The 144,179-nt window shown below is 31.5% G+C and overlaps 1 protein-coding gene across 7 annotated transcripts; it reads right to left on the bottom strand.

The window, feature by feature from the left end:
• Window positions 1–57,730: 57,730 nt before the first annotated feature.
• On the bottom strand, window positions 57,731–110,117 carry LOC127729944 (neuroendocrine convertase 2-like). 7 transcript variants are annotated; one of them, XM_052237921.1, is made up of 27 exons: window positions 110,048–110,117; window positions 108,585–108,603; window positions 107,687–107,752; window positions 105,887–106,012; window positions 105,025–105,080; window positions 104,716–104,734; window positions 103,438–103,490; window positions 101,592–101,677; window positions 98,759–98,931; window positions 96,726–96,855; window positions 95,996–96,105; window positions 92,286–92,386; window positions 90,534–90,640; window positions 88,536–88,653; window positions 84,750–85,030; window positions 79,744–79,827; window positions 76,436–76,612; window positions 74,570–74,710; window positions 70,713–70,853; window positions 67,840–67,878; window positions 67,087–67,125; window positions 66,065–66,103; window positions 62,841–62,879; window positions 61,235–61,273; window positions 60,796–60,834; window positions 58,664–58,691; window positions 57,731–57,854 (listed from the first exon to the last, which is right to left on the bottom strand). In XM_052237921.1, the coding sequence occupies exons 1-27, from the start codon at window positions 110,083–110,085 to the stop codon at window positions 57,749–57,751; spliced, it is 2,394 nt and encodes a 797-aa protein (XP_052093881.1). In that variant the 5' UTR covers window positions 110,086–110,117; the 3' UTR covers window positions 57,731–57,748. The 7 variants fall into 7 exon arrangements, with proteins under 7 accessions (XP_052093881.1, XP_052093882.1, XP_052093884.1 ...); XM_052237922.1 differs by lacking the exon at window positions 61,235–61,273; XM_052237924.1 differs by lacking the exon at window positions 62,841–62,879.
• Between the last annotated feature and the right edge of the window lie 34,062 nt (window positions 110,118–144,179).

Below are 144,179 nucleotides of genomic sequence, written 5' to 3'. Positions count from 1 at the left end.
GTTAGATTCCCATAACTCCCGTAAATATGCTCAATTAAAACGTACAGTATAGGATAGTCTAGACAATATAACGTCACATAACATTAATAATCCTAATAGTTTTGCAAACTTCTGTCAGACTGTCAAACGGTCTCCTAGTACTGATGTGTTGCCAACGCAAGAATGGACGGAAGGAGATCTTTACCATGTTCCTCGCGGCGGGAGACAGAAGTTGAAATTTGAGACCTTGTTCTTCTATCAGGTTTTTTTTAAAAAGAAAAATCCTTAAAGTATAAAGTCCAAATTGAAGAGCCTTGTTAATTATTTCTTAATTACTGCGCATTCTGGTCTCAATCTTTTGTCTTCTTTTCCTTCATTGAACGAACATTTGACAGCTTGAAAATTTGGTATTAAACGAGCAAAATAGCGCAATATAGCGCAAACAACGTCCATTTTCCCTGAACTAGTACACATTTTTGTTAAGGGGCAAGCTGAAGCCCGCCTTCTGGGCGCGGGATTTTCTCGCTGTGTTGAAGACCTATTGGTGGCCTTGGACTGTTTTCTGCTCTTTGGTCGGTTTGTTGTCTCTTTGACACATTCCCTTTTTCCGTTCTCAATCTTAAATGTCTTTTCAGCGTTATAATCATCAGCTTTAAACGACAAATCAAATATTCAACCTTTAATTCATTGTTTGCAACATTTTACCTTGTTTATATTTAGTAAGATGAAATATAAACCCGACCATTATTTTTCGATAGAATATTGCTTGCATCAATGACGCTTCGTTGCTAACCTGATAAGTTTTTCAATGAATATTTAATAAACAAAACATCATATAATCACAAAATTGAATCATATGTACTGTATCATTTTGCAACCAAATATTTCTGATAAGAACATGCTGATATGTAGAGTATTATATATTTTTCTAAATTCTTAAGACGGTCTCTCTGCAAATTTCAGTAATGCGTGTGTGTTCACTATTATATTGGCGGTAAATATTCAAACAGAAAGATTCCGTCCAGACATTACTGTTATGACCTAACGAGCTAAACACATCATCAATTCCAAAAACAATTGTACGGTGACCTATAGCTGCTTAAATCCGCTTTATTTAGACTTGTTGGGTAGTTGTCTCATTGGCAGTCATACAATATTTCCTAACAAGATTTTTATAACAAAAATATTTATGTTGAATTGATAAATGGCAGAGATGAACAAAGGATTACAAATGTGATTTAGGGACAAAAAATCCAGCAAGGAGTCGATTGCCGATTTTTTTATATGCACTAGCTGGTAGATCTTATGTTGCCAATCATTTTTGCTGTTCAAAGTTTCTTTCTGTCTATTATACTTTTCATGACATTAGGTAAAAACAATAAAATTGGTCAAAATCATCCCTTGCGGCAAATATTTTGATAAGAAGTGGACTGACAACTTGGGTATTTTGACTTATTTTAGATCTTATCTTTCTAATAATTGTTTGTTGTTTAATGTTTCAAATAAATATATTCTTCGCCTATAAAATGAAATGAAAATAATGTAAGAAACTCATTATTGAAGGGCAATATTTCTTATAAGGAGCTATAAGGAGTTCACTGACAATTTTGAATTTAGTCTCTTTCTACTATGGTTGTCATCAAACGCTAGAAAATCGTACAAATCGTTGTTAAAGGGAAATAACTTCTATAAATTGTTGACAGAAGATTTAGCCATGTTGACTAGTTTAAAGACCTTGTCTTACGTGTAATTATTTCTGTTTACAGCTTCTCTCTACCAATTTTATTATCCTTCAGCTAACTTATAATTTGTAGATTTAAATTTGCTATTCATAGTGTTTTTGTATATATTATAGTTTTCAAGATAACGATTATAATTCATACAAGGAGTCAGCTGGATGTTGTGGCCATATCGTTCATTCGTAGAACTTGACTTTGTGATTGTCATATTCATGCAAAGTTTCTCTCTATCCTTAAAGTTTCAAGAAAATAGCAAACATCGCAAACGTTGGTAATACTCGTCATTTAAGGGCAATAACTCCATTAAGGAGTAGTCTGCTAATTTAAGTCAAAATATCATCGTTTCGTGCTAGGATTTCAAACAGAATTGATATATAGGTATAAAATGTATGCTATTAATAAAAATCCCGAGCGGAAAACGATTTGTTTGGTTTGTGGGTGGTCGTATTTTTTTCAATATTTATTTTGTCCGTGGCTGCGCCGTGAAAAAAACGTTTTTCATGGATCATTGGTCATTTCTGATTTTTTTTCATTTTGTGCAGTGTGAGTTTATTTTCAGATTATTTTTGCTGGTGTTGCCGTTTTAGTTTTAAAAACGTCGGTCGATTTTTCTCCGAGATTTGAAATCGAAAGTAAAAGAACTTTTATAGTTATTGCCCTTTGTAGTGGCGAGTATTTCCGGCAAAGAAAACAAACGGCATGGTTGACAAGTGGCTACCTGTTGATGTAGCGTCGTGGGCATCAGACTCCGGCCTGGAGTGCCACAGAGATCTATATATTGATGAGTTGTCACTGTAAACTGTGTGTTATGATGTAAACTTAAAGATGAAAGCAAATTTATGTTCTAGATTCAATAAGGCAGATGATATAAAGCAATGGCTTTCGGTGATTTCAAAACGAAAATAATCGTTCTAAAATATTGAATACTACATTCTGCCGACTAATTTAGATTCTACAACATGAAGAAAAACAATTATCAATATTCATCATGATCAACCTAAACGGGAAACACTAAAAATAGACAAAATTTATAGACTCTTGACAATTCCACCTTGTGCATACACAATACCCTGGCCTGGCTGGTCCACCCTTCCCTTAGTTTTATTTTCTATGTCACATATACATATCTGTCTCTTAAAAGCACACAGTTTTATTTTATGTTGACAATTTTTAGATCCCATGGGCACAGTTTAAGTATTGTAAAAGCATACTTAATTGTTGACCATATCTGCAGAATATTTAGGGTCAAAAGGGGATTAAACTCGAGGTCACGTCTGGGTGTTCTGACTGTAGCATATGACATTTTTAAAATCTCAGATTCCCTAATCAAAAGACTATCATGAACTTCAAAATAAATGACTCTCCATATGGTTTGCATGGTTTACTCATTTTACAGGCCGTTATTAGCATATTATTGTTTGGCAATGTCCGTAGTCTTTGTGACGTCACTCATCATGTCTGTGATCAATGATCAGAAGTTCTATAATGTAATAATATGACATAGCGTAGAGGATCAAAGCAAAACAACAATTACAAAATCACCGTGGAAAAAAGTCTATCACTTCTATTCAAAGCATCATATTCCAACATATTGGGGATAATAAATTTATTAGAAAGGTACTTTTGTCCATCTTAGACGACCATTTGCGACTTGATTTTCTCATTAGTTTATACGCAGATTCTATATTAACGATGGAATCGTAAAAAAAGTTGTGTTCACAAAAGGGTGACCTCAAGTATAGTATAAGAATATCATGCTGAAAAATCCCGGAGTTAAATGATCGAAACTCATAAAAAATAAAAATCGTGAAATGTTGTAAAAGGAATATTCGACAACAGAAGCGTTAGCCAAATAGAAGGGAAATCAATGAACAAAAGACAAACCCGGGAACAGATATTTGACACACAAGGACAAACAATAACGACCAACATTGACAACTAAAAACAAATGAGAAACACGGACCCTGAAAATATTAATTTTTTTATGTATTTGTATTTGTTATTATTTTTTTGCTGGGGGTGGAGGTTGGCGATTTGTTTTTATTATTATTTGATGGATCATTGGAAATTGAGTGTTATTGATGGGTCATGGGGTTATATATTTTCTATGGGTGGTTGGTAAATTTTAAAGGTGCCTTCCTACCCACCCCCTCCCCAATTATTTCTGGAACAGCCGTTAGCGTATGGACCTATTTATTTTTTTTTTTCTTTTTGTGTTTTAGATTTTCTTTAATATTTCGAATTATTTTTCTTTTTTTCGAACAAGTTTTTTGGTTGTTTTTTTAGGTTTGCTTGCTACATGTATGTCATTAACGTAAATCGACAACTCCTTTTACTCATAAATATAGTTTGACTTCTGTAAAAACCTAGACGTACTTAAGAATTAAGGATAAGAATGCAGGTTTCATAAATTGTTATTAAAAAGCCACACAATTAAAAACAAATAAATACAGTCATGTATATTTTTTTTTATTATTGAAACATCCCTGTTTTAATGTTTTTTATTTGAGCGTGACCGATGCAACATGACACCGCCTCTGTAGTCTCTTGGTAACGTTCTCGCCAAGAATGCGAGAAGTCTTGTATTTGATTTCCTGTCGTGACAAACAAAAAACTTTACAATTGGTATTTGCTGCTTCTCCGCTAAACTCGCTGCATTTAGGAACAAGAACAATGGACGGAAAGTTGTCTCATTGGCACTCATACCAAATCTTCTCATTTATAATGACTGTTCGGTCCGGAGTCAAAATAATGTGCCTGGGTAGTGTCACATGTCTTTCTGCAGACAATTACAAAAAAAAAAGTAGCACGTTGAAAATCCGGCTCATCGTGTCGGTATAGTACTAGTCACGCTTCATACTCATATCACAATGCCAATCAGGCATGGGGTAATGCAAATTTGTAATTGTAATGCATGGTAATGCATTACAATTTTCCAAGTAATTGCATGTAATGTGTAATGCAGCAATTTGTGCATTACATGTAATTGTAATATAATGCATTACTTTAGCAAAAAGTTGTGTAATTTCATGCATTACATGGCATTACATGTCATTACTTTTTTCACATACTACATCTTTAACATATTGTTGGAGTTTTAGATAAACCAATTTTAAGATTTCTTGATTAACTAAGAATATGTTAATCATTAGAATATATTCTTTATTTCATCTTATTTCATACATTTTCCCTCATAAAAAGATTGATATTTGAAAAGCATAGCTGTATTGTTGTCATAAGATCAAAGAATATCTTTGTTTTGCTTAAATAAAAGATAATTAAACTTTGTTATAAAACACTAATTAGTTTGTTTAACAATCAATATTTTCACCATTTAGACAATTGTTCGTTAATTAAGGTCTATGTTTATATTATAATTAGGGAAGTAATTCACAGTAATTAAATATTTCGTTTAAAATTTAAGAAAAAACAACAAAAAATATATTTATAAAAGTAAAGTCAACATTAAGTTAAAATAATAAAAAATTGTAAAAGTCAAATTAAATAGACTTTTTACATGTATACTTGTATTCAATTCATGGAACAGTTACTGCATATGCTAGAATCTTTTGTGACTTCTAGTTGTTTTTTTAAATGTTTAATTTTTCTATTCACTAATAAAATTTTCAAATGTAATGTGTAATTCAAGGCATTACTTTGCAAAAGTAATTGTAATATAATGCATTACTTTGATAAATGCATGTAATTGTAATTGTAATATAATGCATGGTTTGGTCAAAGTTATTGTAATATAATGCATTACATTGCAATGTAATTCGCCCCATGCCTGATGCCAATACCTGCATTAAAACATTTTTTGGAAAAAGAACAACATATTTTTTATAACGTTTATCTATGCTTTCATGTACCAGAGATATAATGCAGTTTTACCATGTGTCTGTCTGAACTTTCGAAAAATAAAAAAATGGAAAATATTGAAAATGTCAAAACACGTATTTCAATTTTCCAAAAATTTCTAATCAGTGCCAAAATTGCCTTTTGAAATAATAATGATTGATTGATTGTTAATGTATTTTTTTCAATTTTTATTTTATTTATTGATTTATTTATATTTATTTATTTATTTATTTATTTATTTATTTTTTCATTTACTTTTTTTTATTTACTTACTTACTTACTTACTTACTTAAGCTTACACCTTACCGCATAGCACAAACGGACGACCTACGGATGAAAAATAAAGTTTTCCGTTGACAAAGATGTTATCCGTTGGTAGTCCGTTGATGTACTGACCAAATAAAACGGACGCGTAACGAATAAATAACGGACACACACCGGATATGCAACGTACGAGAAACGAAAACGAACCGGACAGAACGAATGTCTAACGTACATCCAATGGACGAGTACCGCATAAAACGGACATCTAACGAAAGCGTACCAGATAAAACGGATGAACAAGAAAAAATTAAAGGCGACAATAATAATACATGTAAATCGCATAAATATACAAAAAGTATCCGTGTAAATGGTTTTGGTTTGTTCTTTAAAATGCCGCCAAAGGGTAGTGTCTGGCCTAAATAAGAGCTGCTTGATAGTGAAGACGTGCCCTTACTCTAAGATCAATTATGAATAATAAGAATTCATGACACTCAAAAAATCTGACATACCAATAAATGGCATTTCTGACGCGAAATTTTCAATTGGTATTTATCCGTTTCAGATGCGTTCATCATAAAAAAAGTTTTGAACATGCTAAAAAGAACGGACATGAAACGGAAATGAACGGACGTCTAACGGATAAGAACGGACGTCTAATGGATATGAACGGATTGGAAAAAAAATTATCCGTTAGGCGTCCGTTCGCAATATCCGATAAGGTGTGACCGGGGCTTAACTTACTCATTCATTCATTCATTCATTCATCTATTCATTCATTCATTCATTCATTCATTTGTTCATTCATTTTTCTATTTATTTATTTATTTATTTATTTAATTAATTAATTAATTAACTATTTTTTTTATATATACATTGTTCATTTCCATTGTTTAATGCAATGTAGGTGTACAATAATAATAATTTTGCAGCTGTTTAATAGTTTTAGGTAAATAAATTGAGAACTACCGTTTCTTATTGGTGCATTCTGAATAAAATTCGGATATATCATAACTTTCATGCGTATACACCTCTATGTCTTGCATTGTTTTGGACATAATTTTCAATTTCATGTATGATAATGTATGTACATTCTATTAAGCAATTGTTATGTTGCTCTTTTATATGTGTTTTAACACTCTGTTTTGTACGGAAGCCTTTTAGGGCCATGCTAATTTACTTTTTCCAATTTGATATAACAAATTAATAATTTGATATAACAGATTAATAATTTCATATAACAGGTTATCAATTTGATTTAATAGATTATAAATTTGATATAACAAATTATGACAACTTAATATAACAATTTATAAATTTGATTTGACAAATTATTAATTTGATATAACAAATTATTAATTTGATATAACAAATTATTAATTTTATATAACAAATTATAAATTTTATATAACAAATTGTAAATTTTTCTAACAATAGTCTTCTCGAGTGCATTTTAGCGATAGACTTGAAGAAAACTAGTTGATTAGTTATTGTGTTGGAAGAAATGGAACGCAGGAATAATTTAGTTGAAATGTATTATACTCTACGCCTTACTTTCGACGAAATCAAGTTTATTTTGGCAAACAAAAAACATACGGTAATTATTTCCAAAAGACATTTGAAATAAATTGATGCATCACTAGGATTATACAGACGAAAATCTCCAAGTAACTTGTTTGATGTTGCTTTATTTATATCTAAAGAGTTAAAGGAATCTGGACAATTGTATGAGTACCGATTGATACACACTAAATGTTTAGAGAGAGGCCTTGATATAGGCAAAGAATCTGTCTGACTCATAATTTCTTGACCCACATCGTGTGAAACGTTGAAATGCACGAACATTGACTAAACAGATAAATGTGAATAACGGTCCTAATTACATATGGCACATGGACGGGTATGACAAGCTTAAAAACTATAGAATATGCATTGATGGATGCATTGATGGATTTTCATGTAAGATCATGTGGTTAGAACTTTACACAACGAACAAAGACCCTCGTGTAGTTGCAGGGTATCATATTGATACCATACGAAAGCAGGTGGTTGTCCTCGATGTATCAGGGCAGACCTTGGAACCGAAAATAAAATCGTTCGGGAACTGCAGGTTGCATCATGAGACTGTGATTCCCATGAAACTAACGAACTAACGCATTTCTTTATGGTACAAGTAAATGTAATCAACGGATTGAAAGTTAGTGGAATATTTCACAAAAATAAAGTGCTCAGTTTTGGATGAATATGTTTAAAACTATTAAAGATGATGGCCATTTCAGTGGGGACTTTCTTGATGTGAATCTAATTGGATTCTGTTTCATGAACTTAATTTAGGTATGTTTCGAAAACATTTACTTTTGCATAAGTGATTTGTAGAGTTCTAAAAATGCATAAATTTTCAAGTTCGTACAAATAAACGAAAACTGGTCATATCATATAAAGCTTTCAACAAAAATATTCTGCGTTTAGCGCTATTCAAATAGGAAGCTAAGAGTTTCAGGCCTTGATATTAAGTCTAATCTAGTAGATGAACATGTGAAATTTGGTCCAAACCAAAATCCAATTTACTTCTCAAAAACTATTCGTGGCGTTTGAAATTATCCTATCTTTTTTTCTTCAAAAGAAAAGGCGCACTCCAATAGTTTTCCGCTGAAGCATATTCTTTGTCACCTTTATTGTCATATATATTTCCACCATAGGATGTAAAGTTCAGTAAACAAAAAAAGTCGTAAATCGTTTTTTGGTATTGATACGTGTTCGTTTGAATCTTTTTTTTTAAAGATTATTAAACTAGAAAAGTGCTATTAAGAAAGATGGAAAAGACAAACATTAATTTTGTTTTTCTCGGAAAAGTCAATCACTGTTTTCGGAAATGGTCATCGCTGGTATTATTCAACTGAATAAAAATAACACTTTACAGGATATCATGTTTAAGGCGGCGGTATAGCCCGTCCGTTCGTTCGTCCGTTCATAACATTGCGCCAAAAACTCTTAACCACTGTGTGTAATTCAATGAATCTTTCACAGAATCTTTATTACACGATTTCATTGTGCATAATCCTTTTTATAATTTTTATCTGAAAGTCTTTTGGGATTACCCATAGCAAAACGTGGACATCCAAGTTATTAAATGGGGGAGTAAATTTTACTCAGTTTTTCTAGTTTTGTTATCAATCTCTATATCTTCGCTCGATTCAGGTGAAAATCATGTGAAATGAACCTGTATTTCACATGTTTAACATGAAGTATTTTTCGCTAACGAAGCAAATTCAAAAAAGCAAATTTATTTGTCTTACTGTTTTAACTTTTCACCTAATTACAGGTAATTAAAACAGAAACACATGTTGCCCCCTCTCCCCACACTCTCACTTCTCAGTACAAGCTCTGAACTCAATATTTACGCCTGTAATGTAACTTTCGGGATCATATGAAGCTTCATACTCATGCAAAACCTTTGAGAACAAGATCATGTTCCATGTCTACGGTTGTTTGATACCAGGGATGAACGCCTAATTCTAGTCGAAGATGACAAAGTGCATATATACTTCACTAAATGTCTGTAGGATATGTTAAATGCTTTTTTTTCAGGATGAACTGAAAATAGTTGTTAGAACCTGGAATAGTCAAGGTCCATGCAAAATGTAATGAAAGCCTGTTTACAATTAGAACTATATTGTATAATCTTCCTGATCTATGTGGCGCAGATAATTATCTATGTGATGTTGAGGAAGTTGAGATAGATGTTTGTGAACTAAGACATCCATAATCTGTGACAATAATGTGTTTGATTTATACATATTATATATGATGTATGAAATGGAGAAAAATAATTGGACTGAGGCTGCATGTGCCATGGTCGGGGGTAATAACTCTAACTTTAGTATTCCAAATGAGGAAAATTTGCAGGCAGGTGGAACTTGTCATGTTGATTTTTTCAATCTACATTTTAATCTAACTCTTACAGTTTGGAGATAATAGCCGCAAAATGCAAAATTCTGGGAAAATAGACATTTCGGGGCACATAGCTTTAACATTGGCGGTCTGATTTGAGGAAAACTTACATGAAGATAGAACTTGTGATGTTAATCAATTTTGCGATGTACATTGATCATTTATCTCTTATAGTTTTAAAGATGCAAAAAGTTATAGAAATGGCCATTTCAGGGCATAACTCCAACATAGGTAGTCTGATGTTTTGCAGACAGGTAGACATTGTTATGATGATTAATTTTACACTTTACATTTGTCTCCTATACTTCCCAAGATAATGGTACACATTGAAAAACTCATACAATAATATTAGGATTTTCCTGACATTTTTCAGTATTGATATACCTTGACATCTTAGGTAACGTTGTTTTCTTTCGTTCGGTTATAACCGGTTCAGTAATTTTCAAGAAGATTTTTTAAAATATTAACGGACAAAGGACGCAATATAATGACAAAGGTTCACCCTGACTTTTTGTCAGGTGAGCTAAAACAAAATGGATTCTCCTTCAGTCACTAGTGAGTTATAGAATTTTTCCACTTTAGATTTTACATGAGAAACGTCAAAATATAGTTTTCAGAAAAAAAGATGTGCAATTTGCCAGTATGAAAGGGGAAATCAATCACAAGGAGCTTCAGGGACCCTGAATTACCAACTCAAAAAATAAAGTATTATTTCAAAAGTAAAACTGTCCTGTTACGGGTTTCACTACATGAGGAACAGCCAATTTAACCTTCAAACACAATAACTCTTATAGGAGGTCCTCAAATCACTCTAGCCCAAATAAATTATTGGTAGTCCTTGTGATAAGTATAATTTTGTTTACAGAAACTCTGTTCATATCTCTTACGCTTTACGAAAAAACAAACAAAACACATTGAAATTAGCCTTTCAAGGAGTCTTAAAAATATTTCAACTCCATTAAATGATTGGTAACTATAGCCTGTGTCATAAGGATCACTTCATTCACTGAAATAGTCTTTCTATCTGTACATGTTGTAATGGTTTTCATGCTATGAGTAAAATAATGCAAAAATTTAACCTTTCAAGGGCAATTACTTCTATGAGGGTTGTTGCTTCACTTTGACCAAATGGAATGATTATCATAAGAATTATTTCATCTTTGGAAAGTTTTTTCCTATCTGTTACGGTTCTCAATCTTTGAGGCCAAAATAGTGAAAATCGTCAACTTTGACCTTTCATGGGCAATTAATCTTACTAGGATTCGTCAATTTCTTCGACTTAATGGAGACTTCTGCAGAACTCTTTGAAGCGAAGAAGGAAGGCGACATTCATTTTCCTGTATCTCTTTTAAATTTTGAGATATTGGACAAAATTAGATGATTCACCCTTTGGTATGACAATAAAATACAGTAATCTCTTTGTTTTTGCTCATTTTCCCTCATCTGCCACCACATTACGTCCGTCGTCTGTTAACTTTTAAAAAAAACTTCTTCTCTGAAACCTCTGACCATTGAACAGAATCTTTTAAAACATTGCAGTTATGAGCCCTTGCATATCCTTTACAAACCATCCTCATTTTGTTTCGTTCAGATAAACAAAATGGCCACCAGCGCTAAACATATATCATTAAGTAAAATTTTAGGTTTTGGTTTAGAGATAAAAAAAAATGTAGCAGATAGACAAAATATGACAGAGAAAAAAATTATCAGAAAGACAAGATCAATTTACCCTGCAAACTAAATATAGCTGAGATTTTATAAAATATCTCCAAAACTTTGAGAGGTAGGCCAATACTTTCAATCGTAAAAAATGTTCCGCTCATCAAAATATACAAATCAAAGAGCTCTGAGGTGGATAAAAATACATAAAAGGATAACTTGAATAACAATGAAAGCAGACCGCTCCAACCTAGCCTGCACTGTCCCATTATTGCTTTCGACGTATTTTTTTCTTCCAAAAATAATATACTTTAAAATACTCATGACTCCACCAAAACAGACTATACTAAACTTAAAAATCTACTTATATTGTTAATTGAAATTAAATTTTCCATAATTCCAATCATTCGTCACAGCATGGTCAACTTGATGGAAGCAATTATACCAGGAATTGATTATGATGATTCTCTTGAAAGTTTTTCTGTCAAAGGTAGATCGTTCACTTTGGGTATTCCAACTTCGTTCGTACAAAAACACTGGTAATCATTATTCTAGTCAAGTGTGCTGAAAGTGGGGCTTAACACCAACATCAATCAATTATGAATTGTTTCACAGTTACTTGGTTTTTTTCTCTTCATTATAAACATATTTTGAAAAGTGCTAAATATATCCTATGTAGATTATGAAAGTTGGCACGTATTCAAACTTGAGTCTACTCCAAAAACTAAAATTTGAGCAACACTAACCCAACAATCAATTTTTAACTGTTATAGTTGTTATCAGTTGAGTACATTGACATATTTGAAAAAGGTTCAAAATCCCTCACTACCTGATTTTTTTTTCTGATTGTTCTTACGCTGTGTTGTGACACAATTGACCCTGAAATGGAGTAAATCAATGTCGTAGGAGCAGGATCTTGGTACCTAACCTTTAGCCACCACATTTGTGACTTGGTCAATGTTTCCTATTTTCAAAATAAATAAAAAAAAAAACACTGAAAAATAAGGATTTCTGTCTTCCATGTCTGCTGCTAGTTCCTCTCATTATTCTCACCTTTTTATCTATATACTAACGTTGTACATGTATCGATAATCTCTAGACTTCACTCCTGTCCTCTCGGACATAAGACCAGTCATAAACGATTGTTATTGTTAATAATTTGTTAAATCAAATTATTAATTTGTTATATTAAATTACTATTTCGATATATCAAATTAAAATTTTGTTCATTTCATTCAAATTTTTATAATTTGTTAAATCAAATTTATAATTTGTTATATCAAATTAATAATTTGTTATATCAAATTGATAATCTGTCATATCAAATTATTAATCTGTTATATCAGATTGGAAAATGTAAATTAGCATGACCCTGAAAGGCTTCCGTAGGTTTGCATAGATTTCCAGAAATTGTACAAATAAAATTATGTAAATGTATCTAAAATAAAATCTGTACTGCCCTAGCATTTTTTAGATTATGTTTCCGGTTCTTGGATTCATAAATGCAAAGTACGTTTTTTTAAATTCCTTGAAACGTTAGGCCCTTTTCGACCTAAAGGAACATAAAAAGATTAGTCGAATTCTTTAGTTCAACTAAGGGAGTTAGAACCTTAGTTTCTTGATTTAGAAGCGGGGAATTCTAGAAAAATATGTTTTAAATTATGTTAGTATCGACGCACTGACTACTGCTATAATGAAATCATCCGAGAAGAACAGCTCACCGGCAGTCGTATCGACCAAGAACTAGTACACGGAAAAAAAAAATTTATAAATTTCGTGTGACCGATTCGTTTTTTTTTTTCTGATTTGTTTTCATCAGGAACGTTGTTTAAGAGATGTTCCTCCACTTGCCGATGAATTATTAATTCAATTCTTCCAATCAGAAACCTGCTTTCATTAGTAAAAAGAGTAGTTGCAGTGACTGCCTCGTTTGATTCCCAATATAAGGTCCGTTATTACAAGATTTTCAAGTGTTTCAAGTTGATAATTTTGTAAACGTGTCAGAAAGCTTAGTATAAGTATTTTTGTCAAATTTCTTCTAAACTAGGCCTTTTCATTATTCATCCCATGTAGGAAACAAAATTGAAATTTTGGTTATTGTAGAAAATCTTTTAGGACTTGATTTTAACAGCTTTAATCATAAAAAAACTCAGAGAAAACAAAACGTGCCGGATCCTGTAATCCAGTAGTTGTTGGTGATAATTGGTTTTTGTTTAATGTTGTAGTACAAATCAGGTCATTTGTTCTCTCAATCGAAGGCGGAAAGATGATTGATTATGTTTTTATTTTTGTCCTTTGGTATCTAATGGCAAGCATATAACATTTCCTTTCTTGGATTTTTGTCGAGAACGGTGCTATATGTTTTCGGTCCCTAAAACAAACGGAAACAACACTATTTTCATCTAAATGGGTAGATAATCAAATTCATGTTAAAAAATAACGCTTATACGAAAATGTAATGAAAGAAGACATATTTGTTATCTTGTCATTGCTTTAACAATGAAACATAGTGATAATGGTCATTCAATTCTACTTTGAAAACGTAGCCCGAATTAAGGGCCATATCGAACTAAGTCAATATAGCGCGTACACAATGATAAAATTGAGAATGGAAATGGCGAATGTGCCAAAGAGACAACAACCCGACCAAAGAGCAGAAACCAGCCCAAGGCCACCAATGGGTATTCAACACAGCGAGAACATCCCGCATCCGGAGGCGGGCTTCAGCTGGCCTCTAACCAAAAATTTGTACTAGTTCAGCGTATAATAAAACTAAAATTAAAAAAAAAAAATACAAGACTAACAAAGGCCAGAGGCTCCTGATTTGGCACAGGCGCAAAAAATGCGGTGGGGTTAAACATGTTTTGCGAGATCTCAACCCTCCTCCTATACCTCTAGCTAATGTAGAATAAGCATACTCACAGCAATACGCACAGTAAAACTCAGTTTAAAAGAAGTCCGAGTCCGATGTCAGAATAAGTAACAGAAGAAACTAAGCAAAATGACAATGATACATAAATTTAAAAAGGACTACTAACAGTTACTGACATGCCAGCTCCAGACCACAATTAGACTGTTTGAAAGATTATGTCTTCATATATGAAAATCATGCACAATCCCGTATCATGCCAACAACTGGTTTAAGAATAAATGTGTTTAGCTCCGATGCAAAGTGAATTAATATTAATTCCAAAATATGCCATCTGTAATGACCTGACAACAGTATCGTAATTGTATCCCTTCTGAATAGGTCTGGTTAAAGGTTTAGTTAGCTTTTGAGGTGAATAGCGACATGTTTGTTCTATGTATAGAATATTACCATAAAAGATTGGATGTGAAATACCCGAACGTATAAGATGTCTGCATGTTGATTTGTATTTACGAATGATGTCCTTGTACCGATGATAAAATTTAGTAAATGTTTTGACTAGTTTGTGATATCGAAAAACCTGTTGTAATATTTTTTCAGTAATACAGAGATTTCTTTTGTTAAAATCAAATACATTGTTACATACACGAGCGAATGAGATATATAAACACCATAAGATGGTGACAAGGGAACGTCACCATCTAAAAATGGATAATTAACAATAGGAAATGAAAAATCATCTCTTTTATCGTAAATTTTGGTATAAAGATTCCCGTTAAAGATATAGATATTAAGATCCACTAAAGGGCAGTGCTCATTGTTAGTATTAGCTTTATTTAAAGTAAGTTACATTTATAAGTTTATGCAGTTGCAAATTGTTCGATACATTTATAAGTTTATGCAAATTGTCAGATGCATTTATAAGTTGATGCAGGTGCAAATTGTTATGTTTGTGCATATCGTCTTTACAAAATGCTGGCATATGAAAAAACAATTTTAAATGCGTTGCATCCTGGCTATCATTTGAAAATTAAATAAACATTATTTATTTCTCACAAACAAATGTCCCAGAATAATGAAATGAACATGGACAGTCATATAGTTTATTTCCCGTGAGTAGTTCCAAGCATAAGTGATTCCCATACTGAGGTTGATTGTCGCCCCAGTTGAAATATGTCAGGTTGCTTCCATCTTCTAGCGTCCAGGTATTGCCTTCAGTTAAGGAACCATCAATTGGTATCCTGGAATGCGGTCGATCAGCTAAAACAGAAGTTTGATATTTACAATAGATTTAAATTATCCCAAGAAAATTTGAACACTAGAAAGCAAAATAGAAATGAAAAATATAGTCTAAGAAGTCAAACATATTTAAAAACAGCAATTCATCTATATTTTTTTTTACGCCTTACAAAAATGTAATAAACATTTTTTTTTCCCAGTTGATATTTAGTTCTGTTGAACATGTTGCACCCAGTAATCAGCGCTACTGGCAATGAATTTTGCAACTGATATAACTAAAACTGACAAAGGAATTAGATGGTTTAAAAGACAAATGGCCATTTCCTAGATTATTAATTACAAAGAAAAGAAAAATAACAAGAATTAATGGATAATAATTGATCATATTTAAAAAGGATGCAAGCAAGTAAAAAGTAGAAAGTACGATCTAGGACCAGGTTGGAATAAAAAGTATTTGTATTGATATCATTGTTTTCATACATATACAGAAGTAAATGTGGAATCCATCTTCTTATAAAACATTGGTTTATTGATTCGAAATAGTTGCTCTCCATTGGTATTAAAATTTCAATAAAAAGGTATATGAGGCGCAAACTGTGGTTAACTTATGAATAAAGATCATAAATGAAGAGATTAATGATATGCATGAAATAAAATCAATTTGCATTTATCTGTTTTGTTTACAAAAAAAAAAACATTTTTTAGCATGCTTGTGGTCAATGACTATAAAATAGTATTTTTTGATGCAATTGTGTAAATCGCCATTATTATGGCAATACAATCAAGAATACCTTATACAATGTATAAATATTCCAGTAAATGTCTGTTTACAACTTGTTCATATGTTAATAATAACAGTATAATTCAAGTTATAAATGATTGGTCGAGTGACATGGCCAAAAAGCCAAAACGGAATTATTTTTTACCAGTGCACGAGCTCGAGACAGGCTTACCTAGAATGTACAGTAAATATTGTTCCTTCACATATGACTCTACAGCTGCAAGTCGTCCACCTGTTTCACCACATATGGTCCTTATGGCATTGAAATTTATTTTTCCTATTGTTTTTATACTGTAACAGAAATCCAGACGTTTGTAATACATGTACGGGTAAGGACATCTACCAGTAACTGCAAAAATAAAAAAACAAAAAGCAAAAATAAAAACAACGAAACAAACATAATTTTGATTTAAAAAAAAAATGAATGAAAATAGACCTTAACATATGCACCACTTAGTTTATAGAAAAGTTGTAGAGAATGGCTGTGTAATTAAATGGGAACGGGGGCATTAAATCGACTTTTAAATTGTTTTGTCTGTTTAACATTGAAGAATAATACCGGTAGAATACCAAACTTTAAATCCGCATCATTGAATCTCTAGTTCAAACACTCGTACATATGTCTCTCAAGGCGATGACATAACAATATTATGGTAAACATAGGTTAACAGAAAAACAAAGGATATGGAGTATCCATCCATGACACAAAATCAGTATGTTACATGTACCTACATTATTTAGATGGCTAATACGTACATCATATAACACAAATCAATTACTCACCATCTCGGGTGACATAAAACTTCCACCCTTCTTCTGCAGTGTTAGGTTGAGTATATATAAAATCTTTTGAATGCAAAACACATTCTTTAGTTTTCGTATTATGGAAAAATGTAACACATTTATCAAAATCAAGACATGCATTTGAGCAATGAATCAATGTGTCTGAAGTAAATCTTTTCACTGAATCCGTCATGTGTACCATGTTTAGGTATTGTTGTTTTGATGTTGCAACCTGTGAACGTATATCCAAGAAAAGAAGCGAAGATTGTCTACTAAAAATTATCACCAAAATGTACAGAAAAATTATATAGAATGTCATCATGTTGGTTAATTTTTCAGATATCTTTTAGAATGAGTGAATTTAGATTGCCTTCTTACGAATTTACTTCTACGTTTTTCCATAGCTTTATCATAGAGTTATGAATATTCATAATACTGCTGTATGCTATTTTTTTAATTTTGCATTAGGAAAAAGAGACCAATCAGCGAACTGTGCAGAAAGGACGACTTTTTGTGTGTTTTCCTCTTATTTTAAGAGATTACTAAGTTCTTTCAAGTTGCAGTTCTTTATTCAGAAGGATTACTTTTCTGCTATATCTTCCATCCGGGCAATCTAAATTTAATACTATGCTTACCTCTTTCTTCCTGGTGAATCTATGGTTTCCTGCTAGAAAATAATCTTTGTTAAGAATTCTTTTATTGTTCCAGACGTGTACATGTAAGTATGCGTATGTAACATAGAACTATATTTGTTGTTTTGTTTTGTTATGATACATTGGATTACTGTGTCTGATGTAAATCCGATTTTAACAATATTATAAGTAAGGCAGTTCCTTTATGGCTTATTTATTCCTGACGTAATTTCTTTTATGTGTAATATACTTCACTCTCTGTAGCATGCTTTGATTAATTATTCTTTTATTAATTGTCTGTTATGTTTTTTACGTAATCCCAGGTTTCAACTGAAATAAGCTTATTATTTACGACGTGACAAAGCCATACTGTCATGACGCGGCACTAAACCAACATCAATCGTTCAATCAATTAAAAATAGGAAATGTTGACTTAAGTCGATTTGTACTGTTCTTTTTATGTACTGTTTTTTATGGTTATACTGCTCTTAAATGTGTACGTATATGGTTTTTCAATTTTTGATTTCTGATACGTGTATTGGCTATCGGGAGTGAAAGCCGCTAGATATAATGTCTTGACAAACCACCATCTAGTGGGATAGACCGCATAATTTGAGGACACAAAAGGCATAGAAAAAGTACGGTGGTCAGAAAATTAGATATAGCTTAATTATGAGCGGCAAACTTAGCGGCAAACTTTGCACCCTAAAGTGACATGTTACATCTGTTGTTTACATTCTTTTCTTTAGTCTGTGGTGCAGTTTTCTCATTCCATTTGCAATCAAAATATGTCTCCTTATTCTAAATAAAGTGAGGTAATAGTAACCTTTTGGTAGTTAAATTTTTATTTTTGTATTAGCACTACATGCCAGAAATAAATTTTCAAAACATTTATATATATATATAATTTATATAGTCAGAATGCTATTAATTCGCGCATAGAAAAAAATGTTATTCGAGGAATGCATCTTGCGTGAAAACTGTTCTAGTTATGCTGCTATTAAATGAAGTGTATATCCTGACAATGTGGCAGTTTTATAGAAATTAGTTATAGAGGGTGAATAATATTTACTTAATTATACGAATAAATATAAACTGAACATAACTTAACCAAGCACAACAAAATGTCTGAAAACTACTGTTTGTAAATATATCCAAATATTTCCCAATTCGTTGGTTATGTCGTTGTCTATATAAACGTTTTAAATTTCAATGAACGTAATTCATGTACAACTGTTTAATCATTAACACATGGATTGTGTTGCCAAATACCTTAAATCAAGGCTAAAGTAGTTTACCGATGTTAAAATTCCAATCTTTACTAAATTCTTTCATGGATACAACGATTTGATTAGGAAGTTTGACTGTACCTCTCGAAACCTTAAAACAAACGCGATACTTAATAATGAGAATAATCCTTTTTGGTTTGGTCGACCGAGGCGTTTTTCAGGATTTAACTTCGTTAAGAATGCTAAATCCAAATACATGTAAGCCAATAATGTGTTACTACTTAATTGAATATGTGAGGAGATTATGACCAAAATATAATAAATTTACATCATTTTATTGATTTGGATCACAAGATGTATTTACTAGTTGAAATTGGTTTTGAACTAGCTTTCAGTAACTGCAGGTATTGTTACACCGATACCTCGTGTTTATTGTCTTTTTGTTAGTTTCTTTTGTTTGCTACGTAGTGATTCAAGCCTTTTCCGACGAATTTTTATTGTTTTTTCTTATGTTGTGCTGCTACACTACTGACCAAGGTTCAAGGAGGGTTGATCTCCCACAAATATGGTTAACCCCGTAACATGTTTTATGTGCCTGTCCCATGTCAACATCCTCTTATTCAGTGGTTGTCGTTGGTTACTTTCTACCATATTTGTTTTCCATCAATTATTGTGTATGCCAAAAAGAACTCATTAGATATGACTAAATAGATATAAGAAGATGTGGTATGAGTGCCAATTAGACAACTCTCCATCCAAGTCAAAATTTATAAAAGTAAACCATTATAGGTCACAGTACGGTCTTCAACACGGAGCCTTGGCTCACACCGAACAGTAAGCTATAAAGGGCCCCAAAAATTACTAGTGTAAAACCATTCAAACGGGAAAACCAACGGTCTAATCTATATAAAAAACGAGAAACAAGAAACACTTATGAACCACATCAACAAAAGACAACTACTGAACATCAGATTCCTGACTTATGACAGGTGCAAACAAATGCAGCGGGTTTAAACGTTTTAATGGTACCAAACCTTCACCCTTTTTCTGAAACAATAGTGTAACATCACAACATAGAAAGACACACTATAAAATATCAACTGAAATAGCTTAACTCAATCAAAGGACATATTAATACCATTGAACATACACTGAACAAATAAATTTGACCTATGACACAATGTAAATACAAAATAAATAAACTAAGGGAAGAATAATAAAAGTAACATGTTATATCGGTAAGAAATGTTAAACAATTAAAGAAAAACAATATGCTCGAACAAAAATATCAGCCATTTGCAATAACTTTAAACACAGGTAAATGAAAATAATTTTGTTGTTAGGTATACGTGTACAGTACCAATAGAGAAAGGAAATATTTTTACAAAATAAATAAAGCCTACCATTAACAAGATTTCTGACTCAGGCAAGCTAAATGAGCATGAGGCAAGGTCAAACTAGTTTAGTGAGATATCACCTCCCCCTTTTTATAATATCGACCAGTCTATTTTCAAAAGCTGCCTAATAGAACATACAATAAAACATAGTACAGGAAAGGAACTTAACTTTAAATATTAGTAAAACAAATGGTAAATTTACAATTACAAATAAAAAAATAATAAACACTACTGTATCAAATAATACTCACCGTTACTGAAAGCAGCCTCGAAGCTCAATGATCTAACCTACTCAAATTAAATCATCACGTCCTACAATATAATATCATCAAGAATGCAATTAAGTGTAATTTTACTTCAAAATCTGTAAAACATCTGTGGATCTTTAAAAGGTGGAACAAATCAGAAAAAAAATATGTCTGTCAAAATGATTCAAGTTCGTTAACAATACTGTGCACTAAGTTAAAAGAAAAAAAATGCAGTACTTTTTAAGAAAACACAAAATGCGACACACAATCCTATGAGAATCATTAAGAAAAAAATCGAGATTTGTTTCTGTAATGGTCACATTCCAATATACCATGATGTATTTAAACCTTAATCTTTAGTGTGTCCGATAGTCCAGTAATATAAAAGTATATGATATTACTTGAAAAAAGTTCATTTCATTTTTGAAAAATTATAATTTTGTTGATTTTTAATTAAAATTGATCGTTAAAGACAAAGAGTGACAATACTTAATGATCAGTAAACAACATTTCTTTTACCAATTGATATACTTGTAATTACTAAAGACTAACCAACACGAACCCCACATAAAACGGTAATGATCTCAAATTAGAACGGTAATCTTATCCTCTTCCATGTGTGGCACCTTTCGAGTTGCAATAAAAAAAAAATCGGTAATAATTTTCATTCGGTAATGTCACAATCTGAAAAAAGAGTATGGGACTGTTGTTACGATAGATGGAATAAAAATCTACATTTCTTTATTTTCTTATGTTTTCCTAAATGTAAAATATACCTCAACCACATTGTTACGACCCCCTTTATTTTGATATATTTAGACGTAACACACGGTATTCGGTCTATTTTTCATTTGACAACTTGAGGCAACTTGAAAGTCTACTTGTTAGTAATTTTATGCCTGTGAAATTATCATTTCATGATACATTTCTATAGTTACAATAACATTGAATAACTATTACAGATTTAAAGTAGTGAGTTTTTACGTTCATCAAATCCAGACGCATATTGAACCAAACAAGAAATACAAGAAATCTACACTCCATTACAAGTACTAAACGGAACAGTGCCAAGTTAAACATCATCGTAGATTACCTTGAGAAGTATCAAGTCCAATGCTAAAAAGGGCACTGTTCATTGTTTTTATATTGAACCAATTTGACCAATATTAATTTTTAATGTATCAATCCTAGCTAAGAAATGATTAATGTCAAGCTTCTTTTGATGATTTTAATTTCCTCGCCGAGTGTCGCAGGGAATAATGTTCACCCTGGTCATGGATGATGTCAGTGCCAATTTCTGGACGTACATGAATGTCTGTCCTTACGTACCGAAATTAGTTTCTGCAGTGGGTTGTACGAACGTGGCATTAGCCTAATGAGTCATTAAGTCTTCATTAAGCCTTTATGATGCATTAGGCTAATGAAGACTTAATGGCTCATTAGACTAATGACACGTTCGTACAACCGGCTGCTGTTCTCTAACTTTAGTTTGCCTTAACCAAATGTTTTTGAAAATTATATACAATGCTTATTACTACCAAACACAGATCACGTTCGAATTCGGGTGGCGTCACTTTCCTCATTCTTGAGTTATGTCCCTTTATGAATGAAAAAAATGGTGAATTTGTCGTTTCCGCACTCTAACCTTACTTTGCCTCATCCAAATATTATGAAACTAAAACACTATTACCACCAATCTAATATCAAGTTCAAATTTGGGTAGCGTAATTTGTACTGTTGTCGATTTACAAATGTTATTAATTTTCATAGAAAAAAAAATAGGGAAAAATTAGTACATTGACATATATTAACATTTCAATATCAAGCTCTTATTAGATATTTGTATAGTCATGGAAGCTCATCGGGCACAGTAGTTTTCCCCAGAGATATTGGTGAATCTTGGAACCGTTAAATTTTGTCAAAAGTTAACGATGACAGACGATAGTAGGGATTCAATGTAGGCAATTACTCACACCGGATATCCGAGCTAAGTTAAGAGCATATAATGCCAGGAATTTATGTTGTTCAAGTAAATGTTTCCCCGTAAGTAGAAATATGATTTAATTGTCCTTTCATAATGAGAGGCTTTATGATTTTCTTTATCTTGAAGATAAGCTTCAAAACATATTGTGTGGAAATGTTAACTACACATATCTTAAGTCAATCTATCATTTAAATACTGAAAAATGAGAAAAAATGTACATTTGAAAAAGGTTGCCTCAGGATGTACCTATATGCATGCTATCTGCAAAAAAAGTAAGTACATTTATCAGTAAAACAAACTAAATATGCTAAATACTCTTACTGAAAGTGTGATGAGATGACGAAAGCTGTAAATGTTCTCCCTGACAGCATCTATGTATGTTTCGGCAATACAGTTTGTCCATAGGTGGTAGGTATTGTTATGGGAACCAATTGCCCCATTTCAATAGCTGAGTTGTTCCTGTATTATTATGAATCACAGTTTATGGTCAAACTCGGTAAATATCTGTCTATATATCATTTGATTTGGCAAATTCAATAACAGCTACTGTTACTAGGATGATATTTTTTTTAAACAATCAAACATTCTCTAAATATACTGACGAAGTATACCCAAGGAAACTTACTTTTAAAAAGTCCAATATAAACAGCAAACACTGCCCATTTAAATTCTAGAAGGAATTATTTCAGTTTCACACTGGACATTTTAAACTTATATTTACGACAAAAAGGATCATTTTAGTTTTATGGAAGGTGATGCTACGTTGGCACCATCTTATGGTGTTTATTTATCTCAACTATCGTTCGCTATGCCTGTGTCTGTAATGACGTTATAGATTTCAATGAACGTAATCGATGTATTACTGGTAAGTTAATAATTTAGAAATTTCGTTACCACAAATTACTTGAAACCTTCACCTTTTAAAGTACACCCTCGCCTGGTTCTCTCAGATGAAAAGACAACTATTTTTTTCGATTAATGAGAATGTTTGATCATTTTCAATTACCTTTGTGTCCCTTGAAATGAAAAACTAATCTGGGTGTTTTTGTTTGCTCATTTTCTTCTTTTATCTTCTTCCTCTTTATTCTCCAATCCTTTTTCTCCTTTATCCTACCCTTTTTCTCCTTTCTTCCATCCTCTCTCTTTCCTCCCAAACATTTTCCTCTTTCTCTCACCCTTTTTGTCCCGTCTCCCTTCACCCTATCCTCCTCCTAATTCGTAATGAAACGAGAAATCCCTTGACCGAGTTGCAATTGTTAAAATTTAAGACCTATAACATATATAAAAATTCGGATGTTTTTCATCTTGTTACACTTTATGTATGTATAATGGATTTTGTGTCGTTGATAGTCAGTATTTTGTTAATATTCTTTATTTTATCGAATGAATATCTTTAATATTTCAACACCGCCGGGTATATTCATAAGGGTATGCTTTTTACCCTCACTGTCACTGTCGTGGTATATGTCAAAACGTTTATGCCTTTTACCATATAGCTGGTTATTTTTGCGGGGTGTTTGTTTTCACGTATATTGTCAGGATAAATGAAAATCGCAAAAAATTGTGCATACGTTCGGTACTTTCTAATAGCTCAAGCGTTTTGTGGAAGATCTATTTTTTTTCTGGTCGGCTGGTCAATAACGGTATATGTTAGTTTTAACAACATAAATGTCAAAGGGCATTGTACATACATTTGTTTTGTTAAATGACGTAGTTACTTCTAATCAAACTTAGTTTCCTTTTTACACATGTAAAAGTATTAGATGTTCAAATAAAATGCTTTTTAGATATATACAAACGTTAAACTGAATTCCTGCTATTTCTCAATTTTATCGGAATATTGTAAATTACGGTTCTTACCAATAGCAGATTCAGTAATATGAGTGTTGGTAAGAGTATTATCTAAAGATCTAGGTTATATGTAATTTTTAAACTTTTTTTCTTTTTTGCGTCGTTTTGATATTTTTTTTTTAATAGTAAGTTTGAAGTTTTTAATATTCTCATAATATTTTAATACTAATAGTACCAGTTTAACTGCACCAGTAAACTTCAACTTATTTTGATTTTGTTGTTTGTTTTCAAATTAAACTTTAAGTCATATCAGTTTCAATCCCAAATCCTTTCTGCTGATAAATGTGCATCGGGGCATTTGTAATTCATGTCTAGAAACTCTTTGTTTTAAACTGTAAATCGGTATTCTATTGATTAACTGTATCAGAATTTACAACTTTTAAACTGAAACCATTTCAGTATCCGCCAAAATATTTAATTGGGAATTAAGAATCCGAAAACATTTTTCTTATACTTTGTTGCCCCTAAATCGCGAAATTTCACTCCCGCGATTTAACCGCTATTCAGTATATCATTCAGGGAGATACATGCTCATATGTTCCTTTTTTTTAGTTTAATCTTATTTTGCTATCATCTTGATACCGAAAATATAGAAAAAAATACAGTAAATTGAATACATTACCTAACCATTACTATTGTTTTTCGGTATAATTAAACAGATATACCATGCTGAGCATTGGTATTTTAAAAACAAAGTATGAGAAATAATTTCCTTCATCTAGCGGCTCAGAAAATTTTATCTTTTTTTCGACTGGTACTTTTCGCAAATACCCTTCCTAGACATGATGAATTTGTTAAAAATTTCTTTTATATAGTCTTGTTTACTTAGGGCTTCTTAGAACTTCCCGTTTTTTTTTTTGTATTTTTTTTGTATTTTTTTTTTGTGTTTTTTTTTTTTTGTCATATCGTAAAATCATATTTATCTATTTTTTTGTAACTTTAAGAAGCCTAAAAATCCTCATTTATACATATTGACAGAGCTTTGATCTGTTCTGTTTAATCTATTACGCATTTCTGAAAACTAGAAACAACTGAAATTTAGAAATGCACCATAAACGGAGCTGACACCGGAAACAAAATCAAAATATTAAATCAGTGGTTGCAAATGGTGAAAATAATGTTCTAAATTTTAACGAAGTGATGTCAGTTTTGGCTTTCAAATTCAACAAAAAAAAAACTTTAAAAAAACACAACAATGTACGAGTTTCAGCCATATATTTTATATTTTGCAGAACGATTTTTCGTTTTCTTTCCAGTTTTTACTTTCATGTATTTTCAAAATTGAATTGCGATTGAATTTTTCAATAGTTTTGTTAATTGAGATATGCTGATGTGAAATATTGCGCTTTCAGTATTCTACAAAATATTTTAAATGCTTTCTAGAGTAGAATTATAATAATTCTTAATCTAAATATCAACGTCTCTGTATACCTTTTAATTGTTTGTGTCGTCGGACTGCTGTTTCATTTACACAAACCCCGATGTCCCATTTATTCATACCATTATATTGCGTAGGTTAATTTCTATCTGAGAGTATTGATTTAACATATCCCTTTGACTACTATATATACCTTTGCATGCTTAAGGATCGTTAAGGAGATGAGGTATGATTGCCAATGAGACAACTATCCACCAACGTTCAAATGAAGTGGATGTACATTGTAAGCAATTATAGGCAACCGTACGGCCTTCAACAATGAGAAAACCTATACCGTATAGTCGGCTATAAAAGGCTATGTGGGAAAATTTATCCAACTCGGTTTTTATTAACAGATAACTACTAACGATCAGATGCATGAGGAAACACAATCTCTTCTAAGAGGTACTATCACCTTTGAAAGCACTAGTATGTACATGTATAATATATTCCCCTTTTTTTACACTAGTATGGATTTATTGATATGTTGTTTAGTGTCTTTGGATTTGTATCCTCGTTTATGTTCCCTCTTATAATACTTTCACAAATTATTTTTCTCATTTCTTTAAATTAAATACCCCCTCCCCCCTCGAACTTTGAAAACTCCCGACAGTCTAAGTTTCTATTTGTTTTCACTGTTTATTAGTAGTTTTTCGTATATTCCACAATTGTTGTTACATGTATCCAATGTTTTTGTTTAGTATTGTCATTGTATTGAACTATATCATGTGTAAATTGATTGTATAGCATCAATATAACAAGAGTTCATTGCAAAAGCATGTTTTATATATTTGTTTTTTTTTACAAAAAATCATTTATTAACACAATCCGCATGATCTTCGACAATGATTGGATATTATATGGTCCGTTGCACGGCATCCTCTTCTTCTAACGTAATAACTGCAACCACCATAAGTATCAGAACAATCTGAAAGAGAAATATATATAATAATTTCATCTCAAAATACTTTGTACGAATCATTATTTTTTTCATCTTACAGTGGTCCGACACTGTTAAAACTGTTTTGGCGCATAAGAGTGACACTCTAGATAATTTGATATATATCATTTTATTCCCGCTACAAATAACTTTATGTATAAATCTTATCACTTCATATACAATTGCCTCATCTTATACCTGCTAATTGTTTATGTTACGGACTCACTTTATGTCTTCTTGGTATACGGTTTTAGGCTTAGTATGTCTTAACTTAGTTATAATCATCGATTGTCATTAATCAAGTAGAATGTGTTTGTAAAGAGAACAAACAGCACATTTTTTTTTCGGATATATTTATATAAAATGACTAGTTATCAAAGTTTCGTCATGCCCTTGTTATCAATTAAATATACATATGCACTTCTTAGGTATAAAACATTTTGGTGTCAGATAAAAATAAACCTAAAAAATAAGGTCATTAAAGTCAGTTTGATTCGTTTTGTACATTTTGTTCTTTGAAATATGAATAGGAAGACGAGTATCTATAACAACGATTTATTGGTAGATACGTAAAGCAATAATTGTTTTGTGAGCGCTTACTTTGAGGAAGACATCTAGTGAAACAGTTTTTCGTTTCGAGTGTAGTACCACTACATGCACCAGGGCATGCTCTTTGACGAACTCTTTTTCCATAAACACAAGTCGAAGTACATTGTGACCATTTTGACCATTCTCTCCAGATTCCGATCTCTTTAAACTTAAATCATTTATAAATAACTGTCTTGTTTCTACTTTTCCATATGCATTGTAATATATTGTGTTTTAATGAATATATACACTCAATGTGGGTTTTAGGGCGCAATCTTTTACCATTGAACGATAAATTACTTTAAGTTCGCTTAAATTTTCTTCACCTAAATAATTAATGACATAATTATTTTTTTATTAACATGTGTAACGGTATATTATAACAATGTAACAAAAGACCACAATATATATCAAGGAGGCAAAGAAAAACAGACAAACTATTGCAAAAAAGACGTTAAAAACGACGGTCCAGCAAGTACTAGTATTACACATAAAATCGTTTTATTTCAGTTTTGTAGCAATATAAAAGAAATATGCCGAAACAAGTGTTGTGTTTTCAATGGATTAGACTTACCATAATACAATTTGTTTTAAAACTACAAAAATATTATATCAGTATTTAGTAGGGTGGCCAATGTCTAAAAAGTCCTCTAGTTAACGTCAGTTTAAGTTAACGGATAACACACGGCTGATTTTTTGCATATTATAGGAAAATCACTATATTTTTCAATCATGAATGTCGTCGTAAGTTCCCGTGGTCACGATTTTCTAAATTTCGTGTTTTTACAGGGTACCACCAGATACCGTATTGTACGGGGAATCTTGAATATGAAAAATAAAATTATTGCTTCTTTGTTGGTAGTAAAAACAATACCTATAATATAGTTTATATATAAAATATAACATATAACGAAATCAGAAAGTATTTAAGTGATTTTGATATAAGTATTTCAGCATTTTAGTAAGAGTAAAATTTTACCCGAAATTTACCCGATTTTCATCGAAAGCAAAATTATTACGTGTATCATCACAATATTTTTTACTCCGATTTAAGCAATTAGACACAGTGCATATGTGTGCCAAATTGCATGCGTGAAATAAAAATCGTTTTGAAGAAATTAGCAATTAAAAACACAAATTAAGTCAACATTTTGGTATTGATTAAACACGGATTATCTCGTGCCATTAATCATTTTGTTGCTTACACTATTATGTCATTAAAAAGGACAGAGGTCACTCAAAACATTTGTCTTTCTTGCTTGTTGTGTGGTTGATTTATTTGTTGTGAATAGCCAGCTAACTTTGTAGATTGTCACTTTGTTCGGAAAAATCTGTTTTGTGTCTGTTTTTCAAAACGTTAAACTCTTTATTGATTAAATATTTTGTTATAATTGTAGTATAAGAATCAAATCGGTCGGTTTTGTTTCACACCCGGAATATGACACATCAAAAGTCTTGTATGAAGTTTTCGACCTAAATCCCTCTCGGTGGGAACGACAACAAAAATATACCACCGTTCGTGCAACAAAATAAAAAAAAACAAGATACAACAGACAGCAACCAACGACAACCACTTAATCGCAGGCTCCTGATTTTGGACAGACATATACAGAATTTAGAGGGGTTAAACATGTTAGTGATCCTTCAACCCTCCACTGACCTGGACAATGGTATAACAACACAGCATAAGAAAAATATGCTGAAAAATCAGTTTGAAATGGCTTGACTTATCAAATCGGCATGAAGCACAAAAACAACTAACATGAAAACAAAAAACACAAAGTACCGATATAATAGTACTCGCCTTTAGGGTAGAACATTTTATATTCTGGAGAAAGGGACGGGGCTGGCGGCGCGAAAATTTATTTTCACTTTTATACACATTCATATCCTCAACTATCCTGCATTTCATGTTGAAGGGTGTTCATTGTCATCCTGTCGTGTGCAAAGTCAATTATTTCAGTTCACACCAGGCCAAGTAATTCATTTTTAAAGTCCTCATTCCCTCCCTGTTTTCGAAATCAAATGGGTGTTCCCTTACTGAAAAATAATGAAAGGACGTCATCAATAGTCTGAGAAAAGTATGATCATAAACATCATTACCGTAAAAACTAGCTCTTGTTATAAATCAGGCCGTTAGTTTTTTTTTCAAATGAATTTTTTCATTTTTTTTCCATAACTGACCTTTTTATAGCCGATCATACGGTATGAGTTTTCACATTGTCGAAGGCCGTACGGTTGCCTATAATTGCTTGCTTTCACATCTCCTGATAGTTATATTATACAACCAGTATTACATAAAATTAACACTATCAATGTTCCATGTAAATGAGGTAAGGTCAGATGAACTCTGCCACAAAAGCATGTACACCTTTTACCATTCCATACACCAAATATGTTTAACCCACTACCATCTGAGACTGTACGGACTTGTTCACTGAAACTTCACCTTATTCACTGATCCGTCAAATTAGGTCGAGGTCAGGTGAATCATGTCGGACGGTCATGTAGACCTTGCAAGGATACCATATATTAGTAACCAAAAATAGTTATCCAAGAACTCATGATAATTGAGATATTCACATGACGAAAAAAGCTATACAGTTTTTTAACAGTCACTTAACCATGAATATGAGGTCAAGGATAATGATTATATGACGGAAACTTCGTAACAAAATGGATCTATATACAAAGTATGAATCATCCAGTTCCTCTGCCCTCTGAAATATAAAGCTATACAAATAGTTTACGGTGTTGCCGCCACCACCATCATATTGTATTCTGTATGCCTCGCAATCTGTCACTTGCGTCGATGCGAATTAAAGAAGAACAACTGAAATTAGCTCTCTTACCTAAACATAGTCGGAGGGCTTTCAACTTAACAGTAGACAATGAATAGCTACTACTAGCTTCGGCAATTTTTCTATGTTGTTTTTCTCTATTAAAATTCTGATCTTTATTAACTCGCGTGCTCTTTTATTTAAGGTCAAATGAGGATAACGAAATCAGAGATCTATATTTTAATTAAATTGATGTTGTTTACAAGTGTTTGTAAAATACATCGATGCTTTACAAAACTTTTTTTTTGAGAATAATCTTTAACTTCATGTCAATTGTAGGCCAATTCATGTTCGATAAGTCATGTACATTACACTTGATATAAGCTTGTAAGATGGAGTGATTAGCCTGCTGTTTCTAATTCTCATTTTGTTTCATGACTTGTAACATAAACCCTCCCCCTTTTTCACCGTTTGCAGTTTTTTTTTTTATTTCTGTAAAGCAAATATATACTTAGACCTACTTATTCAATCAATTCTGCGTTAATATTCATCAGTTTTGGAACTAAGTACTATTTGATGTGCTTCAACGTTCACCAAAAGAAAATTGGATATTTACCCAGAAAATCATGACGAACACCTATCAAAAGACGGAAAAAATAACATTTTGGGAGGGCAATTTATCAATGTTAATATCTAAAAAAACATCTCTAAAGATCACTTGTACCGAATCTTATGTAAAAATTCCGATTTTGGAACTTTTAAAAGGTCAAGTTCACTGTTATTTAACAGCTGAATGAAAATTGTAAATGTGCACTCTATAAGTACAAATGTCAATCTCTAACCATATTTGGCAATAAAATTATCAAATTAGTCCTAAATATAAAAACTATAGTTATAATCCTTTGAATTATTTGAATTTATTTTGCTATAAACGCAAATATGTAGGGGTGGCCAGCTGTCTAAACGTGACTCTACGTTTTCCTTGGAATTTTAGATTTGACCTTTGACCCGAATTTTAGAAAGTCGTGACCACTGTAGACAACGACGACATCAATATTTCGACGAGGCTTGTTCTCCTCTTTCCAATGATATGAAATATAGCCGTGTGTTATTCCGTTAACCCAAATCGATCAAATTTGTTGACTGGGCACCCTACTAATTGCCACATCTCCATATAAGATATGAAATGAATAGTGAAATGATGAATTTGCGGGCCAAGTGAAATTGAAATATCAGATAATTTAATAATTTCATCAATTAAAATTTCCTTAATACAAAATTGTGTTATTACTATTGACAGTAGAAAAAATTATACAGTCATCATTTTCAAAAAGAAAATATAACTATAAAAAAGCATATCACCATTTAATCATTCACCGAAATAAACTTTTAACACAACGGTTAAACATTTATAAATGATATACCTTGCCCTGGCCGATATCTTCGTGTTTGTCTTGATTGATCTACAAAAATATAAATGATAAGATAATACATTATTTACTACAGAACTTAACTGGTTTTTTTCATAATTATATAATATTTTTTTCATAAAAATATAATAGAGTTCTTCTACAGCAAGATCATACTAGAGATTATTATTAAAATGCAACACTTTATTACAAACCTGAAGGAGATTAAAATTGCAAGTTTTATACCTGTTTCTGATATTTCGAATGGAGGCCAGACTGGACAGGGCATATTAGAAAGGAGTCAGCTACAGATTAGTACTGTTAAGACAAATGTTCAGACTGATTGAATTAAAGTGAGAATCTTCTATGCGGATCGACTTAAATTTCATTCAGTATAGGGAAACCAAATTCATTCGAAAACACTACTTCATTATCAAAATAGTTTGTGAATGTTTTGTTTTTTTTATTTAAGCACTTTTGCCATTATAAATATGTATATCAAATTTGATATGAGACGCGTCAGAAGTTGTTTGTGAAAACAATTTCAAATAGATAGATAATTTCATCTTAAAATCTACAAATGGAAAGCAAAATGATCCAACTCAAAACGTATTTTGATAGTGGTTTAATCGCAGGTATTCCAAAACAGAGCGAAAGAGGGTGCGTCGAAAGATCAAGATTTATCTGCTTTCTATGCAAATTAAATACATTGGTTGACATTTTAATTTTTCAATTGATTATATGAATCTTACACTGTATATCACAGTAATTGATATGAGAAAGATAATAGATAGAGAGAGTGCTGTTTCTGTAAATATTTCATGTTTCTCCCGGTACTTACACACTCTAGATATCTCACATGTATGCCCACATCCATTGTAACAACATTTTCGATGTACGGAACACTCGCTGTCATCATAACACTGTTCTACACACCTGTATGTTAAAGGAGACGGCAATGGACATTCGTCAGATCTACCTTCTGAAAAGATACAATATTAATATATAATGTAACACACGATGTCACAGACCTAAGAAATCCAAAAGTTTAACTTCCCAACATTAAGAAAAAATACACGGAATCACATTATGTCTCCTAAGTCCACGATTTTATTATTGGCCAAGTATGTCTGAAATCAGTTATAAAACCATCACTTTTATTTACCATGTACATTGTGTATTCAAAGTGAACAAACTGAACCTTTGTTTTCTAATATATATATATGTAAACTCAAGTTCTAGTGCTGCGAAAGGATCAGTAGTAACTTCACGACTAGTGTCATCGATCATTACTAAATAGATATATATGTAAACTCAAGTTCTAGTGCTGCGAAAGAGTCAGCAATACCTTCACGACTAGTGACATCGATCATTACTAAATAGACCGGTGAGTAAACTTAGTTTATTAAATACAGTGATGACAGTGTTTATTCACGTCTAACCTTCCTAGTATAAATTCGAATGATTCGAGATCCTGGGTATAGAAAGTTCACTCGTTTGTCACGAAATCGATAACACATGACGTTTATGTGCCGTATTAAGCCTATTTATTTTTACATCATACCTTATGACCTATATAAATCTTTTTTATTATCAAATATAAATATGATAAGAATATTTCAAATAAGATAGTTCTATGCATGTCGAGAGTTCGCCTATGAATGCTTTTTAAAATTTGATATTTCTGAACTGTTGTCAGCAGCTTTTAAACACGTTTCGTATTTTTTTAGACTTTAGTTAAATACTAATTACTAGAAAATACCCGCGAAATATACTTTGGTTCATAATTTGAAGATATATAGTTTTGGTGTAAGGCAATATTAATTTTATGCGTAAACATATGAATGGGCGTGGGTCACATTCCAGCCGCACTTCGGTACCCAATTTTAACCGAAAACTGAAGTAATCTCCCAACCCTTTCCATGCTGAATTGATGCGGTTCCCCGGAAGGAAAAGCTCTTCACGTGTAAAAATCAGTTGTTTAATTGCGTCAAGGGAATGTGTATCACAAAGTGTTTCAGTGTAAGGTCAAACCGCATCTGATTTCAGGTGTTTTCGTGCCCAGAACCAGCCCCATATATGAGTGGGCTGAAAATTTTATGCATTAATATATGAATGGGGGTGGGTCTCATTCCAGCCGCACTTCGGTGCCCATTTTTAACCGAAAACTGAAGTAATCCTCCCACCCTTTTGCATGTTGAATTGATGCGGTTCCCCGGAAGGAAAAGCTCTTGACGTGTAAAAATCTGTTGTTAAATTTCTGAGACCTTGAAGGGAATGTGTATCACAAAGTGTTTCAGTGTAAGGTAAATATTCACCGTATCTGCTAAGAAATAAAATTTAATTTTGCCGAGCAGACGTGCAATGACGGAAATGATGACGGCACGTAAATTTCAGAGCCGAACGTCGTAAAGGACGGTCGATCCGAACTGGTTTTTTTCCGATTTTAACCCCCAAATACCCCCCAAATGATCTTGAAATGAACACATAATAAACTACGCTGGTCATTACCCCTTTGCGGTATAAAATAATATTCGTGGATTTTATGTGAAAGAAGAAAATGCGACACCCAATTTCAACTCTATTCATTTAGTAATAAAGATTTGGTATTGCAACAAAATATTCATGATAAAAAAAAGACGTTTCAACAATGTAAAAATATTTTGAATTGGTCATAAATGTCAGCAAGTAATAAAAATAATTTATTTTTTTATTTCAGTTTTGTGACAATATAAAAAGATATACAGAAACAAGTGTTGTATTTTCGATGGATAATACTATATATCATATAATGTTTTAAAACTACAAAAATAATAAAATATCATATCTCCGTTGCCACATCTCAATATTAGATATGAAACCAATAGTGAAATAATGAATGTGTGCGCCAAGTGAAATTGAAATATCACGGATTTTTATCAATTGATCAATAGAAGTATTTTTAAAGTACAAAATTGTGTTATTACTGTTTACTGTTGAAGAAGTCAGCATTGCTAACCAAAAATGAAATATTACTATAAAAAAGCAGCAATCATTTAATTATTCACTGTTGTTCAGTGGTTGTCGTTTGTTGATGTGGTTCTTAAGTGTTTCTCGTCTCGTTTTTTATATAGATTAGACCGTTGGGTTTCCTGTTTGAATTGTTTTACACAGTCATTTTGGGGCCCTTTATAGCTTGCTGTCCGGTGTGAGCAAATGCTCCGTGTTAAAGGCCGTACTTTGACCTATAATTGTTTACTTTTTACATTGAGACTCTGATGGAAAGTTTTCTCATACCACATATTCTTATTTCTATTTTAACACAATGGTTAAACATTTATAAAATATATACCTTGCTCTGGTAAATTGTTATAGAGCAGTATAGAATAAGTCTATGGCAGATTATTCTGATAGATCAGGAGAAAGATTTGAAGTTATCCTGACTGTATTCCTTTCGGAGTTCGTGTGCACAATCTTTTGTTGTCTGTGTAATGTTTTGCCATTATCTCTCCTCGTTCGTTATTGGTCTTTGCAAGGTTTTATGTGGACAAAAGTAAAATTTAACTAATAAGATCTTACAAGTTCATTAAAATATAAATTCATTTTGAGAAAGATTGTAATCTTACCCATAGTGACTGGGATGACCTAAAAAGAGATATGCAAACAAATAATGTAATGTAAAATCGCATTCTAGCCTTCACCAATATAATATAAAATTGAGTCTTAACAATATAAAAAAATATGCTGATAAATAATCTTGGACGTAATACATATTTAAAACCGAACCACCCTAGTATAATTCTAAAGTTTCTAGGTTTAGCAAATTACAATGGAAGCTATGCATGTATGTATTCATCTAAAATCAAACTTCGTTTGTTCCCAGAACCCGACAATAGCCTGCGGACGAAGAGCCTGGTTTAGAGAATTTATCAGCCCTCAACAGCAATGTTTTCAGGATTTGCAGACTTTTGGAAAGATTTGGATAAGTTAGTGTGTTTTTCGATTTCTTTTCAATTAACGCTATTAAGTCGTGCTTATTTGTCAAATTGAGGATGGCTTATAACCAGAAACGGGACTATATAGTGTTAAGGTTAATCTCAGCTAATGTTAGTACAAATAAAAACTCTATCGTTTTTTTCTTCTGAAGCCCGATTTTTTAAATGAATGCGAAGTTCTTGTAATCGCTTTGTCACAGTATTGTTGAAGCAAACATGTTTAATCCTTGCTGTGGGGAATGCTCTTAGTGCATTGTTTTGGATGACAACTCAGAAGAGTAAGATATTACACTTAGCAATGTTTAATTTGAAAATGTTTTGTTCTTCCTAAGCGTGAAAACCCTTCTTCTGTGACATGGTGTCAACATCACATGCACAGTACCCAGCGTCCTATTGATATAGCCTTATGGCTTTCCTTGTCGGTTTATCTATGATTGTAACATAGTACAAACTGTACAGTGGTAAGTAGATGGTTAACCTTGCAGATCAACTGTTTTTGTCAATCGTAAAGGATGAAAACTTTGACAGTCAAAAACACAGCTGATCTGCAAGTAAACAATCTCATATATATTTATATTAAACTTGTATAGAATCTCTCTTTTGGGTAATGATTTAAGAAGATATACACAGACTTTTATTTTTAGTTGAATTTATATTTCTTTTCTTATATGTTAGATATTATGATTTCTTACCAGCAGAAACTTGGAGACTCTGAAAAATATTTGACAGTATATTATGATACAACCATAATGTCAGGAAGAATAGTTGTACCTAGAACTTTTATTGATTAGAGCATAAAGGTAGTAATATAGAGTAGCCTTCTTAGAACGTCTCCTTACTATTCAAATATCACTTTTTTTAATTTAAGGAGGCGACTATCTCAGTCAAAATTGTCTTTTTTATTGTTCTATGCAGGGCCATCTGGTGTTCATACCCTCAAACAAAAAATTTGTGGGTTTTCATACATGTTGAAGATCAACCCAGAAACAACCGTTTTGATTCAAATGCGCATAATGGGTCTTATATAGACTACACGTGGGTCTGACGTACTTAATTACAAGCCCGGTATATTTATTATTTATAACAACAGGGTCGATACCACTGCTGGTTGACTTTTCGTTCCCGGGGTATCACCAGCCCAGTAATCAATACTTCTTTGGTTTTTAAATGGTATTAAATTTGTTTTTGATTTGGCTTTAAATTGATATGGTTCGAGTATCCCTGGTGAGTCTTGTGTAGACGAAATACCACTCAGACGTACTAAATTGTAAGCCTTGTAGTTGTGATAATTTATTAGCGTTTTGTTTAATACGATGACCTGCTGGAATGATGATATTGCTAACTAACATTATCGTTAATTACAAAATCAAAGCAATACCAAAGAACTGCTTGTTATTCATCTTTGAAAGAAAAGACATCATCTTAAAAAAACAAGGACCTTTTATATACATCGGGGTAAACGTTTCACGATTTTTCAAACATTATTGGTTGTTAAGTCATGTTTTAGTAATACTGAGAAAGCAAGTGTTTATTATATAATGACTAAAAATGTAAAAAAAAAATAAAACATCTATAATACAGCAACCGAAATGCACACACATACTGACATACAGTTTGAGTTACATATATTGATATGTTTCATGTGAAATTCTGTTAGAAATGTTATCAATTTTGCAAAAATCTTAGTAATCGATAGTCTGTGTACATTTTATTTTCACAATATTTATTTTACTTCTACCTTATTGCAGTTAAATTTCGTAAGATGACAGACTAGCATCTAAAGAGACTGTGTCGCTCACCTTGGTCTATGTGCATATTCAACAAAGGACACTCTCCAACATTGAACACGAGAATAGAATTCTTGACAAAAATCTCTGTTTTGTTGATCTTGTATTGTTGGGCAATCACTCTTATAAAGAACCAGTCTACTTACTATATCGGTAAAATTTTACTTGTTAGTACATCTTGCCTTGCTGATAATTTTTGTGATTTAAAGTGTCTATTTATCTATTATAATTTTTAGGCAGAACAAAAAAAATTTGGTGAAATCGTCATTAAAGGGCAAAAAGTCCAATAAGGAACCGTCGGACGATTTCCTCCATATTGTCTAAATTGTAGATCATTTTTGCTTATTTAAGTTTCGATCTATTATATTTTTTTAAGGTATAAGGCAAAAACGCAAAAAATAGGTAAAAATCGTCATCAAAGGGAAATAATTCTAAAAAGGAGTCGACTGACAATTTCGACCATGCAGACTTATTTGTAGAACTTGTCTTGCTGATCATTTTTGCAGTTTACAGTATCTCTCTTTCTATGACAGTTTTCAAGTAAATAGGCAAAAAAGAAATAAAAATGGTAAAATTTATCATTTAAGGGCAATAACTCCTATAAAAAGTCGTCGGACAGTTTTGAAGTATATCAACAATTGGTAGAACATTCTAAACATTTGTCCTTCTATCAGATTGTCTCTATTTAAAACGGCTTTCAAAATAATAGACAAAACTTGCATTTTATCCCAAGGTTTTATTTTTAGCCATGTCGGCTATAGTGGTTGGCAGTCGGAGTCATCGGACACATTTTTTAAACTAGATACCCAATGATGATTGTGGCTAATTTTGGTTAAATTTGGCACAGAAGTTTCAAAGGAGAAGATTTTTGTAAAAAGTTAACGACGACGGCGGACAACAGACGTCAAGTGATGAGAAAAGCTCACATGGCCCTTCGGGCCAGGTGAGCTAAATGCCATGTTTTTAAATTTCAAAATTGTAAGTATAATTCTCGAAAAAAAAACAACCAAGCAGGAGAAAACCAAAGATCTCAATTATGTACTAGTATTTCAAAGTGGTTTATTTTTGAGGTATCTTAATTTTGCCATTTTAAAGTGCCAGACCTATTCACAATGTCCTGATCCTCCTCAGAAATAAAAAGTTTTGCGAGGGAATTTTTTTCTCGATTTTTTTGTAATCATTGATTACCAGCAATAAATCACTTGCAAAAATACTATCCTTTGCTGCAATATGCATGTATCAGTGCCATACTATCATCAAATGCTGCTCTTTTTTTTAAATTCCTGGATTGTCAGTCATAAATTGAAGAGCCCACTTGTTAGATAACGATCAAAACAATATTTGATATCAATATCTGCTAGATGCAATGCTCCTGATATATAAGATGTTTTTATTGGTTTGCAAACGAACAGATGACTGAATACAAACATCATCGTTATATAATTAAAAATATATTCAGGCTTCACATGTCGTATTTAAAACGCTTTTTGACAAATTTTAACAAAGTTAAAACATGTGAATATAACATTGTATAACGCACAAAATCATTGCTATATGTAAATAAAGTAACAATATTATAAGGTACACTTTTTAAGTAAACAAATGACAACTAATGCTGCATTATTAAAATTGGCATTCAAATTTTTATTTCGACTTTCACCGAAATAATTATAACTTTACAAATCTTGAATCTGGACATAATTCGAAATCTTGACTTTTCATTATATATGTTGAATATTTATGTATGATTCTCCTGAAAAAAACAGACATTTCAATAATCTCATTTGTGTACTAGTAATGCAAAGTAATATATTTTTTGCTGTATTTGAATTTTGTGAATTCCAGAGCCAGATCTATTCATGATGTTTTATCGTTTATCGTATCCCTGATTCTGATTCTCGCGAGATCATATTTATCCCGAGTAGATACTTCCGCAATTTGAACGTAATCGCTAAATTAGTCAAAATAAAGCCTTCTTGAAATTTTAATATTTCGCCATGGGACCATACCAAATACTTGTATTTGTTTTTTAATTCACAATGGTTGTCGGACATAATTTCAAGAGCTCACGCCTAAGATAACGATCGAAACAATATTGGATATCAACATCCTCTAGATTCAAGAAATCTAAAAAGTATTAGTTTTTAAGTGTAAACAGCTGAAGCTTTATATAAATCGTCCTCATAATATAAAAGCAATCGGGTTTCACAAGCCCATCAAATCGCATTGAAAACACTTTTTTTTGTGATATTTGACAAAGTTAAAACATTTGACATGGAAAAGGGAATATACATGTACCATTTAGTAACGAACGAAATCATTGCTAAGTAAGGCAACTTCAAGGTACAACTATCAATTAAACTAAATACCGTGTCATTAACAATTTTTAAAGGTTGACCTAACACGAAATAATAATTTTACATATCTTGAATCTTGACTTTTAAGATTAAAAAATTTTGACACTTAGCAAATCTCATATTATTGATTTTAGAATAGAATCTATTATGTACAACATTTTTGAAAATTGACGATACCAAAAAGTGGCAATCGGAATCATTAGTCGAAAGAGGAGACATACCATCATGATTAAATAAAAAATGACAAAAAAAAAACAAACAACAGTCCACAAGAAACAACTAGCTAAGGTTGATATAAAGATAGCAACAATTCAAAGAAGTCATGTTTCGTATATTTAATAACAAAATCAATCATACTACAAATATAGTTATTCCTAAAATTCAGTTCTAGGTTAAGCATAAAAGAGAGCAATGTTTATTAAAAATGTCATCTTAATAGAAGAAATAAAACCAAGGTAATAGAAAACATAAGTGTAACATGTACATCTAGTATTACGGACGGAAACGATGTATTGACATACATTTGAAGAAAAATAAACATCATGTACATTACAGCTTACAATGTGATATAATTTGGAAAAACACAATAATATGGTATTTACAAAAATCTATAACAATTGGTATTTAAAAATAAAATTTATTAGTCAATAAAAAACGTACTTACCTGTCAGCAGACACTTTGGACATTAATATTAGAGTAACTCATTTTATATCAGTCCTTAATTGTTCCGAGAATGGACCTGCATGAATCACTGGAAATTTTTCAAATTGATTAAGTTATCAAGTGTCTTTACGGGGAAAGATAGAGTTTGTATTCTCATTTATGTTATTTAAAGAAAACATGTAGGTCGAGATCAGATCTGAGAAAAATCATAAAATAATAAAATGAAACTAAGTCTTAAGCTTCAATGTGCTTGTTTTCGAGAAAAATTAGTTTCAATCTTTTTGGGATAAATTTGTCGAAATATTCCTCATCTTATAATTTTTTTTAAAGATTTTCTAAATCGTTTGTTTTTAGATAAATTATTCAAATATACCACTTTCGAGTTATGTCCATTACCGGAAAAATTCGTCAGTTATGCGCGCCTTTATGACGTCATTTAGCAGATAGAGGGGATCGCCTGTATCCCTGCACTATTAAATTTCATCAAGCGTCATCGTGATTGTCATTATGCAGGATAAACTAGAAATAATGTTTGTTCCGTACGTACTTAATCACAATTTCACTAATGACAGCAGTGCTGATAATCAATTATAAGAAGTGTCGCCTCATACTTTATGGGAAATCAATCTCCCACGTTCGAATAAATGTAATGGCATCTCCAGCCAAATACTAAATGCAGAGTAGAAATAACCAATAATCTGGCAAAAAACAAATATCGCTATGATGTTTTAAAAACGACAAAAGATCTTGTATAGCTCTTTTTTATTGGTTACTTTGACACGGTTATGTTGCGCAAATATCAATTTTTGATATTTAAAGTAATGTGAAAAGACTCCTTAAAACGACGTCACCATAAACAACTTAGTGGCAATTATATATTTGGGTTGGGTAAGCATGTATTTTATATACACTAGCGTTTATTATAAGAATCTACATTGGAGAACAAAAAGAAAAGATTTAAGAAGGCTTTTTTATATAATGGTAAGCCTAGGGGAATACTATCTTGCAATAATGTTAAAGCCTACTGGTTTTCTTAGAGACATTCATAGCGATAGGGAAAGCACTATAAAATAAACAATTAATTTCTATTAACGTTTTATGTTATTGAATATTTATTCATTCAACAAAAAAATAATTGATGAACATGTGTCAATTCGCAAACAGCAAATCAACCCTGTATTTATCTGCAATTTTTTTATGATGATCAAGTTAAGGAATATGAATTATTCGGCAAATCAAATTCTTAAAATTGATAATCAGCACTGCTGTCATTAGGGAATTGTGATTAAGTACCTACGGAACAAACATTATTTCTAGTTTATCCTGCATAATGCCAATCACGATGACGCTTGATGAAATTTAATAGTGCAGGGATACAGGCGATTCCCTCTATTTGCTAAATGACGTCATAAAGGCGCGCATAATTGACCAATAGTGACCATATTTCCATCCAATAAAAAAAATGAAGATATTGCATACATTAGTCCTAATTCAAACAATTAAGACAGATCTGCCTTCTGTAGGAAGACAAACTATTTTTATAAGAAGTTAAACTCATCCAATGAAACTATTGTGTACAAAGGGATTTCCAATAAATGGCTCAGTCATTTATTTACGGTTGTTGTCCAGCTATCCTCATACTTCACTACTGCCTTATGTAAATGATTACGATACCTATAATTCCAAATTTGTATGATAATTATATTTTCTAAATTGAAGGATTAAGATCATATACATTATATAACTCTCTAAAAATAGGGAATTTATCATATTGTTGAAGCTATTTATACTGGTTATGGCAAACACTAGACAGAAAAGGTGTAGTTTATCTAAGTAAACATATTTTAGATGGAGATACTAGTATTTAGATATGATTTAACATATTCCCAAATCTTCAAACAAAAGAAAAAAGGTAAGCATTTATTGATACCTTTCATTCGAATATCAAAATGCATTTATTCATTATTCTAAACAAAATTGTTTTGGTGTAAACTAGATGACAGTTGTATATCAATATCATGGGAAACAACTTGGAAATTTTACCAGTGTAAATACACATGGATAGCGGCTAAATCTAACTCTGAGGGAGACCCAAAGTGAATGGAGGGGTAGTTCATAATTTTATTATAAGATTAAACTCTTAGAAGTTCGAGGCATTTAAATGTTGAAAAATGCCGCACAGCCCTATGTTTTGACCTTTGCAAAAAATTGTAGTGCATATTAACTTTCCATTCTAGAATACAATTTTTTACGAGACTTCATTGTAAAAGTTTTTTCACATTTAATGTTGACAGACCTTTTTGATATTTAACACATTGTAGCATTAAGTAGTATATTAAAAGATTTTTCGTTAATATAAGCTGTAATGTCATGCTTTCTATTGTGACATTTTGATAGAGTATGGATTCGTATTTTGGGTGATGAATGATTAGCAGGAGACGCTTACCCGGTCTCACACTTTTAAGAGTTCATGCCGTTCCCTCAGTTTTGTTTGTAAACTTGATCGGTCATCTTAATTGATTTATAAATTTGAACATCAGTTAACAACTGTTGTCTTATTTTCCACTTTTCAAAAGGATAGTTTTCTTTACATTGTAACAATCTTTATGTGTTTTTTTTTTAATCCTTTTACCTGTTGATCTGAATGTTACATAGATCTTCCACTACAATATTTCATAGAACTTACCACGGAGTAGAAAGATTTACACATAATGTAATTCAATCTAGATTGAGTATGACAATGCTCTATGTTATAATTTTATAGGTTAGGTTTTGTGTTTTTGCATCTAATTGATGAAATTTGAAATTGATATTGCATCTTAAAATAAAAACAAATGGTCTCCAATCTGTGTGTTGTTCAATATGAGACAACTAGTCAATATAAAGATTGTGCTCTCTCCTACTATACTACAGCTTAATGCCAGAAGAATATGCAACATCGTTTATTGGCATTTGTTACCATAACTTAAAGAGTTTGTTTAGTTGAACATGATATACTTGAAGAATATGCCTTACGATATCGAGAACTTTCTAGTGACAATAAAATGTTTGTCAATTTAACAAAATGTAAGATCTGATCCCAAAATGTCAAAACGTGCGTCATTAAGAGTTAATAATAAACGTTGATTTAAAGACACTTGGAAGGCATGGCATGCAATTGTTTAAACAATTTCATTTAACAACTCTTGTTAAATTGCTTTTTTTATAATGTCTATCAAGTTTTTATTATAATTTCACAAATAATACAAAAAGATATTTATACATTCCATTTAAATGACGATGCTTTTTTAGATAACCTTCAAATTTCTGGTATCCATATTTGTAGGCACAAATATTTCCAATTCATCTTGTTTGAAAAAGAGAGGCGAAAGATTTCAAAGCGATATTGAAACTCATCAGTCGGTGACTAACTGACCACGCCGTGGCGAAAAACAAAACATGACCGATATACAGAAAATGAGACAATAGGCTAAGTCAACTTTTTGGTAAGGAACCCTAAATAAAGGCAACAGTAGTATACCCCTGTTCAAAAGTCATAAATCGATTAAGAGAAAAACAAGTCCGGGTTACAAACTAAAACCGAGGGCAACACATCAACTAGAAGAGGAAAACAACAGAACAACAGAAACACTGAACTGCAACAAAAACAAACGCCAACATACATAGAAACGGACTATTTGATAACAACTGCCATATCCTGACTTGGTACAGGACATTTTAAAAAAAAAATGGTGGTTTGAACCTGGTTTTATGGCAAGCCAAACATCCTGCTTATATGGCAATGTTAAAAATATCGCTAAAATGGCAACACTACGAGACAGGAATACAGTACAGACAAACGCAAGAACACTCAGCACAGAGAAATGCATAAATAAAGTGTAATGTATATTACATATAGAATTAAAATTATTATTGCTATTCTTAGGTGATCACAAACAAATAATCTTATCAATATAAAGTTACCCCTTCGAAAAGAGAGGCGAAAAATACCAAAAGGATATTCAATCTCACGAGTCGATGACAAACCGAATAAGTAAAAATTAAAATTAAAAAAACCTCAAAAGACAGACAACAGTTTGCAAAACCCAACAGAAAACTCATGAGTAACACCACCAAACATACCGGGGTTGATCCAGGATGGTACACATGTCCTACTGTACATATGTCATCAGTCTTACGATCATTGTACTTTTTTGTAATCATATGAAGCAGAGTTAATCCAAAAACTTTCAAAGACGTACAAAAAATCTTGCAACATCTGCAAAGTTCTTTATTTTCACTTTCTGATATATTGATGATGCCCTGTCGCTCAATACACAGGCAAATTTTTCACGTGGATTTCACATGAATCTCATGTAAAATTCACGTTCAAACATTTTACGTGCGATTCACCTCAAACGAGCTTATACATGAATCTCGTGTGAAAATTTTAACGTGAATTTCACGTAAACTTTAAACCAAAAAAAAATATGATATTTTTCATGATTTTAATTGAATTTGAAAATTTAGAGTTTATTTCAATAACGTGAATTTCAAGTGAAAAAATGAAATTCATGTGATTTTCACATGAAATTCACAAGAGCTTCACATGAGATTCACGTTAGGCTCACATGATCTGATTTCACGTGAGTTTTACGTATAGACTGGTTCGAGGTGAATTTCACGTGAGATTCACAGAAGTTTAAATCCTGTGAAATTTAACTGTGTAATCCTCATTTCAGTAAGTGCTTGCATCTCATATATTCCTAAGATACTACAAGCTAATTAAATATAAAACAACAAAAGTCTCACCAAAAACCGAGAGTGCTCTGAAGGTTTAAGACTTTTCTAGTCCATTATCGACACTCGTAGTGTTCCTCTTGTTTTATCGATATAAAATGAAGGAATATATCAATGTTTGTTAAATACCGTAAGCAGATAAATCAAGTTATAGTGAAACAAACATGAGAGTTAAAACAATACCGTGATTAGCAGCAGTGAGTGCCACTTGTTGTATAGGATCTGCTTACCTTTCTGTGTAGTGTTTTATAAACTGTTGAATGTCTTTTCGTAGAGTTATGTTTATGTTTCGTCTTCGACTTAAAGTATTTGGTTTTCCCCTTGGTATCTTTTGTCATTTCAACAATCGCCTGAATTTAAAATGTACTAAGACTTGGGCCATCGCCAGTGTAAGCATTTCGTACAAATCAAATCATCCACCGTATGTTTTAACTAACAAGCAAAATAAAGGATTCTTTCTTGTCATCAACAATTTTCAAAGGACTTCTTTTAAGATGTATTACGTTAAATGACGATTTGAGAAAGTGCAATAATTTTAAAAACTATAATATAGATACCAACAGTATAAGAATCTAAAATGATCAACAAAAGAAGATCTCTATAAAAAGCAAAAGCTACTATAACCATTAAGTGTTTCTTCATCATTGGTTTTCAAACTTTGTGGTTTGAGTGCTCATGATGACGATAATTCCACAAAAGTGCATTGATCGCATATAAAACAGAACTATGTTCAGTACAGTTTTTCGCCAAAATAATTAGTTTCAATGATTGATTGATTGTTTGTTGCTTAACGTCCAGTGGCAAATATTTCATGCATGTTCAGGAAGAAATTAGTTTAAACCTATATCATTGCTACCATATTCCAGCGGAGATGCAATGACATATTCATGAATAAAATATCTGATAAACTTTAAATTATTTTAGTTCAAATAATTTTAAATTAAAATTGAAATCGATATTATAAAGTGTTTAATTTTAATTTATTAATCAATGAACAATAACTTTACACGACAGCAGACACTTCGGCACTTTGTGCTTAAACATCCAAATTACTGATTTTGTTCCACTATGTAGAGATACACACAACGGCGTTATGGCTATATACTTAAAACACGTTAAACTCGACATACTACTAATAGTACATAAAATATATAAGCCGTGATTTTTAGTGGTATAAGGTATACACCAGGAATGTCAGAGTTATTTTCCTCTTTGTATAAAATCATGTAATATATTCTGTTGTTTACCTTACGTTTAAAATTACAAACGTGAGATATCAAAGATTCTTTTATAAGTGTTTTGAAGTGTTCTCAAGTGTTCTTTTAAAAGTGTTCTCAATGACAAATTAGACAGAACCAATAATACTACGAATACTTGAAACTGATTAATTTATCAAGTGTTCTAAAAATCTGTTTAAACCTAAAACTTAAAAAGAAAGTACAAATATAAGATGCTTATACTCTCATGAATTACCAGGAAGAGCCAACGAGAACAGCACTTATAGTATGAATCATTTAACCACTACAGTCTTCTTACTTAAAAATCGTTTTAGTCGGAATAAAAAAAGTAGAAAAACGACAAAACTAATATATATGTATATAGCGTGTAGAAATACATTATCTAGATAGAATTTTATTTGTTCATAGCAACATTGACAACAAAGATTGAAAGTATACCATTGAACTCTTATCCAAAACATTACAAAACAATACTTGAATGTGCATGCATAATAGATACAATAGTGTTGTTGGCTATACTTATCTATACAAGAGAACACGAACAAAGAAAGAAAAAGAGGGTAAAAGGAGCCTGTGTCGCTCAACTTGCATGTTTGTCAAATGCAAATGAATAGTTGGACTAAGTTTCTGTATATTCATTATCGTTTTAACTATTATAAGTAGAAATAAAACAAAAAATGGTCACCAAGTGATTACAAAAGCTCCAAATCGTCATTTATGGGCAATGACTCCTATAATTATTTATCTAATTGATTCTGAAATATTGGAATTTTTGTATCTCTTATATTCCTAATTTATCCAGCTGTTTACAGTTTCTACCTTTATTATAATTTTGAAGATAATGATTGTGAGAAAAAAAGTGTAATAATTGTCAATTATGGGCAATTACTCCTATTAGGAACTATGGTATCTGTCTTATTAACATTCTTGCATATTTTGTTTTGCTGATAATTTTTGCTGTATTCAGGTTATATCTATCCATATTGTCTTTTTAGATGATAGGCAAATTCTTCAAAACAAGTCAAAAATCGTCTTTTAATGGAAAAAAACCTCCAAAAACGAGTTACTTAACTAAAGGTTTATATCAGATCTCTATTTTTGCAGAGCTGGTACTGCTGATCTTTTTTGCTGTTTTAAGTGTCTTCTTACCTTTTTAAGTGTTCAATGTAATATACAAAAACTAGTTAGTTTCTATCAATTATAATTTTCAAGATAAAAGGCACACCCTAAAAGAAATAGTCAAAATCATCATTGAAAGGCAATTAGTCCTATTAGGAATTGTCCAATCTTTTGATTATTTTATCCTTTTGTGAGCTTGTATTGCTAATGTTTTTCGCTGTTGACAGTTTCTACCTATATGTTAAAATATATAGGAGATATGAGATAATGGGCAAAAACTTGAAAAATGAGCTAATATTTATCATTTACACTGCTAATCCGCAAAATCAATTGAAAGATCATCAACTGCATCGTCTCATTAAAAAGATTTTCGTTCTATGAAAATAGGAAACGTGGATACACATTCCTTGTTTTGGGTCATGAAAATTGTTTCTTTGTAAATAACTACACCAATTCCCTCAACAATACACCGAAGATATTATCATCATAATACAGGACGTTATGATCGACAACATATTTGCTGAGTTTGGTGCATTGATAGTTCAGCAGACAGTCAGTATTCCAATAGGTATACTGACGGACTTCAAAAACGCAACACACATTTTGGTGGGTATTTTTTCCAAATCATGATTGATCCTCATATAGATACTATTCATGCTTATCATACTTCTCTCTATTTAGAAAAATTCAATAGTTGACTTACCTGAGGTTATTGAACATACCGGATTATTGAAGTCGCACGAAGTTCTTAAATTGAAATCTGAAACCAATAAATGATCTATTTAAGTTTTTTTTACTTCGTGAAACAATTCTTTCAATCCATACCCACACTTGAATGTTGCATTTCAATGTTGCAGAGACTGAGCAATACAAATCTGAATCAGGCCATAAAATATTGCAGGTGGAAAAACGTGAACGTGCTATTGCTAGACAATTTCACGTCAGAAACTCCTCTTACTGTCCTTACAACAACGGTACAGGCAGACGGGATTTGTTGATGACCACCCATGGCCAGATCAATATGTAGTGATAACGCCACGTCAATAAAATTTGATAACGCAACGTAATTTGCTAGACATGTTTACGGTCGGGCCAGAGGATAAATCAGAAGTTTCAAAAGAGACCTAAAACATGCCCAACAGAACTAGTTGACCTTTCTGTAAATCATTTAGGCTTTGGTTACAGGCAGTCATTGCCTTCGACAGTGACACATTCATTGATAAGGGGAAAACCAGGGTTTTGGTGCATACCACATGATTTGAATATTAACCATCACGTAATCAATTCAATTTTCGAACTGCAAACTTTTTTTAGACAATGAAGTAATGAATGAAATTTATGTTCATACATTATTTTACAAAAATTGCATATTTAAAAATAAAAATAAAAAAGAATAATCTAGTGTTGCGTTTTTAAAGTCCGTCCGTATATTAATTGTATACCACTACTGGCCAATTTATTTTTGTGTGCACATGAAGCAAAGTTAATACAGAACCTTTTCAAAGACAAAACGAAAAAAACGTGCAAATTTCTTTAATGTCAATTGCAGATATTTTGAACATGTCCCGTCACTCAATAACCACATTTCAATGAATGCTTACATCTCATATAACTGAGTGAACTTGATATCAAGGATACTACCTAAAGTAGAAGGTCTGCTTCATATCTTGATCTTTTCCTCGAAATTGACCACAGATGAGCCACTTTGAAGTAAAATTTATAACATTATTTATTATACTGTAGCATTTTTTCAGCACAAAGGATTTAAACGATAAATGAAATCAATGTTTTGCTGTCAATATTATAATTGCCTTATTGCTATTTGGTGATGAGACTTTGAGGTCTGACGAAAATGATAGTGTTTTTCTATTTGTACCCAAGTATATAAAAAGTACCAAGCGGTTTTTGCAACGTTGACAACCTTTTTTCTGTAACAGATCTTACTTGAACATTATTTTACTGATGTTATTAGATTACGATATTCGAATGATCTTAATGATTGACTATTGTAGTCGGAAACGTATCAATGTATTTTAATTAAAAATTTCAACTTATTAAATTTGATATTAAGTCTTACAATTATGTGTAGTTTTGTTCCGTTTATCATCTTAATCCGTCAGGGACTTAATATGTATCCCATCATAAAAGTATGGGTGTGTAATATGTATCTAAAGCAATTCACACACACTCACACATTATTATTTGTATTAATTTATTCTAAAATTAGACTCACTCGATTCGTTATATTTACTGAAAAAAGTCCATTGATTCGATTCTTTAAATTTCTATGTAATTTATTTTATATCTTCATGCTAAAAATTGAATTGTTAAAGTCATATTTATGTTATGTTCATTCATTTCTATATTTATGTATTATTGGAGAAGACGTTACTAAGTTAAAAAAAAACTTGTGTCTAATCCGTTTGTCCTTTTTGAAAAATACAAAATGTTTAAATTTAAAAAATAAAAAAGTCAGGAGCCCAAGCTAATGGTGATACTTATATTTAAAGAAATACTATAATATTTATTAGAGGCCCGACACCTAGTGATCTGTTTAACCTTCTACTTTTCTAAAATACTAGTTATGCTTATTCAATTTACAAATATAATATCAATATATATGAATTCAATATATTTTCACAATTCGCAATATGCTACTCAGATTTTATAGAACGTCATCGTTGTCTGAGCAAAACATTAAAAAGCCAGGGTTTTGTCAAAGAACTTCTCATCCTTTGTCTCAAAAAGTTCAGACGGAAGAGTTTTATTTTAACAGTGTTGATTCCCTTTTGTTTACCCTTGGATTTATATTTTACTTAATTTGTGCTTTATCCAGAAAGTGTATACTATATCAGTATGTACTATCAACTACAAAAACTTTTTATCGACGTCTTTGTCAATACACTCTCAATTATAAAACTTTTTTGTTAGTGTATTGGTCAAATTTACTATCAACAACAACACTTTTTTGTTGGCGTCCGTGTTAGATTTATTTGTATGTCTGTTTTTTAGACAGTTGTGATGTATGTTTACACAATTTTGGCTGCTGGATCCAAATAATTGTCAGATTAACCTATTATGTCTGTTTGGGATGCTCACCGAATTTTGTCAATGTAACGGAACTATAAACAGCTGTCATATATGTGGGAGGGTAAGCTAGCTATAAAACCAGGTCTTCGGAAAATGCCTGTATCAAGTTAGGAATATGACAGTTGTTTTTTTTTCGCTCGTTCTGTTGATTGATAACGTTTGATTTTGACAGTTTTTATGGACTTCCCCTTTTTTGAATTTACATTGGAGTTCGCTATTTTTGTTAAGAGTTGCAGAGGTTACTCTATCTTTCAAGTTTGAATGCCTGCGGAAAGCAAACTATTAGATCGCTTGTACATATCTTAGAACAAAGCATTGCTAGTAGAGGATTGATGGCATGAGAACCTCTCTAAATACTGATAATTTTCATTTTTTTATGGAATATGATGAAGTCAAAGAAACCTGTTTCTCTTTCAATCTTGGGTCTTTGAATACCAATACAAGTATTTCTAAAAACTGCAATTTAGTTTGCAATTTCCCGTATGTAAATTTTAGTAAAGCATGATGCCTGATAGTATGCTAAAAAGTAAAATAACAAAAACGCCGAACTCTAAGAAAATTCAAAACGGAAAGTCCCTTAGCAAGTGGCAAAATCAAAAGCCCAAACAAATCAAATGAATGGAAACAACTGTCATGTTCCTGACTTTGTACACGCATTTCATTATGTAGACAATTGTGGATTAAACCTGGTTTTATAGGTAGCTAAACCTCTCACTTGTATGACAGTCGAATAAAATTCCATTAAATTGACAATATGTGTGACAGTTAAACAAATTCTGTTATTTCATCATCTGTACTTTCATTTTGAATTAAGAAAAAAAATCATCGTCCCTAAACCTATAAATGCTTTATGTTTTTGTCTGTGTGTGTGAGTCCCTAAAATGCTAATTGAGGCTTCATAAATTCTCAGATCGGTAAGATCAGGTGATAAGCTATTTCCAATTGGAACTCCAGTTGTAGTTTTGTAAAATTGATCATTAAATATGAATTCGTTTTCAATTACTGACTTTAGAAGTTCCAATATATATCTCAAGGGATGCAATATATTATTGCATGTTTACATTCAATTATCGTCGGCCAAGCATGTTTGACTGCATCAATCATTTATGCATGGGACATATTATTTTCATGAAGTGTGTAGCATAACGAAGTTGCCTCAGTCATTAATTTATCCTGTGTGTAACCGGAGCTTGATAAAAAGGGATGGCGTTTAAAAATATCGCCCTGGTCAAAATGATATTTGCATCTTAATTTTCTTGCAAATTCATTTTAAAATCTCATGCAAGACTACATTTTGCAAATTTCGTCAAGGAAGACGGTATTTGAATCTTTCGCTGAGTAACAATATCTCATTGTCTTAGTTTTTCAGTAGTGAACGTTTTCACGAGCCTTTTTAAATGATATTTTCCTTTTCATAGAGCGTGTATTACTATTTCTAATCTTCTGATAGAGGCCTTTTCATGATATCCTGTTTAGCTTCTTTTATAAATAAGAAGATGTGCTACATTGTATGAGTGCCAATGAGACAACTATCCATCCAAGTCACAATGTGTAAAAAGTAAACAATCATAGGTCAAAGTACGGCCTTCAACACAGAGCATTGGCTCACATCGAACAGCAAGCTATAAAGGGCCCCAAAATGACTAGTGTTAAACAATTCAAACAGGAAAACCAACGGTCTTATCTATATAAAAAACGAGAAACACTTATGAACCACACCAACAAACGACAACCACTGAACAACAGGCTCCTGACTTAGGACAGGTGCATAAACATGCAGCGGGTTTAAACGTTTTAACAGGGGCCAACCTTCAGCCTTACCTGAAACAGTGGTGTAACATTACAACATAAAAAGACACACAATAAAATATCAATTGAAATGGCTTAACTCGACCAAAAAGACATATTCACAAAAAGTTAATATACACTGAACAAATAAGTTTGATCTATGACACAATATAAATAAAAAAAGATGCATCAATGTCAAAAAGACAACTTTAACCTAGGACAAAATAGCGTTAAATAACGTACACAGGTAAATTTAAATAAAATAAATTTGTTGTTAGTTAGGAGTACCGAAACATTTTTTACAAAAATAAATTTGTTGTTCATAGTACGAGTACAGAAGTGAAAATTTATCGTCACACTAAATACAAAGGTGGTACATATTAAAAATAGTAAGACGAGATATAACACAAAATAAGTAAACATTGAATAACAGAAATGCATTACAAATTGTGTCAACAGGTCAAATTAACACGAAAGTACGATTTGAGAGTACTCGCAGTTACTGAAAGCTAGTTATAAGCCAAATACAATTTATAATAAAAGATCATGCGTCAGAGACTAAAATCAATTAAAACACATCCCAGGCAGGACAGGCGCTTTTAGTACAATATTACCGTAAAATTGAGGATGTGAAATACCGTTTTTAATAAGTTTTCTACAGGTACAGCCAAATTTATTAATCAAATCTTTTTGCAATCTTTTTGCTCATTTAAAGTATAAAAATCAAAGGAGATGTGGTATGATTGCCAATGAGACAACTATCCACCAAAGTTCAAATGAAGTGGATGTAAGTAATTATAGGCAACCGTACGGCCTTCAACAATGAGAAAAACCCATACCGTATAGTGGGCAATAAAATGCCCCGACATGAAAAATATGAAACAATTGAATTGAGAAAACTAACGGCCCAATTTATAACAAAACAATTTACGAATAACAAATATGACAGACATGAACCAACGACAACCACTGAACTACAGGCTCCTGACTTGAGACAGGCACATAAAGAATGTGGCGGGGTTAAACATGTTTTTGAGCGCTCAACCCTCCCCTAACCTGGGACAGTGGTGTAACAGCACAACCTAAGAACAACTATAAAAATCAGTTGAAAAGGGCTTAACTCATCAGATCGATACACAGAAAAACATCAAACAAACAGACATAAGTTTTTAACATAAGTGTTTCTCGTTTCTTATTTTTTATATAGATTAGACCGTTGGTTTTCCTATTTGAATGCTTTTACACTAGTCATTTTTGGGGCCCTTTATAGCTTGCTGTTCGGTGTGAGCCAAGGCTCTGTGTTGAAGGCCGTACTGTGACCTATAATGGTATACTTTTACAAATATGACTTGGATGGTAGTTGTCTCATTGGCACTCATACCACAACTTCTTATATCTATAGACAGACAGGACGCGGCAGGATATATATCCATCCCTCATCCCTAACAACAAAAAAGTACAGATCTGAGAATACTCGCAGTTACTGACAGCTAGTTCAAAGCCAATAACAACTAATAAGAAAAATCATGTATCTAAGACTAAAATACCAATCGGAACACATCCAACATCCAATGGATTTAGTGTAAAGACGTCATTAACAGTCAGAGAAAAACATGACCTTGTGCAATGCCAAAATATAGGTATCGACAGATTGTAGTACCTTGAAAGTAAATATGTGTAATATTTAGTATGGTTTTGATTTACTGATAATAAAATCAATATTTATACCAATAAATACAATATTCAAAGATTTAAATACAGTGTTGAATAAGTAACCTTTTAGAATAAGTTTATTTAAAAAATTGATAAGTTTACCGAGATCGTATCTTAATTTCCGGGCTCGGTTAACAATATCACCGTAAAATTTATGATGTGCTATTCCATTTGAAATAAGTTTTCTACAGGTACAACCAAACTTGCAAACCTTATCGCTGTATCTATGGAAGAATTTAGTAAAGGTTTTAAGTAATTTGTGGTAACGAAATCTCTCACTTAATTATTTACTTGTAATACATAGATTACGCTCATTGAAATCCAAAACGTCACTACAGACACGAGCATAGCAACGAGTTGGGATATATAAACACCGTAAGACGGTGGCAAAGGAAAATCATCGTCCAAAAAAGGAATATTAACAATAGAGAAAGAAAAATCATCCCTTTTGTCGTAAATTTTTGTATAGAGTTTCTGGTGTAATACTGAAATATCTAAATCTAGGAAAGGACAGTTATTGTTGTTAATATTTGATTAAATTAAGATAAGTTCCTTTGGGTAAACTTCAGCAGTATATTTACAGAATTCTTGATTATTTAACGAAAAAATATCAACAAGAAAACGGTAATTGTTGAATTTATCAATTAAATGGAATTTAGACGGTTCTCTACTGAGTTTGGCCATAAACTGTGATTCATAACAGTGTAGGAACAAGTTTGCTATTCAAGGGGGCACAATTGGTGCCCATAGGAATACTTACAACCTGCCGATAAACTTTATTGCCAAAACGTACATTAATGTTGTCAAGGAGAAAATTTAGGGCTTTAAGCATATTTACCTTTCAAAATAGAGAAAAAGGCTTTATATGAGTTGCAGCAAATAAATTTGCAATAAGATTTATCAAACGACTATTTGATAAGAGAGGAAAACTTTTGTTTGTTTAAGATTGTGTGGAAGTGTAGTATTTTAAAGTACATGTAAACAATGTTTACAGAACAGAGGAAATCGACCCCTATAAATATTACAGTATGTCTTTAAATATAAACGTCACCATTAGTTTCGGCTCTTGGCGATGGACATTGCCATGGTCAATTAGTTTCATCTAATTAGTCTAAATGGAAGTTGAAAACGCCCTGTGATCTATGGAGTTGAGGACAACGGTTTATTGAAATATTTAAACATACAAGTTAAATCGCAGCCATGCATACCATTTTTGTTTATGCAGTAATCGCGATTTTGGGTACACACCAATAAGCCTCAACCCAACGACACAATAACAATAGTATCTCGAAGTAAATTTATGATCTTTGACAATAGACTCATTTCTATACAAAATGGAAAGCTCAAATCGCTTCAACTAATGAATTAACTAAAACCAGCCATCAATACGAAATTAACTTGTTTGTTGACATAAACACCAAACAATACAAAACAAACGAAAACATGCCCTTCAAATGTGCTCACTGGATGAAAAGAAATTAACCGGAGAAAAAGAAAAATGCACACAAAAACTAAGAATAATAATATTTACAAAATCATCATCAAATATTTCAACAGACAACCCATGACTTGGGACATGCAATGTTTGTTTTCAATCTCCCTCTTTAAATTAAAATTGATGAATACTCATATAGATAGCCAAATGAACATAAGCCTTGATTTAAAACATATAGAATTACAACAGCACCATGGGAGCATCAGCCGAATCGAGAAACTTATGGATATATAGTAACAGAAACAGACTTTGGGTTGAGTAATAAATATTTTTGTTTTGTTTATGGCAACTTTGAAGTCTGCTGTCAATTTATGTCAATTGATAAAAAAAAACTTATTTTGCCAATATATGCAATTTTGATCTTCACATAGACCTATGAAATTAAGTTGGGTCTTCTTAACCATGGATGCATGAAACCAAACAGACTGCCTTATTATGGATTTTTCAAAGGCCTTCGATAAAGTAGTGAGTCACAAAAAGTAAAAAAATTCCTTTCTAACAGGAAAAAAGTGGTACGTAAACGACATGCCAAAAAGTATTCGCTCAAGGATTAGACTCTTTGCCGACGATACAATAGTATATCTTACCATAGCACCAGACACAGACAGTGAAAACTTACAAGCGGATCTCAACAAACTAGCAATCTGGGAAACAGAATGGAAAATGGCCTTTCATCCCTATAAATACAATGTACTATCAATTTCAAGAAAACGTAAACCTATTGTGAGAGAGTACACAATGCATGACAATACTCTTCAATCTGTAAAATCTGCAAAATTTCTAGGTTGTACCATTAGTCAGACATGAAATGGAACGAACACATCGAAAATATATCATTGGATTTCTGAAACAGAACCTCAATATCAACAATACCACCATAAAGGAAACTGCATACCAATCCCTAGTTAGACCAACCTTTAAGTATACTTGAACAGTCTTGGTACCTTTCTAGCAGAACAACAAACAACTGTATAAATAATGTATAGAACACATTTCTTTTTTCTATAAAATATTTATATGTGCATCCAAAAGTGGCAAAGTAATCAGTTTATCGATGGTGGCCGTGTAATGGTAGAAACACAAAACAAAAGGGACTTACCCTTAATGTGGAGAATTATCACTGAAAGTAAGTTTGGTTATAAAGATATTAATTATGACTCTAAATATTATGTCCTGATATCGAAATGTTGATGGCCTGAAACACCGGTATCCGGACGGCATTTATTATGTTATAAGCCTAGTTTGCCTTCGTCGGAGGTCGGCTTGAATATCATCCAAAACATAAATAAAAATTGCAAGGGTTTATCAGTTGCCCCTTTTTTATTGTTATGAGTGGTAAACTAATACTATATTTGAGTTTTGTATGTTAGGTATCTCTCTCGTAGTTCTTTATATCATAAAACATTTGTAGTTTCGTACCATGAACTGTTCGAAATTTGAGAAAACAATATTTACATTTTTACAATTACATTAAGGTGACGACCATTTGATATTCTAAGGTTGGGACGTACTGAAGAAGGATTAAACCGAACAAAAAATGTATTTCAACCATTGCGAGGATCGATTGTTTATTTTTGGAGACAATGCCTCATGAATACTTAATTTCATTTTTACAACTACTTTCTGACATGAATTAGATTCTTGCAAAACGATTTTCCTATTTTCTTGGTTTTATAACATGTATTTACAAAACTGAATTGCGATTTTTAATTCTGTCTTAAGTAAAAATATAAAAAAATTAAATGTTAGATTGCAAGGTCTCTATATGCCTATTTGTGTCGTCGGATTGCTGTTTCATTGACGTATACCCCTGATTCATACCATTATACTTATAATTATTGTAACTAAATTCAATCAATTCTAAGTAGTATGCAATCGAAATGTAATTCATTACTGTTGCATGTAATTGACCCCTGGTCTGTTTGTTACATGTATCTAATATTTGTGTTAAGTAATGTCATTATATAGATCTGTATAGTCTGTAAATTGATTACGTAAATTTATGTAAAGAAAACTCTTATATGCCAGAATTTCCCCGAAACAACAATTTAACGTACATTGGTCAATAGGCAAACACACGTAACGGAGGATTTAAAAGAGTTCAATTAAAAACCATGTTTGATCAAATTGGCTTTAATTGCAAAATTCAACTAATTACAAAGTCTGCATGTTTTTTGACAATAATTCTTCACATAGGGTTTGCATCCACCAGCATTTTTGACGTACCTACTGCAATCAGGAAACGTATCAGTGCAACTGAAAGATAAATATTATACAACGGAATACTGTTATTCTAATTTTGTTTTAAATTAAGAAGTTTACTGCGCATTTTTTGCAAAAAATTGCAATTACACAAATTCTTAAAAATGATAAAAAAATTTATCAAGATATTTTTCTATTTGATACAGTGGTGTCAGTGTTAGTTTACATTTAAACTTCCTGATATTTATTCGAAAGACACGAGATACCGGTAATATCAAGTTCAATCAAGACAAAACTTTGGAAATCCAAATATAAAAGCGTTGGTAAATGATTAAGTTTGTTGTTGTTGTATGGTCGCTATATCTGAAAGTCCGAAAACAATTGGAGAAAACGTCCATTCAAACTAGTCGTGTATTTATGTTATCGACCACACGTGGCCTTTCTGTGAGTTATTAACACTAGTTATTGTTGTAGCATCATACCTTCTTATTTATATGTACATGTGTCATTCAAGTGTTTTAATTTACCGGATTACACTTCCGTCATAATAAAACTATAAAACTATCCTAGAACTTGTATTTCCGCATCTAAGTAATTTTATATTCTGTTTTTACATTTTCAGTAGATAACACAGTGAAATGATGAATTTGCGCAAAAGGTGAAACAGAATTATAAGGGAGTCGAAGATCTGTTTATTTGGTATAAAATCGTGTATATTACCTATTTCTGGTAGAAAAATGATAAAGTCATCAATTTTAAAAAGAAAATATTACTATGAAAAGCATTACATCATTCAACCATATAAACAGTTTTCACCGAAACAAAGTGTTAACTCAACGGTAAAATATTTATAAAATGTATACCTTGCTCTGATTGTTTGTGTAGTTTGATCTACAAATAAAAATGATGATTAGATAAAACATGTAAGTAACAACACACCGAAATTGCAGTTTTTTATAATGTCAAGTTTTGCTGCAGTAAGATCAAACTAATTTTAATTATTATTGTTTGTTGGAATGTTACACATTATTAAAAGTCTAAATTGACCAGTTTCGTACGATAGTCAGAATTTAACTGATTAATATAAATAAGAAGATGTGGTATGACTTCCAATAAGACAACTCTCAATCCAAGTCACAATGTATCAGAAGTTAACGATTATAGGTTAAAGTACGGCCTTCAACACGGAGCATTGGCTCACACCGAACAGCAAGCTATAAAGGGCCCCAAAATGACTAGTGTAAAACAATTCAAACAGGAAAACCAACGGTCTTATCTATATAAAAAACGAGAAACACTTATGAACCACACCAACAAACGACAACCACTGAACAACTGGCTCCTGACTTAGGACAGGTGCATACAAATACAGCGTTTTAAACGTTTTAACAGGCGCCAACCTTTACCCTAACTTGAAACAGTAGTGTAACATTACAACATAAAAAGACACACTATAAAATATCAATTGAAATGGCTTAACTCGATCAAAAAGACATATAAACAAAAACAAGTAAATAAACACTGAACGAATAAGTTTGATCTATGACGCAATATAAATATAATATAAATAAAAAAGATGTTACAATGTCAAAAAGACAACTTTAACCTAGGAAAAATTTAGGTAAATTTAAATATAACAATTTTGTTGTTAGGAGTACAGAAACATTTTTTTACCAAATAAATTTCTTGTTCACAGAAAATTTATCGTAATACTAAATACTTATCAAAGGTGGTACATATTAAAAATAGTGAGACGAGATATAACACAAATTAAGTAAACATTGAATAACAGAAATGCATTACAAATTGTGTCAACAGGTCAATTTAACACGAAAGTACGATTTGAGAGTACTTGCAGTTACTGAAAGCTAGTTAAAAGCCCAAAAACAATTAATAGTACAAAACCATGCATCACAGACTAAAATCAATTACAACACATCCCAGGCAGGGATTTAGTGTGTTAACGCCATGGACAGTCAAAGAAGACATGACTTGTGCAATGCCAAAATAAAAGTAACGACAGGCAGTAGGATAGTTAGGATTTAACCTTAAAATAAATATGTATGATGCTATTTATAGATAAAACAATCTCTTAGTAGAAAATAAACGTGGATGTGTATTTATACATTCCAAAAAACCATTCGAAAAGAATACAAATTTAGTTATGTTTTAATCTGTTGATGACAAAATCGATGTTAGTGCCAATGTAAACAATATTCAAAGACCTTATTACAACATTAATAAGATAACTTTCACTTATAAGTTTGTTTAAAGGTTCGATGAGTTTACACGGATCACATAGTGATTTCCGCGCTGTTAGTACAATATTACCGTAAAATTTAGGATGTGAAATACCGTTTTTAATAAGTTTTCTACAGGTACAACCTAATTCACTAATCAAATATGTGTACCTATGAAAGAATTTAGTAAATGTTTTAAGTAATTTATGGTAACGAAATCCCTGACTTAATAATTTACCAGTGATACATTGATTACGTTCGTTAAAATCTATGACATCACTTCAAACACGGGCATAACGAACGAGTTGGGATATATAAACACCGTATAATAGTATAGTATAGTATAGTATAGTATAGTATGAATTGTATATTTTACTAATTGCTGGTAGAAATATAATAAAGTTCCTATTTTAAAACATTTCATCATTCGATCATGGTGATAATTATAAATTAACTGTTTACAAACTTTGAATTTTTTGAAATACTAAGGATTTTCTACCCCAGGAAAAGATAACCTTTGCTGTATTTGGCAAAACTTTTCGGAATTTATGGTCCTCAATGCTCTTCAATTTCGTACTTAATTTGGCCTTTTTAACTTTTTTTATTCAAGCGTCACTGATGAATCTTTTGTAAACGAAACGCGCGTTTGGCGTATAAAATATAATCCTGGTATCTAGGATGAGTTTTAATAAACAGTTTAATTTTCACCGAAACAAGTATATAACGCAACGGTACAATATTCATAAAATGTATACCTTGCTCAGGCGTAGTTCTGACTATTTGTGTTGTTTGATCTACAAATAAAAATGATGATTAGATAAAACATTTACGTAACGACAGAACTAAATTGCATTTTTCATTATTATATTATTCAAAATTTTTCTACAGCAAGATCATACATTATTCATTATTAGAATGCCAGACACTATTACAAACCCGAATGAGTTTAAATTTACCAGTTCGTACGATGATCAGAATGTAATGCGCAAAGTGAAACACGAGTATGTGGAATTTCAATAAATTGATCAGAAGATCTGTTTCTATAGTATACAATGGTGTATATTACTTATTGCTGGTAGAAAAATTATAAAGTCATCCTTTTCAGTAGGAAAATATTACTATAAAAAGAATTACTTCATTCAATCACCGAAACAAAGTGTTAACTCAACGGTACAGTATTTATAAAATGTATACCTTGCTCAGGTGAAGTTCTGACTGTCTGTGTTGTTTGATCTACAAAAAAAAATGATAATTAGATAAAACATTTGAAGATCATACAGATTATAAACTATTGAATTTTAGAATGAATGAAACAAATTATTACAAATCTGAAGGGATCTCACATTGCTAGTTTCGTATCTGTTTCTTAATGTAAGTTTCAAAGTTTTCACGAAATCGACCAGACGTGGTCTTTTTGTGACTTATTTACTCCATTGTATGTACCTGTGTCTTTCTTTTATCATCAAATACAGATGTGATAACACACATTCAAATAAGATAAAGCTACGCATGTCGACAGTTCGCCGATGCCTGTTTTTCGTATTTGCTAATTTTTTTATGGGCTTCAGTAGGTTTTTTGCAATGATTTTTTTAGCATTTATCTTAAATTTTATAATTTGGTATTGCATCAAATAATTCATGATTATAGTAAGGCCTTTCAAATTGATCATAAATGCAGCAACTTCATCGTTTAGTATCTGTTTTGTTATTTTCAAAAACTTATGCAGGAGTAGTATTGTAAACGGAATTTACTCTCATCAAAGAAAAACTATAAAACTATGCAAAAACAGCATAATTGTATTTCCGCATCTCCGGATTTTAATATTTAGTTTTCACCATTTAGGTTAATAAATAACAGTGAAACAATGAATTTGCGCGCCAAGAGAAACAAGATTATTAGGGATTTTGATAAATTGAGCAGAAGATCTGTTTTTATAGTAAGAATTGTGTATTTTACTTATTGCTGGTAGAAAAAAATATATATTCGTCATTTTCAAAAAAGAAAATATTACTTTTGAAAAACATTACATCATTTGATCATATAAACAGTTTTCACTGAAACAAAGTGTTAAAGGGGCATTAGCTGTAAAATTTATGTTCACCGATTTGACTCAAATTCTCATATTTGATTTATAACATACTAAAACGTATATCCAAGTTATAAAAAGTCTAAAATAAACAATTTACAATGCATGGGCTCGATAATATGTATCAGCGTTTCGTGTGTATTTTAGTCTAGACGCCATCTAATTAACCATCGAGGTGACCTCCGAAGACTGCCGACGGTCATATAATCCGATATAAACCAAAATGTAGATATAAAATAGATAGCGAACTCGTGCAATTGGAATTTTCTAGGTCTGTTTGATTTCATATTATAGGTTACAAATATATGTTAATCAGCCTTTTTACCTGTATAAGAACGAGTTTTTGTGGATCGAATCAGTCAATTAAATGGTTTATCCTTGTTTCACTTTCAATGTTGACATTCTTTTCCTTTTAATAACAGAACACGTCTAATTCATGCGTAACACAACTCTAGCTAAGGGGTTAAATTAAGGGTCACATGAATACGGATTCAATGAGGTCGAATTATTCACTTGCAAGTGAATAATTATTCAGCGATGTTTCTTAGCTTATTTTGACAAAATTGAACCAAAATGGCTGCTAAAAGCGAATTATTATTTCACTATTTCACTTTCATTAAAGATTGAACAAAAAAAATCATATTTTAATTTTTTTTATATCTCGTAGCTAATGTCCCTTTAACTCAACGGTTTAACATTTATAAAATGTATACCTTGCTCAGGCGTAGTTCTGACTGTTTGTGTTGTTTGATCTACAAATATAAATGATGATTAGATAAAACATTTAAATTACGACAGAACTAAACTGCATTTATCATAACCGTATAATTCAAATTTGTCTACAAAAAGACCATACTGACTTCACTACAAAAGTCAAAAAGTCTGAAAAGACCTATTTTTGTCTGAATTTGCATGAATGTTTACTCGACATTCTCTCTTTGTCTGAAAAATTAAAAAAAATTCTTGACAAAGTCTGAATTTGTCTAAAACAAGTTCTTGATTTTTCTTGACATATGTCTTGACAGTATTTACATTGTCTAAAAATTTCTCGACACTTTCTTTATCATCTGATAAGTGTCTTGATTAGTCTTGACCAATTCTCGACTGTCTTAAATTTGTCTCGATCAGTCTTGGCAAATTCTTGAATTCTTAATAATGTCTGAATATGTCTTGACACATTTTTGACAGTCTGAAAGCTGTCTGAATATATCTCGACACATTCTTAGCGGTCTTAAAGATGTCTTGACACTATCTCAACAGTATAAAGGAGTAGGTCCACTAAGACCCCTTTTTGGCCCCAAAATATAGCAGTTTTAAAAAATTGTTAAAATGTTAACTTTTAGCTATTTATTGGAAAGAAGAATACTTCTGTTACATAAATATGGGCTTTTTTGACAATACAATGCACATGTATCGGGTACTAGCATCGTTAAGTCATGCTAAATTACTGAAATCTTCACAATTTGAGCATTTGAGTGAATTTTTAGACGGTTTTCGTCTTAAATGGAAGTGGCCGCATTTGTGTTCATCCTTAATATTTAAATGTAAGTTGTATTTGATGATAATACATAACATATATAAAGATTGAGGATGAACACGGATGCGGCCACTTTCATTTTTGACAAAAACCATCTGAAAAGAGACATATTATGGCATATTTGATAGATTTTTAATATTTAAGCTTGAATTTGAGCGTCTTTAATGACTGAATCTGTCCAAAACTTTCACATAAACTAATTGAATCTAATAAAGTAGACACTTAAGTGTTTAAAAAGTGTCCAAAATCTTTCATCAGATAAACTTGAAGTTTGAGGCCAAAATCGGTCCTTACCGGACCTACTCCCGCCTGAATTGTGTATAGACACATTCCTGACAGTTTACACACTTTCTTTTGCTGTTTTATACTCATTTCTATTATCGCTAAACTAAACTTAGAAGAATTAGGATACAATAATACATTGCTAATTATGAAAAGCCACATTTTGGTACAATAATAGTTTATTTACTATATTAACATTGAATATTATGCATGAAAAATGAAATATGTCTACAGTATGATTTGTTTAAATCATTAAGCAATTATTTATAAGATTTATAAATCAACATTTGTAATTATTTACCAACCCAAATTTAAATTGGTTTATATCAACATACTCACATTTGTATTTGTTAATATTTTCATACCCATCTTTGTATTTATAAAAATATTTAGATACCCAAATTTTTAATTATTAAAATATTTACATGCCCAACTTTTGTGTTTGTTGTAATAAGTGTAACTTGAAATAACAGTATATTCTATAGAGAGAAATAAAGATAAAGATATATCATGTATATTGGTCATGATTTGTAAAGCTCAGAATTGTCAAGTATATTTAAGACACAATTCAAAATGTTCAGAATATGTCAAGCAATACTGAGAAAAAAAAGAATGTCGAGAATCTGTCGAGAAATTTTAAGATAGTATTCAAATGTCGAGAATTGTCAAGAAATTTTAAGACCATATTCAGAATGTCGAGAATTGTCAAGTAGATTTCATACAAAATTTAATATAAATCAGAAATTGTCAAGAAAAATTAAGACACAAGTCATAATTTTGGAGAATGTCGAGTAATTGTTTATGCAAATTGAGACAAACATTGGTCTTTTCAGACTTTTGGACATTTGTAGTGCTTCAAGTTATTGATTTTTTAATTGCAATACACTATTATAACCCCGAACGAATTTACATTTACCAGGTTTGTACGATGGTCAGAATTTAACGCGCCAAGTGAAACAAGATTATTAGGGATTTTAATAAATTGAGCAGAAGATCTGTTTCTATCATGTCTATAGTATGAATTGTGTATTTTACTTATTGCTGGTAGAAATATTATAAAGTCATCATTTTCAAAAAAAAATAATATTACTATAAAAATCAGTCGAATTTCTGACTGTTTGTGTCGTTTGATCTACAAATAAAAATGATGATTAGATATAACTTTTAAATCACGACAGAACTAAATTGCATTTTTTATAATTATGTTATCAAAATTTCTTATACAGCAAGTTCATACTGATTATATATTATTGATCACTAAAATGAATATAACACACTATTACAAACCTGAAAAGTCGAACGTTGCTAGTTCCGTATCTGGTTCTGAAGTTCACTTAATGTTTTCACGAAATCGACCAAACGTGGTCTCGTGTGCCTTATTAATCCTATTTATTGTGACATAATACTTTCTGATTTATATGTACCTGTGTCGTTCATTTATCATCAAATATAGATATAATAACAATTACTAAAATGAAATAAAGCTATGCACGTCGACAGATGGCCGATGGCTGTTTTTTCTTATATGCTAATATCTGAACAGGTGTCAACAGCTCTTTAGCATTTCTTATCTAAACCTTAACATAATACCAATTATTTAGTGTTGATTCAAAATCTTCACGATTTAAGGTATGTATTTCAACAAATGTGAAACTATTTTAAATTGATCATTAACGTCAGAAAGTTAAAAAAAATTTTTTTTATCGTTTTGTATCCGTTTTGTTACAGTTTTAAAGACATTTATATGAGCAAGTGTTGTATTTTCAACGGATTAGGCTTTCATGATACTAAAACTAAAAAATTATCCTAAAACATCATGTTTCTTTTGCTGCATCTCCGTATTTTTATCTTCTGTTTTCACCATTTAGGTATATAACTAACAGTGGAATTATCAATTTGAGCAACAAGCGAAACAAGATTATTAAGGATTTTCATCTATTAATCAGAATATATTTTCCATCATAAAAAGTATTGCTACTAAAGAAAATATAATTAGGTCATCTAAGTCAAAAAAAATATATTACTACAAAAAGCATGACATCATTCGTTCAAATAAACAGTTTCCATCGAAACAAATATTTAATGGTTCATTATTTATAAAATTTATAAAATGTTTACCTTGCTCAGACGTAGTTTTGACTGTTAGTGTTGTTTGATCTACAAAAAAAAAAGGATGATTAGATAAATCATGTATAGTCCGACAGAACGAAATTGTATTTTTCAAGATTATATAATTCAATGTTCTTCTACAGCAAGATCATACTGATAATATATTATTGATTATTAGAATGAATGAAACTAACTATTACAAAGCTAAAGGAGTCTAACATTGCTAGTTTCGTATCTGTTTCTCAGTTTAACTTTTAATTTTTTAACGAAATCGACTGGACTTTGCTATTCTGTGACTTATTAACCCATGTATTGTAACATCATACCTTTTGATTTATATTTACATGTATCCTTCTTTTTTCATCAAATATAGATATAATAATAATTATCAAAATAAAATAAAGCTCTGCATGTCGACAGTTCGGCGATGTATGTTGTTTTCTTATTTGCTAATTTATGAACTGGTTTCGGCAGCTTTTTAGTCCTTGTTTTTTAGACTTTATCTTAATATCAATTATTTGGTATTGTATCAAAAACTTCATGATTATATAGTTAGGTATTTCAACAAATGTAAAAATATTTCAAATTGAACATAAACGTCAGCAAGTTAAAACTATTTATCGTTTAATATCCGTTTTGTAACAGTATCAAAGACATATGCAGGAACAAGTGTTGTATTTTTAACGGATTAGACTTCAATCATACTGAAACTATAAAACTATGCTTTAAATCATAGTTGTTTTACTGCATCTCTGTATTTTTTTATTCTGTTTTCACCATTTAAGTTTATAACGAACAGAATTTGCGCGCTAAGTTGAACAAGATTATTAGGGATTATCATGTATTAATCAGAAGATATTTGTCTATAATATGAGATCGTGTATTACTTATTGGTACTAGAAAAATTATAAAGTCATAATTTTTAAAAAGAAAATATTATTTTAAAAAAGCATGACATCATTCGGTCATAAAAACAGTTTTCACGGAGACAAAGTGTTAACTCAACGGTAAAACATTTATAAACCGTATACCTTGCTCCGACGTAGATCTGAATGTTTTTGTTGTTTGATCTAGAAATAAAAATGACGATTATATATAACATTTAATGAACGACAGGACGACAATCATTAAAATAAAATTAAGCTTCACATGTCGACAGTTCGCCGATGTATGCGTTTTCGTATTTGCTAATTTCGGAACGGGGTTTAGCAGCATTTTAGCACTTGGTTTGAAGACTTTATGTTAATACTAATTATTTGGTATTGCATCAAAAACTTGATTATAGTTCGGCATTTCAACCATGTAAAATATTTCAAATTGATCATCAACATCAGCAAGTTAGAAATTAATTGATCGTTAAGTATGAGTTTTGTTACAGTATCAAAGACATGTGAAGGAACAAGTGTTGTATTTCAAACGGATTAGACTTCCAACATAATAAAACTATAAATCTATATTTAAACATCATATTTGTATTTCCGCATCTTTGTAATTTTATATTCTCTTTTCACCATTTAGGTATATAACCGTGATAACGAACAGTGGAAAGATGAATTTGTGCGAAAAGGGAAACAAGATTATTAGGGATTTTAATAAATTGAGCAGAACATCTATTCTATAGTATAACATAGTGTATATGACTTATTACTGGTAAAAATATTATGAAGTCCCCATTTTCAAAAAGAAAACATTACTATAAAAAGCATCATTCGATCATATATATAAACAGTTATAACCGACAAATAAATGTTAACTCAATGTTAAGATATTTATAAAATGTATACCTTGTTCAGGCGTAGTTATGACTGTTTGTGATGTTAGATCTACAAATAGAAATAATGGATTATAATTAAATCAATAAATTACAAAAGAAAAAGGTATACTTCATAATTTCAAAGTTCCTCTACAGCAACATCATACTAGTATAAAAATAAGGAGATGAGGTATGATTGCTAATGAGACAACTATCCACCACAGTTCAAATAAAGTGGACTAAACTTGAATTTAAAGAAATAGAAAAAATGTAATAGTATATATTATTGATTATTGGAATGCAACACACTACTAAAAAAACTTGAACATGCTGAAGGACTTCGTACGATATTTAGAATTTAACTGATTAAGTACGGATTTTTATTGTTATTATCGTTATAATACTTAGTCAATAACGTTTTATACTTTTTCTGATATTTCGATTATATTTTTACATGCCAGAAAAGAGAGGCGGAAAATAGTCAAAATGATAAGTCCAAAACCAGCTGACAATGTCATGTAAAAAACGATAAACTAACAAGAGAAAACATACAGTCTTCAAAACACAACATAGAAAACAAAACAAAAAATACGAAACCCACCAAAAACCGGGTATGATCACACGTTAATATATTAAACTTGTTTCAAATGAATTGAATCAAAATGAGATTCATATATGCAGATCAACTTTAATTCAGTACACTTTAGGACAACCTCGACATCCAGATTGATACCCAGACTACATAAGTGTCCTTACAAACAACGGTATATTGCTGGGTCTTCCAAGTGCTTCACAAAACCTCTTTGTAAATTATTAACATCAATTTTATCAGCAATCAAAGCCGGTCTTCAAAGTAAAACTTGTGAAACTACCTATTCTAGGGTTGACGTGAATCAAATGTAGATACTACAAAATCCCAAAGATCTTTTAGAGTGCATACAATCTAAGACTCTTTCATCTTGCAAAAGTATTAAAACATTTGACTTTTCTACACTTTACACAAGTATTCCCCATTCCAAACTAAAAGACAAATTGAAAGAGTTGTTCATGCTTTGTTTCATAAAAACGAATGGCCAAAGTAGATACAAGTATCTTGTCTTGGGGAGGGATACATCCTACTTTGTAAAAAATCACTCTGATTTAAACAAAAAACTCTCTGAAACTGACATTTTCAAGATGCTTGATGTCTTAATTGACAATATATTTGTTACGTTTGGAGAACGTGTTTTTCAACAAACAATCGGCATTCCCATTGGAACCAACTGTGCCCCTCTTACGATATTCCAAGGCTTGTATTTCCGATCATGATTTTCTTGATAGAGGGTTGCTGCTCACAAGGAAGCTATTGAACCAAAAGTTCCAAGTGGTGTAGTTGAAATCATCCCTTCCTAAATTTTACGGACACCATCACGAGTTGGTTGACCGTTATGGAATATGCGTTTCACATACGATAGCGGATATGTTCAAAATGTCGTAACTGCAATCCCGTCCCCTTTTCCCCGAATGTGGCCTACCGATTTAGACTTATTACCGGGTTTGTACTAACATTAGCAACACGAAGGGTGCCACATGTGGAACAGGATCTGCTTACCCTTCGGAGCACCTGAGATCACCCCCAGTTTTTGGTAGGGTTCGTGTTGCTCAGTCTTTAGTTTTCTATGTTGTGTTTTGTGTACTATTGTTTGTCTGTTGGTCTTTTTCTTTCTTAGCCAAGGGGTTGTCAGTTTGTTTTCGACTTATGAGTTTGAATGTCCCTTTGGTATCTTTCCCCTCTTTTTGAAACTAATTATAGTCGAGTGTTTTTTTTATCAAAAGTCCTTTTAGTTAACGACTTTAATGTAACCACCTGACATACGGCATTAGTATGTATCATTCAAAAGCAAATTATCTCTAATGTCTGCTTTGTCCGTTCGTCGATAGTTCGTACGGTGAAATTTACGTTAAACAAAGGTAAAAATAAAATATCGAAGCCTTGATATTGTTTGAAAAGTACAGTACTGTAGAGCAGTTTTTGAGCATGTCAAAATTATTGAATCATGCCCTTTCTAATAGATTTTGCCATTTTGTTCTAATTTTGTGTTGTTGCACCACTGTGCAAGATAAAGGAGAGGATTGAGTGCTCACTAACAAATTCTCTAATATGCTGTTTGTGCCTGACCTAAGCTAGAAACCTGTAATATAGTAGTTGTAGTTGGTTCCTGCTTGTCCTTATTCTTTTTTAATTATTTTTGTTGTATAAATGTATAGATTAGGCAAAAATAATTTACCGATGTAAGAAGACAAATCAATATAACAAACACAAAGTGATGTAATCGCATGAACTCCAAAAGGATAAGCATCTCCTGTTATTTCTGCATCACCCCAATACGAATCTTCACTCTGTCAAAAAACGTCGAAATTGGGAATAGGATATTTCTTTACAATTATAGATGAGCAGACGATTTTGGTATCTACAGGTAAAAGACTTCTACTGAGTTACGACACAAACAAATGGTATCGAACAACCAGTTCATAAAGATGACCGTAAAACGTATGCAATATGGATTTCAATCGTTTGTCCTTATCCCTGTTAAGCCCGTATAGTATAAACGAGCGTAACGCATCAATCAAGATAAGTAAACGCTATACGATTGAACAGAGAGAATATTACTGGAATTGGAAGTTAACAATTGGAATGTTGAGATCAGTTTAGTCAAAGATTATACTTTGAAGTCGTCCATCTGTGTCAATAACGAGGAAAAGATCAAGGTGTTGATCATATCTTTTAGTTTAAGTAATATCCTTAATCCCTTAATCGCAAGTTAACTAGGATGTATGAGAGAGAGAGAGAGAGAGAGAGAGAGAGAGAGAGAGAGAGAGAGAGAGCTTTTACTATGAATATTTCATGTTTCTCCTTGTACTTACATGTTGTAGACGTCTCACATGAATGCCCACATCCATTGTAACAACATTTTTGTTTTACAGAACATTCGCTGTCAAAAGAACACTGTTCCACACACTTGTTTATTAAAAAAGACGGTGATGGACATTCGTCAGATATAACTTCTGTAAATATACAACATTAATGTAACACCCGATGTCACTCAACTTTGCTTCAACAAGTTCATCGAAACTTACAATCACATATTTCAGCAAGATCAGTGTACGTAAATCTTATATGGTGTGCACTATTTAGATTTTTAAATGTCATTTAAGGGAAAGAATTTTGCCGTTACATGGAAAACACGTGACACAATCATCGATATTTAGTTTTCAAATGAAACTTAAACATTTTGAAAGATTATGGTAATCTACATGAAAATCGGATAATTAAATACAAACATCCTGTATTAATTTCATATATTTGCACATAAATAATGCATGTAATGTTGGTTTTTTTTTATTTTTGCCAAGTGCATACCTGACCCTGATGTAGAGGCGACATCTGGTGTTCCGTAAACTGGGAAAAACATGTTAAAAGTTTAAAAAGTCTTGTTGGTAACTCAATTTTGTAGTAAGATTAGTTTTTGAATACAGAGATGCGAAAAATAAAAGAATTGCGATGACAGTTCGATATAACTTCTAAACTCTCTTAAAATCTTCCAGGAGAACTGTATTAAAGCAATATGATACTTTGAGAAAAGTTTCTACGAGAAGCTGTTCTGCGCTAGAAAGGTTTGACTGCAGCAGTTTTTGAGAGATTTGACCAGTTCGGACAGTGTTACCCTGGAATAGTTTTGAAATGTTTTACCTTAGAAAAATGTTGTAGACGGTTTTACCCGAAAACACATCATAACAGTTCTATCAATAATGAGGGGAGGCAGTTTTTCTATTTATATAGTTATCTATTTATTTTATTTATTATTCTATTTGTTGATTTGATTAATTTGTTCATTAATATAAATATATGCATATATACAAGTCTAAACTGAAAACAACGTTCAAACCTATGATTGCGTTGGATAAAAACCCCAATATGTATACGTGTGCATGCAAAACAAATTTCTTGGTAGATAAACGGATCACCAGATGTAACAAAATGGATCTTAATTATTAATTTAATACCAAACAGAAAACAATAAACTTGCGGAAAAGATGGTATACCGCAAACATGAGGTGCAAACATTGGTACACCATATCCGGATTTCGACAATTAATGTCACTTCAGTGATGTTAGGAATCGAAACGGTATTTGGAAGGCCATAGAATTTACCTTAATTTTGGATTGACTCTTGAAATTTGAAGAGTCGAAATAGGATGAACGGATTATATAAACCCGAAGGCAAATATGATACAAGCCCAAACGAAAAAAAATAAACAAGTCTTAATTGAAAACAACGTTCAAACCTATGATAGCGTTGGATAAAAACCCTAATTTTTATACGTGTACATTCAAAACAAATTTCTTGGTAGAGGGGTCTAAATACAGCACAAACAACATTTTCCAAAAAAGTGAAAAAGTATATTTTAACAAAACGCATTCGACTAGCAGGTCGAACAACGGAGTTCTTAAACACTTGACCACCAGATGTAACAAAATGGATCTTAATCATTAATCTAATACCAAACAGAAAACAATAATCTTGCGGAAAAGATGGTATACCGCAAACACGAGGTGCAAACATTGGTACACCATATCCGGATTATATATATTCATTTATTTACTTTATTCATTTATAATTCATATCATTTCTTCCCTTTATTTTGATTTATCTGTATTATTTCTAACAGAATATTATTGTTAGAATTGTTCATTTTTTTCAATTGTTATTAATTTCTTTTTATTTCATTTATTAGTTCTGTGAACCGTTGTTTTAAGGGTAAACCAACATTTATATTTTAATACTAAACCGCATATGCATCATTCATTACATACGATTGTATAATGTCGTAATGTTCATTTAGATAATTTTTAGACTTATTCCTCGAATTTGACATAATAAGCGGTCATCTCAGTACCATAATTTATGACAAACGAGACTATTTTAATTTTCAAATTATCAATTTCCCTCACTTTAGTAGCAATATACTAACTTCGCCTGCATATGAGATATATATTTCCCAACTCATTCGGTATTCAAGAATATGTTGTAAGGCAGAAGGTTGACGAACCAGGGTTATGGCAAAGAACGTCTCGTCCTTTTTCTAAAAACGTTCATCGGAAGATACCAAGACCTTGTTAATAAATATTCCGTATCAACTTCACAAATAATACATGATGGTCTTGAAGTATAGATTCTAGATACTGACGTTGTTTATCATCTTAATAACATGTTATAGTGTTCTTTTATTTGTCTTTGAAAATTATTAAACTTTATTGTTTAGTTCATTTTTGGTAATATCCTTTTGGTCTGGCTCGGTACTTATACATACCGCTATTATGTTATTGTGCTATGGTCATTTTTTGTATTCCTGTCTTTCATTCTTGCTTATGTGCTTTGTCTATATGCATTTTATTTTTCTTTGTTGACATATTTGTTTGTTTTTATAGTGATAAAGATTATAACACAATGTTGACTGCTGTACCCCTATTTTTGACATTTTTACCTATTATGTCTGTTTGTTTTGTTCACACATTGTTGTCAATACAATGGAAAATTTTATGCGACTGCCATACAAGTGAGAGGTTTAGCTAGCTATAAAACCAGGTTTAATCCACCATTTTTTCTACGTAAGGAAATGCCTGTACCAAGTCATGAATATGACAATTGTTTTCCATTCCTTTGATGTGTTTGAGCTTTTGATTTTGCCATTTGATATGGGAATTTCCATTTTGAATTTTCCTTGGAGTTCGGTGTTTTTGTTATTTTACTTTTTATCCCTAGTTGTTACTTGTTGTCAACACCGTCAGTGCTCTCGGAGCTGTAAAATTGTCTTCCACAATAGACCATATTATTCCTTATAATGATTACAAACACATAAGAAGTAAATGTCTTCTGCTATCTAAGCACCATTCTATACTACTAACAATATGTTTGATAATGATAAACATGGAGAAAAAACAGAATTTAATTACATCCAAACTTAATATTGTTAACTTTTTTTACCAAAAAGACTTTTACTATTATCTAAAATATGCTTTACAAGGAAAATCCGTTTAACTGCTTTTCACTTTCTCATCATCTATATTTGTTTAAAATCACAGTTAGGGCTGCTCTGAATTACATAATTTAGAACTGTTGTACCCTAGAACATATCTTGACAGTTTTACCATCAACCAGATTTCGATAGTTATACCTTACATCAGTTTTGGAAAGTTCTTGCTTAGAGCTGAAAGCTGATTCTGGCAGATTCTAAGGCAGAACTGTTCTAGGGTAAAACTGTTCTAAAAAGTTCAAATCGGTCCATGACAGATTAATCTGGTGGTACTGAATAGAGATAAGAACTAATCACAATGGATTCATTTCGAGACAAATTGATTACCGACTGACTATCTATGTTCAGTGTAATAATTTAAAAACATATACGCTTTATTTCAGACCTGTACACGAAGGCAAATATTTTTGACAAATGATACGACCTTTCTAAATGACAATTCATATATATTATACATTATAAGCATAATATCCTTAGTAAAAAAAAATCAATGTCCATGTCCATGTCAATCACTGTATATTACAGTAATTGTGTGCTGCTTCTATGTTAATATCAAAATTAAAATAAGACAGGCACATACAGAATGTGGCGGGGTTAAACTAGGTTGAATGCGCAAAATTCCCCCTTACCTGGGATAGTAGTGTAACTGTACCACATAAGAAGTTTATTTTTCTTCTGCTACTTACTTGCTCTTGACATCTCACATGTATGCCCACATCCATTGTAACAACATTTCTCTTGTACAGAACAATCGCTGTCATTAGTACACTGTTCTACACAGCTGTCTGTTAAATGAGATGGCGATGGACATTCATCAGATCTAACTTCTGTAAAGATACAACATTAATGTAACACACGGTGTCCCTCAACTGTGCTTCAACAAGTTCATCGAAGAGTCTACGTAATTTATACGACGAATCTTATATGGTGTGCACTATTTCAAAAATATTAAAATTTCATTTAAGGCATGAATCAAGTCGTTACTTAGAAAGAACTTGAAACAAATATCGATGTTTAGTTTTTTAATTGCCCCTGTTCTAGAGCAGTTAAGAAGATCTATTGACAGAATGTTCTGATAGTTCTAAAGTGAGATTAGAACTTAACACAACTGTATTATTTTTCAAGACAAATTGATTACCGACTGACTACCTATAGTTAAGGGTTAAATAAAAAAAAAAGTAAAAGCCGTATCGAAAAGGAAAAAGAAAGGCACTTTTTTGACAAAGGGGACGATTTTCCTGAAAGACATTTACATATATAAGAAGTTTTATAAGAAGCTGGCCTGGTATGCAAACTAATGAGTTTACTATATTGTGTTGTATAGTAAGTGAATATAACGTCGTCATTTTCCGTGTTCGAGTCAATTACTGACACCTGGACACTGTTTTACACATTCGTCTTAAATTCGACGTAGCTAAAATTCACTAAATCAATTCACTGTAAATGTATGGGATTCATATAAAAAACAACTTTGTAACGGTTGAACATTTGACCTCAATTTAAGATTATAATTAATATAAGTCAATAGTCTTTTGTAAATGAAAGTGAAAAAAGTAAAAATGTTGATATCATTCTGTAGATTGTACTGTATTTGAATCACATACAGAAGCTTTAAGGGAATCACGCTATGTATAACTTAAACGAAAGGTACATTCCTATCTAGAAGCCATGTCTGTTATTGGGCGTAACAAATATGCAACTTGTCCTTCACAAGTAACTGATTTTCCAGTGTTTTTTGTGAGTGCCACTCTTCAAGCACAGAGGCCCCTCGAGCTTCAAGCTTTACGAATTAACTATTTCGGAGACGATACAATGACTGTTTTTCTACCTTAACCAACATTCGATATCCTTTTGCAATCAAAATTTGAAACCATTCTACTTTTCATTTCATATTAATTCCGTGTAATCCTATCCATGTATACCACTTCAACATAACCTTTGTATTTGCTTGTGCTTTCAACACCAAAACACAATCAGTTATATGAAGGATATATATTCATGCAATGCTTGTTTAACATTATGACTTTAATCTAATTTTAATGCAAATATACTTAAAAGTAGATGTGATTAATACATGAAGTAAGGCGCAAGACGTTTATCGATGTTCAAATCTAAATGTGAAGGAAAAAAGCAACACAAATTATCGATCGAAATCTAGATGATAATAATCAGTGGTAAAAAAAAACCACGGGTTTAGTAAAATTGCATAAACCGCCTGGAGTTTACAATTGTGAGGAATAGATAATAAAAAAGACAATATTATATATGTCAACATTAAATTCTCCAAATAACAACAAAATCTAAAATTAGTGTACTTTAAGACAATGTGCCTGATTCGGGATGGGCTTAAACAAGAAAACCTTTACTTTTTTAATTTGTTGCGTTTGTAAAATATGAAAACAACACGTTATAAATTTCATGCGTCCGAAGCGTCAGGAACGCTCAAAGCCACGAATGTATAAGAACCGACACAGTTGAAGAGCTATATGACCAAAAAGCGTCCTAAAAATAGCCAAATCAATGTTAATTATGGAGCAACATGATAATCTTACCAGATTGTCCATCAACTTGACATTCACTTTGGTCGCATTGGACTGTCTCAAAATTTTCGCCTGAGCAATATTTGAAATTATTGCGGTCGTTACATTGTCTACTTCGGGTTTGAGTTCCATTTCCACATGAAACCGTACACTCTGACCATCGGGACCATTTTTTCCAATCTCCTGGAGCTTAAAACAGAAACATCCATCTACACATTCTGGTCTTGTTATAAGAAACTGTTGTCAACACATGATAATTAAAATGTTTATTATATGACTTTATTCGTTATGCTGACAAACTGAAGTTAATCGAAGTACAAATAAGACGAAATAAAAACCTTCTTAGAGCTTAAACTTAATGATCTTTTTTCCATGTAGGTTTGATATTTGATATATTGGTGAATACTCATAAAAGTGTGTGTCGCTTGTCGTCATGACATTCATGTGAAATTAATGTTTGACCTTGAGGTAACGTTTTTGGTAGATAGGTGCACCACATCAAGACGATATATCACATATATACCATCGAAAATTACCTCAGATAAACTGTTATGGTAAGGGTCAAATAATTGCAACAATTGTCGAAATGCACATCTGACGCAGTAAAATTTGTACCGTTAATGTTGTTATGTACCTGTGATTGTAATGTCTAAAGTGAAATTAAAGCATTGAAAAGTGATATATTTAGACTCTAAAATCTTTCAACAGCATGGGATACTGGGGTGAAAGATTCACTAACTCAGAAGCCATTGTTCCTTCTTCCGATGACTTGATAATTTTGAAGACTAATTACTTCTCACAAATGATACCAATCTTAATTTAAATCAAGATGAGACTTCGTGTATTTATCCTAACGGTACCTACTTTTTAATTGAAAAGCTGTCCAGAATATGAATCCATTTTAAAAAGCAACAATGGAGATCAAATGGCCACCATATTTAATCAAATGTTTGGTTCAACTGAAATGAGTCGGTTTCCTTCGAAAACTCGTATCAACTAAAATCAATGCATGTTGTCCGTTTGTCATGACAACTGCGTACGGTCGTCACCCGTTGCGCCAATATTTTCAAGAAAGTAGCTGAATTTTCTTTTTTAACTTATTGGAAACATATGCTGATTTTAAATAACTTGATGATGCTTTTTATGAACTGATTTGTGACCAATTTTTGCCATTTTGTATGCTGTTATACGCAATGTGACATTTCGATCTGTCAAATTTTTGACGACGCGGTTCCGATCAAATTTATGGGTTATATCCCTTTGTTGACACTTCATACACTTCTTAATGGAACATTTGAAGCTTCCTCATTTTAGTACCACAGCTCTTTTTACAAGTGAAATATCTAAAATTATTAAATAGCTTTTTACTTAAAATAAATTTTGATTTTATTTTTCTTCAGATCTAAATGAAAAATATAGGCAGAGACTATATGTAAAAAAGTATTTCATAAATACCGAACTCCAAGGTAAATTGAAAAAGGGGAAGTCCATAAAAATAGACTAAAAATAAACGTTATCAACCAACGGAACGAGTCAAAAACAGAGCGTTTAACCTGGTTTTATAGCTAGCTTAACCTCCCACTTGTATTACAATTGTTTATAGTTCCGTTATATTGACAACCCAAACAGACATATTATGTTTACATAATATACTTTACGTCTCTGTTTATGTTACTTTGAATTCATTATTATTCGTTGATACCAATTTTCATGGATTTCGTTGGTACAGGGAAACCACGAATTTAAAGTTTAAAGAATTACAAATGTTTTATAGGAATATATGCTGACTTAAGCAAAACCACGAAATCACATATCCACGAATATGTAAGTTTTCCTCAATGCACGAAAATTGGTACCCACGAAAATAAATGAATCCACAATAATATATTTGATCATTTTCAAAACAGTTCCAGGAAAAGGGGATAGAAATCTATACAGTTTATTTTGATAATTTTTCTTCTATTGTACTGTATAATTATGATACAGAAATAAAATTGCAATGTATGAAGGCCATGGTTAGCTAAACTATGTATAAATACTAGAGCTAGTTTCAAAATCTTGAATCTAATTTTGAATTCCCTTGTACTATTTATCCAATAAATTAAAAAAATAATATGTAATGCTATCTCCTTGTAAATAAAAATGTAAAATACAAAAAATGATTTGCAATCTGTACTGGATGATTATCTTATCAAATTGATGAACTATAAATGTTATAACGTTTATCTCATTCTGCACAGGTTCTTACAAGTGTTAAAACAAAACCATAAACAAATGTGAACTTAAATAACTTGTGAACTTTTTCTTTTGTTTTTAAAATAATGATTAGGCCGGTTTCAATTCAGTGTTTGAGTGCTAAATCAGTAATTCTTTTTTGAACAGGATTTATCTTTAAAGTTGACATGCCTGTAACAAGAGACAATAACAAAAATTCTTGATTTTATTTCAACCACATGGTTATTTGCTCAAATATATAGCTTAAAAGTTTAAGGAAAATGTTGTGAAAACATTAGATTTTTTTTTTAGATTTTTTGTTTTGTTCGTTCCTGTTCGAGAGTTTTATTCTCTAAAACCGATGATTTTCCTATGTCTTTAATGAGATGAATACCAAGAGTTGCCCCCACCCCCCGTACATCATAGATTTGACTTCTTCTGGATTTTTGGACCAAAATAATTTGAGAGTAAATTTCAGTAGTCTACCATAAAAAAAAGTTGTGTGGGTGTCCACATTCTTTGTAAGCTAAAATTTCTCTAGATTTAGAAACAGTTAATTTCAGCCATATAACGGAATAACAAAATTGTGTATGACAAAACATTGACTGAAATAAAAACGAAATTAAAAAGAAGGTGATAAGGCAATATAGTTCCACTTGTCGTTAACACAATCCTGTCATCTCTTCCTCGATTGGGACATTTCATAAAAAAATGCGATTCTTATGCCTTGTTTTCCTCGCAGATAATAACACGACGTATACACGACGTTTGCAATTAGGAAAACTGGAACTGTGTATTCTTTCAAAACACATGAGGTCACCTCCGGTTTGAGGTTGGTTTCGTATTGCCAAATAGCCAATAATTAGTTTTATTTAGTTTTCTCTCTCTCTCTCTCTCTCTCTCTCTCTCTCTCTCTCTCTCTCTCTCTCACTTTGTATGCTGTTTCTGTCAACACATTCTTGTATGTATGCAGTTTGCAGTTATAATGCTTAGTATCGGCCTTCTTGGTTTTTACTTTACTTTTATATATCATGCATATGATAAAATACTTTTTGTATTTAAATGAATGATTGTTTTTTTTATTTTTTTAACTTTCACACATTTACCTTGTTTAGCAGGATGTACTGTACAGTTATTTCCACAACTATATCCATGAATCAAAAGTCCTACTGATTTTACAGTGCCTTTATCTAAAATGTAATAAACATAAGAAAAAATTACTACAATCTATAATTTCAAGTGAACTAGAGGAAGGTATATTTGGAAAATCCATCGCAAACTATAACAAAATAGTCGCATTCTGCAAGCCATTTATTCGATAACACATTATATTATGGTTATTGTTTATTATTTTTTTAAATCTAAAATTCACACCAAAAAGTAAACTTTGTCGCTTATTTGTTTCTGGTTTTGTGTAACTTTGATATATAAAATGGCATTCCACTTCTACTGGTTTGTATTTTTTTTATTTTTTTTTACAGTATTTTAGAGATTTATAATCAACATGTCAAAATGCTAATCTATCATTTGACAATATATTTCAAATGTGCTGAAGATAAAATGAAGTAAGTGTAAGCTCGAGAAAGACAATTATGGGAAATAAAGTTTGATATACAGTTATACTAAAACTCTCTTTTTTTTATTTTTGTAAATTTTCGCCCAATTTAAGGTAACATATAAATCAAACGCTATTGTTTTAAAAATGGCGTTTTAAAGTTTTTCAATATTTGCCGAAAGTCTTCAGTAGCGGATTCAAGGGGACCCCTTTGATTGGATAATGTATATAATATTTTTTCATAACATCGTCCAATTTGTTTTTATTTATTCAGTTTAATTCAATTACGGCCCTCCCTTTTTGAAAAAAAACCTTGATCCGCCCAATTAACCAATCAGATTGCAAGATTGACTTATGTCATACCTCCTCCTTTGATTTTTTTTTTGTTACAATTTTTTATCTGAAATATCTGATAAACAATTATGTAACGATCAAAATACTACATATGTAGTTTTGTTGCTATACATGAACCTTTGCATGTTAGCATGCAGTTTTTGTAATCTCGAACTCTTAGAAAAATCATTTATTTGAAAGTGTTCCATCCCTTACATGATTTTGTTCATTGTTTGTGGCTACTTCTGACTAACTGCAGTTTCGTTGCTATCTAGATTAACTTTTACAAAGCTAAGTAAAACAGTACATAATAAAATTGAGTAAATGAGAGGTGGAAGATACCAAAGGCATAGTCAAACTAATAAGCAGAAAACAAACTGACAAAGCCATGGCAAAAAAACGATAAACGGACGGAAGACAACTAAAGACTGAGACAAACGAACCCCATTAACACCATAACGAACCGTGGGTGATCTTAGGTGCTCAGGAAAAGAAAGCAGATCCTGCTCCACATGTGTCAGCCGTCGTGTTGCTCATATAAGTACAAATCCGGTTAGACGTCTACTTCATCAGTCGGTCAGCTTTGAGGAAAAGAGGACGGGACTGTGGTTCTAAAATTTGGAGCATATCAGTTGTCATCTTCACAGATATTCATTAACGGCAACCAACTCGTGATGGCGTCCGTACAGGTTTTGAAGGGATGACTCAAACTTCGCCACTTGGAACTCTTGGTTTAATAGTTTCCTAGTAAGCAACACAAGTTGGTTGACCGTGATGGAATATCTGTTTCACAGATGAGGACGGATAAGCTCCAATTTAAGTAAACACAATCCCGTCAATACGTGCAGGAAGATCCTGCTGTTCATCTTTGGTTGACAGAAACATATAACAGAACTATGAATAACCAGGATTCCTTTCCCTTAGTAGGTTTCGTTGTAGTATATGTTGAGTTTCCAAGTGAATAGTCAAAACCTAATTCACTATTAACCAATTTATTTAAAATGATATACACACAAACACGATGTTATTGTGGGCTTAATCGACAACAACAAATGTGTCTTGGAGGTAGGACAGGTGCCTAACAACATTTGTGTATTTAAAGATCTATGTAGCATGTGTATTCATTGACCCATTCAGTTTTTTAATCTAACTTGTATAAACAACCTCACAGCCTTAACCCACTCTGAAGGAGTACTACATCGTTTTCTACGTTTAGCTCATTGTCTGGCATAATCCTCGACTGAATCCATCAGTATTTTGAAGTAGTGTTGCCAATTGATGGATTTAGACTCACAATAGTTCGGGCCTTTGGATAAAACAATTTGCAGTGAGACGTCAATATTGAGATCCAGTATCACGTGTTTGTAAATGCAAATCTCTGTTTTTTTCTTAATTGAAAACTGTTTTATTCAAATGTCCTCATTATACCATGTCCCTAAAAATCTGTGACTGGCAATATCATAGATGATAGCTATATCAAACAATAAGAAGATCTGGTTTGATTGCCAATGAGAAAAACTCTCCACTAGAGACCAAATGGCATAGAAGTTATATGTTTTTACTGGGAATTGAATGGGATTTGTAACAGTGGTTCACAAACAAAAATTGTACAACGAATGAGTTTTTAAGAGGGGAAGTGAAGAAACCTTCGTTCGAATGGGTTTATCACAACGGCTTCTGTAGCAATAGCAGAATGGCATTTAAAGAGACATGATGGAGAGTAGGTGATTTATAATGACGATGAAGATGACTGCGTCTATATCGCGAAACACAGTTGAAAATATTCATCACATTCACCGAGCTACAAGTAGGACTAGATAGAATACCTATACCATCAATTTTGTCATTGTAACCATATCATAACGCAATTCCCATTTTTCGAAAGCAGTAATATTTATTTTGTCTACGGAGAAGTGTGACAAGAAGAGATCTGTTAGTTCCATGGTATATTTTGCCAATGATGCAAACTCGCATACAAAGAATTAAATTATCAGACTGATTAAAATGCTGGTGAACAATGTCAGTAGCAGTGTTGTTAATGTTTGATCTATGGCCGCATATACGTTTATTAGCCTTTCTTTCCGTAGACGAGATTTGTTAAGTTTCCCGCTTTGCTACGGGACGGTATCAGGTACGGTTGGTACGTAACTCAACCGTTAGTGTTGTTATTGAAGCATCATTTAATGCATTAAATTATTTTATCAAAAGTGATAAAATTAAAGAAATCGAAATGCAAATCAGCAAAAACTAGCTTAACGTTTTTATTTATAAAGATTTCACCGTTTCTAGAACACTTTGTTTACGATTCTGTATGAGATTATTTAGTTAGTGCATAAGTGCATGAATCAAGCAGACCTTACATGAACGAATTGATTGATTTTAGATACAGATTTGCGGTTCTGTTTGATTGGCATTGCTTTTGTTTTGTTTATATATAGAAAATAAAATAAAGAATATTAACGTTTATCGTGTATAATCAGAATTTCCGAATGATTAAAATACTATCTATGAACGACGTTCTTAAACACGTCGTGTTATACACGTTAACATGACAAAATTTTGTATGATTTTTAAAATTAGTTATTATTATTTAAGTAATCTATTTCGATCACTACAGCAGAATGTGTTATTGTTGAAAAGATGAGAGAGCTGGGATTTTATATTGAGTGAGAAAAGGACACCTTTCTTGAAGATCGTTTTTTTCTAGAAATGCATTCTAAAAAGTAAACTGAAATATATAGAGAAATAAATATCCACTTCTTTATTGCTAATAAAAAAAACCTACAATGTCTAGAATCATTGAATTAAAAAAACAACTACAACTAATTGTATATAAATATATTAAATTGCACTGACACTCGTGTTCTTGAAATAGTTTATAAGTAAATCTTCTAATTTAACCCTTTCTCCGTACTTTTATTATTGTTAAAATTTCTCATACATATGTGCAAGACGATTTTCGTGAACACGCAGAAAAATGTAAGAATGGATCACCTATATAGTATTATGTATATCTAGAACTGAAAATGGAAAAGGGGATTGTGTCAAAGCGACAGCATCCCGACAAAAAAGCAGAAAACAGTCCAAGACTACCACTTGGTCTTGATGTATTTCTAACAATTTTAGAGAAACTTGCAAAATCGGTATCATATTATAGGTGTTAGCACTTGGATGACTGGTTGTAGTTTTATTTTCATTTTATCATTAATACATTATTACTGAGGTTAATTGAGCATGTTAAATCGGCTCAAACTTGTTCATGTTTTCTAAAAGTTACCAAAAAAGTTCTACATTTTTTTATTTTATATTGTTATAATATAACGGATGGAAATCAGATAGATTAAACATGTTCTTTATATTTTAGCTTGGTTTTGCTGTTGCAATTTCAGGGGAAATAAATCTAATTTACAAAAATTACAAACCGTTCGTGCTACGGTTACTTACAGCGGTTGCTTGAAAGCATAATGAGTATAGACAATATTGTTTGCTATAATTACGAAAAATGTCCACGTGGAATTAAATCTAAGTTGCAGCTAAAAATCCTCCAAGTACTTTTGATTATGATTCACAAAATATACGTTGACATTAAGTAAATACATCAATTATTTTCAAAAGTATAATGACGGCTCCCAGTTCGTACTACGGTTGGTACGGTAGCAAATAGGGATACCCATTTTTAGTTCAATTGCTAGTAAATTGAGTATCTGTTATTGGAATTTTACATGTTTTGCAGTTTTTGGTTTAACACTTAGAAATAAGACAGTGTTGTTCAACGTCATTAAAGTCCAAATTTTTTTGTAGTAGAATTGTACACGTCCGATTGTGAGGATTAAAGACATTATTATTAGTATAGTGATCTATATGAGTCTTTTTTTAGGTATTTATCATATCTAATGATAAAGGGACACCTGTAGTTCAGACGACACTACGTCCATGATGAGGTCTGTCTCGGACCTTTCTATACTAGACGACGTCCGAGTAAAATTGATATAAACACGAAAGAAACCTCCAATAGATATAAATCTGCTAATCTTGGTGAATGTTGTCCTGATAACCCCAATAATTGTGGAAAATACCTTATGTTGCTGATTTATGGTTATGGGTGGATAATTTTGTTTCCCGTATTTTGCAGTATTTTAAAATTAGTTGAAGATATTAGCCTTTAAATCGAAAACATTGTTATATATTGAATTTCAATATCATAAATAATTGGTTTACACCTACCCAGAGTTTTACCAAACATAGGTTTGGGTTTTAATCTCCAGTATCCTTCAGGATTTTCTCCCCACATTTGAACGGTTAAAACAGTTAATTTCATTGTTGTCGTCTGATCGAGAACTCTACCGGGAAGGATTGTAGACTTTGTTCCATATGGAGATACCAGAATCCACTGTATCTGCCCTGCATGTTGATGGTTTACAATTAATGATACTTCAATATGTTCTACATAAGTAACATTGCATCCATTGACCTTTACCGCAAAATATTTGGAGCGGCGATTCAGTCTAAAATTAATAAAAAAAAAAACCTGACAACTATTTGCATCAAACGGAAATACATTTTCATATATATACTTTCAGTTAACATGTATCATCATACATGTATTAGGTTGTATATTGCTTTGAAAAAAACGAGCATACAATTTCAGGCAATTTAACCACACTAACATATAACATTAACTACATGTCAAAATTTTATAAACGTTATACTTCCCTTGTACACAGTTTACTTGTACTAAACCCTTTAACGTTCTCATCGGTCAATTTGACCAATAGACCCAAGTTGTTTGCAGTAAGTCTTGTATCTTTGACAAATGGTTTACATAGATTCAGTTAGGGGCACAAAAGATTACTCGGAATTCCAGCAACGTGGATCAACGTGCTTGCAACTTCTATCGTTAAATTTGAATATCAATTTGCCTCTTAGTGACAAGATTATTTTCTGTGAAATCAATCTTTTTTAAAATAAGGTATTTTCACAAAATATTGTAAAGCATAACATGGATTTTAAGAAATTTAATACTATTTTTGTTAACTCTGCCTAGTATTTTTCAAAGTATGTTATCATAACTACAATGTAAACCTCTACCTATGTAAAGTATTAGATTCGTAGAGTATCAGCGTAATGGCAAACTCAAAATTCACTCAAAATTCAAGTTCCTTTAGTCAGATATATTTTGCAATAGAGATAAAAAAAAATCAAAATGTCCTTAAAATCACTGGGGTAAAGCTGATGACTGTAAATTGATTCACGGTCAACCCAAGATGGCGGACGCAGAATTAGGTAAGAATCTGTATTGTCTGTTAAAGTGTTTCTATGATATATTCTATATAAAGCATATATTGGTATGATTTATAGAAGGTTCACACGGAAATCACAAATTACTACTGAGAAATGTATATGAAACAGGAAATTCGATTTGAAAAAACCGCTAAGATGACCGTAATTCATCATCATTATTTTTACAAGATGACCGTAACATATAACAAGGATGACCGTGATTCCATAATCCGAGCAACATATTATGTTGAGTTTGTCTCAATAAGGGCTCGTTTAGCGGATATAAATATGTTTAATCAATGTCTTTTTAACTTTTTGCCGTATTTTCAGTACAGGAAACTTACTTTTTTCTCCATAATTGTTAAGAATAAAAGCATTTGTTAAGTGCTCCTGGTGGGAAATCTAGTGACAAATTATTACCTCCCCTGTAAACACTGAAAACTGTCTTCTCAATGTTTGTCCCATTTTAGTAAGGACGCTATCAATTATGGATTCACGGGAAAACGTTCTGGTAAATAGCAAAAATAGAAATAAGTTGAAATAAAAACAAAACTTCCATTTAATGTTATCATTTCCCTCCTTAAGTAGCAAACGACGAGTATATAGAAGCTTGATGTAAAATTGGTTTTAAATGTTGCTATGCGAATGAATTCCTGGAGTACCAACTTCAATTTATTTTTCTACTAGCTGTATACCTCTCTGGAACATGCAAACTATCCGTATATATATACAGCTAGATCAGAGAAAGTCAGGGGAAAAAATCCAAAGGAATCGATTGATATGCAGCAAAGATTGGCACTTTTGAAATTAAGTTACTAAGAAAATTCAAACGGACCTTATCTTGATGTAAACATTGAATGTGAATAGATCGAGAAGACCGCAAATACTTGTACAAAAACCGAGACGACCTTTTCTTAAAATTGTAAAAAAACAGTAGAAAAATACCTACTTTATAAGAACAGTTATCTTTAATTTCTTAACCGGCACAGACAGACTTTTAAATTTTTATATTCACGAAAAGAGAATATTTCTCTATTGAATGTACATATGACAAGAGCAAACCGGTGTGCGCGATAACTTAGGTGTGAAAAAATAGGTATACTTTGGGAAATTGTAACATGCTAAGGACTTTGTGGAAAACTCCAAAAGTTGGTGACTCGAAAGATCTTTAGATTTTATTTTTTTTTTAATATGCAGCAAAGATTGGCATTTTTTTAATTTCAGTTTCACAAGCTTCTAATGCAATTATCTCGATAAATACTGAACATAAAACATCGTGTATTTGCATGTATATTTTTAATAACACAGTTCAAAAAGTAATTTCTTTAAAATGTACAATTACTATATAGAAATAACTTTTGATCACTATCGTCACCGGCATTGTGTTATTATTGACTTTCTCGACTCCATCATAAGAAGAGTGAATTTTCTTTTGTTTTCGTTCACTTGATTTCCCATTGCTCCTCTGTAAGGAGAATTATAAATACAAGAAGTAAAACAGGAAGTGGTGCAATCTTGTGTATGTTCAAAATACGAATTTCTTTAAATTTCATACTCAGGGTTATGAAACAAAACATTTTGTTACCAATTTAGTCAATACTATGTATGCCTTTGAAATTGTTTAAACATTTTATTTTTTATTTAATGCCTACTTAAATAAAGTTTTTCAGGTGTATATGCTGTACATAAACATTACAAATGGATAACATGTGGACATTTTCATTCTGTATTAAATATCCAGTATTTGTTCAATGATCTTAAATCCCCTAATTAGCAGTAAACAATCATTAACAGAGGTGATAAAACTGCAAAAGGCAAGGTATTTAACTTTATGCCATTGTCAGTTAATAAGAGTGTTACACAATCTTGTAACAGTTTTACCGGAAACGCCGATAGGCATGTAATTTGGAAAAAAATATTCTTTTAAAAAGGCAGAGGGGTGCATTTTTTTGCTTGGGGGGGGGGGGGGCAAAAGGGTGGGGGTAAGGGAACCAAGGGCGGGCCACCCTTCTATTTTGGGCAGGCAGGAACATTGTGTAATCTTGGAGAAAAGGTAATACAACATGACATCACTTCTTTTAGTACATTATTCATTATTTGCACTACTTACACAATGTTTTTGTAATAAAAATAATCTAAATTCTGTATCAAAATAACGGTACTGGGTTTTTCGACTAACAAGATTTGTCTACAAATTAAACATTTCAAAAATACACAAAACTCTCTCTCTCTCTTAAACACACACACACACACACACACATATATTTGAAATAAAAAAAAATAAAGGAGAAGAAAATGCATTGTTGTATAGTTATCGTTTACATTATTCCTACCTGTTTCAAATCATAGTAAACATCCACAGTACAATAAAACCCTATCATGTTGTCATTTATAACACCACCTTACAAACACACTACGCAACAAGGGAAGTAAGGCGAAAATAAAATGTAACACATTCCTTATGTAAACGTTAGAATATTAAAATGTAACCGTTATTTAAAAAAAACAATTACCTGTTTAAATTCGTGTTATATATGCATAAAAAATGTCTCTTTGTTATTTCTCTGATTTTCCTTCAACACTGTTATATGGAAATAGTATATTTAATGTTATTCAAGTGTTTGCTAAGTGGAATCTGTCTATAAACCGGGTGACGAATTTGTTGTCATTGACTAGTAATTCATTTTCGAAGTGATATTTATGTATATATATATGTAAACTGTTACTTACGGACTGTCAACAATTTCTGTTGAATGACAACTGTGTCTGTCAGGGACTAGTTCCCAGGTTTTACTTCTTTCGACTAGCGTACCGATATCAAGTAATCCAAATCCAAAGTATGATGATACTGAATTAGAAAATTTTCAACACCTGATTAAATGTTTAAAGCTTTCCGCTTTCTTGTGCCCGAAACACTTTAAATATTGATTTATTTATTGATAATTGTTGTTCACTAAACGGCAAGTTGCAAGCATCTAATGCAGACATTACAAAAACAAACTAACCATCTAACCAAACAAAATCCAACATATATATATATATACATATATTTAGGTTCTCTCCCTACACGATGCATTTGATTTAACGTTCCAATGGACTGGACGTAGCTGCGTATTTCTTAATCCCGCACAACTACCTATCTAATCCGGGAAATCCATGTGACGTTTCTATACCAAAGTCAACCCTTGGATTTAGGAGCATTGACAGATTTTCACACAATGCTGTTTAAAAAGTGCCTGTCATGGATTTATACTGACATCCATTTTGTCTTTTAATCTAATTAATTAATTAATTAGTATTAAGTATATTCTATTAAACACTAAAAACTGAAATAAAAGCAAGTCCTTAATTGTTATAAAAAATTAAATAAACAAACATTCGAAAAAAAAAGCAAACTAGTAAATTAAGTATAAAATAAAGGATATATGGCATGATTGTCAATTCATACATACTTCATATTTACCGTCAAATTTAGAAGCACTAGTAGAGTAAATTTGTATGCATTATTTCAAAAAATGAAAACAACACGTTATAAATTGTATGCATCCGAAGCGCTTTTCTTCATCAGGAACGCCCAAAGCCAAATATTTGAAAGCCACGGATGTATAAGAACTGAAACAGTTGAAGAGCTCTACCACGAAAAAGGGACTAAAAATAGCCTAATCCATCTAAGGTCAACTTTGCCGGTACTTACTACTTAGCTGGTGATACCCTCGGGGACTGAGAGTTATGTTCAACATATGTCATTATAGTGTTGCTTTCATTAAAAACATATTTGTAGATATTTGTTAAGAATGTTAGATTTTATTAAATCTGCTTCTTGAAATTTGATTTGTTTTTGGGTTAGAGGGGTGGGGGGGGGGGGTAATTTTTCAATGCTAGAAAGATAATTTGACCAGTTTTTCCATACATTTTTCTGACACTATAGATAGTATTAAGTTTGGAAGATGTAATATATATAGTACGATGATTTATTTTGAAGTATCAATGCAGATTGCTTTTTCTCGTGACATGCAACCGATTCTTTTTGAATAATTGGATATTCTAATAAAATAGGACATCATTAATATGCTGTTTACTGACAAAATATCATTCGAATTTTAGCTTGAACTGAAAACATGCCTACTTTACAATGTAATAGAGTTTTCCGTAATCTGACTTCCGAAATGGCAATGAATATTGTCCCAAGTCAGGAGCCTGTAGTTTAGCGGTTGTCGTTGGTTCATGTCTGTCTTATTATTTTTCGTAAATTGTTTTGTTATGAATTAGGTCGTTAGTTTTTCCAATTGAATTGGTTTATATTTTTCATGTCGGTGCTTTTTATAGCCGACTATACGGTATGAGTTTTTTGCATTGGTAAAGGCCGTATGGTTGACTATGATTGCTTGCATCAACTTCATTTGAACTTTGGGGGATAGTTGTGTCATGGGAAATCTTACCACATCTCTTTATTTTTATAATGATAATTATATTCGAAAATTAAATATGCACATATAAAAAACACCTTTACTGTGGCATTCTTTGTATTAAAAGTTCTTGGTGTATTTGCAGATACTTTGTGTTCAACACAATGTATATAGTATAGACCATATACATTGAGTGTCCGCTTAACGAGACTTGTTTCAACTGACATACATGTATTTGTTATAAAAGAAAATCTCTTATAGATTTTAAATTCAATTTCAATCCATTGCGTCAATAAACTATTTCTATTTTCTACATGCTTACCGTTAAATCCAGCAGCATTTTCAAAGAACTTTGTTTTATTTTGTAGGAGATCACTTCTTGCCGTGTTTACCAGCAGATGCATTATGTCCCGATAAGTTAAAGATGGACTGAAAAAATAAATGTATTACTATCAATCAAAAAAAATGTGATGGATCCGAATATATACAGTATATCTAACACTTGATTGATTATTTTATTCTAAATCCGTTTAGCTTTATATGTTGATTATCTAACAAAACAGTAGTATCTGTGAAGGTCTGGTTTTATTATTCATTTTATTATTGTGTGATGTTTGTTTGGTTGTTTGTTTTAGTTTAATTAATGTTGATTTGTCTAAATTTCGAACTGTTATGATACATTGTTTTTGCTTTTTTCATTTTATGGGTTCTAACACTGATGAAATATAAATAGGAGTATAACTCAATGTCGCAGCAAAGTCAACATACTGAAACCAATTATGGCTTCTGTATTGTATACATTATCATAAGGTCACTATTGTTTTTTTTTAAATGTCAATTTAATATGGCAAGCTTTTAAACAGCCATAGTAAAACAATTCTTATTGAAACTTTAAGAAACTATTCCAACAGATTTGATGAAAATACTATTATAATCAGGTCGCAGTGATATCCGTATATCACATTTCCAAAATACTTTAAAAATTGACGGAAAGTATAATAATACATCCATGTACAGATTAAAACGACCGCAGTTCATTGAAGTTCAAAGCTCCTAAATCGATACAGGAAAGGCAATTCAGAAAAACAGAAACTTAAGAACTGCATGTACGCCAGAAGGAGCGAGACGTCATGATATCATATTCGTTGTATTTTTTGTGGGAATCAGTGTGGTTCTTCACAAAAAACAATTTTCATGAACTAAAACAAGGAAATTGTATCTACGTTTTCAAATTTTTGTTGAAAGGCTCTGTTAAATGAGATGGTGTAGTCGATTTTTCAATTAATAAAAGGGCAAAACTAGTATAACAATCAGAGGGTTGGATTTTTGAATCTCTGGAAGTTTAAGCAGATCTTGTTCAACATGTGAAACCCGTGGTATAGCTCATGTAAGTAACAATTCGTTAATAAGTCTTAATAGATATAAGAAGATGTGGTATGAGTGCCAATGAGACAACTCTCCATCCAAGTCAAAAGGATTAATATTAAGTCTAATACAGCAATGTTACGTTTTAGGTAAAATGGACAAAATAGTAGTTACGACAATAAAACATATCCGTCGTCAAGTGTGCAACAGATATTTTATTACGTTTAACCAACTCGTGGTGGCGTCCGTAAAATGTGTCGAAAGAATGATTTCAACTTCATCAGTTGAAACCCTTGATTTAAAAGCTTCCATCGAGATAGTTAATGCAAGCTCTAGAATAACGTAGCAACTTGGAGATATTTACTCAGTATACATAAGATAGGGTCCATTTGTTGATTAATTTTCTTTTAAAAAAATCGTAAAAGTCATTTATGAATCTAGTACTGTAGCTATATCTATGAATATTGTCTTTCTTGCTCCTAACATAGATTTTATTTTTGACATTTTGATACAAAACTAATGTATTGGTATAAAAGTTTCAGATCAACATGGCTGTTTGGCTGTTTGGCTGTTTGTTTCAGTTCAAATTGATTTACTAGTGATTCGACTTCTTGCCCTGAAGTATTTATAAAAACTATATGAATTGACGATGATATGAATGTGATACTTATTGTACCTAGCAAAGACCCCCTCATCATTAACTACTTACTTTGCACTCAGAGCAAGAGCAACAGCACCAGATACCATAGGTGCTGCTGCTGAGTTTTGGTTAAAATTAAATGTTGTTTTATTTCCAATATCTGTTGTTATCTGAAAAATAGAATTTTGAGGATGATAAAGTTAATATATTAAACAGGCGTAATTGCTCAGGAAGACTTTAATATGTGGATATAAGTACTTGGTAAGTCAAGTTGAGTGATATTAAGATATTTACAAAATAATTGCCTTTAGAGTCGTGATATATGAATACAAATAGTTGCTTAATAAAGGCAACAGTAGTATACCGCTATTCAATAGTCATAAATCGGTTTAACTGAAACAAATCCGGGTCACAAACCAAAACCGAGGGAAACACATCAACTTTAAGTGGAAAACAACGGAACAACATAAACACTGAACTGCTACAAAAACTAACGCCAACATACATAGAAACGGACTATTTGATAACAACTGCCATATTCCTGACTTTGTACTGGACATTTTAAGAAAAAATGGTGGGTTGAATCTGGTTTTATGGCTAGTTAAACCTCCCGCTTTGCTTATATAGCAATGTTAAAATTACCCCTAAAATGACAACATTACGTGACAGGAATACATTACAACTAAACGCAAGAACACTCAGGACAGAGACATACATAAATAAATAATATAATATATAGTACATTACAACATGTTAACCACAGAATAACAACGGACACCTCCCATTTACACTACAATAGAATTATGAACTGTGCGTCACACGAAAGTATCAACGCCACAAAAAGTGACATATCAGGTAAATTTCTAAAAAATAGAAATAAAATTGGGATAAAGTTCGTAATGGTATTATTTTATGTATTTTCTAACCATTACAAGAATATCAATATAGAATTGTGTTAGTAATTGTGTAATTATTTGTATTTTCTAACCATGTCGGTTTTTCTTTTAAATCAAAACTGTAAAAACAAATAAATCCTGTGCATATAGTAGCTTTAAACTAAAAATCATATAAATGAACTAGCTGATTAATTATCTGAACATTTACATACATGTAGATAATAAAAGTACAATTCAAACCACAAACGATAAGACATAACACAATATTCAACCAGAATTACAAACGAAACATCATAACTTAATACAAGAGTATTGAATGTATAAATAACGAGACATGTCTTATATCAATGCGAATTCACTCTCGGGAAAACAGTCATATTCGGGAATAGGTCACGTTCGGTACTTAGCAGACCAGACGACGAAGATGGTAAATCACAATCTAAGATGTGGTAAAAAGGTCGTTAGTTAGTTTAGACACAGACACATCGTATAGATCAATCAATTCGTGATGGTGTCCATAAAATTTACGGAGTGTCATTTTTAATCTTTCCTCCTCATAACTGTTTCAGCAGTTTCTGATTAAGGAGCACACTCCTATATATGAAGTCCTTATAGTGTGAATATTCACTGCACGAGCAAAACGTATCAACTGAGATATGTAAACACCATACGATTCCAACAGTAGATTACTTCAAACCAAGAAAATATTTCTCTTATAATATTCAAAAGTAAAAAGGACACAGTGTTAAATTCTCAAATTGATGTTCAGCTAAAACAACAGGCTAGTCATGAAACTATCAACTTCGTTCAAATATGTTTGCTGGGATATTACTCAATGGTAATTAAAAAACATAGTTCTAGTGTCCCCCGCGTTGTACACTTTTTTTTCATACTGAAATAACAAAACAATATTTTCTCTTTTAACTTTATAATAAATATCATACAGGAAATGTAAGATCAATAACAATGTTCTTTTTCATATAATTCTATTTCAGAGGGGGAATAACTCTGTAAAATAAATGTTCTACACTCTCACAAAACTTTACTGATATAAGCTTTTGATAAAAACTCCTCGGGAAATGAAGGCGTGAGAGTGCTAACAATGCAATATTCAATAACAAATTGCATTTGAAAAAAAAGATAACCCCTGTAAAAATAAAAGACCAGCTCTAGTTTTCAAACTCACACAAGACATTCCTGATATGAATCTATCATATAAATTTCAAAACAATCCTGTAAAAATAATGTAGGTGTTTACAATACAAATTTCTATATAATCGATATTTCATAAGGGAATATCTCTTTTAAAAAAGTTGATTGGCACTAGTTTTCAAACTTGTCCGATACATTTCTGATTTAAACCTTTGAAATAAATTTGATTGTAAATGAGAAAGCTTACAATGAAATCTAAAATTAAAAAGTCCTTTTAAATATTTTGATGAACGATGATTTTCAAACTCGTACCAGACAGTGCTGATGTCATCTTTCGATATAAATTTTATAATAATCTAACAAAAAATAAAGGCTTCAGAGCGCTTACCATGCTATTTTCCATATTAATAATATCTACAAATGACATAGTTTTTGAACTTGTCCTATACATTGTTGCTGATATAAATCTTTGACATAAATTTCATAAATATTTGGTAAGAATTAAACATGTGGGAGCGCTTATAAGACCAGAGGGACGGACGCATAGATACATAGACGCAAGGAATTTTCTATGTACCCCTCAACGCGTCATAAAAAAACATTTAACAAGAGGAACGATTTTCAATGCACCGGTCTGTGCAATTCTTATATACACTATTAATGAATTTCAGCCTGAAACGTACATTTGATCTGACCAGTTCTTAGAAGACTGAACAATAAATGTGTTGCCGAAGAAGCAGGAGACACGAGATGAGGATTAATGGTGCCCCAATTGAGTGGTTTGTGGTGTTTTCTCGTGTATCTCACGGAACACTAGTTTTATTTTAATCATGTATTGACTTTGATTGCATTATCGTGTCCCAAATTTTTAAAATTTATGAAATCTAGTCATAAATTCCCGTTGAAGAAAATCATAGGAAACTCTCTCATTCAGATTGTTTAATCTGAGCGTTGCTCTGGGAAACGATTGTTTTTCGATTTTCAGGAAACACCTTCTTTTTTCGATTTTAAAATCATCAAACAACAAGCAGATTATATATTTGTTTTTCTTTTTAATGTGTTTAATTTACACCCTACGACACAGCGCATGTATCAACTCGAATTGACACATTGCTTGTTCGACAACTTGTCAAATCTAATCCCAGTGCATCTCATAAGTAAAATAATACTGATTTATTTCGACACTAAGCTGTTTGTCAAAATTCGTCTTTAATTTGTCATTAAGAAACTATTGTTCATGACATTGTTGTTTTATTTAGTTAATTTGGGAAGAGAGTTTTTGCATGCTAATTTATTTTAAGAAATACAATTCTTTACTGAGACCCAGGTCTGTGAAAATGATAAAAAAAAATAATACCTGATAACAAGTATTTCAAATTTGGTCTTAAACATCATTATAGAGAGATTAATTGGCAAAATATAAATCAGTTGCAATTAAACTGGTATCGTTAAAGTCATTACACATTTGGGAGCTTTAAATATTTTAGTGAAGGGGTCAGATAAAAAACAATTTTCATTTTGAAGTCACCATTTTATTCAAATAAATAGGACTATTTAACGTGTCATCTGTTTTATTTTGAGTAAACTTTGGTTAAAGTTTTCATCGTCAGGTAACGATCCTATTTAGAAAAGTCAAGGTAAAGCTCACGAGAGTGCATTTAAATTTATTTCTATACTGAGAGTCAATCAATACAAAATTATTAGTTCATCGACGGGTCAAAGTATACGAACCACTCTAGCTCTATGTTTCCTCTTTTCACCTGGTTTCGTAGTAAAAGCTGCAACCATCATAGCACTACAAGCTTCCCCGTTTGGGAGTTTTTTAAGATTGTGCTGAATACCTAGCAAATATGAATATCACAATATATTAGTTTTTCCTTCTAAATGACTTACCTTGCCAATTTTCTATTTGTACTTCTTTGTCTATGTTTTAAGGTTTTTCCACATTTCGTCAAAAAAACTCTTTCTCTTGTTCTGATTATTTTTGTTTCTTCGACCGAATCAGTTGATACTAGAAGGGACTTTATAAAAACCGAAAAAAATGATCATCTCCCTTTTTCACAGAGAAGAACTTCAAAACTATATATTTTTGGAATCTGTGACAGACAAGTTACCTTCTTTTTTTCAGTCTGTTTTTGACTATGTCTCAACTTACTAGAGACATAATTTCACGGATATTCGTCATGACTGTAGTGTGACTGTATGTGACTCTTAGACTGAGTGTGGATTCGCATGGTAAGTGATTCCCTTAGTGTTTGTAACCTTGGTGTGTTAATTCTTTATCAATATATGAGACTTGAACATTGGTAAACTTCTCTGTTCTTAATTTTAAAATTCACTGAAAACTTTCAAGTAAAGACAAGCCTGTGTCTCGATTCTCTTCTATGTTTTTACATTTCTTGAATATTTATAAGCTAACACATGGATAAAAAAATATATGTAGAAATCTTTAAATGAGTACCTGCCACAGAAATCACGTATCTATTGGTTACCAATCTGTCATAAGCACAGCTATCACGGAAAAGGTTCTTTTTCTTACCACCACTATTTCCGGTAGCAAAAACATACACAGAACCAAGACCTCCCCTACCCTGATCGTACAAAATAAAGTATAGCATGTATAACAATCACCAATATAGCTTGTTGTGGCAAAGACATACACAAATCTGTAATCATTAAATCCTAAACCTAGCTTATGAAATATATCTATGCAAATGACATAAATTGTCAGTAATACAAAATTCCGTGATGCCAAAGAATTTTAAAAAAATGTAAAAGATAAATGGAATATTTATTGATTACTGAGTGATTGATTGATTTTTAATTTCTAGCCATTAAATGACAATAATTTTAGTCATATTCAGATTCCACAAGGTTATGGGCTAGGAAATTAAATGACGATTATCTGTCAGAAAAACATGAATGAATTTTCAACTTATTTGACCTTTATCATTAAAGTTTCACATCTTTAATTTACGATCCCATTTTGAGAATAAGTCCAACTAGTTTTGTGTTTTAATTTCTCAAGTACTTCCTCTTCTGGTATTTTCCATTAGTTCCTCATATATCATACATAAACTATGTCACTATCAATCCAATTTTTAAGGCGTTTACCTTTATCTTTTATATATATGTATTCCCCATAAAATCTGTTGTCGAATTGATGTAAAGTTTTCAGTTTTTCCCTTATAAGTCTCGTAATTTGTACTTATTTATGTTAGGTATTGAATTCATATTTTCTATGTTCATATATTAAAAGAGAAAAATGTTATCCCAAATTTTATCTAAGTAGAACCTTGGTATAACCTTTTAGTTTTCAGATGATAAAATCATATTTTAAGTGCTTCAATTTCTTTTAGAATGTCTGTCATATTTAGACCGCTTTGTAACATCGATCGGGTACATAACACTTTTCCTTTACTTTTTCTGTTGGGTTGTTTCAAATGAAAACATATATAAAAGTGTATCAAATTGTGTTAAATGTTCTTTACCTATATTGGATACTGTTGCTAAGTATGTCATGTTTGGCATGATAAGAGTTTTAACAACAGACATTTGACTTGTCATCGTTAGATTTCTTTTCTTTCAAGTATAAAAAAAATCGGATTTCTTTAACTGTTTATTTTAAATTTAACTTTTTGCTCTCTTTTATTCAACCCAAAATATATTGATAAAGACTTAATTGGTCCATTTGTCCAGTTAATGTTTTCAAATTTGTCCTTACTTTGTTTTTGTTTACCTAACCATATTCCTTTAGTTTTGCTTTATTTAGTTTTAGTCCTGAGAATGTACCAATTTTTTCTATTACATTTAGTATTTTAGATATTTCAATTTTATTTTCGAAAAATAAAGTTGTACCATCTGCTAATTGTGTTATTTTTTTTACTATAGAATTGTCCATCAATTCTTGTTTTAAATCTTTTAATATAAGAATATTGTCTAATTTTACAAGCCAATATTTCAACAGCTATCATAAAGAATAGAGCTGTACGGAAATTCTTGTCTTATGCCTCTGAAATATAAGTAGGTTATGATTTCTAACTGTTATTTAAAACTGAGAATTTAGCATCATTGTAAATAGTTTCAATCCGTTTCAAAATTTATTTTTGAAAACCAAAGTTTTGTAAAGCTAAGTGCATAAATTCCCATTCAAGTGTTTCGAACGTTTTTGGGAAGTCTAAAATAACAGACTCCCTCTATCTTAAATGATTCAGCATTTTGATCCGCACTGCTAATTATTGGTAAAATATTTTAATTCTTTGTTAAAATAAGTTAAAAAAATTTACATATTTTTTAAGAAGGAATAAAATCTGTGATGCATGAAGAAAAATGACTGTGAAATGAATTAATGACAGCGAAACTCAATTTTCACATACATACACTGTTTTGTTTTGTCTACTACATTTAACGTTGTTTAAAACAGTTTTTTTTCAGAAAAAAGTGAAAGGTGATATAAAGCATTCATTATATAATAATAGGTTACGATATAATTACATTAGTTGTTCCTTCTCGTAAGGCATTTTCTTGATTTGGAAGCAACGCATATGTTTTCGTTCCTGTATGGAAATTGGCAAAACTACAGCTGTATACATCGATTACATCAGATTGATGTGTGAGTAAACTCGCATTGAATGTCTCAAAAACAGAAGTTGATGCTATTCTTACATCTGTCAAAAATAAAACATAAAGTATTAGTATTTTGGTTTGTTTACATAAACTGTACTTTAATTCCGCAATATTTAAATGTGCTGATCTAAAGTCGTATCTCGTCATTTGGTTTTGTTGTCTAATCCTTAACCGTAAACCGCCATCTTGGATTGTTAAAAAGCAGTACACAATCGGTCTAGTGCTTTGCTTAAACTTGCAAATTTTGAGACAGATTGGCAATTAATGAATAAGACTGTTTATTTGAATAAAGAAAAAAAAACAATGATTAATTGCAATATTTAGTCTGTGTTAACAAATACCAAATATTTGGTTTTGTTCGAATCGATTTTTTTTTAACTTAGCCATTTAAGGGGAAATAACCAAATAGAAAAAAATATATAAAGAAAGTTTTCATGTTTTACTTGTAGCAAGAAATCAAGCACGGTGACACCATTTTTTCTTTTTAATTTCTTAAAGCCTACTATAAAACATATCTTCTCAAATTTCTATCTCATAGATTTCTTTTATTCACAAAAAGTTTTGTTAATGAATAATCTGTGCAAATTTGGCAATTTTGCCAGGTTGAAGCTTGAAAAATAGCAACGTGACCCATACTTTTATTATATTTTTGAAAAAAAACATTTTAAAATCTACATTTTTGCAAAGTTAAAGAAAATTCTATATGCGGATAAGCAATGATCCCCCTTAAAATTATCCTTATAAGAGCAATAAAAAGTAAAATTACAAAGAATACCAAACTCCAAGGAAAATTCAAAACGGAAAGTCCCTTAACAAATGGCAAAATCAAAAGCTCAAACACATCAAACGAAAGGAAAACAACCTGGTTTTATAGCTAGCTAAACCTCTCACTTGTATGACAGTCGCATATAGTTCCATTATATTGAAAACAATATGTGAGCAAAACAAACAGATATATAATAGGTAAAAATGTCAAAGATTAATAGGGTATTTGAATATTTCTTATATTTATCATTAACTTGCCTTGCCGTTTTGAGATTTTAATTGTGGCATAGGATAAAGACACTTTGAATTAAAAAGATGTTGAGTACGGACAATCGTTATGTTATGTATTGTTTTACAAGTGATAAAACGGTAGAGCTTGACAACATAATCATTTTTTCAACCAGCTGCAAAAACCAAACAAAGAAAGAAAAATATGTTACTTGCAATTCAATGAAAAATGAATTTGGGAAATATGACGATATTGTCCTTCACAATTCTTCTAAGCCTGTAAATAGTTTTTTGTATTTTGATTTTCACACCGTAATTTACTTCCAAATTCTGATTTTTTTCTAAACGCTCTAAGTCCTGGCTTTGATGCCATTCTGGATCAAAATGTTCAGTATTCAAATAAGCTAACCGTTTCAATTTTTCAAATGATATAGTTGGCGAGTAAAATTAACTGGTATAAGTTAGCGCTTCGAGCGCATAACGTTTGATTTTTTTTTTTCAATTATGTCCTTTCAATTTTGCAACAATCATTGAAATTAATCTCAGCTAGTAAGAATTAGGTGACACTGTGTTTGTCTTATATTTTGATCTCGTGCATCGTCAGTTTTATCACTCCATAACAAAAACAGTACAGTAGAATGGCAAGGATATTTAGAGAGCATTAATTGAACTAGACGAATGAAAGACCAATATCAATATAATTCATTGTTTTATTGATAACATATTCGTTAATGTCATAAGGGACATTCTTAACACAGGAGCTTTTTCAGGTTGCACTTTGTAAGTACAGCTGTTTCACAAACCACACCATTTTAGGGGAGATATATAATATTCATAGATATTTGTTTTGTTTACCTACTGGTTCCCAGATATGATCTCTATGTTTCATCTTGTAGAGTCATAACTTGGAAATGTAACCAGTATAAATACACATGGAAAGCGGCGAAAATTAATTCTGAAGAAGACCCAAAGTGAAGGGAGGTGTAGTGCAGAATTTTAGTATAAGTTTAAACTCTTAGAAGTTCGGGGCAAATAAATGTTGAAAATATGCCGCACAGCCCTATACTTTGACCTTTGAACAAAATAGTAGTGCATAGGAGCTTTCCATTCTAGGATATAATTTTTTACGAAACTTCAAAGTAAAAGTGGTACAGTTTTAGCCGTAAAGGGAGTTCCTATGGGAAATTGTATTGTCTACATTTACAGTAGTGCAACCTATAGAAGAAACTACAAGAAGCTAATAATTTAAATCCTGTTATCTATGACGAGTTTATTTATTATCCTTTAACATCACGTTCCGTCTTGTTCCTAAAAAATGCAAAGTTTGGTGACTATGTTTATCGAATCTATCCCATCAAATTTGAAATAAAGGATATATAATGATTTATTAATCTTTCGAAATTATTGGACTGGATTTCAAGTACTACCAATAAGATGTGTTGCATCAGATTGAATTAGGTATATTGTTATATGTAACTTCAAATGCATACCTTTCTTAGTATGCAGTTACATGCAACTATTTTATAGAACAAAAAAGCAGTGGTTAAGGACAACATGTTGATAGGATGGTTAGGAAACGTATTATAGAAAAAATTGAATATCTTGTACGAATTTTAAAACTTTACATATGCATTTTTGATAAGCAGTCTGAAATTTAGACACTCGATGTGATACTTATGTCATAAATTAAGATAATACATCAACTCGCCAGCAAGTGTAGCTCCAAACGCTATTCCAATTATGCCCTGCTCATTCTTCTTCGCTGCCACAATACCGGCTACTCTTGTGCCATGTCTTCAAAAATAATCAGAAATAAGCGGCAATTAATTAACTTGAACTTGAAAAAACATCAGTGTCAACGCAATGGATTATTATATCTGTTTATAAAATTATTTACATATCAGTAAACTGCTTGATATCTTCAAAATAATCCATAAAAACCAAATAATAGTTTAACAATGTTCCATGAATAAAATATTGAAAAAAGATAGTAACAAGTTTATAAAACTTCCTAAAATATTTGAAATGAGTTTAATTTCCAACTCATCTGAGATGTTGATGATGTCAACCTTTAACAGAAATATCACTAAAGTGTAAGCAGAAGATATCTTCAAATGATTTTCAATACATTTCAGGCTACCCAAAGTTATTCTATGAGCATAGTTTTTACGACTTATCCAAGAAATTGGTCATGTAACTTTTGGCCTTAATTTCTTGAAATAAAATTAAAAACAAGAGCACTTACATTTTTGTTGTTTCATATTATTACTATTTGCAAAGGCTACAAATCCTTCATTTCTCAAATAACAATATACATTCGGTGCTAATTTTCAAACTTAACATATTTCTGATGTTAATTTTCGACAAAAATTAAATCGAAATATGTACAGAAGGTAACACTGTTTACCTTTTCCATATGTTTTTACATTTCAAATGAATATTATTGGGTCATCTGGAGAGGGTTTCATTGTGGAGTTTTCTGTTACAATCTGTATAAGTGGAGGAAGCATGTCAGTGGTTGTCGTTTCTCATGTCATTGGTTTTAGGGCTTTTATATTCAATTGAATATATATTTGATATGCATGCACATTTCAGGCTCTGGTCAATTTAAACACATCTGGTAGGGACGTTTGTTATCATACAGACTGAAGACTAAAAATAAGGAAATTAAATAAGTTGATGCAATGTCGAATTTTAGCAGCATAACTAGATTTGACTTTCTAAGAAAAACAATCATCTTTAATGTTTGATGTTCAATAAAGATACATGTACAAATAAAAATTTTACTGTTTTAGTCGGTTTTTTTCAATGAAATCTATTGTAATTTTATGTGATATCTGTAAGATAAGACACCAGTAGTCTACCCATGAAATCCAAAAATCGATGCAGATGTCGAATCAATGTAACAAAGTATGGGAAGTGTATGAACTCCAATAGAAGCAAGATAGTGTGCGTCGACAGGGTAAGTTAGACATCTTAATGTTATACATAAAGAATATCAAATGGCATTTTCAATATAACACCCGTATCAATCTTAGACACCAATATAATCCCAAGAGTTTTGCTCGATGGATTAAAACAACAATATTACTTGAGAGGGTTGATACGATATGTGATATTGAAAATAAAACATATCATATGCACTTTTATGTATACTTCAGTAGATGTTTTTATGTGACAGGACGTAATACAGATAGTTGGTTTGATAAAACCTGACAACCGCGGCTGATACCGATTACAAGACGTAATACATATAAAAAGTCTAATAAAGCCTTTATGACCGTGACTGATATCGATATCATCACGGATAGCTGATACAGCACGATTGTCATTGATTGTATTACGCAAAGAGTATACCTTATTAACAACGAGGTAAATAATAAATATTGATATCAAATTTGGTAACTTTGAGGCATATTATACAATGAAATATTATTCAACACTAATACATTTTTGCTGTGTTCGTTATTTGTCTTGAAAATCCGAAGTAAGCTGACAATATTTTACAAACTGAAATGTATGTTCGGAACGGTATTAACAACGTATTTACTTACTTAAGTGATTCTTGATATTGTCTTTTCCGTATAGCAGGAGATCTGAACCAATTCTTAAAGAAGAAAATTATAATGTATTGATAATGAATTTAAAAGAAATTCCTTCTCATGGAAAAAAGAGGCAAAGGATACCAAAAGGACAATCAAACTCATAAGTCGAAATTTAACTGACACCGCCATGGTTAAAAGCGAAAAAGACCAACAAACAAACAACAGAACACAAAACACAACATAGAAAACTAAAGACTGAGCAACACGAAGAGTCAGATAAACATAGAGTAAAATAAAAACATGAAAAATTAAATCAGTTCTGAAAGACAACTACTGCATCAAAATATTTTTATCTATATTAGTTTGATAAAATATTTGAGAACTCACCATAACACTATCATGACGCATAAAAAATGCAAACTATGATTAATCACAGACTTTACAGCTTGGCTTGGAAAAGTTTGGGACCAAATGAGATGAATGGAATATTGTTCTTGTTCTTTAGTATAATCTGTTATTATTTGATCGAATTTAAAAATATATATATGTTTTCTCGGTAACTTATAATACATATGATTACTATTTATTTGAAATGGCGACTGTGATGATTTGAAGATGATAACCTCAACGAAGGAGAATAAGACAATAAAAATATATTAGTTACTGTAATGACATTTTCATGTATTTTATAATAGCAAATGGTTTTGACTCTGAAGATCAAAAGTAAATGTAACGTGATTAGAAATCATTTCAGTGGAAATTATACCTTAAACGTATCAGGACTATGCAAATTGAAAGACTGAACAATCATTGTCCATATACTTTGATAGTAAAATAAAGCAGCAGTACAACTGATCACAAATAACAATTCAGACGTGTTTTAGTTGATATACGAAAGACATATATCTGAATTCTTCTCCTACTCTTGATCAGGTGTTACCAATTTTACCACATTTCAGGAAACAATTTGGTAAATTAGTCTATTTAATGTAGGTACATCAAACCTAAGAGTTTAACAGTTTAAGTGTGACGCTTGCCATTGCATCTTATTGTCCACCTTTCGTATCTTATATTAAATTTTTTGAGAATTATTTGCGAGATCTGTGACACCAACTTATTTTCTGGTGAGGTCAGCTCAATTGTTGTATTATCAAGTAGCAAAATATACTAATTAGATTATGCAAGATTTTATTCAAATTATTGGGATAAAGGTTGAATTTAACTAATAAGACCTAACCAGTTCATAAACAAATTCAATTCTTTTTTTTTTTCAGTTTGTATTCTTACCCTTGGTGACTGGCGTGACCTGAAAAAAAAATCAAACATTGAATATTATGATTCATCTTAAGTCACAAAGGTCGCATTTGATTGACCAGGTATCTACCATTCATCATAGTGAAAGACTAACACTTTTGTCACATAAGTATCATGTTTCTTAATGTTTATCATTTTACTCACACGGACAAACTTTCCCAATGTCTCGTATCTTACTATTTCTTTTTTAACGAAAGAAAGTAAGGTCACAAATTTGTTATCAACTCTTTATAGTTCTTTTTCAAGTTCAATTATTGTTTTTACGCATGAGTTTTGACTTACCGAAGTTGATACTCTAGTTCTCTAGTGTATGTATATCCAGCATTCAATGTCCTATTCTAAAATAAACAAATGAATTACCATGAATACGGAGCCAGATATACAGCTTGAAACAGTTATTTAACAAATAATTATACAAAACGTAAGCTCATTAAGACAGCATATACTTCACTAAATAAAAAAATAAAATTATTGTTTCATTATTTTTGTGACAGTTTTTCTTATAGAAGAAAATACAATGCCTTCAATAATATATGTATTTAAACATTAACAGTTGTTAAATGGAAGATTTATTCTTTAATTTGTCATAAGCTGAAAAAAACAGATACACTGCTGACATTTTAAACTAATTCTTACGATGATATAGGAGGCACATTCCTTAGAAATATCAATGGTATATAGACGAAACTATGCCCGATTAACGGAAGGGGTGCCATAAAACAGAGATGGAAAGGAAATTAGAATATAATTATTTCGGTATTCCAATTCTAGAACACATGGGCATACTTATATGGTATCTGAAAATACCATGCTACATGGTTACATCAATAAAAAAATATTTCTTGAATAGATATAAAATGTGGTATGAGTGTTTGTATTGACATTTTTTATTAGTTTTCTAACGCTGATTACAGTTCAAAAATTTGACATATGCCAAACAATCAATCTATACCTCTGGCTTTTATTCCAAATACCAATGCAATGACAGTGGTAAAAAATCACGACTTATTGCATGTCCACAAAAGAAAAGACAAAATGTCCTCTGAATGATACATGTATGAAAATGTTATGTTATATACATGATTTACAAACCCATACAAACTATAACTACTGCAGTAGACAGACTTTTAAAAATTCTACTCACAATGTTAAGGTCTATGTGGTCCTGAACGCCATTGTCAACTACACCCACAGTCACGCCAGTACCGTTTACACAACTTGTCCATGCTGGTAATACATTCATGTCATATCCATTTGTCCTGGGATTGTTCTAAAAGTTAGTGATGAAATATCAGAAATATATCTTTAAGAAATCGAGACTCTGAATTTCCTTTTATCATAAAATTAGAATATTAAAATAGAGTGAAGTATAAAATATTTACCGATAAGTTAGTTAACGTTTAAGTTTTCGTTTTATATGTACTGCATTTACATTTTAACATAGCACTATCAAGAAATTAAATATTTAGTAAAGGAAATTCTTTTAGTTTTCTTAAATATTTAATTTAATTTTGAATTGCAATGAAACCATGGTTTTGCACATAAACAAGGTCTAGTTAAATGTATGAGATTACTTTTATCGATTTAAAATTCATGTTATTACGTGCATACAGATGTATACCAATTTTATGTTCTTTGAATGCTGTTGGTAACATGTGTATGCTTTTATCATGATTTGAAAGAGTAATCGTCTTTCGAAACACAATCGTGTGTTTTGTTTTGTATACTCAACTGTTTAAAACACAACAAAACATATAACAAATCGTGCAGTAACGCACCACATATACATTAATGAGACATCCCATAGTTTTTAACTTGATTTGAGAAACATCTAAATAATTATGCGAAATACGCAGATACATGTACCAAATTGATATCAGAAATGAAAGTTAAAAAACCCTGTTTGTTTTAAATGCAAATGAAAGCAAGTGACCGTTCAAAAGTTGCTAAAAATGTGATCATAATTAATTGCTTTCATTTCGTATATATTTTCAAAAACATAGTATTAGATTCCTATATTCATAGATTATCTAAATGGGGAAAAAATATAATGTTATTCACATTTTGAATCTTAAAGGTATTTTTTAACATGTACAGGAATTATCTAGTGAGACAAATCAGTGTATTTCCACGTTAAACAAATAAGTATACATCATAATACTCAAATTGGTAAAAGAAGATAGATAGCTCGGAAAATATTTATAACATTGTGAATTTTTATCATAAAATATTGATTTACTATTATATATTTTATATATTTATAGCAATTATCCACATTTACAAAATATATCGTCTAAAACTTTTTCAATTGAATAAATTTTTTTTCAATATAATTGTTTGCACGAACGATGCGGACATAGTACTAATGAATCAGAGAGGCGGTGCTAAAATCAGATAATCTTAGGTTGCATTCATATGACGTAAATGTTGCCACGCGGAATGAAAGCATATGACAGAATCAATTTTTTTTCAATATAATTGTTTGCACAAAGTACACGAACAATGTGAACATAGTACTAATAAATTAGGGAGGCGGTGCTTATAATCATATAATCTTAGGTTGCATTCATATGACGTAAATGTTGCCATGCTGAATGAAAGCATACGACAGAATCAAATTGTGTATGTTTGGAATTAGTGAATTATATTAGGTTTTTTTTTGTCTTTTAACAATAGTGTTGTCTACCTTTCTTTTTGTGTAATTTATTGTTTTAAGTGCTCTAGTTTTTTCTTGACAATAAATTAGTTTGGGGTAATGTAATTTATTTATAGTAATGTCAAAATTTCTTATTTGAAAAACTCACTAATAATCAAATAAAAAATTTAAAACAAACAATTTCTCAAGTAATCAATGGCAGACTTTAGTTAACCCTAGCAGAGATGTGTCTTGTATTGTAAACCATATACACATATCGAATGATACTATTCTTATTAGTTAACTTACAAGATACCACATGTCATTCCATTTAGGATCTTCAATGGTTAAGTTGCATGTCTGACATTCCGTAAACTTGAAAAGAAAATATTTAATCAATAGTGCATATTTCAGACGACATTATACATTTTTTGTACGGTAAAGGAATATGATTTTAAAACGATGAGATTTATATCTGACACCTCATAATATATACAAATACACAGACATTATTGGCCAGCTTGTTGTGTTTTGTTTTGTTATTTTTTGTTTTTTATGATTTGAGTTAAATTCAAATGAAAACAGTCAATTTAATACATGTAATAAAAGCGATAAGTTTAATTTTGCATTAAGACACAACCATTTGACCGTGTGTAAACGTGCGTAAAATACAGTTTAATGCTTTCATAGAAATAATATCTTGTTTATATAAAACAAGATATTATATTTCAATGTCCCATTGGGATCTTTCGCCTCTATTTTGCTGAAAGACAAACATCACATTGGGTTTAACTTTCCTAAGTTCCCTTTGGAACGCGCAACTGTAAAGTTATTTACTAGGTCTGGTATAAAGTTTTATGCAAATCTAAAAGAAAATTGCCACAAGTACCTATCTTACACTCTATTTCATTCATAAAACAAATACGAAGTTCTCGTCTAATGTTCCATTTGGTACATAAAAAAGTGAGTGTATATGGAAACTGTGTAATACCACTTTATTATTGTGTTATTTGTACGTTTTATGTATTGTTCGAATACCATGCTCGGGTTGGGAAAGGGGGTTTTATAGACAAGGTGTCAAATAAATAATTCCTTCAAATTCTTGAAACCGATTTTGGGCAATGAGTTTAGAACATATACAAAAACCTGCATCTTAAGTTAACTTTGTACTTCTTTTTATCATGTGTCGAATGTTATAATTTCTTACCAACAGCAACTTGGAGACCCTGAAAAATATTTGACAGTATATTATAATAAAATCATATTATTAGGAAGAGTTATTGCACTTGAACTTTTGATAATTAGCAAATGTAGCATGAAGGTAGCAATGAACTCAAAAGACTTCTTAAAACGTCGAAACCCTTTCGTAAAATCATTTTAATATTGTTTCAAACGATTAATTACTTTCCACAATATTATTAAATATTAAGAAATTTGGACATTTCGATTCAACAATTAAATATTCAGAATTTTGAGAGAATAGGTGAAAAAACAAATTATAAAACTCAACACTCATGATTTTTTTTTTTGCTAAAATGTGTATTGAAAATGAGGCTGAGATAAATTGCATAGTAGAGGTATTCAAACTCACAACCTCAGTGTTTTACATTTGTCATTTCGGGGTCCTTTAAAGCTTGCTATGCGGTATGGGATTTGCTCATTGTTGAAGGCCGAACGGTGACCTATAATTATTTATGTATACGTAGATTTGACAGCTCTTTTAGAGAGTTTATTGGCAATCATACCACATCTTCTTATTTTTATGGTAAAACATGTAGATGCGCTATTTAGACCACTCGGCCACCGATGCCACGAAACAATGTTCTGAAGTGCATTTACTGAACTTTTATCAACTTAATTGCATTCACTTTTACAATTTAACCTATTTCAAAATTAACAAAAGAATATTTCAAAGATACGTAATCTTCTCTCTGCAATCATAGTTTACCTAAATTATTGGTCTTATATTATATATTTCCCTGACTCTATCTTGTCATTTCTAAAAAATGATCATAGAACAATAATTTGCCAGAAATTCTTTCAAACTTCTATGTATGTTACACCTTCTTTAATTCCATCAACAATGTTTGTGATAGCGTGACTAAGCTATCTGACCAAGAATAAAAAGTTCCTTTTTAAGTTCTCGATTCATCTCCATAGTATTTAGATATCACGAATGGTTCGATCTTTTAGTTGTAGGTCTGTCACGAATCAGCTCATTTAAATCTAATTGCTTTGCATGAAAGAAGGTAAGGCTATTTTCCCGTTTTAATTTATTTTTTTTTTTTACAATTCCAGATTTTTAATTAAATTCGTATCGAGTTCATATAAATCGGTAATCATGCTGTTGCTTTGTTTTGATTTTAGCGCCACTGCTGATTCCAATATAGACTAAATACGCCTGTCGCGTACTTTTAAAATGGTACAAGTAAGCCAGGAATAAATTGATTTAGTCAAATTAGAAACACATTTTTGAATTATTTGGTTTTCAGTGCTTTTCAACTGGTCTCTCAATTTTGATTTGAGCGCCACTGACGTGTCTTGTGTAGGCAAAACGCCCCATGGCGTTTCTATATTTAAGCCTGGTGTCTTAAATAATTTCTAGTGATTCGTTATTTACGATAATCTTCTGGAGTGATATTTATACTAACAAATATTCCCGTGACTTACCAAATCAAAGTAAATCCTAAGAACTGTTTGTAGTTCATCGTTGAAGAAAGGAAAAGCTTCTAAAAAACAAGGACCATTAATATACACAGGTTTAATGTTGAACAATGTTTCCATAAAACCTTACCATGCTTACTTGGTGTCAGGTATTCGAAAATGTATTGGACGTTAGTCGCAAGTTATTTATCGTTGCCGATCTACAACTTCTCTTAAAAAGTTTCTAGCTAAACCTATTGCTGATTAAAATTTTACGTTTTGGCAATAAATCAAAGGAATAAGAAGATTTCATATTTTGTCTTATTTATTCTTTAAAACTTGATAATGATTGCATCTAGATGGTTCGCATCTATATTGAGGTTTCCAACAAGTTAACATAAGTAAAATATAAGTTAACATTTCGTTCTTCTCGTTGTTGTATTTTTGTTGTTTTATATCTTTGAACGGTTTTTATAATTATACCGTTTAATTTATCATAATTATATTGTATTGTATTGATGTTTGATTTAGAAATATGAAATGTTAAACGATATAATCCCATGTTTAACAACCCTACCCCCGCTCCTTCCCCCCCTTTTTTCCCCTTAAAAAAAAAGATACTAAAAAAACAATAATGAAATAAAAAAAAAACGGCCATCGTGCACATTGGATATCAATGAACAAAGCTTAATGTCAATGACTTTTTATGTAGATATAAGAAGATGAGGTATGAGTGCCAATGAGACAACTCTCCATCCAAGTCACAATTTTTAAAAGTAAACCATTATAGGTCAAAGCACGGTCTTCAACACGGAGCCTTGGCTCACACCGAACAGCAAGCTATAAAGGGCCCCAAGAATGACTAGTGTTAAACCATTTAAACGACAAAACCAGCGGTCTAATCTAAATAAAAAACGAGAAACGAGAAACATTTATGAACCCCATCAACAAACGACAACTACTGAACAATAGATTCCTGACTTAGGACAGGTGCAAACAAATGCAGCGGGTTTAAACGTTTTAATAGGTACCAAACTTCACCCTTATCTGAAACAATAGTGTAACATCGCAACATAGAAAGACACACTATAAAATATCAATTGAAATGGCTTAACTCAATCAAGAGACATATCAACACTAGTGAACATACACTGAACGAATAAATTTGATTTATAATACAATGTAAATACAAAATCAATAAAATAAGGGCTGAATAAATAAAGGCAACAGTAGTATACGCTGTGAGATGTTAAACAATTTTAAAAAAACAACAATAACCTTGAACAAAAAGCCGCCATATACAATAATATAGACAGGTAAATGTATGTAAATGTAGTATGTACATGTATTGAAAAAAGTTATTGATAACTAAAAGCGCTTTAAGAGTATAAACTATTAGTAATTGTATATCAGCAATTGTAGTCGAGTGGTATCGTGCATGGACAGAAGACTATTGTGATTATAGTATAAAACGCTCTCTGGTTCAAATCCCGAATGTGTAGTACGTTTTTGTAGGGTTAAAAAGTATGTAAGCTACATATTCAAAGTTAGCATAAAGCTTAATTTTGGATGACAATGGATTCTTGAAAAACAATCTACCGTTAAAACAAAAAAATGAAGAAATAAACGTCAAGCAAATTTGTTGTTAAGTCATGTGATAGAAATACTGAAAAAGGGAGTGTTTATTATATTATTACTAAAAGTGTAAATAGTAAAGTGATAACCAACGCGTTAAAAGTGAAATCAATGCGTTAAAAGTGAAAACCAAAGCATTTTAAAATAAAAACCAACGCGTTAAATGTGAAAACCAACGCGTTAAAAGTAAAACCCAACGTGTTAAAAGTGAAAACCCACGCGTTCAAAGTTTTATACGGTATGTTAATACCGCCAATGACACGAATGGCCACTCATAAACGTCCATTATACAGCAACCCAAATACACAAAATACAATGATACAGTTAGAAATATATATATATTGAAATGTTTGAAGTAAAATTCTGTGTGTTTTCGTATTCGGATATCTATCATCATGTACGAATGAAGATTTTTCGGCTAAATAGAAAAAGGTAAAACTTTTTTGAAAACATGAAATAACCGATATCAAAAAGTAGCAAACCAAATTTTTAGTCGTCGAAGGACAAATAATACCATTATTAAAAAAAAACCAAATAATAGTACACATGATACTACATTGAAAGCTTAGGTTGATAGATAGAGCAGTTCATACAAATCATACCCCTAATGTGGTTTTGAAATCCATGTCAGATTCAATTCATTTTTTAGTACAAAGGGAGACAATGGCCAATGAATTGTCCTCATTAAATGAGTTACATAAACCTAGATCATAGAAAACATACATATGGTATTACAGACTGACAATGACTTGGCATATATTTGAAAAAAAATGCATTTATAGTAAAGAATGCGATATAATTTGAACTAAGACAAATTGTTGAATTCAATAATTAATTAAAATTAGTATATAGAAAGTGAAGTCGATTAGACAATGATAAACGTACTTACTTGTCAGCAGACACTTTAGAGAAACAAATTTATGTTACTGATTTTATATCAGTTCATAAGTGTTCCGGGAATAAGCTGACGGTTACGCTTTAACTACTTCAACATTATGCACATAGTGAAGTTATCAAGTGATATTTAGGGGTGTCGATAGATTTTCACATTGTTTTATTTCTTAGGGGTGGGGTAGAGATATGTTGTAGATCGGGATAAGATCGTTAAAAAATCATAAAATAAAACGAAATTTCCCGCGTGCATGTATTCGCCCAAAAAAATTATTCTTTTTGGTAATAATTTAAAAAGATTATTTCCTTGTATAACAATTTTTTGTTTTGTGAAAGAAATTTCAAATTGGTTCGATTAAAAATTAGTGAAAAATTAAAGAACATTCAATAGTTATCTCTTATTTGAAAACCTGATGGAATTTGTGCCAAAGTAAGATCAAATTACGGACTTTTATAGATCAGATTTACACGCTTTTTCTATTTTCATTTGTTTCGAAATATATTCATTCACGTTGGCTTTTGTTTCGCAATTGAAATTAATTCATACATATTGAAAGTTTTTTTTACCATACGTATATCGAAAACTCTCAAAATTGTACCCGAAAGTGTATTTTCCAATTATTGCCTCATACGTATACTTTGCGGGAAATCACTCTCCACGTTCAGAAGATTACAAGACATCTCCTGTCAAATTCCTAATTCTGAGAGAAAATAAACAACAGGTAAAAACAAATGTTTGCATTCTTTTACCTTATAAAACGACAAGACAATTCTTTTATACCTTATTGTTTTTACTACGTCATCATAAACAAAAATAGTGACAATGAGACGTTGAACGTTCAATATCGCGTAAACAGTTATCTTTCCTGAACCTGTAACGACTCCCCATAATTAAACAAAAAATGAGTTTTAACATTTAACAAATTTCAAATGTAAGATTTTTATAAATGACCCCAAAAATAAGGCAGAATAAACAAAGAGGACAATCAAACGCCATAAGTCGAAAAAATAGAGTCAAGATGATAAATCAAGATATGAAGCAGACTGTGTGTATTTAATGTTGTTTTTGTTGTTTTTTTGTGCTTTGTATCGATGTGATGAATTAATTTTTATATTTTGTTCTTATGTTGCGCTGTTACACTACAGTATTAGGTTAGAGGAAGGGTTGGTAATCTGCAAACATGTTTAACACTGTCACATTATGGTTGTACTTGACCAAAGTCAGGAGCCAGTAGTTCATGGAATGTCAATTGATGCCGTATATTATATTTGTTTTTTTATTTATTTGTTCATTACATTAATCAGACTGTTGGTTTTCTCGTTTGAATTGTTTTACTTTTTTATATGTCGCGGCCTTTTATAGCTTGCTATGCGGTATGGATTTTGCTCATTGTTGGATTCCGTACGATGACCTATAGTTGCTAACATCTACGTCATTTGATCTTTAGTGGATATTTATATCACTGGTAATAATTACTCATCTCCTTGAAAAAAAATCGAAAGTTTAATTTATGTTTTCATTTTATGTTATTGAATAATATTTTATTAAAAAAAATATTTGATGAAATTGTATCAGTTCAAAAACTGACCATCACCGTTGTATTTATCTGTAATATTGTTTTATTAGATCAAATGAAAAAATATAATTATCAAAATTATTATACATTTAATATTTGACCTTCCTACTATTATATTATAAGTATTTCGAGGGGGAGTTTCTTACTGTCATTCACCTAGTATTAAGAAAACGAAGTAAGTAGGAGAAAAATATTTCCGGACGTTCGATCGTTTTGGTCCTTATATGAAGTGGGCACACTTCAGAAAATTGGTTCCTGGTATGAATCGTGATTGTTATTAATAACTAAAATATACTGTCATCATTATCTTTCTTGTTAAGTTTACTTTTCATGGGAAAGGTAGGTTCGTGGAAAATGATGAAAATGCGATATCCCATAGATTTTTATTTGAATTACATGCCCAATTGCAGCCTGAAATGATATAAGATTATCTATATTTATATTTCTAAGTTGTAGTCATTCGATCAATCTATGTGCACAAACTGACTATTTATAAATTGCCTAAAATTTTCAGTTGTTTACAAAAAATGTGAAATTATCCTTATAATTCCCTACTGCCTAATGTAAATTATTTCAGTGCCGTTGGTTGCAATTTCTTATAATTTTTATATTTTCTTCATAAACGGATGAAATAACATCATATAACGAATCTATTAGACTTTGTAAACTCTTTTCACTTGTCATTGCATAAGTGATTTAAAATTCAAAAAAGAAAAAGAAAGATGCAGAGGGGTGAATCAAAATCTAAACTCCGAGAAGGAGAGACCACATCAACATAACGATTCCAAATAATTTGTTAGTGGCATGAATGATATGTCCTTTTCGTTAATGAATAACAATATCTGTGTATGTCTGTCTTAAAACATTTGGTTGAAAGCATTACACAATAAATAAAATGATAACGGATAAAAACACAATTTTGATGCTATAATATATCTTTGATTTGAATTATAAAATTGAAAAATGATGTAGTATGATTGCTAGTGAGACAACCCTCTAACGGAGACCAAATGACATATAAGTTAACAACTATAGAGTTCTGTACGGCCTTCAACTATAAGCAAAACCCATACTTCATAGTCAACTATAAAAGGTCCTGAAATGACAAATGTCAAACAATAACAAGACAACTAACGGCCTGATTTACGTACAAAACAATGAACGGAAAACAAATATGATATACAGTATACAACCACTGAATGTTTATATTACGTTTAACATTACAATCGAGGGATATAAATGATTTCTAATAAGTGTCCTGAAATGTTCTTAATACAACTAATACTATGAATACTTCAAATTGACTATTTATTCGAGTGTTCTTAAAATCTGTTTAAACTTAAACACATAGTACAAATATAAGACTATTGTATTCGTATGAATGACAATGAAGAGCCAATGAGAGCAGCACATTGGTTACACGTATCTTTAATGAGTTTTTCGCGTGTTATATAAATCAGTTTCACCACTAGTCTTCTCCGTGACGTAGTTTTAAGTGAGAATCAAAAATTAGAAAAATGCCCTATTTATATTTTTATTTTGCTCCATATGTGAACTAGAGTAAGCACAAACCAAATCAAAAGACGAAAAAAATACCATAGACATTTGAAACATTGTGTATTGTTTGTTCACAATTGGTGTTTAATATTTAAAGGTGGAAGTCATTTCATGTGTAAAATGAGAGGCATAGTAAGCACTTGGCATACATTTGGTAGTTCTCTCCAGGCACTACTTCTTCTTCCACCAACAATAATATGCCCGCCACAAATCGTCAATGGACTGAAAGTGGCGTTAAACACCACAAATCATTCAAAATAATTCTTTATCATCTAATAGAATTTATTATATGTCTTTTTCGGATCTCCATTTAATTTGATTACAAAAAGTGTTTAACAATACAATTTATGGCCAATATTACAAAATGTCACTGGATTGAGTTCTCTGTGTAAGTGTTGTATTAAATTTCTTTGCATTCTGCTCAGTTTATTGTAATGCGTATACATTCTGCATAGAATTATGATTTGAAAACAGTCAGCCCATATCTACATATCATGATGATATAAACTGTAAAGTAAGATATGGTTGAAAACATTGTTCACAATCTATCAATCTCTTTAACAACTGCCAGCACATGGTACTAAAAAAGCATAACTTTAACTCTAATAGGAGATTAAAACATTTCATATCAATTTCAATCAAACATTCTTCATCTGAGAGACAACCAAATAAAAGTCAAAACACACAATATGATGCAAGCCTTTTTGACACAGTTTTTTAATCATCTGTACTGCATACTGAAGAGTACCACGTTCAAATGGCCTATGAAGTCTAAGCAGAAAATGTTCCAAAACAATAAAAGTATACTTTCTGCACCTACGTGTACATGAATTTGCATATCTAGCCATTTTTTTAAGGTAGTAACCAAGTTCTGCAATGGTTGTAAGGCCAAAATGTAATCTGATTACCTGAAATTAAAGAGATCTTTTTTAGAATTTATTTGCATATTTATTTAAGATATTATATAAACTACCAACAGATAGTTTTAAAACAATTTTGCGATTTTGTTACCAATCCAGAATGAAAATGGCCACCACCATTGAACATATTTTTTACATAGAAATACGAGAAAAACAAACATAAAACTTCTTCCCATAATCGGTATACCATATTCAAACACAGTCTTGTTCTTAATTAATTCTGAAGATCATATGAGAATTTGTGGTTTTTTTATGCCAAACTGAAATATATAATATGACTACTACAGTAGACCGTAATAAAGTCTTACAAAAATATGAACATTCATGTACAGCATAAATCATATCAAACATTAACATCTAAATCATGTTTAACTACTAATTTTGAAATCTGTTGCCTATTCAAAAACAAACATTGACCTATAATGGTTTACTTTTATAAATTTTGACTTGGATGGAGACTGTCTCATTGGCACTCATACCACATCTTCTTATATCTATTTTCACTGAAGTGGAGTAGAAGTTTACCATAGCTGTAACATGTGTAATTGGATATATCTTTTAGAATTTGATCATCAATGCTCTTTAATGCGACTGCCATACAAATGAGAGGTTTATCTAGCTATAAAACCAGTTAATCCACCATTTTCTACATAATAAGAAAATGCCTGTACTAAGTCAGGAATATGACAGTTGTTATCCATTAGTTCGATTTGTTTGAGCTTTTGATTTTGACATTTGCTTAGGGATTTTCCGTTTAGATTTTCTTCGGAGTTCGGTAATTTTTTATATTACTTTTAACCTTGTACTTTATTTGGTCGTTTTACTTTTATGGTCACCGTCACTAATGAGTATTTTGAAAATATAATCTTAATCAATATAAAATAAACAAATATGCCAACAAAGAAAAACAAAAAATGGTTTCTGTAGGTAAAAAAATACAGGAGACACATAAGTATCAATCTCAGATTGAGCACCTGGACCTTGGAAAATAGATTTATTCCCAGTATTTTCAACGGATAGACAGCAATAATAACATATCAGAATAGATATGTATACTTAATGGAAAGACAATAGTCAAATAACAACAGAGTTAACATTTGGTTTTTTTTTCAAAGCCCAAAATACCAAATGTGCATATCTGTAATGTCTAAAATTGAGAAAACATAAGTCATAGAAAAAACAGATTTCTCAGTTAGATTTTACAACAAATCGGAAGATTTTTTTTCATTCATGATTTGGCAAGTTTTTTAACATGTTTTCTCAACATTCTCTATTGTTTTATTCGTTATACTCGTTATTTTATAATAATATCAGACATTTTTATTTACATTCATATTACGAAATGTTATTTTAAAAGTAGAGCTAATTTATTTAATTTTAAGTACTTTTGGTACTAATTAAGTTTCTCAATTGATAAATATGTGTTGTAATGGTTACTGCTATGATGAGGATCTAGCTGGGAGGTCCCACATTTCTTTATTCTTTAATTTCTATACCATTTTTCTCTATTTTTTTTATTTTTGCCAATTGTTGTCAATTTTTTAAATTTAGAAACACTAGAAACACATTATACTCTTTTCTTTATTGTTTTGCCGAATTTTTTCTATTCTTTTCTATTTTTTTTTTTTTTTTTTTTTGCTTTTTTATTCTGCACTTCTTGTCAATTAATATCATATCTATAAACACCATCTAGACCCTCTACGACAAGAGGCATCTATTTAAGGTTTCATATTCCTCCTCATTCGATATTCATTGATGAAAGAATATGATATGATAGAATATATGATTATCTTTTTCTTGTTTACGACGTATCACTATTAAGTTTTGTCCATCATGCTTCAAACTATAAACCTGTTTTACTGTAAACCAACTTATTTTTGCGGATACTTTATTTCGCGTTTAGCCCTTATGAGCCCATTTCGCGGCGATTTAATTTCGCGATTTTCAAATTTGATTGATGCAGTTAAATAAGGAAACTTCCAAGTTTTACATATTCGCGACGATTTATATTCGCGTTATTTTACTACTCGCGAAAGTCGCAAAAAATAAATTCTCGCGAAAATTAGTTGGTTTACAGTATACGCTATGACATATACGTTAGATAATACCAAGAAAGTAATCAAAATAAAGAAGAAAAGAAAACATTACGAAATAGAAAAAAAATCAGACGAAAAGACAACAAGCAGTCCTCAAAAAGTAAAATATCAGAAATACAGAATTACAAGGAAAATTCAAATCAGAAAGTCCCTTTTCAAATGGCATAACCAAAAGTAAAATAACAAAAATACCGAACTCCGGGGAAAGTTCTGAACGGAAAGTCCCTAAGCAATGCCAAAATCAAAAGCTCAAACACATCAAACGAATAGGTAACAACTGTCATATTCCTGTCTTGGTCAGCCATTTTCTTATGTAGAAAATGGTGGATTAAACCTGTTTTTTTAGCTAGCTAAACCTCTCACTTGTATGACAGTCGCATAAAACTCAAACACATCAAACGAATAGAAAACAACTGTCTCGGTGCGGGCATTTACTTGTATAGAAAATGATGGATACCCAAAATACTTTTAAAAATCTTCAAATTAAAAGTAACTTTGAATATAACTGTAGCTACAAAAAACGGACAAATTAGCAACTCCTCCTCCACTAGATGCACTAGCTGTATAACGCATGACAAGTAAAACATAAGAAGAGACTTATTTCATGATTTCATAATCGTACATTAGAAGATTGTAGCTCCTGCACTATTTGTTTTATTGTTCTTTTTTATTAATACAAATCTGAAATTGTAACAGATTAATTTTTATTTTGTTTCATATGGGAAAAACATTTACATCACTCAAATATATAACTTTCTGCTTTCTGTTTCAATATACTCAAGTGGTTGATTACCGTTTTGTATTCAAATGGATAAAGTCATGATTTTAATTTCACTGTTACAAGTAGTGACATCCTTTTTTTGGGTTTCATATTCCTCTTAACCTCTATCTAAACTGATGGTGGTCAATCATAAAGGTCTCACAGCTTGGGTAAGTTGTAACTCTTATTGCTTAGCCGTAAAATATGCTCAGTTGCTTTTACTCTTGTCGCTTCAAACTTCAAAAGTTAGATTGGATCTGCAATTAGTTTCTTAATTTTACTATGAACAAGTTATCATCAATTAAATGGTTATGATATGCAATAAAACTATATGGGATATGCGGTATACCTCAAAGAGACTGTGAAGATGTTAATATGTAATGCACTTTTGGGTAACAACCAAAATAATCTGGACTGGGAAAAGTGTACCAAACGGGACTGCAGAATTCACTTGCAGAATAGATCATAACATCCTCATCACAACGGGTGATTGTATTTATCTTTCCGGTTCTAATATGAATCTATAATGTTAATTGTCAAACATCAAAACTAACAATTTAAAATTAAACAGCCATCTCAAGGATGCATGGTCGGACCTTAGCAAAAATTTTTTACCAACTAAGTAATGGCGAAACTGATGAATAGATGTAATGACTGCTAAAAGCTCGCGTCTGGTTACACTATATCGTTGTTGTGGTTTATCTAACTTTTTGGACCCAAAGGCAATCACCTTTTGCTTCCCATTTTGAAGATGAGATAATACTGACCCAATACCAATATTAGACGCATCAGTATCTAAAATAAACTGACCTTCTGGTAAGGGATATACTAAAATTGGAGCTTCAAACAAAGCTTTCCGTAATATTTCAAATGAACTTTGACATTCACTTGACCAATTGAAAGGAACATTTTTTTCTAGTTAGTCTACTAAAAGGGGATGCTATTTTACTAAACTTGTGAACAAATTGTCGATAATAGTTACAAAGACCAAGAAATTGCTAAACTTTCTTGACTGAATTTGGAACCTGCCATTTACTATCTGATTCAACAATTTTTGGATTTGGACTAATGCCATTTTTACTAACAGTATGGCCTAAAAAAAGGATCTTTAACAAACTCACACTTAGAAGGTTGAAGTTTCAAACCAACATTTTGTAATCTATCTAGAACTTCATCTAATTTATTAAAATGGTCTTCTTAATTTGAACTATAAATTATAATATCATCGAAATAAACAAAAGGTTTTTCGATTGCATTCCACGAAAAATTACCTCCATACATCTTTGAAAAGTTGAAGGATCATTACAGAGTCCGAAAGGCATCTTAGTGTACTCAAAAAGACCATATTTCGTAATGAATGCAGTTTAATGTCGATCTTCCGGTGCCATTTCCAATTGCCAATAACCAGACCGAAGGTCCATGACTGAAAATATGCTAGCGCAGGCAAGACAATCTAGGCACATAGATATATTTGGTATAGGGTATTTTTAGGTGTACGTCTCAAGGGTTGCCTAGTTGGTGCTGCCCCTGCAGTATCTATTATATGTTTAAAAATTGAACAAGAACCCAAGTCCAGTTTATCTTTTTGCAAAAGCACTCTTATTTTTCAGTAGAACTTTAGCTAATTTCAATTTTTGCTCTTGGTCACTTATTTTCTCGTAATTTTTCTTATAGAGTTGAGAAAGAAAATCTGGTAGTTTTGGAATTTCGGCCTCAATTTCAAAACTATCAGTTTTTGTTACTCAACACTTTAGGACTCAATTTTTAGGAATTACTGGGGTATTTATTATGTCACCTTGACTCATGCCTATACAGAAATCTTTATATAATACAGAATCATACAATTCAACATCAGCATTGTTGTCAATGAACACCTCTAATTTTTCTACAGGATGTAATTCGCCTAATAAATATTTTTTACGAATTCTAATTGGATACTTCTCTACATTTACCATTCTGACAGGAATAGTTTCCTTATACGGATCAACCAATGACCTAGCAACTATAATTTTTCTTTCATCTTCAACGACTGGTTCAACACTGCAATAACGGGAATCAAGTATTTCTGAATTAATACTTAGACCTGGTAATTCACCTCTGAATTAGCTGGAATAGTAACTGCATCCTTCAAAACAACTCTCCACTTTATCTGACCTCCTAGCGACGTCACAATTAATCCATTGACCTTTAATTTCAAAGCCTCTCTTAGTATTAATTGTGATACCATGCTCATCTATTATATCACAGCCTAACAACAATTCGTCACCAATAGGCGCAATATATACCGACCAAATAAAATTCAATGGACCTATTTGACATGAAACATCTGCCATACCTAAAGTTTGCATTTTCTTGCCTGCCTCTGCGACAACTAAGTTTCTCTCAGCTCAATATATTTGTGGACGTCTATTCTCTGGAATTTTTAAAACCTTTACTTGACTCATATTTATTTCAGCATCATCAGATTGACCAGAAGCTACGGAGAGCTTTGATCTCTCAGACCAATCACCACAAACATTATTAACAGCATACAACTTATCAGGATTATCGAAAGCTACTGAGAGCTTTGATTTACCAATATCAATATCTCTACAAACTTTTGTGTATCTCTTATTACCAGAAATTAAAGTCAACAGTTTTTCCTCTATTCAGCGTATATTTATGATCTTCATTTTCTTCAATTATTAATTTATTTTCCTTTAATTCATCGAAAATAACTGACTGGGCTAAGACTGGCTGTCAGGCTCAACTCGATCTAGTTTAAATCATCATTGCTTTCTGATTTAACTCCCCCTGAATTATTTCTATTTCTCTGAGTTTGTAAATTATTCCCCTTGGTTTGACTACTAGGATATTTTTAATTTGGACAGTATTTACTGATATGCCGTTTTTTCTGGCATGAAAAACAAACAGTTTCATCAAACTTCCTTTTGTAATTCTGATTTTTTTTCAGACTGGTACTCAATTTACTAATTTTTCCCTTTAAATTATTTTCAATGGCAGAAAATTCAGTTTTTATTTCTAGAGAGAAAATTTCTAGTCCTTTATCTAACCTCTCTTCTGTCATGTCTGTTACAAAACGAGTATTCCCTGTTACTTTTCTTATTTCACTCTCTTCAATAAGCTGAGTATGCTCATACTGCTCCTCAGTTTCAATCTGTCTTACCTCGGCACGCTTCTTAAAAATATTGCTTTTACAACATTCATGCCAATTAAACAATTAAATTACATCGTCAATACTTTGTGGTTTTCTGATTTTAACCTCGTATGCAATACTTTGGTCTGGGAGCCCCATTAAGAAATTTTCAACTTTCAAAGTATTTAACAAATCAGTCTCCTTTAAGTGCGTGTACCCCCTGCAAACTAAATTTTCTACTCTTACAGCGTACTCAGGCAAGGTTTCTTTAAAGCGCTTTTTAATATTTGCTAGATCTTCTCTATACTGTTCAGGTAAACAGTTGTCTCCATATCGTCTTTGCAAAGCATCTCTATATTGCGAAATATTATCTTGCACATCCGGGGGACAATTTAGATGCGAAATCCAAAGCGTCATCTTAAATTCTCAATTTTTTGCTTAAATGTTCCACTGGGACTTTTTAGCACTTAGTTCAAAAACAGTCCAGAACCCCTCAAATTTACTTTTCCCATTAAAATATGGTATTCTGAATTTAGGGTCATCAGAAATATGGCTATTTCTGTGTGCACCTCTATTAAAAGAAGCTGAAGAATCGGGCATATGGGAAGCTATAGGAACCAAAGGCAAAACCGTGTCATTCACGCCTTCTCTTACGTAACTACCATATCTAAGATTTTGCTGATACCTAGTTTCTTGGTTGTTTTTATAGATAGTTTCTCTATTTAAACTAGTCTCCACCTCTCTATTATCTACTACCTGATTTTTGGAAATTTGGGACTGAGCAAATAATAGATCTTGATGTGTGCGATTTAACTCTAATTCGGTGTTTTCAAGTCTAGTCTGAAAATTGAACTTAGTCTCATTGATTTCTTCATACATCTGATTAAAAGCTTCATCTTTACGTCTTAACTCTGCATCTTTTATTTCATTTCTTACCCTTGTTTCAGCTAGTTCTTTCTTTGTATTTACTAATATTCTCCTTAATTCAGCACACATCTATTCTATATCCTTGTTTGATCTTTTTTCTGTACTTACTACACTTTCACTCGTTTCTGGCATGTTTCTATTTTTTGCATAATTATCATGGTCTGAAATCTCAATATCAGTCGGAGTTTGAGATCTACGATTATCGTACTCTAAAGCTTTGCTAATAATACTATCACCTGTGTGCATTTGCTTTTCTTCTGCGTGTACTTCAATAGCATAAAAGCTATTGTATTACTACCTACCTCAATCTCTTTTTCTGTTTCATAAGTACGCAAACTTTCATTTAAACCAAATTTACCTCTTCCCCTCCCCCCTTTTAAAGGTTGTGAACGGGTCGGGGATCTGGAGCGAAAGTCGTAAGATTTTCCCGTATCAGACATTACAATGTATTAAAGAGCCATTTTACTGCTCTTGATTTCAAAAGTCAAATGTATTTAACTCAAATCTCTTTAAAAAAAATACAAATGTACTTCAAACTTCAAATAATAACCTGTTGACTTCTCAACTACAAAGGCTATTAAATTTCACTTAACATGCTGCATAAATAAAGCAATAAGTTAACAACCTGTTGACTTCTCATCACAAAAGTTGTTTAATGCAAAAGAAAAAAAATATGAATATATATAACCTGTTGATTTCACAACCAAACAAAGGTTATATAATTCCAAAACTCATTAGGATTATAAAATCCCGTAACATACACACCCAAAAATCAAAAATCTATTTTTAATAATAAAAAAAATGCCAAAGAAAACAAAAGTATTTGCAGCTTAAAGAAGAATAATGTCAATGAAATTTTACAAACAATGCGAGGTATGAATAAGCCCGCTGCCACCAATATTGTTAAAATGTAACTGCCAAGCGGAATAGTAGAAAAGCCTGCAAAGTGAATTAAGAGTTCTAAATAAAATAATTTATTATGCAGGAATATTAATTTCATAACGTTCAAAGTCAACTAATTCACACAATTTAAATCAAGTCAAAGAACCTGCACAATGTCAGTGTTTAGACAAAAATAATAAATATCAATAAATATATGCTTCAATATCAATAGAACAATTTCAAATTTAGGCCAGGGTTGGGCTAAAAATGTTTCACGGCAAAAACACCACCGTCAAGTAAAATGTGTATCGGAATTCACCGTCTTTTTACACTAATATTACTAGAAGATGTGTAAATAAATGTTAAAACAGCTTAACTTTAACTTCTTACTAAATTCACAAAGCCAAACGTGAAATGAATAGGTCATGAGAACGAAAAGCAGTCGTATTCTGGGACAGTTAAATTTCAACCTACCAAGTTGTTTACGTTGGAAACCAAAATGTCATTCTCACGGGCCATCTCCCGTAATTACCTACATTTCGCGGATCTCGTATACACGTTCATTACACTGACAAATATGCATGACCATAAATTATATACAATAACTAGTTTTATTCCATAATAACAATATTTCAATAACCACACCTGGAATTAAATTCCGTAGTTTAGAAATAACTTCTTTGTTGTGATAAGAACGACAACTCTTGCTCAAAACATGGAGCTACGGTTCGGCGGAAAATGTGTCAACACAGTTAATTCTACTGAAAACGTTGATTAATAAATGAAACGAGGCTAAAATGTGATTTCTCAGGTCCGTCATAACATTACACAAGTTGGACAAACTTATACGAAAGGAATGACATTTCATAAGAAATCATCATTATAGATCGAGATTGGTCCAATTACCATTTCAGTTTTACAACAGCTGTTTCAATAAGAACGAATTGTTCTTGTTATATCTATCATCTGATGAAAACCATGACGGCAAAAGCTCAGCAAAACGTCAACACCAATAACTAATTATTATTACATCTCAGATATCCAAACCTTCTTCTACGTCTACTTCTTGAGCAAACAAATAGTTACAAACTAAACAAAACAATATCATAAATAAAACCGCGTGTTGTTTTGCAGGTTGCTGCTGATAAGAAACCACGATGTCAAACGCCCAAAAACAAGTCTATACCAACAGCAGTTTCAGATCAGATTTAACCAATTCAGAATATGAGGAGGTGAACGCAGAATACCATAAGTACGATGAAATAAATTCAGTGGAAACGGAAGATCCTTCTAACGATGTGCAGATTGCACTACCGAATATTGCGCCAAGACGAGCAGATATTCGTGCGTGTCTTATCATCATTTTTTCTTTGATTGCAATTGTTCTAACAGGTGTTGCAACATTCTTCATTACAAAGGAAACATTACCCAAAACACAGTGTAAGTATATGTATACTTGTACACTTATTTAAATTGGGTAATTGCACATGAACCTCCCACATATTATTTGATATTCGGCGAGATTTAAAACATCAAACCAATGACAGTGCGCTCGACATGTGTTTTTTTTAAATAACATTGTTCGTGTACCCTAGAGAAAAAAAGAACACACATTCTCAATATTGAATTTTTCTATTTTTCGACGAAAAGTGTATGCAAAACATTCAAACTGTTAATGTGAAATTGTATCATTTTTTTTCAAATGTCCTGGTTTATGTTTATTCGACAAAACAAGTATAAGTAAACAATTTTCTAGTATGCGTATTATAGCATTTACAATCCAGATAGGTTTTCATTCATGCTACATCTTGCAAATTCTCAGTTCCAGATGCAGAGGCAGCATATTGTTACTGGTCACCCTGGAGATCTTGGTCCAAATGCAATATTACATGTGGTAACGGAGTACAAGTCAGACTAAGGCAACAAATGAATACTACAATGCTATGTAGTTACAATGAAACATATGACAGCAAAACCTGTTCCAGAAGCGCCTGTGCAGGTATATTTACGTTCAACATAAAACACTTCATCACCTTCTTCTGATGCTGAAGCTTTAAACAAAGAAAAAATGTAATTTGAGATACATAGATATAGACATACTCTATAATATAAGTATTAATATCAAATTGAACGTGAATGAAATGTAGGGAAAAAATAACGCTTCGCAGAACGTTATCCATTTAACACGGTAGGTTTTGTTCGAGTGATATTATATACAATCTAATCGATTTACTCTTATTTCGCAAGTATATCAGTTACTAGTATAATCAATACTATCCAATTCATTGTTAATGATATTAAAGTTTTTTAACACAAACTATGACTAATTGCCTATTTTTTTTTTTATTATAAACCCAGCTTTTTATATCGTCGTGGTTTTTTTTTTTGGTTTTTTTTTTTTCGATAGTCTGGTTTTTTTCTAACTGGTCCGAGTTTTTCGCATCCAAAACTTTGAAAGCCAGCGATGTTTAGATACGACCGAAAGGCCTTAAAAGGAAAATACAAAACCATCTAAGGTCAAAGAAGTCAGTTCATAAAGTGTTAAAATTGGCTCTGAGATTTTGATGTTTTTTCATCAGGCCAAAATACTACAAATTTCACATAGAAATAGTTGTGATATTGCTATATATTCAAAATAAACTCTTTTTGGCACATCACATTATACATGGAGATATAATGACCCTGTGGTTATGCATTACTGTGTTCAAACGTCAGTTTTGGTCATATTTTTAACAATTCTTAACAGTTTTGAACATAATTAACTTTGGCCGCCACCCCTGATCCTGAAAATGTTTGTGTCTAGGAATTCATCATTGACATCTTTTGGTTACAAAACATTTTGGATCGTAAGTCGCGGCCAATGGTTTCCACAAGCTTTTAAGTCTGAAAAATGCTCGTCTTCAAGCCATTGTTCCACTACTAAACCGTCAATTCTACTTACTAGTACACTTGGTACAATCAAAAACCTGGTAATAAATTGTTCAAATAAGGCCTTTTTAATTGGAATTAATTACTTTTGGAGTGTCAAAAATTCGTTGGAAGTACTTGGTAAATTGCATGCTTATATTGGTGATTTCGAATCTGTTCAAAGTTTTGATTTTTCTACCGTATATACCACTTTGCCTCATAATCTCATTAAGAAAAAATTCACACATCTAATTAAATGGGCATTTAAAAAGTCAGAATGCGAATATATATGTTCAAACTCTTTTAGGTCATTTTTTAGTAACAACAAACAAAAGAACTATGTCAATTGGACCTGCTTTGATACGATAACTGGGCTTGAATTTTTACTAGAAAACATTTTTGTTCGCTATGGAGATTCCGTATATCGTCAAATTATCGGAATTCTAATGGGGACTTACTGTGCACCACTTATTGCGGACCTGTTTCTGTATTGTTATGAGCTACAATTTATGACTAAAATAAGCAAAGACCCACCGAAACAACATTTGGCTCTCGATAATGACGACTTCAGTATGTACACTAAAGAGATTTATACTGCTGAACTGAATTTAAATAAAGTTAATACTAACAATGAACACTGCTCTTTCCTGGGTCTTGGTATCTATATCTTTAACGGGAAGCTTAATACCAAAATTTACGATAAAAGAGATGATTTTTCATTTCCTATTGTTAACTATCCATTTTTAGATGGTGACGTTCTCTTATCACCATCTTATGGTGTTTATATATCTCAACTTGTTCGATTCGCTCGTGTATGTAACAACGTATTTGATTTTAACGAAAGAAATATCTGTATTACTGAAAAATTATTGCACCAGGGTTTTCGATATCACAAACTAGTCAAAACATTTACTAAATTTTATCATCGATACAAGGACATCATTCGTAAATATAAATCAACATGCAGACATCTTATACGTTCAGGTATTTCACATCCAATCTTTTATGGTAATATTCTATACAAAGCACAAAAATGTCGTCATTCACCTCAAAAGCTAACAAACCTTTAAACAGACGTATTCATAAGGGAAATAGTTACGATACTGTTGTCAGGTCATTAAAGATGGCATATTTTGGAATTGATATAGATTCACTCATAGGATCTTTGCATCGGAAATAAACACATTTATTCTAAAACCAGTTGTTGGCATGATACGGGTTATGTTCTTCTCATATATTTTATGATGGTATGATACTAAACCCCTAACGGGAGGGATTGTGCTTGATTTTCATATGATGAAGACATAATCTTTCAATCAGTTTAATTGAGGTCTGGAGCTGGCATGTCAGTAACTGCTAGTAGTCCTTTGTTAATTTATGTATCATTGTCATTTTGCTTAGTTTCTTCTGTTACCTATTCTGACATCAGACTCGGACTTCTTTTAAACTGAATTTTACTGTGCGTATTGCTGTGTGTTTGTTTATTCTACATTGGCTAGAGATAAAAGGGAGGGTTGAGATCTCACAAAACATGTTTAACCCCGCCGCATGTTTGCGCCTGTCCCAAGTCAGGAGCCTCTGGCCTTTGTTAGTCTTGTATGTTTTTTTAATTTTAGTTCATTTATATGTTTCGAATTTTAGTGTGACGTCCATTTTCACTGAACTAGTACACATTTTGTTAAGGGGCCAGCTGAAGCCCGCCTCCGGGTGCGGTATTTTCTCGCTGTGTTAAAGATCCATTGGTGGCCTTGGGTTGTTTTCTGCTCTATGGTCGGGTTGTTGTCTCTTTGACACATTCCCCATTTCCATTGTCAATTTTAATTTTACGAAATCATCCTATTTCGAAACTATACCCAAAATGTGCTGACTTAGAAGCCTATCATGTGCTCTTATGAAGAGATTTGATTAACTTAGTAGTAAGGCTTTTGAATAGAACAATTTAAAACCAGATTATGTCCATTTTAACATTGTATGATAAAATTGAAATGCAAGGTCATATTTAGCATAAAGTGAACATTGTCTTTTGCCGGAGGTGTTGAAAACTTTGCTTCTTAAAGTTTGTTAATGTGCTTCTTAAAGTTTGTTAATGTAATAATGGAAATGTTCATAAATTCACGTTATAAGTGATGTCAGTGCAAAGCACTGACTTCTTCTCTGATGTAAGGTATTCTAAAAATCAAAAAAGCATTCAGACAATTGAGAAAACAAAACAACAAGCAATTAGAATGTAGTATTAACTTGCTGCACATGATCATTTAACATTACTTTACGTTTATAAGTACATGTATCTGAATCCACACTATTTCAGATAGTTTAATTGCTATAAATTTTTATAGATCATGCAACACCAACACCCACAGCTTGGACTGAGCCAGGTATATTTTTTATAAATGTTTTTTCGTACTGCTTCAAGTTCTTAATATGCATTTAGTCCAGTAATGTATTCATATGTAGTCAAATTTTATTGGAAAAAAAGGAATTCCTATTTCACTAGAAAAGTAAATAATATTCACAGATTTTGTATTACAAAAAACGTCCTGATTAATCTCAAGATAAAATTAATGAAATTCTTGTTATTCTTATTTTTCTTGTCATATAAATTCCTCCTCGCGTTGTTCCTTTCATTTCTATTTCTAAAGGTGAAGTCAGTAGCCTAATTGTGATATCCAAACAAATCTTAAATTATAAAATTAAAGTATATGACAGGAGTTTAATATTTAGTAGACAAAATAAAGAATTTTTTTTTTCTACAATTGTCTAACGTACTGTTACAATATAGAAATAATTCTTCCAAATTGAAATCAAACTAAAAGTTATCATAAATTGCTGACGTATTTAAACAGTTTGAAATATGTTTAAACGGTCACCGTAGAAATTGCTAACTTTATTCTATTCTTATTAAAATTTGTCCTTTGCTTGGTCGGAAATGTTGATACAAGCTTTGCTGGAATGTGTCCATTTTCTAAATCATTGACCTTATTACAGCTTAGTTAAAACGTAAATCATGAGACAAAATGAATAGCTCCTTAGTTTTAAAAGCGTTGCGTGAAAAGGCTTACTATTTAGGTTTCCATTCTGACCGTCTTCATAGAATCATGTACAGTACAAACATTTATATAAAGTTGTAGATTCAAAATCGTTCAGCGATTTTTACCTTGTGTATTGCTTGGTGGACCGTTGTTTCTTTAAACGTCTTTTTTTTTCTTTTGATATGGTATTGTCTGTTTTTCTTTATCTTATAGGTTTTTATTGCCTCCTTTATATATTCTCGTCTTTTGCTATATTGTTAAAATAGTCCATTACACATCTAAATAAAACAATGAATTATGCCTGTAGGAATTTATTTGAAGAAACTTTAGCGAACTTAAAGTAGTTTGTCATTCATTGGTAAAGCTTGCTCTCTTTAATCTACATTTTGTGTATATATTTATAAAAACACAATATATTGTAATGCATTTTTTACAGAAAGAAACAAGACACTTTCTATATGAAATAATTTTGTAGGGATCGGAATCTGGAGCTAATGGTCACAATGGTCACAATGGTCACTGTGAATTGTGGTCATGGAAATTGCGTTCGTGTAAGACAATGCACTGGTACATGCAGTGGTACTAATCATGAAACAAAGCAATGTTTCACTAAGTGTCCACCTGAGAGTAATTGTTCACAGAACATTTATTACTTTACACTTCGACCAATGAAGAGTTGTAATCGATTTTCATCTTCAGTTTAGATTTCAAAGAATATATGTAAAAAACAATTTCAAATGTCACGAATGTTCTTTTTAATGTTGATTTTCAACTGACACCAACACTTTTTGTGTCTTAGAAGTGCATATGTACATGTCAAGGCCAAGACGAGACTTATTCTGTTACAAGATGTATTGATAACTAGCGATTTAATACAAATATATTAAAAAAAACAAATGTACTGTTATTTCTCTTTACACACACAATTTATTTAATTAATGAGATTCGATTATTATTTATTAACTTAAGTAAGACATACTGAGCCTAAATCCGTATACTTAAAAGACATAAAATGATTCTGTAACTTTTAACAATGGGCTCTCTTTCAACTACATTTTGTGTATATATTTATTAAAACACAATATATTGTAATGCATATTTTACAGAAAGAAACAAGACACTTTATATATGAAATAATTTTGTAGAGATCGGTATCTGGAGCGAATGGTCACAATGGTCACAATGCACTGTGACTTGTGGTTATGGAAATAGCGTTCGTGTAAGACAATGTACTGGTACATGCAGTGGTAATAATCGTGGAACAAAGCAATGTTTCACTAAGTGTCCACCTGACAGTAAGTGTTCACAGAACATTTATTATTTTACACTTCGACCAATGAAGAGTTGTAATCGATTTTCATCTTCAGTTTAGATTTCAAAGAATATATGTACAAAACAATTTCAAATGTCATGAATGTTCTTTTTAATGTTGATTTTCAACTGACACCAACATTTTTTGTGTCTTAGGAGTGCATATGTCCATGTCAAGGCCAAGACGAAACTTATTCTGATACAAGATGTATTGATAACTAGTCATTTAATATAAATATATTAGGAAACAAATGTGCTGTTATTTCTCTTGCCATACACAATTCATTTAATTAATAAGATTCGGTTATTATTTATTACCTTGATTAAGACATACAAAGCCTAAATCCGTGTACTTAAAAGACATAAAGTGATTCTGTAACATGAACAATCGGCTCTCTTACATCTACACTTTGTGTATATATTGATAAAAACTGAATATATACCAATGCATATTGTACAGAAATAAACATGACACTTTATATATGAAATAATTTTATAGAGATCGGAATCTGGAGCGAATGGTCACAATGGTCACAATGCGTTCGTAAAAGACAATGCACTGGTACATGTAGTGGTTCTAATTGTGAAATAAAGAACTGTTCCACTAATTGTTCAGCTGGCAGTAAGTGTTCACAAAACGTTTATTACTTTACACATCGACCAATGAAGCGTTGTAATCGATTCCCATCTTCAGTTGTTCAGATTTCAAAGAACATATGTACAAACCAAATTAAAAATGACATTAAAATTCTTTTTAATGTTGATTTTCAAATGATACCAAAATGTTGTCTAAGAAGTGCATATGTATATATCAAGGGCAGGATGAACTTTATTCTGCTATGATATGTATTAATAACTAGTCGTTTAATATAAATATAGTAGGAAACAAATGTGCTGTTATTTCTCTTTACATACACAATTCTTTAATTAATGAGATTCGATTATTATCTATTAACTTAGTTAAGACATACTTAGCCTAAATCCGTGTACTTAGAAGGCATAAAGTGATTCTGTAACATGAACAATGGGCTCTGTTAAATCTACATTTGGTGTATATATTTATAAAAACATAATATATTGCAATGCATATTTCAAAGAACATATGTTCAAAACTAATTAAAAATGATATTAATGTTCTTTTTAATGTTGGTTTTCAACTGATACCAAAATGTAGTCTAAAAAGTGCATATGTTTATGAAAAGGGCAGGACGAACTTTATTCTGGCATGAAATATATTGATAACTAGTCATTTAATATAAATACATTAGGAAACAAATGTACTGTTATTTCCCTTTTCAAAATGTTGTCTTAATAAGCATCAATACTGTTCTCTTATAAAAATATACATTCTGTATTACAGAACTTTACTCCAAAATACTAGTTTCATGTACGTCACCCCAATGGTACGTATGTTTTTAAACCCATGTAAAGGAAATAACATACTGTAAAAGTATGAAGAATACGAAAAAACTCATAATTGAAGGGCAAATCTACACGACAACGCCGCTGTTGAGTTTATTTAATATGTTACACATGAACAATCAATGAACACTTATATATATACACACATATATACTGCACACAACATAATATCCAACAGAAAAAACAACCCTCCAGTCCTATCAAAGTTATCTTATTAATAATAAAAAGGGGGGACTAATTTAATAAAAATTTAACAAGTAATTTAAGTATCGATCGCTTTGGCGCTTTTTCGGCGAAAAAACTGACCGTACGATAGGTACAACACATATATATATAATGAAAAAGACAAGAGAGAATAATTTCATTCTAATTCACTACTTTCAACCGTATGAAATTATATTTGTTTTAGACAAAATGACGAATTTACTCACAACCACTTACATATTAGATATACCATTAGTCATTAAAAGTTCAAAACAAATATCAATGATCTTATAACAATCATGTAGGTTCGCAAATTCCTATTCTGATTTCAGAAAGACGGTTCAAAAGGTTCAAAAGGTCTTTCAGACCACTTCTTAGTTGCAACGGACAAGACCCCAAAGTTGTTTACGGTATTGATATCGGGAAATCATGTAACTATCTCAAGATATGTGGAGTGTAAGTATTATATCCAAAGTTTTGTTGCAGAAAATGTGGAAAGGGGTAGTTCAATAATAATGACGTATTGAGAGTCTGTTCTAATTTTTTCCAGTGACGCCTTCCTACGCTTAAATTTCTAGGCGTCAGTGAGATTTCATGGAAAAATTGAGTCTCAAATTTGAGAAGGAAATTTTCTCTCAAAGTCTAACTGAAAAAATGGCTTCGGCCATATGACGTCGTAGGAAGGCGTCACAGCAAAAACATTAAATAGCCTCTCTAGACGTCATAATTATTTGGACTAAGAAAGGGGATGCATTTCTACAATTCCCGTAGTATTTATGTATAGTGTATCATTTCTTTTATCTCATTTTCAACATCTTCTTCTAATGTTCTGTTATTTTGTTCAAACATGTAAGTTACATCTTCTTCTAATGTTCTGTTATTTTGTTCAAACATGTAAGTTACATCTTCTTCTAATGTTCTGTTATTTTGTTCAAACATGCAAGTTTCATTGAGAATCTATTATATACTGTAGACGAAACGCGCATCAGTCGTACTGGTTTACACTATTAAAACCTGATATTTCTGATGAGTTTGATAGCTACTTGCATTGGTCTATGCCACTGCTTCTTATTGAACGTTTTGGACTCTATGTTATCATCATCCAAGTACAATAGGACAACCGGATGTGCTTTTTTGCCAGAATGTGGTTCGGCGGCGCTCAGTAGTCCTACGCGCAAAAATGGACTATTGTGCGTCGGCCGATGTCAACTGAAAAATGGCGCGCTTTCTTTAACTTTTTTCATTCGTTTAATACAAAGTACTGATGATTAAGACTGTTGATTATAAACTTGTTTATATGAGAAAAATATTTGAAATTACGTATTATCGTCATTTTTATCTTCAAAAACAACAGGAAATCTTATTTTATTCTTATATCCAAACATAGAATCAAGGCCGAAAATGTCAACGTAAAATGTCAATAAAAGTTGGATCATTTTCTTTTTAGCAATTATTTGTATCTAGATGACAAGGAAGTCATGCGATATGTTGAATCCATATCAACGTTTTACCAACACAGGCCAAGCTTGATAAAATTACAGCTATAGTATAGGCCCACATGGGATTGATTTGTTGATAAATATACATCTCTGACATCAAACTTCGTTGATCCATATTTATTTCGTGAATTGTTTTGGCCGATGTGTTTTTAATGAACATCTATCTTGAATCTTTCGTGTTTTCCTAATTTTCTTTGTCTGTTATGGTTGTTTGTTTTGTTATGTTTTGCTTTTTTTTTTTTTGGAAGAGGGGGGGGGGGGGCTCTTTTGAAATTTAATTTTAGGCAAAGGCGTGTGTCATTTTCAGTGGCTCATGCTTCTTACTTTCTGGTTTTCAGTGTATGTTTAAACTGTCTATGACTTTTCTTTTAAAAATTCAATGCGCAGTATCTTACGAGAACAACCATCTGATATTCTAGGTGGTGGGAGGGGGTACCGTAGGATTTTTTCTTGATTGACTATTTATTTGCATCCATTGCTACACATGCTTATTTTTTTCTAAATTTATTTACTCTTTAGTTTACATTTGTATCCTGATCTATCAGGTCTATTCCTTTTCAGCCTGTCTTGTGTAAAGTTCTTACCAGGCCAGGTTATTTATTTAAAATATCCTCCTAACCCATTGCCCATTGTTGAAGTCCGTCAGTGACCTATAGTTGTTAAGCTCTATGTCATTTGGTATCTGGTGAGAAGTTGTCTCATTGACAATTATACCATATCTTCTTATTTTTATGTTAGAACTGTCATCAAGTCTAAAGCTGGCCAACTGAAAGGGAACTATAGTACCCTGTAGTACACCTATATTCTCCTTTCCGTGGCAGGGGCTATGTTGTATGGTTGGCTGTATCATACATTGTAGCATGTGATAGGATATAGTTTTGCAGTGCTGAATGCTGGTTGCATAGACTTCCCCACAATTGATTGGGATAAAATTATTTAATTGTTTCACTCAATCTCAACAACAGGACAAATTATGAAGGAAATCAATCCAAACATTAGCTGCATACTAGATTAAGTATGATATGTGAGAAATAATCAATTATGTATGAAATAAGTACCATAACTCTGAAATGACAAAAGTGAGCTTATTTGATCAAATCTAGCCTTGTGATACAATTTCTAGAAAAGAATCAAAGCAAAGTTGAGTTCTTGTACAACATTTGAGTAAATGTCTAATTTTCCAAGAATAAAATCCAATAATTCTGGAATGACAAAACTTGAATTTGTCAAAAGCAAAAGGTAGATTTGTTTCGTCAATCCTAATCTTATGTTTAAATTTCAAGATAATGGGTTTAAGCATTTAGAGTTATTGTGTTGACCTTGTATATCATAATAATTGTGCTATGTTGTATGGTTGGCTGTTGAAAATGAGATAAAAGAAATGATGCACTATAGATAAATACTACAATACCTTTTCTTAGTCCAAATAATTATGACGTCTAGAAAGGCTATTTTATTTTTTAGAGTTATTGTATGAAGTGTTGACCTTGTATATCATAAAAATTGTGCAGGATCGACCAAACTCGCAAATCTTCAAGGAAAAAATTACACTCGTGCCAAATAAAAGTGAAACACTTGATGCCAGAGGGAAGATCCAGCAAAGCAATATCACTGTTATATGAAAACTATGATTCGATATGTTTTATTTGTTCTTTTAACAACCGAATATTTGATTGCAAAATTTAGTGTTTTTGAAAAAATTTCATTAAAAAAAAAACTGAGTCAATATCTGAATTTATTACAAAATACATTTCACTTATCCACATCTCCATTTAAAGGTTGATGAGTCTCACATATCTAGAATCATGTGCATAACAGTGTAGCCGAGACCATTGATTGGCGCGCAAAAATATCCCATTGACTGGGTCAGATTAGGTGAACGTTCGTCTGTAACGCCCAAAACTCACGACGTATTTATTATAGACATTTAAACTGTGAGGTCACCAAAGGGTCTCAACGCCTAAATAAAATAATTCGAAAAACTAATCAGGAATAACCTTTGTGTTTTGATTTATATTGAATACTTACACTGAACTGCGGTCAAGCTTAGCGAAAGGTCGTGCAACATAATCAGTCAAACAAACTTTATTAGATTAACTCGTTAAGGAACGATCGTTTTCATTGGTCAATTCAAACCTTCGACCTCACACCTGCGAAAATAGAACACGCATACTATAAAGCTGAATGGACTGATCAGTATTCACGTAGCCGGTCAAGGTCGTTAAAAACTTCCATCGTCGTATTCCCGAACATGATTGTGTTCTTGATTATCGCATGGCAATTCTAGCTTTTGTGCATGTAAAATTTTAAACTTTAATCTTAACAGTCACGTCGAAATATTTAATTCAACTGTCTCCTCTCAATTGGTCCTGGATTAAGGGAACTACCATTTTATTTTGATTGGGGGTGAAGGACTTGGATGAAACATTTTGTCCTGCATTTTTTTTAGTTGTTATCTCTGTACTGTCTTTCTATTTTTCAGTCTGTTAGGTCCTGACTATATTTATTCGTTTATCCTGATTTTTTACATAAATCGTCATCCTGCCTTTTTTTTGTCAAGTTGCTCACCCTGCCTTATCTTTTATTCAATGGACTTGATGAATTAACGTTGTACTTGAAATGAAACCGTACTTAACTACAAAAATAACCAAATTACATACTAAAGATATTGCTCGATTTTTATAGTAAATGGGTTTGTGTTATAAACTGTCATGTTCATTATTCATATTCTTTCATAAGTTTTAGGATAGTGTGATTTTTTTTCTGATTTAGTTTACTTGATTTTGAAAAAAAAATCCCGAAATTCTAAGTAAATTCAGAACATGTAACCAGCCATGCTTTGTTTAGAAAAAAAATGGAGATGGCAAACCATGGCACAGTGGAAGGAAATGTACTTTATAAACTCCAGCGATATACTTTCTTAATTTATAATTAACTGTTTTGCTATCCTCGGTTGAAAATTATATATTGTAAATATTTAAATAGTTGCATAGAAAACAATCAGTTTTAAACAGTGTGGTTATTCACTAAATGTATTGATAAAAGGTGACTCCATTTTTGTACATACTTTTACAGTAGTCCTCCTTAATTTCTTAATATTTCTTTTATAAGTTTATCATACATGTATGATTTTGTATTTCATTTTAATACGCACGCATGCCACACGTTACTTTGGCGGATTTTTCAACAATGTTATGCAAAGCTCTATTCTTACGGTATGAAATTAAAGGATAAATTTTCAACCAATCAAAATCGAAAACAGTACATTTATATAGTTCCTTATAAACTACGACATTTCTCACAAGTATTTATTTATTTTTTAGTTCCACACATGCAAAAATAAAATCTTCGCCGATGAAACATTTCAAACCTTTTTACACCAACATGCCTTCACTGAATTCATTTGAATTTCGTGGTGACCATGATAGTACATTGCATAGTACATCTATATTCACGTGCACACATGGTAGATCTTTCGGGGACAATTTGCTCGTTTATGACACGTCATTTCTGAAGACCAAACGCTTAGCTTCTTTATTTTCGTTTTATAGCATGAAAACAATAAAAGAGGAATGTGCAACCCATCATAAATTTGAAATGGATCAGTATTATGAGATCCTTATTATAAGTAACTACGACATTGTCAGGATAATAACCTAGCGTCAATATGAAAGAAATTAAAGTGGTTCATACATTCATCCGTATAAAAGCGGCACATGTATTTTATTTTATCCTTATATTTTTCATAGTGCGGTACAAGTGCTGCATGCATAAAGAATATTACTTAACACAAATTATTAGTATAATATTTCGACCCCACTATTTGAAATTCACAAAATACTTATTTAATTATTTCGACCAAAAATCATTGTTTTTTACGTTCGTAGTAACGTAGTACATTCCATTGTCGGTCACCTGTGTCAATTCACGTGCACACAACAATTGTTGTTGTATTTAAATCTTTCGGCCAATGAAGTGAGACGTTACAAATTGTTTGTTTGTGATAAGCCAGAATGTTATCAATGAATTATCAATCGCTAAACTTGACTGCATTTCAGTGTAAACGTTCTTTACTTGTGTTTTCGTTATGTTTTGATAATCAATTTTTATGACATCGCACGTTCTTTCAACAAACAAAAAAAGGATTTAACTGGCTTTAAAAGTTACAATGCATGTGTTGATTATTATCTTTTTTTTTCGGACGTCAAAGCGATTTAACAATTGCGGTTGCATGTCCAATTATGTCATCTTTTAACTTTTATCTGGTCAAAATTTTATTTTAGAACGAATGCATGATCAACTTTAAAAAGTGTGCGTACACAAAACATATAGACAAAATATACTTCTATCCTGTCTTTTTCGTACTTGCAAGTTATTAGACAATAAAAAGGCTATTTGGATCAAGCCTTGTGGAATTTGCATTTACGTTTTTTAATAGGTAAAATGTATAGTTTGGTGAACTTTTCTGCTAACTACTATACTTGTGAAAAACCCTTGGCAACAGAAACATTTTCAGCTTTTTTTTTAATCGACCCAATTTACATAGTAATGGACGACTCCGTACATTTTATGATCGCAAATAAAATATGTATATAATATACTGTGCACTGTAGTTCGTATATATACTGAAACCCTTTGGCAACCCCACAGTTTAAATGTTTATAATAAATACGTCGTGAGTTGTGGGCGTTACAGACGAACGTTCACCTAATCTGACCCAGTCAATGGGATATTTTAGCGCGCCAATCAATGGTCTCGCCTACACTGTTTTGCACATGATTCTACAATTCCTCTTTTTACAACACTTTTGTGGGTAGTCTGAGCCCATAGACTGCTAAAGTTTCATTTACTAAATGCTGCATTAGTTCAACAAAAACTTCTGCTAATAATCACTTTAACAACCTGGAATCTGGTGGGGTTTCTACCTTGGAAACAATTCTGCACATGAATATATCTCTCTTAACAAATTTAATATAAATTGCTGATTCCAGGTATCAAAATTTTATCCTCCAGTTAAATATTCCTCTGACAGGATCTGCTGTTTACTGAAAATAAGAAGATATTTGGTAATTAAATCAAGTTTGTTAATTCAATCAAAAGTTATGAAGAATGATAACTATGATAGTGTATTTCATTGTAATGTCCATCAATGACCCCAATATGGTCTGCTCAAAATAATTCTCTTATCTGAAGAAAAATAATCAAATTGAATAAATTTTCATTAATTTTGGTGAAGGTGATTAGCAAAAAAAATTGAAATAAAAGTTTTCGAAAATTCAGAAACCTCATGTTAACACTTCATCAGTATATGATGCACATCATGTAAGAGTTACTTCCCTTATTTTTTTTTTTTTTTTTCAATCATATATATATGAAATTTTAATTACTGTACCCTTCATTCTTTGCACAATGTTTTAAATCTGAAGGAAACAATATTGACATTTACTGAACATAAATAATAGAATAAAAGTATACGATTGGTCCTTAAAGTCTGAGTAGAATTACTTGGCTTATCCTATAAATTTTAAGCGCCAGCCCCAACTTATTCCATTGGGAACTTTCATGTCTGGCCGTTAAATGCCGAATATTTTCACAGTCTGTTTCCCTAATAAAACAATTTGAACATGTTCAATGCAATGTATATTATGTTTGTTTCATACTTTTGGGGATTGAAATCATAGTACATTGAAATAAGCCCACTTTTGTAACACTAAACAGACACTGTTTGGTTACATTTGTACTAACCCCTAATATATTGTAGTCATATATATCATTGAGCTTCGTCACGTCACAAACACCACCCCGCGCTCGAACCTAAATTTAGAATAAAAACATTCTAGGATTAATTTTTATTAGGACATCCAAGTCGTTAGTTTGGCTGTGCGGGATGGATAAATAATCAGCCACGTTCGGTCAGAATATGGACATTAAGTCCGATGCCTCGCATAGAGAGAGTGCCATGCATACTTTTAATCAACCAACCAACCAACCAACAAACCAACAAACCAACCAATCAATCAAATCAATAACGCATGTTTCGGTCCTATGTGTTTAATAGGGGATCTAAGATCTCAATTCTGTCTTTCTTGCTTGTTCCAAGAGACCCGATCCCATGTATTTAATCAGTCGGTCAGTCAACCAACCAACCAACCAATCAATCAATCAATCAATCAATCAATCAATTAATCAATTAATCGATCAATCATGTTTCGGAAGGGATAGACCGTTTACTATTGTTTTTAAAACAGTTGATTTATATTTATTAGGTCTTCCACTTTTCTATGGAAATACCTTTTGATTTTGTTCTGATTATTATTAGGTCTTTCCACTTTTCCGTGGAAAGACCTATCGATTTTGTTCAGATTAATATTAATTTTATTTTATTTTTTGTTCTTCCGCCAAACCCTTTTCTTGTGGTATCAAGTGGTTTCGCAATATGTCGCTTAGATGTATATCTTCTCCGTGACTAAAAAAGATAACGACAAAATTCTTTTTCTTATTTTATATCCTCAGTTATTTTTGGCTGATTTGAATTGAAGCGATCCGGTGAAATCTTATTGGAGCTATCTACTTTTACCAAATAAATTTGTCGTTATGTTTTTGTAACTCATAAACCGTTAGCCGTATAAACCTATTCTTTTTATTTGAGGTCTTTGGGTCCTAACCTAGAAAATGAGGTCAAAGTCAAAGGTCAAGGTCATGTTTTCAGTTTTGACTTTTGCTTGTGTTTGCATTTTCTCTGACACTTTTAAAGATATATATAAAAGAACTAGTGTAAAATCTTTGCTTTAATATGATGAAGATGTGATACATTCGGTCAGAAACAGTCCAATGATATCTTATAGAAGTTATTGCCCTTGAAATGTTTTAATTTAAGGTTAATTAATTATTACTTCAAATTGGTTAATAAAAAACCAAAAGGGTCTTTTGCAAAATGATGGGTGACATATGACATTGAAAAATGTCAACCGGAAGTGACCTTGAGTAAACCGGAAGTAGCAAGTTTTTTATCATGAAAAAGTACCTAGAAACCATATATTTTTTAAATAGGCATACATAAACCTGTTAATTCAGACCGGATGTAACATTCAATAAACTGGAAGTAGCTATTTATCTCCCTTATTACAGACAAAAGTATTAAGAAACCAAATATTTTTGGAATCAGTGTGAATAAAGCTATCATATGAGACAGGAAGTAAATTTTCTAAACCAGAAGTTGGCAATTATCTCCCTTATTTCAGCAAAAATGTACAGAAACTATATATTTTTGGAATCAGAGTGAGTAAAGCTATCTTATGTGACCGGAAGTGACATTTTCTAAACCAGATGTAGCAAACTATATCCCTTATTTCAGACAAAAGTATATAGAAACCATATATTTATTGCACTAGTATGAAGAAAACTATGATTGGACGACAATATTAACTTTGAGTAAACTAAGTAGCTTCTCATCAATTATTTAGAAAATCGATGATGAAAGACTTTCAATTGTTCTCTGAACAATTGGTTTTCAACTATTATTTTTTTTCTTCTGCCGTCAAACCCTTTTCTACCGGTATAAATTTGTATCGCAAGATGTCGCTTAGATATTTTGGATTTTATATCTAACAGTTATTGCCCATTTCCAACTCATCTTGCTAAGCCGAAGACTTTTTTATTGTTAGAGTTATCCCCCCTTTTCACTGTTTCTTGTTTGTTAATGTATCTCCTTCGTAACCAAAAAAGATAACGACAAAATTCTTTTTCTTATTTGTTCGTTACATCCTCAGGATTTTTTTGCTGTTTTTGGATCGAAGCGATCCGGTAAAATCTTGTGAGTTATCTACCTTTACCATATGGCAAAATTTGGGGTAATTTGCTAATTTGCATAGCGGCCATTTTGCCTTATCATGACGGCAGCCATTACAATAGGATTATATAAGCCCTTTTGATAAAAATGCCAATATGCAAATACCTATGTCGAATGAACAATTTGTTCGCATATAGGTGAATTGTACATGTTTTTAGGCTTCTGTCCGTGTACAAATGGACATTGTCTACTCTGAAATCTTTCGGCCTTTTTAGTTTAAAAATCGGAAGCGTAACCATTGTGTAATTGCTATATAAGATCAAATAAAATGACGTAAAATCGTAAAATAGCAAGATTCAAAACAGAAATACACATGCAAGAAGATATTGTTCATGATTTGTTCGCATATAGGGAAACACCTTGTAGGTTGAATTTTAAAGTTAAATAACTTTTAACTTACCTGCTTTCTTAAGTTTTCGGCCAAATTCTTTTAAAAACATGATGATTTCAACCTTCCCATTTCGTAAAAAGTCAAATTTTAAGCATTTTCCCTTAGAATTACACAGCATTTTTGTAAATATCCGCCAAAGGAAGTTTTTAAAGATACATTAGTTTTAGATACATGACGGAAAAGGACTGGATTATCCGCAAATCTATAATAAATTATATTTTCAATCTTAAGCTAAGGGAAGTAATTTGATCAAAAGGGACAAAGTCACGTGGTGCAAATGATTTAAATAAAGTACCTTTGATTTTGCCATATGCCAAATAAATTTGTTGTTATGTTTTATAACTCATAAACCGTAAGCCGTATAAACCTAGAGTCTTTTTATTTTAGGTCCTGGTTTCTTACTTAGAAAATGAGGTCAAGGTCAAAGGTCAAGGTCATGTTCTCAATTTTGACTCTTGCTTGTTTTTGCATTTTCTCCGACACTTTTAAAGATATATATAAAAGAACTAGTGCAAAATGTTTGCTTTATTGTGATGAAGATATGATACATTGGTCTGAAACAATCCAATGACATCTTATAGGAGTTATTCCCCTTGAAATGTTTTAATTCAAGGATAATTTTATTATGACTTCAATTTGGTTCATAAAAAAACCATAGGGTCTTTTGCAAAATGTTAGGTGACAGATGACCTTTGAAAATGTCAACCGGAAGTCACCTTGCATAAACCGGATGTAGCCAAATTGCATAGAAAATTATGTAGAAACTATATATCTTTTTAAATAGGCAAACATAAACCTTTCATATGAGACTGGAAGTGACCTTCAATAAACCGGAAGTAGCTAATTATCTCCCTTATTACAAGCAAAAGTATATAGAAACAATATATTTTTGGAATCATAGATAAAGCTATCATATGAGACCGGAAGTGACCTTTTCTGAACCGGAGGTAGAAAATTATCTCCCTTATTTCAGACAAAAGAATATAGAAACAATATCTTTTTTATTTGTTCGAAGAAACCTATGATTGTACGCCAATGGTAATTTTGAGTAAACCGGAAGTAGCTGCATATCAATAACTTCGAAATCTAATGTGGAAAGACCTTTAATTGTTCTCTGAACAAATGGTTTTTAATTATTTTAATTTTTTTTTCTCTAAAAACATAGA

The sequence above is a fragment of the Mytilus californianus genome, unplaced genomic scaffold, assembly GCF_021869535.1.
Source record: "Mytilus californianus isolate M0D057914Y unplaced genomic scaffold, xbMytCali1.0.p SCAF_2, whole genome shotgun sequence".
Taxonomy (NCBI): domain Eukaryota; kingdom Metazoa; phylum Mollusca; class Bivalvia; order Mytilida; family Mytilidae; genus Mytilus; species Mytilus californianus.
The sequence above is the reverse complement of the archived record's forward strand: the minus strand, read 5'-3'. Positions and strand labels throughout refer to the sequence as shown.

What these genes read in the sequence shown, in the direction of transcription:
- LOC127729944 (XM_052237921.1), bottom strand. Translation starts at nt 110,085, where the DNA reads ATGAACTACAAACAGTTCTTAGGATTTACTTTGATTTG. An exon ending in TCAAGTTGATGGACAATCTG is followed by an intron (nt 74,711 to 76,435) that starts GTAAGATTATCA and finishes GTATCTTTACAG; the next exon opens with AAGTTAGATCTGATGAATGT. An exon ending in CAGAACTACGCCTGAGCAAG is followed by an intron (nt 61,274 to 62,840) that starts GTATACATTTTA and finishes TTTTTTTTGTAG; the next exon opens with ATCAAACAACACAGACAGTC.